General features: G+C 60.0%; 2 protein-coding genes across 6 annotated transcripts; both read left to right on the top strand.

Annotated features, from left to right (window-relative positions):
* Positions 1-6,892: 6,892 nt before the first annotated feature.
* On the top strand, positions 6,893-88,139 carry RNF213 (ring finger protein 213). Of its 3 annotated transcripts, none has more exons than XM_037068281.1 (67): positions 6,893-7,176; positions 14,101-14,318; positions 20,816-21,133; positions 21,197-21,343; positions 21,782-21,904; positions 22,431-22,585; positions 23,260-23,418; positions 23,673-23,875; positions 24,874-25,157; positions 25,763-26,019; positions 27,291-27,488; positions 28,843-29,059; positions 29,764-29,819; positions 30,459-30,612; positions 30,960-31,136; positions 35,371-35,460; positions 36,144-36,266; positions 37,574-37,754; positions 39,115-39,288; positions 40,165-40,314; positions 42,641-43,230; positions 43,977-44,142; positions 44,890-45,107; positions 45,890-46,030; positions 46,140-46,304; positions 46,864-48,019; positions 48,643-48,836; positions 49,059-49,214; positions 49,779-53,384; positions 54,821-54,957; positions 55,295-55,390; positions 56,072-56,190; positions 56,946-57,065; positions 57,557-57,693; positions 58,044-58,191; positions 58,354-58,489; positions 60,112-60,303; positions 60,983-61,122; positions 62,163-62,317; positions 63,381-63,587; positions 64,108-64,289; positions 64,858-64,978; positions 65,405-65,505; positions 65,614-65,796; positions 66,790-66,959; positions 67,056-67,155; positions 70,714-70,825; positions 71,359-71,566; positions 71,769-71,959; positions 72,721-72,843; positions 73,524-73,634; positions 74,055-74,294; positions 76,608-76,689; positions 77,265-77,299; positions 78,171-78,265; positions 79,372-79,531; positions 80,009-80,189; positions 80,626-80,717; positions 81,243-81,494; positions 82,576-82,708; positions 82,999-83,082; positions 83,475-83,655; positions 83,997-84,276; positions 84,808-85,002; positions 85,368-85,457; positions 85,552-85,730; positions 86,253-88,139. In XM_037068281.1, exons 1-67 carry the CDS (start codon positions 7,080-7,082, stop codon positions 86,404-86,406), a joined length of 15,495 nt encoding a protein of 5,164 aa, XP_036924176.1. In that variant the 5' UTR covers positions 6,893-7,079; the 3' UTR covers positions 86,407-88,139. The 3 variants fall into 3 exon arrangements, with proteins under 3 accessions (XP_036924176.1, XP_036924167.1, XP_036924184.1); XM_037068272.1 differs by having other exon boundaries at positions 28,843-29,065; XM_037068289.1 differs by lacking the exons at positions 20,816-21,133; positions 21,197-21,343 and having other exon boundaries at positions 6,894-7,176; positions 28,843-29,065.
* Positions 88,140-90,129: 1,990 nt separating this feature from the next.
* Positions 90,130-100,398, top strand: ENDOV (endonuclease V). Of its 3 annotated transcripts, XM_037068822.1 has the most exons (9): positions 90,130-90,533; positions 90,834-91,005; positions 93,200-93,334; positions 93,559-93,598; positions 94,278-94,390; positions 95,197-95,265; positions 95,630-95,758; positions 96,992-97,056; positions 97,753-100,398. In XM_037068822.1, exons 1-9 carry the CDS (start codon positions 90,478-90,480, stop codon positions 97,895-97,897), a joined length of 924 nt encoding a protein of 307 aa, XP_036924717.1. In that variant the 5' UTR covers positions 90,130-90,477; the 3' UTR covers positions 97,898-100,398. The 3 variants fall into 3 exon arrangements, with proteins under 3 accessions (XP_036924717.1, XP_036924723.1, XP_036924718.1); XM_037068828.1 differs by lacking the exon at positions 95,197-95,265; XM_037068823.1 differs by lacking the exon at positions 93,559-93,598 and having other exon boundaries at positions 93,200-93,338.
* The last annotated feature ends 1,922 nt before the right edge of the window (positions 100,399-102,320 follow it).

Below are 102,320 nucleotides of genomic sequence, written 5' to 3'. Positions count from 1 at the left end.
GCCCCGCCAGGCCCCCCAGGAGGCTAGAGGGCATCGGTCCCTGGGGTGACTCATTCAGGGCCTCAGGGTGGGCCCGGACCATCCTGGCTTTGAAAGAACATTGGCTTAGAGCCGGGCTAACCCAGGCGGGGAGCGCCGACCCCTGACTGCTGGAAGCATGGTTCTCTGTACAAAGTCTGTGTGGATCTGTCTGCCCTTCGTAAAGTCAGCTGCTGACACCGTAAATTCAGAGCTGCGCCAACCCCCACCTCCTGCCTTCTAAAACAATTTTAATCCTCTGGAAGGACCTCAGTTTTTCCAGATCCAGTGACTCTTTGGGTGGTGCCAGATGGCGGAACCTTTGCGAAGACCGCTGGCAGTGCCCAGGACCTGGTGTCTGCGGTGGAGTGGATCGTGCCCCTCATGCACGGTGGCCACGCCTTTATCTGGGACCAGGGCCCCTGCAGATGGAGTTGAAGTTCAGGCGACGTCCTGCTGGATCCAGGTGGCTCCCGAGCCCAATGGCTGGTGTCCTCACAGAAGAGAAGCAGACAGGCAGGCAGAATGCCGTCCCGGGAGCCACAGAGTTCCGTGCTGTCCTTCCTCGACCCTCCCGGCCTGTCTCCCTAACTGAGACGCCCAGAAGGCGGCGCTGTCTGCGTGGCCTCCGGCCCGAGGTGCGTGTGCCCAGCCTGCCCCACTCTTCTCACCTGGGAACAGCTCTCACCCCATGGGCCCACGGAGCAGAATCTGCAGTCAAGAACGTCCAGGCCCAGTCCCGGCTGGTGCGGCTCAGTGGATTGAGTGCAGGCCTGTGACCCAAAGGGTCACCTGTTCAATTCCCAGTCTAGGGCACATGCCTGGGTTGTGGGCCAGGTCCCCAGTAGTGGGTGCGTGAGAGGCAACCACACACGGATGTTTCTCTCCCTCTTTCTCCCTCCCTTCTGTCTAAAAATAAATAAATAAAATATTTAAGAAAAAAGGAAAGAAAGAACATCCAGGCCCAGAAATGGGGCTCCTGCTGCCAAGCCTAGCCAGAACCGAGCTGTCCCGCTTGCGTCCTCCCCCCGCCCCCTCACGGGAGCAACTGAGCTGGGACTCGGGTCTGTAGGAGGCTGCTGGGTAGGTGCCCTCGGAGCCAGGACACAGGCCTGTTGTTCTGTTTGACTTTGTTGATGGGGCTCGGAATAAATGAGGCATTCTGCGCAGCCCGCCCGGTCACACGGGGCCTGCTGTGAGCCACTGGGTCCTGGGGCCGGCGGGGTGCCAAGGGGCTGGGCCCCCTCGGCAGCAGCCCCCTGGGTTCTCAGCCTCCTGCCACACTTCTCGCCTGGCGAAGGGCCTCTGCTGGCCCCACGCTGTGGCAGGACCCCGTCCTTCCTACAAGCGACCCAGGATTTTCCAGATACGTAGGCGAGCAGCCAGGCTGGCCAACAGGGTATGTGGCACCCGTGGACCCACTTTACAAACACCGATGGTTGCCACGACAAGGTCGGGGACATTTGGAACCACCCAGCGTCCCCTGGACCACGGCCTGCTCCGCAGGTGGACGGTGTGGCTCCAACCCGAGCCTCCTCTGCCGAGGTCCTGGGCACCCGGGAAGCGTGTCTGACCTGCAGACTTCCCCAGGAGGAGCAGGTGTCCAGGCCTGCCGTGTCTGCAGCCCGTCTTGGGACGAAGCCGGAGGTATCGGCACGCGTAGCCTTTGTCAGTCTCCAGGCTGTGTGCCCCCCTCCTTCCTTCACCCCAGGACCCCACCCCCACCTGGCTGGCCCCGTCTCCTCCTGCCTCCGCCCCAGAGTCAACCACACCTGCCACTGTCCTTGTCTTGGGTCGTTTCTTAGTCACGTCAGAACATTTATATGTTATTTATGTCACAGGGTTTTTTTTTATTGCTTTCGAACTTCCTGTAACGTTCCCGTGAACACAGTCACTGCAGCGCCAGCAGGCAGGGGAGGAAGGGTCCTTCTTGTGGGCTCGGGGCCCCTCATCCTGCCTTTCCTGGGTGGCTCTCGAGTTTTGGCCTGGTTCTTCAGGGTGCCGGCTGTCTGCTCGGTTTAGCCGTCCTGTTGATGGGGTCACGTACTGCCCGAGTCTCGGTGCCTGGGGCTCCACAGCCCCCGATACGGAGCACTTGGTGGCTCCAATCTACCGCCGGTGGCCTGTCTAATGGTACCCACGCTGACCGGCCAAGAACCAACGTCTCAGGAAGCGGGCTGTGGGGCCTCCTCCTCCAAGCGGCTTCCTCTCGGACGGCTGGACCGTAGTGTTTCTGGTTCGGCTCCGAAGTCCGCACCTCCTTGTGCCTGTTGCAGCCCTGGCCCCAGCTAGCCCACCTCGACTGGGCTCTGACGGCGGTGGAGGCCTCCTTGGAGGAGGTGAGCCTCCGGCCACCGCAGCCTCATTTACCCCAATGCACAGCGGCCCCGTCCTCTCCTGTGCGGAGTGTTCAAACCTCTTTACTGCTCCCCTGGCTCCCTAAGGGATGGACAAGGACATCAAAAAGGGGGTGGAGGGACAATCACTGGGGACATTCAAATGGCCTTTAAACCCAAAGGGCAGCTCCCTGGGTGAGCCCGGTCTCTCTGGGGACGAAGTCTAAGTCTAACCCACCTGGTAGGTTGTACAAATGTCTCGCCACAGCGCTGCACATGTGACCATGATGTCGCATTGGCCGCCCATTGTTAATTCTTTTAAAGATTTTGAAAAAAGAGTCCTAATTGCTGAAGGCTGCACCGGCTTTCACAAGTGAAGACGCCGCACCGGGCCTGGAACTGCTTCCTCAGGCCACGTGGCTGGGCTGTGCTGGCCTGTCCGTGTGAGCTGACGCTGGCCCTTCTGCCCAGTCTGAGGGCCCCTCAGTGGCTCCACGTGACTCTGGGGAAGCCCCGAGGCTGCTGCACACACGGGGGCGCCGCCCTCACTCGCAGGGAGCAACACGGGGAAAGGAGCTTTTACCGTGAGCCCAGCTGGGGAGGAGACAGGAGGTGGGGCTGCGGTCTGTCTCCCCATCCAGGGTCCAGGTGGGATTTCAAGGGGTTTCAAGATGGATCTTCCTGGACGGTGGACCCTTTGCTCTGAAAGGGTCCAGCCTTGCAAGTGGGGGTCCTGTAGAAGGGGAACCCCAAGAAAGCCCCAACTTGCTGTGTGCTGCCTGGAGGAAGGACAAGGCGACCAGACAGGGCGGGCAAGGAGCAGGGGGTCGGAGAGGTGGGGGTGGGGGGTAGGAACCGGCCTTGGTTATTAATAATAATCACCCTTACAGGAACTAGTACAAAGGACACATGGACAACAACTAAGGGGGGTGGAAACGGGAGGGAGGTGGGGAGCATAGGGGGGGTGGGCTGGGATAGGAATAAAGGACAGAAAATTGTACTTGAACAATAATTAAATTTTTTTAAAAATTAGAAAAAATAACCGTCATCCTGTCGTTTGCAGGCCCCCCTGGGTGCCTGGGTTGTGCTGCTGAGCAGGGGAGAAGGTGGCGAGGAGTAAATAATACACATCAAACACTTGATCGGGGTCTGGAGCAGCAGCATTTGCTGCATTATTATTTTAAATATATTATTTATTTTTATAGAGATGAAAGGGAGAAAGAGGGAGAGGAACATCCATGTGTGGTTGCCTCTCAGGCGCCCCCCTACTGGGGAAAATGGCCTGCAACCCAGGCACGTGCCCTGACTGGGAATTGAATTGGTGACCTCTCTGTTCGAGGCCCAGCGCTCGATCCACTGAGCCATGCCCCGAAGGGTGATACATTATTATCACTAATTATCTCACAGCTCTAGGCTGTGGGACTATGAGCTCGAAGATGAAGAAACTGAGGCAGGGAGCAAGGTGGGGTGCAGACCCAGACCGAGGTGGCCTCTGGGCTATCAGTGACCAGTGGACACCTGTGTGTGGGCAGTGAGCCTCCACTGCTATAGCTGTGGTCACTTAGTCCACACCAGGGCCTGATGCCGCAGGGCAGGTGACCTCCATTTTGCACCCGAGTGGCCTGAAGCTCACCCAGTGACCTGCTGGGTGTCCACTGGGCCATGCTCCTGCTGTCCGGTGGTGCTGCAAGGTGGTGAACTCCGTCCAAGGTTCTGGGCAGGGGGTTGGGGGACCTGCGCAGCAACCCCCACCTCAGCTGCCAAGGGCTTCGGGGTCGCTCAGCGGTGCGTGGGCGACTGGGGAGACCCAGGCGCGGACCAGGCAGGGAGGCACTGGGTGCTGCCCGCGTCTGCGCGCAGGGCAGGAGGCGCCGTCCGGGCCGCGTCACTGCGGGAGGGAAATTCCGGCCACACCCGCGCGGACTCCGCGACTCCGGTAGAGGGAGGAGGAAGGTCGAGCCCGGACCCAGAAAACGAAACCCTGCGGGGCGGGAGTGCCGGGCGCGTAGGCGGTGCCTCGGGTACCCGCTGGCTGCCTAGGAGCGAGGCCGCGGGGTGTGGTTCCGGGCCCGCGGGTAAAGGGTGAGGGTCACCTGGGTGCCAGGATGCTCTGCAGGGCGGGGGCGCGGGGGCGCGGTGCCGGGGACCCGCAGGGGTTCTGGGTCGGGGTTGTGGTGCCTGTGTCCAGATGCCGCATCCGGCCACCGTCCCCTCCGGGACGACTCTTCCTACGGCGCCGGTTTCAGTTTCGCTGCCGGGTCCCCGGTTCAGCCCCGCCTGCTGGTGTTGCGCATTGTGGGCGCCCCGGCGACCCTCTCAGAGGCCCAACCGCAGGCGCGGGGACCCCGGGTCTGGAAGCATGAGTTTGGACCCGGGAAGGGGCCTCTGCAGGGACGGCGGTGGACCGGGGCGGCCAGACCTGGGCTGCGCCTGCACCCAGGAATCCCGCTCTTTCACTGATTGCAACTAGGGAGCAGTGTGGTTTCCGAAATGTGCAGTGTCTTTATTTCGCAGCAGCTTTGAGGAGAATGGTGTTACCGCCCACATCACCCCGCTGCCCCATGGCTCAGGGTCCCCGCCGCCCAGGGCTGCCCCAGGTCAGGGGTCATGGCCAGGCTGGGGTCTGTTTGGTGGTGGCCCTGAGAGCCACAAGGCCTGTGTAGAAGGAGAATGTGTCAGGGTGGCGGGGCCGCCAGCCAGGACCCCCATCTGCCCAGACCCCCACAGGCCTGACGCCCTCCTACCCTGACCCAGTGTCGGGTGGTGGTGGGGGATGGGCTTTGAGTTTTGGCAAGGCTCAGTGGTTGGAATAAAGGGAGAGGAAAAGTCTGGAGGCTGAGTGGGCTGGGAAGTGTATTTCTGCCCTTAATCCCCAGCCCAGCCTCGGGCCCCACGCCGGTGAGACAGGGCACCCTTCCTGGGGCTCACTGAGCCCTGCTGTGGGGAAGGAGGGCTTCGGAGAGGAGGGAGACAACTGAGGGAAGGAGAGAGGCCCGGGCTGTGGAGGCCGGCGACAGTCTCTGAGTGAGCGAGAGCCCGCACACCCAGGCGGCTGCTCCAGGGGCCAGCAGCCTTGGGGAGGAGGAGGCTGGGGCCTGGCTGTGGTGGGAGAAGGCAGGGAACAGCACCCCTGCCCCACCGCCCCGTGTCTGGGCCCTGGCCTGGCCTGCTCCCAGCAGGTCCCCAGCTGCTGGAGACTGAGCCCAGGGCAGCAGGTGGGCACCCCTGCCACAGACCAGGGAGAAGGGGGTCTGAGGTGAGCCTCGGGGAGAACCCAGCCTGAGGGTCCCCTGGGTGCCCCTGGCAGGCGCAGAAGCTGGCTTGGCCACCCCTCCGGCAGAGTTCTTGGGTCTGAAGCCAGCCAGAAAGGGCGGCAGCTGGGCAGGCGGGTCTCTGTGCTCCAAGAGCTGAGACACCTGTTTCCACTCTCACCTTAGTGTCCCCCGGGCTCCTTGGCCGGAGTCTTGGCCTTGGGGTGGACAGGCATGACCCTGACCTTGATCTGATGCTGTTCTGGGGGGCCAGATGGTCAATGACGGGAGTGGCAGCTTCATCATAGATGACAGCTCCACCTTGCCCATTAGTAGGAACCCTAACCGGGGGTGGGGGGAGGTGCGCCTTCTCCCAGCGCTGCCCCCTGCAGGTGGTCCCTGGTGGGGGGCGGGCTCTGACTCAGCCAGCCTGTGTGCTGGCTGTGAGCACATCTGTCCTGGAGGGCTCACCTGGTCCTCCTCACCTGTGAGCTCCTTGACCAAGGCATGCATGTCTTATCTGGGGGGTTCAGCCAGCTGTGTCTCTAGCTTTCCTTGCACCCGTTCCCAGCCCTCAGTCACCCTGGCCTGCAGGCTCAGCCTGGTGGGGACAGTTTTGGGCTCACTGAGAGGTGGAGAGCTCAGGAGGCTGGGAGGGTGGGCTGGGGTGGCCAGGGCCAGGCCACAGAAGGGGCAGTGGGCATTGAAGGGCTGGGGCTGGGGGTGAAACCGGGAAAGACGCTAGTGTCGGAGCTGCCCGTCCCTCCCAAACCCAGTAAACACAGACAGTGATTGAATCTCTATGGGCGCTTTACTCAGACGGCCGGCGGTCTGAGAAGATGGCGGGTTCGCACCCTGACAGACCGTCTTCCCTTCTCTTTCCAGGCCAGGGTTTCTATGGCCGGGAATAAACCAGGTGCGGTGAGGGGGTTTGAAGTTCAGGGAGGGTCAGGTGGAAGGAACTGCAACATTCCTGTCCCGGGCGGTCAGCAATTCCCAGGGGTGGGGGTCATCTGTCCTTCCCCAAAACACAAAGGCCCGGATTCCTCCACTTGCCCCCAGGCGGTGGTCGTTAGCGGTACCCCAGGGGGTCGGCCGTTTTCCCAGGAGTCAGGATGGGCCTTATCTATCTGTAGTTTTCGAAACAAAAGCTTTAACATGTGCATCACTTGCTAGGCTTCTAACTATTTACCCTAAACTAAACCTTTTCAACCCTTCAGTCCCCTATCAGGGGGACGGGATGGACTGGAGGGATGGACTTGGAAAGAGGCAGGGCCCTGAGTGGCAGGGGCGGGGCTTGTGCTGGGTTTCGAGGGCGGCAGAGCCTCACCAGCTGCTGTAATTTCACTTTCCAGAAAATGAAACTGAAGCAGGACTGTGGTCACATGACAGGGGGCTCTGAATAAAGGCGGCCGCTTCCCCCGGAGTTTTGCTTCCAGATCTGCGGTGGCCGGAGACCGCTCAGCCTGGAGGCATGGAGTGTCCTTCCTGCAGGCACGTCTGCAGAGAGGAAGGCGCCAAGTTCTGCAGCCAGTGTGGAAAGCCACTGCCCTGTGTGGCCCCCGCACCAGGTGAGGCCTGAGGGAGCGCCGCTGGGGCTGGGCACCGAGTGGGGACCGGGGGTGGGCGGGCAGCCCCGTCTTCCTGCTTTCCCGGAATTGGAAGCGGAGGCCAGCAGGCAGCCCGGCCACCGAGTGGGGTCTCCCGGGGCTTCTCGTTCCAGAAGCTCTTTGCTTGGAACCTGTTGGGTCCTGTTGGGTCCTTTGCGGGGGGAGGTAACTGTCACTTTTTTTTAGAAATTTCCATCTTGTTTCTTGGGGAGAATTCAAGGTTCTCCTTCCCCCTTGGCGATGGGAAGTGTGGGCTGAGCTCAGGGAGGGGGGTTTCTGAGGACACAGCATGGGAGCTGGACCCCAGGCACAGGGTGAGTGAGGGCCCCCACCCCCACCCCCTGGTCCGCACAGGCCCCTCCCTGGTGAGGGTGGCGGTGGGTGCCCTGCTGGTTGGTCCTCGAGGCCCCTGGCCTCCCGATGCTGCCTCCTCCCTCGGGCTGCTGTTCTCTGCTGTCTCGCCTGCTCTCCTGTGGATCTCCCCCTGGGCGTGGTTTCACAAACCGCTCAGGCCCTGACAGCACCCAGGTCAGCCTTGGCTCCTGGACCTGTCTGTCCCCTCATCCCGGCCACTGTGACCTCCCCCCGGATGTCTGGCAGGCCTCCGGGGTTTCCGTTTCTGAAGCTCAGCGCCTTTCTCCCCCAGACCTGCACCAGACTTCCTCCCTGCCCTGATCAGGGGCTGCTCTTCCCTGCAGCACCTCGGACCCAGCCCCCTGCTCCACCTCCACCCCTTCCCTTCCTCAGGCCTCAGGTCCCCAGGAGACCCGCCGGCTGCAGGGGCAGAGCCCACCCAGGAAGTTGTCCCCCTGTCCCCCCATCGGCTCTCAGTGGGAGGTGCAAGTCCTGCACGAAGGCCCCTCAGTGTCTCCTGACCTCCCCTCCTGCAGCCCTTCCCCCAGCCCCATGGCCCCCGTCCTTCCTGGGACACCCCTGTCCTCAGAGGCCCCCCTCTCCTCCCTCCAGCCTTTGCTCAGCTGGCTCACTACCCTCAAGGCTCACCCTGACCCCCCCCTGTAAAAACTGCCCCCCGCCCCCATTGCACTCCATCTGTTTCTTTGGCTTTAGGGGAGACCTTTGCTCTCTTGCTGCTTCACCCCAGGTCCCTTGCACAGATGAAACCGGGAAAGACACCGGCGTCCGGGCTGCCTGTCACTCCCAAACCCAATGAGCAGAGACAGGGGTTGAATCTCTGTGGGCGCTTTACTCAGACGGCCGCGATCTGAGACGATGGCGGGTTCGCACCCTGACAGACCATCTTCCCTTCTCTTTCCAGGCCAGGGTTTCTATGGCCGGGAATAAACCAGGTGCGGTGAGGGGGTTTGAAATTCAGGGAGAATTAGGTGAAAAAGACCGCAGCATTCCTGTCCTGGGCGGTCTGCTGTTTCCAGGGGTGGGGGGTGGTGGAGGTGGGGGTCTTCTGGCCCTTCCCAAAACACAAAGGCCCGGATGCCTCCACTTGCCCCCAGGCGGTGGTCTTTGGCGGTGCCCCGGGAGGTCAGCTGTTTTCCCAGGAGCCAGGATGGACCTTATGTATCTGTAGTTTCTGAAACAAAATCTTTAATATATATATTACTTCCTAGGCTTATAACTATTTACCTTAAACTAAAATTTTCCAACTCTTGAGTCCCCTATCACAGTGACTGCACACAGTAGGTGCTCAATAAATATTTGCTGAATGATTCAAAGAAAGCCCCGGGCACCCATGCCGCCGTGCGTGCACGTGCACGCGTGCAGAGTAGAGAGCAGGCCTCCCTGCTCGCTGCTCGGGGTAATCGCCGAGGATGCGCCCCAGGGGGCTGGGGGCGGCGCCGCCCGTCTTCCCATCTCTCCGCTTCCGCTGCATTTGCGCTAAGTGCTGGGGTTGCAGACACCGAGCCTGGGCTCGAGCCGTAGGAGGGGCAGAAGATGTGTGTGGCAGCTTGTGTTTGGTGGGTTTCCTTTTTCTGCTAACCCTTTTGGAGGAGCTCTGGCCGACGGTCAGCCCTGAGGGCCCCAGAGGGGTTGGGAGACTCATACAGTTGTGGGGGCAGCCGGGCAGCAGGGGGCGTGTCCGCTCCCATCGCGGATTCCCTTGGCGTCCAGGTGTGGAGTCCTGGCATCCCGGCCGGCTGAGCTCCCTGTGTCCGGTGGAACTTCCGGCTCTGGCCCTGAGAACATCTGCCCGGGGTGGGGGTGGGGGTGGGGGGCAGGCGGGAAGGGGTCTGTGTGTCTCCAGGGAGTGCACAGTAAAATGAAACCTCGGTGTGCCCTGTGCTGTGCTACATGTCAAGGGAGGCACTGCCGTGAACCCCCAGTTTACAGAGGCCAAGAGCAAAGCGCAGAGGGGTGAAGTGACTCACCCAGCGTCACCCAGCTGTCACACCGCTGGAACCCAGGCGGAGGGGTCCAGAGGAGGGGTCCAGAGCCCGTGCTTGGGAGGAAGCCGGCCTCAAAGGAAGGAAGGATGGAATGTGTCCTGGGGCGCCTGCCCCCGGGCTCGGGGGGAGGGCCGCTCCGGTCCTGCTGGGCCTGGCCTGTGGTTGGGGTGCAGGGGCCAGGACGGTGTCAAGTAGGGTCCTCAGGGGTTAAAACTGAGCAGCCAGGTGAACCGGGGTGGTCCTTGGCTGGACGCTGAGAAGGAGTCTTGCGGGGACACACAGAAGGGCTTCGTGTGAGTCTGGGGTCTTGGAGATTGGCCCCTTTGGGAAACACTACCCCTCTTTGAGGGACGCCCGGAGAGCCCACCGGTCAGCCCCTCCTGCTGCGTTGTGCCAAGGGCTTCCCCCAGAGGAGGAGGAGGAAGCTGCGTTGGGGAAGGAGGGCTGCGCCGAGTGCGAAGAACGCCCTGACGTCTTTGCCGCCTTGCGGCTGACCTTCCCGGGCTTGTCTCCCCAGCGGGCGGGTGGGCTTGTGTCGGCAGGAGATATTTTCACCCTCCCCTTCTAGGTTCATCAGCTGGTCTAGTAATCAAATTAACACAGGACCGATTAAGGGGAGGGAAAAACCACACTCCACTCTGTCCCTATGAGGGTCCATAGACCAGGCGGGCCCCACGCGGGTAGCCTGAGGCCCAGGCAGCCTCCTGAGCTAAGGAGGAGGGGGTGGGGCTGGGGCTTCGAAGGGCAGGACGCTGACCAGGATGGGGGACAGACAAGTCCCCCAGTATGGGTAAGCAGGTGTGTGCTGGGACAGCAGGCCCGGACAGGACAGGGCTGAGCCCACCCCCGTCAGCCCTCCACCGGGTGCTTGCGGGCAGTGAAGGGGGAAGTAAAAGGCCCCTCCTGAGTCTTTTGTTTCTGAAAAGTAGACAGCCTGACATAGTCCTCATGACAGAGGCAGTGTGGGGCGGTGGCATCCGGGTCCCTGGCAGGACCGTCCTTGGCCAGGTCGGAGGCCACTCCAGGGCCACGGTCCTTTGGGCTGGGTGACCGTGGGTGGCCTCTCACCCACAGTTGGGTGTGACAGGCACTGGTCCTGTCAGCCAGTGGGGGTGCTCAGGGAGAGGGGCAGACACCTGTCTGGCTCTGCTGGTTCCTGAGCACCGAACGCTGCATCCCTGAGGGCCCAGGTCAGTGTGTGTGACCCCGGGAACACCCGTGACTTCCTGTCTGCCGCCTCCCTGCTTCCTCATGCCCTGCCTGTGCCCCTGTTTGCGGGAATGGAAACCGAAACCATTTCAGCTCCGTTCTCAGGGAGGGCTCAGTGCGGCTCAGTGGACTTGAGTGCCGAGCTGGGAACTGCCAGGCCACAGGTCCCCAGTAGGGGGCGTGCGAGAGGCAACCACACATTGGTGTTTTTCTCCCTCTTTCTCTCTGTTCCCCTCTCTCTAAAAGTTAAAAAAAAATCTTAAAAAAAAATAAAGTGAAACCAAGGTGCTGGGGGTTTGGCTGGAGCGCTGGCAGTGGGGGGGGGGCGCTCCCCTCCCCTGCTGGGGGTGGGGGCTCCGGGGTGCTGCGGGCAGTGGGGGGCCTGCCAGGACCCCTGGGTCTGGGGTTTTGCGGGGGCGCACTGATAAAGGTGTGTGAGGGGAATGTGTGTAGAGTTCCAGATGCACCAGGCGGGGGTGGAGGTGCAACGGGGTGCAGGCTGGGGGCCCCCACATAGGGATCTGTAATGGAGTTCAGAACTCAGGGTGTCCAGGGAGTATTAAAAACACAAGATGTCCTCACCCCTGCCGGTCTGAGCGGGGGGATGGGACTCGTGCAGCAGGGCCGTTGAGAGCTGTATGCACAGCAGCGGTTTTGCAGATAACCTCAGGCCCAGTCATTTAACGAGTCTGTGACTTTTGGCCGGTTTCTAAGTTAAACAGCCCTGGCCAGCTTTGAGCCAGGGGAACGGGAGTGACTTCAACCCCTGATGTGACTGGGAGGCAACTTCCCCTGGTTACCGAGCCGACCTGAGATGATTGGCTCCACGCCACGGGGCCACGCCTGCCCGGACTTACTGTGGCAGCTCAAAAAAGCTGGAAAAATTCGGGGAGGCGGGGGCGGGGGGGGGGGCGGGGTTGGAGCCGATGGTGGGCGGAGTCGGAAATGGGGCTGCAGTGGGAGACTGGCGCGGGGGATCAGGCTCTTTCGAGGCAGCCAAGGCAGCCAAGCAGGGTTGGGACCGTGTGGTTTCGGTGCTCCCTCTTGCCACAGGACCTAGGAAGCAGGAGAGACCGTGCCGGGAAGGAAAGGGCTGAAAGGACTCGTGCTGGTGGGTCATGAGAAGGTGCCACGTGGTTTTGGGTTGAGAACTGGAGATTGCGCTGCGGCGGCTGCGGTGGCGTCACAGCTGATGGTGCCGGGAACCGCGGGGGGCGGGGGGGGGTGCTCCCAACTGGGCACATATCACTGGGAAGAACCAGGGGCTGCCTGAGCCACAGACTTCTATTTCTTTTCCCGAGATGCAGTACCCCAGACCGGGCAAAGTGGGGAAGGAAGGACTGTGTGTGTTTGTGGGGTGTTTTAAGGGACTATGGGATTTTAATGAAGACATTAAGTCGTTACTGTAAGTCTGTATAACTTTTGAATAAATAGTTTCTTTCCTTTTCACCAGTCTCTGACATTGAGAGCTGTAGTTCCCTGGTGGTGGGCAAGGCGAACCTAGTACAGGGGGACCCCGGGAGAGGGGGGTCCATTCGGTAAAAGGATATAGTCATTATGGTCAGCGCCTGCTCCCCGCCCCCTGTCCGTTCTGTAACAGAGGGTGACTGGCTTTGCCGGGAGGGGGTGCGGTGGGCTGGCCCCCCAATGGACAATTGCACCACCGGAGGGTCAGCATTTGAGGGGCGGGGTTAGGAGCCCCTCACCACCCCGAGTCTCCACCGCCCCAGGCAGAGCCCCAGGGGACTCAGGTGGGACTTCCAGGTGGGACCTTCAGTGCTGGAAAGTTATGGGGGGGTGGGGGGTGAAGTAGTTCGGGCAATGCATTTTTTTAAAAAAAATGACTTTATGTATTTATTTTAGACAGAGGGGGAGGGAGGGAGAGAGGCAGAGGAACATCAATGTGCAGTTGCCTCTCTGCTGGGGACCTGGCCCACAACCCAGGCACGTACCTCGATTGGGAATCAAACCTGTGACCCTTTGGTTCGAAGGCCCGCACTCAGTCCACTGAGCCACACCAGCCAGGGCCCAGGCAATGCATTAAAATTTTTTTCCTGTCTTTTCCATGTTTCCTTGAGACGCCACAGGAGGCCAAGTTGGATGGGTGGGGGTGGGGGGGCTGCGGAGGGAACGGCTGACCCAGAAGCTGGGCTTTCTAGGGCCTTCTCCTGCCTTCCCCTGAGGTTTGGCATTGGCTGTGGGGGCGAAGAAGGCTTCCCTCTACTCGTCCAGGTTCTCTGGCCAATCTAAGGAGTAAATCGACAGCAGATCAGTCACAGAACTGATACAGAGATCTGATTAGGTCACTGGGGAAGAGTAGGAGGGGCCATGGGAGGAGTTCGCCAGGCCCAGGTCTGTGAGCAGCCCAGGATGGGATTGGCTGAGAAGCTGGATGCCTCTGGAGTACATGGAATTATGGGTGAGAGGATTTGAAATAAAAGAAGCGCCCTGGGGCTCTGGTGCAGGTGTGCTGGCCCCCTCTTCTTCCTGGCGGATCCCTGGGTGACTGCCTGCCTTTCCCGACGGGCCGCGTTCTGGATGGGAAGGAACTCCGGGTGCGGCCTGGGATGGGGTTAGCCTGGCAGAGGGTGGCAGGGTCCTTCTCCTTTGGGCGTTCTAGAGTGGACAGGCTCTGGGGCAGAAGCCTGACGTTCTCCCAAAACTGTGTAGCTTTTGTATCTTGCATTGTCTTGGTTTGTAAAGTCACCAACGGCGAACGGTGGGTGCTGGAAGTACCCAGGTGTGACAGTTTAGCCTCCACCGACAGGCTCACGTGATTCAAGCTGTGACAGACTGACGGCCTTAGTGCGGGGTCCTCAGCAGAGACCCTCCCTTTATCACCAAAGCTCCGCCCCTGGAATGTTGCCAAGGGTGGCGGCGGCAGGTGGGACCCCTAGTGCTGCTTGGTAACAGAACGGAAACGTGTCGTGACTCCCGCGGCCCCGCACACCTGGGAGAGGCCCAGGACAGCCGAGTCTCCCCACAAACGGCAAACAGCAGAAGGCAGAAGCCAAAGTGTGTGTGTGTGCGGGGGTGGGGGTGGGGGGTGGGGTTCCAGTGACCTGCAGTCTCCCAGGCAAGGTCGTCTTGCAGACAGGAGGCACAGCTTTGGGCTGGAACTGGAGTCCCTAGGGACAGGTCCCCCTCCCCCTCCATCACAAATGGAGGTGTCCCTCTCAGATGGGAAGGTCTCTCAGAAGCTGCTCAGCCTTCCCGCTTCTCCTGTTTCTCCCGGGTCTGCCCTTTCTTAAAAGCAACCCGCTCAGAATAATATCCGAGAGGGTGACGATTTCTGCTTCCCTCCACTGCCTTTCAGAGTCTGAGAACAACCCCACGATGACCTCCGTCCCCGAGGGGGAGATGGAGTGTGGACAGGAGCTGAAGGAGGAAGGTGGCCCCACGGTGACGTCAGTCCCCGAGGAGGACATGGAGTGTGGACAGGAGCTGAAGGAGGAAGGTGGCCCCTTCCCGTCACTGGGCTCCAGTGACCAGCAGGAGAGTCTGGACGAGCCCAGTGCCTGGACCATCCAGAAAGTACGTGCTGCCCCGGCCAGGAGCCCTCCTGGTTCTGCCCCGCTGCCGTCTCCCACTGCGGTGTCCTCAGTGGCCAACCAAGGTTCCCCATGTCCTCACTGCGTCCTCTCCAGGAACTGGTCTTGCCACTGCCCGCCCCCCCCCCCCCCCCCCCCCCCCCCCCCCGGGGGGGNCCCGCCCCCCCCCCCCCCCCCCCCCGCCCAGCCCGGGGCGGTGGCAGAGCTGCCCCCTTTCTGTGCCTGCTTCGCTGCTCGGTCTCTGGGTCACTGTCCCTCTGGGGCCCCCACCTGCCGTCTCCCCATGGACCTGGCTCGCTGTCTCCCAGCAGCTGTGGCTGGGCAGGTCCGGGTGCCGCTTCTGCCCACAGGTGTCCCCCCTCTCTGGTCTGGTCCTCTCTGAGTTGACCGACCAGGCAGGTGCTTGGAAAGACCACAGGGGGGTGGCATCTCCTGACAAGGGTTCTGGCCCCGGTGACTCTTGGGCAAGGGACCAGGCTGGAGCTCAAGGCCAGGTTTGCAGAGGGCAGTTCCCTGGGCAGGTTCAGAGAGGATGGGGGCGGGGCCGTGCTCAAGTGCAGCCCCAAAGGGGAGGGCCGCTCTCCCGCGTCCCTCGGTGGGTGTCCGGCTTGGGGCGGCTGTCCTGTCTGGCCCTCAAGTGGTCCTAGTAGTGGCCGAGCTGGGGCGGGACAGGCCTCAGGTTGCAGTTTTGGGGTCCAGTATGTGTGTGTGTGGGGGGTATTGGGATGTGTGTGTGCACGTGAGTGGAAGTGTGTGTGTGTTGGGGTATAGGTGTGTGGGTGTGTGGGTGTGCGTGTAGGTGTGCAAGCATGCAGTCCTCCTCTGGGAGAGGAGCCCACCCAGAGCGGAAGCCCGGCCCGCAGAGCTGGCCCGTGGGATGGTGTGAGTTTGGGTGAACTGAAATTGGAATAGGGTCTAGGTGGGGTGGGGTTGTATTTTTTTAACAAGTCCAAGGCTCTTTTGGAAGAAATAATGGTCGAAAATGGCTGAGACAATAGTGTAAAAGGAAACGTGTGTGGGGCTTGGCTGTCCTGGTTCAAACGCCACTGTCTGTCCCAAAGCCACAGTCACAGAAACGGGGAGCCCTGGGGGTGAGGGAGGGCAGCACAGACAAGCTGAGGGCCAGCGGGTCTGGGAAACACCAGAGGGAAGAAGTGCACGTGGACGTTTGTCTGATCTCTGGGTCGGGGAAGGAGAAGAGACAGACAAAAATTAGTGGGTCCAGCTCCCAGAAAGGTCTCGAAAGAGCTGAACACCTTGCAGACCGTGATGGCACTGACGGGGGGCAGGGCAGGTCTCCGTGCAGGGCAGACACACAGAGACCGTCTGGCTCTCCTATGAGCGGTCTTAGCAAAGACCAAGTCACCCGTGTGTCAAAAGCTCTTGGGAATCGAGTCGAAAGTGGCAGGCAACCCCAGAGGCGGCAGCCCGTGGCGCGGCAGTGCCGGCGGCCGGCAAACTCGCCAGCGAATGCTGAGGGCAGCGTGCAGCGTCGCCTCGCCCCTCGCCTCAAACCCTGGATTCACGGGCAGCAATGGGGTGGGCAGCGGTGCCAGTACCGAGGGCGACCTGGGGACCACCCAGCCGGCAAGTGCCCTTTGACCTGCTCCCCTGCTTCTCTGGTTTGGTGAGAAGAAAATGACCTCAGTGCGGGTGTTGTCTCGGCCACGGTCTCCGGAGTCGCAGCATCTTTTTGGTAGAATCTCTTGCCAAAGATCGAAGAGGTGAGGATGTTCTTGCTGTCACATGAGAGAAGATCCTGGAAAAGGTTATTCGAACGTGCCCTCTGCCAGTGGTGGTCGGGGACATGGCAGGGAAGGGAAGGGCAGGAGCGAAATGGCCATAGACTTGGGGCCCCAGACCGTCGCCCCAGGTTTCCGGGCCCGCGCGGCCGCCTCAGGTGCGGGTTGGGCTTCAGCCTCGGGCCTGTGGGGCCTGTGGGGCCTGTGGGGCCTGCGGGGTCTGCGGGGTCTGCCGGCGGCCCCGTGTGCGGCTGGTTCCCAGGGGACTGAGCACAGCTGTGTGCTCTGACCTGCCTGGGGTTCCCTGGGCACTGTGCTTGGAGCTCCCTGCAGGGCACGGAGTGCACCTGGGGCCGCCGAGGCGGGAGAGGAAGCTGCCGCCACTGTGGGGACAGGTCCCTTTGGGACAAGGGGCCCCCACGGAGAGTGGGCTCCCGGAGAAAGCCAGAGGAATGCCCGGCGCTCTGCCGGCAGCTGGTGGAGGGGTGCAGTCACGGCTTGGCGGGTTTCCTTCTGGGGTGACGAAAGGTTGGAACCAGATAGAGTGCGGCCCCATGACTTTGGGATTGCACGGAGTGCCGCTGAGGAGGGCACCTTTTATCTTTATTTTTTACATTTTTTGAAGATTTTATTTATTTTTAGAGAGAGGAGACAGGAGGGAGAATGAGAAGGAGAGAAGTGTCAATGTATGGTTGTCTCTTGCAGGCCCCCCAGTGGGCACCTGGCCCTCAACCCAGGCCTGTGCCCTGACTGGGAATTGAACCGGCAACCTTTGGGTTTGCAGGCTGGCGCTCTATCCACTGAGCCACACCAGCCGGGGTAAAGAGTGCACTTTAACCTGGTTAGCTTTACGTCCTGTGAATTTTCACCTCAATACTAGAAAAATAGAGATAGTTATTGTCACAAGAGGGAATTTTTCAAAAAATGCCTCACTGTACCCAGAGGGGCAGCTGGGTGCAGGGCACTGATGTGTGCTGGTGGGCTGATCTCCGGTGATTCACTAGAGGGGGCTTTGTGACCATCCCCAGCCCCTAGTGTGACCCTCTGTGACCCTCCTGACCAGGAAGTGGGTGTGGGGTACTGAGGCCCAGCCACGATGCCGTGACCTGTGACGCTGTGACCGGGGGAGGCCCCGGCACTAGGAACTGGCCATGAGGCCAGAGTGTTCCCCAGCCAGTGAGCGAGGGGCATGCTGTCCGGAGCCACGGGGCGTCGGCAGGGGGTGGCGGTTGATGGGGCTCATGGGCACCACCGTCCACCCGTCCCCTGGGCTGCTGTCCCCCCTGCCTCTCTATTGGTGGCCCTGGGTGCTGACTGACTTCCAGCCTTTGCTGGCTCTGCTCCCCCTGGGCGGCTGGCGAGTTTGCTCCTCGGGATGGCCCAGCACAGACTGTGCAGAGTCACTTCAAAGATGTGCGTTCAACATCCGCCGTCTTAACTCAGGGCCAGGGAGTCTTAGCAAAAGCAAGTCTCATAGTGGCCGAGGTACAGAGCAGGCCTCATTCCCCACGGGAAAGCCCATCTGCGGGCCGGCTCCTGTGCGCCCCTGCGCACCTGTCCATTTTCGCAGCCAGGGCCACTGGCTCTGTGGTGCCCTGGGAGCACTGTGCACAGGGGTGTGGCTGCTGCCCTGGCTCTGCCTGACGTGCCCGGTGGCCTGGTCCTCCTAGGAGCGTCTCCACAGCCACACCCTTGTGGGGAGCAAGCTCGGGCGGGGGGACGGGGTGGGGGGCCCACAGAGGCCCTGGGGAGCCAGGACCCGAGCTTGCTGGCGCGGGGGCACTTCCCTTACACAGATTTGCTCTGCTCACCTGCCCTCTTGCAGGCGCATTTTCAGGGTTCCTTCTCCAGGGGACTCTGCTGCTGGGCTGGACCACGGGGGCTGGGAGTCAGTGGGGCCCGCCTGAGGGGTCCCCGAGGGTCCTGCAGGGGGACCTCTGCCCCCTGCCTCATCTGAACAAAGGGGTCCTGTTTCAACAGGGACCTGCGGGCGAGGTTTGTGTAGATGCAGCTGCCCGCTCCGCTGGTGAGCGGCTGACAGGCTCTCCGAAGACCTGGGGCGGGTCGTTCGCAGAAGCAGTGGCCCCTGCGGGGCGTGGGCACCGAGGGCGCCCTGCCGCACGTGCCAGGCATCTCTCACAGGTGCTGGTGTCCTGCGTCCCACCCAGTCCTGTCAGTGGCCTGATGACGTAGGGACGCCTGCTGTCTCCATGCTTCAGGTGGGGGAAACGGAGGCAGGTGTGGCTCAGCAACCGGAGCCTGGTTCCCGGGTCAGCGTGGCGCGTGTGGAGTCTTGAGCTGCTCTCTCTGGGTCCCGTCCTGTCCCGCTTCCCTGGTGGTTTCTTCAAAGACACAGTTTAGGTGGACAGAGGCGCCTCCCCACCCCAACGCACCATCTCGGCTCTGCCAAAGAGACACTGAAGCTTAGGAAGGCGGCTCGGGCACCGGGGCCCTCTGGCGGTCCCCGGGGGGCTGGCAGGAGGGTTGGGTCAGGTGCCCGGTGGGGAGGGGACATCTCTCAGGCCTGTCATCTTCCCCACTCAGCCCAATGCTCCCTATCAGTGCAGGGCAGCTGGCAGACCCTGGCGGTTTGGGCGGGGCCCTGCGCCTTTGCCCGGCCAGCCACCCCGCCAGCTGGCCCGTGCTGTCTCGGGGTCTCTGCTGTGCAAACCCAGCCCCTGCACTGGGTGCCTCTTCAGGGTCCCCAGCAGCCCCCCCTCTGTGGACTCCCCACCTGGTGCTCACTTCAGTGAGTGATCTAGGCTGCCTGCTGCCGGACCAGGACTCTGTGTGGTGTGGGGAACAGCAGGCTCTCTGCTTGGATGGGTGGGAAAAGCCCATACGCCTCGCAAAATCACCAAGCCCCCGGGAAGACTCAGCCAGTTTACCTTCTAGTTCTCTGTGAGCCCAGGCAGAGCCGGATTGCTTGGCTTCAGCCCTGAGTGAAGCACAAGACGGGGCAGAGCCTGCTGCCTGCGCTGCTTCTGTGGCCGTGTGCTGCGTGCACAGCCGTGGGTAGTCACGTGCCTCATGTACACCTGTGTGCAGCGTGTGCTGCCGTGTGCAGTGTGTGCTGTGTGCACAGCCGTGTGTGGCCATGTGCAGGTTTAGGACTGGCTGCTGCGGGCTTCAGGCCAGAGTTGTCAGGCACCTGGGTCTGGGCTGAGGGGCAGGTGCACAGCAACCCGGAGTGTGAGAGGCGCCGAAGGGGGTGGAGGGCCGTGGGGTCTGGGGCGCTCGGTTTGCGTGTGAAAGATGGCCGGCTGTCTGCCCTGGAGAGGGGCTGCCTCCAGGGTCACCAAGGCCCCCAAATGACAAAGCTTCATAAAGACAGAAAATAAAATAGAGATTTAGTGCCTTGGGCCTGGGCAGGAGGAGGGTGGGGCAGCCTGCCTGGTGGTGAGTGGCCCGAACCCAGGCCTGAACCTGGGCTTCTGTTCTGGGAGAGCTGGGAGGCCACGAGGTGGCCTGAGCCCTTGTATACACAGGGCCAAGGAGTCTGCCGGGTTCTCTGGCGATAGTGTCTTCTAGACTTGGCCTGGGCCACCTCCTCCAGGAGGCCTTCCGGGCTGCGGGCTGCCTCTGGTTTCCCAGTGTCCTCGCGTGCCCTTCTCGTGCACTAAAACCGCCTGTTTTCTCTCGCTGCCCCCCCCAGTAACTGGCCTAACGGGGGCGACATGTCTCGACCACTTGCCCCTGTTCCTGGCCCGGTGCTCCAGAACCCTGGGGTGGCCTGTGCTGCTTGGTAGCGGCTGGTCTCGGGCAGCCTCACATTCCCGAGGGGTCCTGGGAAGGGCTGTTGACTGGGGGGTCCCTGCACGCAGTGGTTCGCAACCAGAGTGAATGGAGGGGCTGGGACTGGGCCCCCCCAAGCGCAGATCAGAGCCGGGGGTCCAGGGAGCCAGGCCAGGGTTCCAGGGCGGCCTCGGCAGTGGCACCACCTCTGCCACGCAGAGTCTCCGGGCCCCCACTCGCGCCAAGTGCCCGTCTGCACGTGAATGACCTCTGGAGATCTGGACACCCCGTGCAGGGGGCATGACCGCCCTCAAGCCTCTCTCCACCGCGACGTTGGCGGGCGTCTGTCCTCAGACAGGCCGGTGAGCTGTCCTCAGCGGTGGCTGTGCACCACGCTCATCACCATGGGCAGGTCCCGGGCAGGTTCGGTCAGGAAATCCAGGAGTGAAGAAGGACGAGGCCACCCCGCTCCACACCCAGAGCAGCCCGCGCTCTGCTGGTGCCCCGTCCCTGACAACGCCGCCCGGGCGGTGCGGGTGGCAAGGTCTGAGTCTGCACCAACATTCAGGCGAGTTTCGGTCGCCTGCACTTGGCACACAAACTGATCAGTACTCACTCTGGTGTGTTGCCCTCATGGCGTCCTTGCAAAGTCCCGCCACCCCTGCCTCTCCCAAGCTCTGTTTCCGATTCCGAGGCCGAGAGCGGCTGCCGCCCTTGGGCAGGGGTCTCCTGACGTGCTCCCTCGAGCGAGTGGGGTGCAGCTGCCTCTGTCTCGTCCTGTCCTCTGGTTCAGCCTTGGGGGCGGAACACAGGCGGCCCCCTCAGCTCTGGGCACCGCCGGCTCCTTCCGCGTCTTGACTCTGTTCTTTCTGAGATAAGGGGTGGACAGACGTCAGGGGGTGGGCGCCGCTGAGCTTGGCGTCCTTACGCTATTGAAAGGAAACTGGAGCAAAGCACGGGTGAGAATCGGATGCACCTAAGAAGCGTCTCTTTTTCTGTCTAGAGCAAGAGTAAGATCAGAAGAGAAAGGAGGAAGAGAAAGAACCAGAGCGCTTCTGTTTCCACGGAGCCGGAGTCCTTGTCCCTCTCCCCCTCCATGCCCTGCAGTCTGGATTCGCTGGCAAACCCTGGGTTCCAGGGTGCAGCCCTGCCTCCAAGCCCAGCTCAGCAGGGTGGTCTTCCCAGCCAGCCGAGCGGGTCCCTGGGCATGGACACAGGTGTGGCACCTGGCGGTCGCAGAGGGTCCCTCCCCGGCCCGGCTGCAGGCAGCGCAAAGAGAGCCTCAAAAGGCGAGTCTCCAGGCAGCGTGGCCCCCCAGGGTCCCACTGGTGGAGGTGCCCTTCCAGGAGGGGAGGGCCGGGAGGGGGCCGGCCCCGGCCCCGCCCCCACCCCCGAGGCCACTGAGGGTGGTCCTGGGAAGGAAGCCACCGCCGGGGAGCTCCCACCACCTGAGTCGGACGGCGCCCACTCTGAGCCCAGGAGAGAACCTCGGGCCACGCCAGGGCAGCCGGCTGCAGCCCCCACCTCTGGGGTGAGTCCTGGGGGGGTGGTGGCCAGGGCTGGCCTGCCAAGTCCTGGACGCCTTGCTGTGTGGCACTGCTCTGACGTCACCGGCCTGTCTGGGGAGGGAGTCTGTCCCCCGGGACTTGTTCCCCGGGGATGGGGCTGCAGGGGGGGGGGGGGCTGACCCTCATGTCACCAAGTCCTGGTCTCCCTGTTTATTTGTTGCCTTGGCCTTGATGTTGTGGGGGTTTTATTTATTTATTTTAGAGAGGGGGAAAGGGAGGGAGAGAGAAAGGGAGAGAAACATCCATCGGCTGCCTCCTGTACGCACCCCGACCTGGGTCTGAACCCACCACCCAGGCCTGCACCCCAACCGGGAATCAAACCGGAGACCCTCCACTCTGTGGGACAGCACCTGCCCTGTGGAGCCCCACCCGTCAGGGCTTGGGGTCTCTATTTCTTCCAGGCTATCGAAGCCACAGCCAAGGCAGGGGATCCAGAGAAGGGGGCCAAGAAAAAAGTTCAAAATGAGACTCAGAAATCGAAACCGCCACCCGCAAGCGTCCCCGTTTCCTGGGAGCACCACCAGGTACAGTGTCACCCTGTGGAGGGCATCCGTGCACTTGCCATCTGTCCCGAGGTCCCCACTCCTCCTGCAGCTTGTCCTTCATTCGGCTGATTCACCAAATGCGGGTGAGGTGCTGGGGTGGACCTGCAAACGGGCCCCGTCCCTGCCTCCTGAGCTCACAATGCAGAGGGGACAGGGACGTGCCGTGGCCCAGGGCTGAGGCTGGGGGCCCTGGAGGTGCTGGCCAGGGAGCCCGGCTGGGCCAGGCCTCTCCGAGGAGGGGTTGCTGTCATGGACACATGGGTGGGTGAGAGGCGAGCCACAGGGTGACGTGGGGACGTGTCCCTGGCAGAGACTGGCATATGCAGGGGCCCGAGGAAGAGTGTGGTGGCGTCTCGGGGACCCGCAGGAAGCCGGGGCCAGGAGCTGTGAGGGGAGGGGTTTGGGGGGCGAGGCATCCTTGGTGTCCGTGGTGGGTGCCCCAGACTGCTGGGCACACTTACTTGGAAGCTAGTGTTAGAGGTTGGGGTTTGGTTACTTGACCTAGGAGACTGAAACCAAGGGCAAGACCGCAGTTTCTGGAGAGAAAACCAAGCCACAAGCCGCGAAGAAGGCAGCAGGAGCTTCTGGGCAGGATGTGGCTCCTGCGAAGGAGAAGGTGCCGAAGGACCAGAAAGCCGAAGGGCGGGGAGTGTCGGAGAGGTAGGGTGCGTGCGGTGGGGGACAGGAGTGCAGGGGACAGGGGTGGCCTCCCCGGCCCCGCCCCACCCCATGGAGGGGATTCCCAGAGGGAGGAGGGCCGCCCGCCCCAATTTCTTGCCTGGATTAAGTTCTCAGCCATGTAGTCCTAGGGACACAGAGGGAGCAAGGACCCTGTAGGACTCGGGGGCAGGCGGACACGAGTCAGTGTCCCCGCCCCGTGCCTACCCCTGTAGAGGAGGAGACAAGAGGACCCACACGGGGGGGCAGTATGTGCAAGGGTTGGTGCTCTGGGTTGTTGCTGGGTGCGTGTTAATGTGCAGCGTGGACTGGGAGTGTGTGAAGGCATGGACGTGTACACACATGCACATGTTTGTGTGTGGCCACTTCTCTGCACACACGTGTGTTCATGTGTTACCAAGTACATGGTGTGTACTCCTGTGTGTGCATGTATTTGTGCAAATATGCATAGCAGTGGGCATGCTTGTGCATGTGGCCGCATGGGTGTGTGATTAGGCGTGTTCTTGTGTGGTGCATGTTTGTGCAGACGGGAGTTGTGTGCACATTTGCCCAGGCATGTGTCTGTATGTGTGTGACCGAGTGTGTGAGTTTGTGTGCATGCACAGGTGGGTAGACAGACCCAGGTGTGACCCTCGTGTCCTGGTGATGTCCCGCAGCCCCCTGAGCCCCGGGGAAGGGGTCACAGTGTTCTTCCATGCCATCATTTCCAAACACTTCGACTTCCAGCCCGGCCACCACCGGGTGATCGTCCGAGGGGGCGAGGAACTCGGGGAGCCAAGGTGGCGCCGTGACGTCTGTGAGATGCACTGCATCAGGTGAGCACGTCCCCGGGCTGGGGGGGCGCCCCGCCTTTGAGATCAACTGGCACGATTCCCTGCAGCGAGGCTGACGATGACCCCCTTAGAGTTTCGGAATATGAACATTTCAAACGCAGTTGTCGCGCGTCCCCATGGGGATGTCCCGCAGTCAGCGTGGAGTCGTGGCTCCTGGTCTGTAGTCCGTGTGCGTTTGCAACCGGAAGCTTCCGAGAGGGCTTCTCCACAACCGGTGGTGTCCTGCTCGTTCACAGGGACTTGGAGGCTCACGGGTACCTCGTGGAAGGCAGCACTGTCATCTCTAAGCAGCACCTGGACAAACCCATCCCGTACAAGTACGTGGTCGACCGTGGTAAGGACTCCGTGGAGTATGAGTTCATCCTTGAAAACCAAAAGAAGGAAAACGTGCACATCGACCGCTGCCTGCGCGTGAAACCCAAGCTGCTGGGTGCAGGAGGTGAGTCACGGCGTGCTGCGGCCGCAGCGCACATGCAGGGCCGGCTGCCTGGGGCTGGTGTGTCTCTGGAGAGCCCGGGCTCCGTCGGCCCATGTGGGTCCTCTCTGCTGGGCACTGGCTGCACCCCAGCTCCAAGAACAGAAAACCTGAGTGTGCAAGCATGTTCTCACCACGCTCACGTGCGAGAGGAAATGAGGGGCAGGGTTTGTAATGAAGGAACAACCGAAGTGAAGCTGTAGGAGGCCGGGGGGCCGGGGGGCCAGGTGGCAGTGGGGGTGGTGGGGGCAGGAGCGGTGGGCAGGGCAGGGCAAGAGGAGGGGAGTGGCGCTTCCGGCAGATTTCCAGGTGGCGCCTGGGGTGGAGACATTGGCAAAGCTGGGGGGCCACTCGCCGTCCCCCTCGGCTGCTTTCTGTTCCTCGCTCTGTTCCCTGTTTTGTCTTCTCCTTGTTTTTCTTTGCTCTACTTTACACTCAGTGCACACAGCCGTGTCTGCATCTGCGTGCGTCTGTGCCAGCCTGGGCGGAGGGCTGCCTCTTGCGAGTGTCACCTGTGCTGTCTGTCCTTCCAGGGTGGGCAGCGTCATGGCTCCCAGCAGGAGGGCAGAGGCACTTGCACTAAGCAACCTGGGAGTGGCGCTCACTCACGTGTGAGTCACACAGTCTCTGTGTAAAACATCCACCCTTCCAGCAACCATTCTCTAAGGCACTTGTGCACCACACTTGCTGCACCATTGCGGTCTCCAGGTCCTTTCTGGGCAGTGGAATCGTGTGACCCGAGCGTCACCCAGCCGTGCTCCCTGACTAGCCATGACGCCCGAGCTCACCCCGCGGGCACCTGCCCGATGCGCCTCGCCCACCTTCCCCTGACCCCAGTTCTCGGGCATCTTCCTCCCTTCCCTGCCTCGGTCTCCTTGTTCTGTTCCCGAGGCTTGAGCGCAGCCTTCCAGGGCACAGTGTCCAGGTTGGGTGAGGTGTGACGCCCTTCCTCTCCTCCCTAGGCTGGCATCAGTACGATGACATTGTTTGCAAGAAGCCACAAGGGTGGGTACAGAAATTGGTGGATCTAGTCACGGACCAGACCAGGAAAGACGTGGTGAGAGGGAAGAAGATCGCCACCGGCGTGATGCTGAACAGCCTCTTCGGTGTCCTCAAGCCCTGGAGTGCCGCCAACCTGAGCAGCTTTTTCACCCAGTTCCGCCAGTTTTACTCCGTCGTCCACGCGCCCGTGATCCACGAAGCAGGGGAGCGGCCCTGGAGCTCCTTGCAGTACAAGGAGGGGCAGGTATCCGGCTGGGGGTGGTCGCAGCCCCTCCCTTCTGCACCCTCCCGGCCGCCGGCGTCACCGCCTCCTCGGGGCCAGTTGACCACTGGACTCAGCGGGACAGATGGGACAGGCGGACCTCCCACCCCTTTTCTCCAAATACCTCCTCTTGAGAATGCCTTGTTCCCCCCATTTTCTTCCTCCTCCCACCACTGGTCCCACCCCTCACCTGGCTGGCAGGCAGAGGAGAAAGGGGTGGGACCCCCTCACTGGGTCTGCACCTGGACTGCAGTGAGGCCTGGGCAGTTTGGAGACACCTACAGTTTGTGGGCCAGGTCTAGGAAGGCCGTTGGGCCTTCAGAAGCATCCGCAGCCCCCACCTGAAAGCCCCTCCACCATGCCAGGGTCTCTGGAAGGCATTATTGGTGGTGGCCCCCAAAGGTCCACAGGAGGGGCGTGGTCAGGGATTAGCAGGGAGGCAGTTCAGTGGGTGACCCCTTCACAGAGCTGTCCCTGCCCCGAAAGGATGTGGGCCTTCTGCCCAGGTGACCTGGGACTCAGGGCAGTGATGGGACAGTGTGGATGGATTCAGCACCTGGTTCCGTGTCCCCTCTCCCCCGTGTCAGGTGCAGGAAGACCTGTGGGAGCATCTGAAAACCAGAGCAATGGCGTTCCTGCACAGGAGCGGGGACCCTCTGCCGGCGGACTTCCCGGTACAGAGCAGGTTGAGGATGGGCCTCGTCGTCCTGTGCTTGGTCCTAGAATTCAAGCTTCCCGCATTTCCGCACGACCTGTCCTTGCTGTGTGACCTCCTGTGCTGTGATGACTTTTCCCCCGAGGACTTCCATGCTGACCTAAGCCACATCTCAGAAACACCTCAGAGGTAGTGTGTGTGAGAGAGAGAGAGACGGGAGTGGGCGAAGGTTTCATGGTCGTTCTGATGGTTTCCATTCAATGATGGAGCCGGTGCTGCTCACGGCATGGATGGGGGTGGGTGGGAAGTAAACGCCACCCAGGCCGCCTGCCAAGGCACTGCCGTCACGTGAGCACTGTCCCTCAGCCCGGCAATCTTTGCCCCACCCCACCTCACGGCACGCGCACGCCGATGGCTGGATTCTGCGGCACGCCCCAAAATACATCTTTGACCGATCTGACCGACACCATTGGTATTCTTTTGATTCGTGTGCACCAGACAGCTGTTATTGTGTTGGCTATGGTCCCTTTTTTTATTTGACCTTCTAATGCAGAAAGGGGTGAGTGCCCCTGAAAATTCACGGGGCGCACCGGCCAGAAAGTGCCACCCCAGCCTGGTCCCGAGCACATATTCGGGTTTTACCGCATAACCCACCGAACGTGCTGCTTCCGAGATGCCGCGCCTGTGCCACGCTGCAGCCCCGGACACTTGTACAGATGGCCTGGGCCCCCACCCCTCGGCCTCTATCTGCCGCCTCCGTGTTTAGGAGATTGGGGGGCGTGGGCTGGCCCAGGAGCGTCCACGTAGGAAGGTTGTGGCTATGTGGAGAAGAAGCTCACCTCTTCCTGGTGAGGGGGGCCCTCCTCAGCGCCCCACCGGTGACCCCAGCATCTTCCTGTTGTGTTTTTGGCGGCTGTTTGAAGTGAACTTCAGGGCAATAGTAGGCGGCCGGACCCCGAGCAGGGGGTCTCCTCGGGGGCACCTGCCACTGGGTTTTGTGAGTTTGCAGCCCCTCCTTGCTGGTCGCTGTTTCCACCGGGAGGAGGGGCCATGGCCAACACTTGGCATCGCCATGTTCTAGGGAAATACCACACCCTTTTGTAGGCTGCTCTCTTATATCTGAGAGGTTGCTTTCCTGTGGCCTCACTGCCATCAGACTCCCTGGGGTCACAGGCCCGCTGGCATGGGCCGCCCCAGCCTCAGTTTCTTCTACTGTCAAGGATGATGGGACCATTGTCCTTGGGGGTTCATGGCGGGGCTCTTTACTGCCCGAGGCTTTGGTGGGTGAGGCCAAGTACACCCTGTGTCCCACTCGACCCCATTCCTCCCCGGGCCAGGCACTCAGTGGTCAGACGAGGTGCTCCTGTCTGCTCCCCGAGAGGGGCTGGCCCTGCCCTGGGGGGATGTCAGACCCCTCCGGCCATCCTCGGCTCACTGCAGGGTCTCTGGTCCTTTTCCAGGTGGCAAGAGGCCCTGACAGAGCTGTGCCGCAGGAGCGTGGCCCACGGGGACAACCTCTGGGTGGGCGTCCTGCCCGTGTTCCACCGCTTCACGGAGGGGTCGGCTCCCAGAGGGGACTCCGGGCTTCAGCAGGAGGTCACCTGGGCGGCCCTCAAAGGAATCCCTTTCAAGGAGTTTCGGGAAAAGACAAGAGACTGGTAAGTTGGGGAACCCTGCTTCTGCACGTCAGTTTCGGCAGACTGCCGTGGGGACACGAGGGATGTGTCTCTCCTCGTAAAATGACTTCTTGACAAGATCTTAAACATACGAGGCATACAAAGAAAAATACGAAAGTGGTCCATCGAAAGTCTTGCAGTGGTGAAGTGCCCACCTTTTAGAGAGGACGTGGAAGGCAGAATCCCTCGGAGAAAGTGGTAACCCCAACTGAAGTGCAAACATTAAATCAAAACCGAAGAACACGTAAATGCGAATTAAGTACAAAGCGGTGAATACCAGCGCTCCTCTCCACGCTGGGCCCCACACACGTGTGGAGCCTTCTATCGGGAGGCCCGCTGGTACACGCCCTGCCCCGCCCACTGGGGGGCTGGCCTGCAGGGCAGGGGTGTCAAACCGGCGTCCTTGCTTCTTCGCTGCTATTGGAAGGCGCCTGTTGGAGTGAGGCCCAGCTGCGGTCATGGATGTAATTCCTGGTGTTGTAAACGCATTCCCCGAAGCCAGCGCGCGGACCCGCCTCCGTGCGTGTTGACGGACGAGAGGGTCGGACAGACGCATGCGTACCGGAGAAAGAGGGCGGGGCTGCGGCCGCGCCGCGCGGTGGCCGCACCCGGAGGCCGGCAGCACTTCCGTGTGGGATGCAAGCCGGTCCCACTCCGAGGGACACCGCAGAGAGCAGATCCCAGACGCCGTTGCCCGGCTAAGGAGCCACCGGCTGCAGGGCAGCGCGCACTGCTGCAGTTGCCCCCGGGGAGCAGAACACGAGTGCGTCCAGGCAGTGCCTGGACACAGCGTGGCGACAGTGCCCGATGGCCGTGACGCCCCCAGTGGAGCTGGCAGATGCTGAACCCTTAGCGGGCTCTTCCTCCTGCGAATGTGCGCATAACGTGCAGTGCACCGCCTCCACCACTTCAAGCGCATGGCTCGGTGGCGTTGAGCTCATTCACGTTGCTCTGCGGCCATCACCCCATCCCTTGTCGTTGTCCCCAAGCTGAACCTCTGTCCCCATGACACACTCCCTCCCCACCCCTCCCTGGGCCCCTGGTTGGCCCTCTCCTCTCTGTCCCTATGGGTGTGACCCCCCAGGTCCTCCACCCACATAGGAGGGACACACGGGATTGTCCTTTTCTGTCTGAATGTTTCACTCGGCCCAATGTCCTCAAGGTCCCTCCAATGACATATAAAATTCTTATATGTCATTGTTCGATTGTCCTTTGATTCACTACTTAGCATTTAAATGGTCTTAACAGCCTGAACACTCTACCTCACCCCTAATGCAGTTTGATGTCCCCGAGTCTGTGTGACTGATGTCACTGTCCTTTTGTGGTTCCCCCCCAGGGAGAAGTTACTGCGTCTGATGCGGGAGAAGAAGCACCTGCTGGACCTGGACGTGCACCTGTTCCGCTCCTGGTTCAGTTTGCTGCCCCTGAACACCCTGGTGCCCTACCTGCAAGAATTCACCGACTGCTTGAGTCACTCTCCGGCCCACGTCCTAGACTGTCTGCTAGGGACCTTCCACCGTCTTCAAGGACTGAAGGAAATCTCCAACAGGAACGTGGAGGTTGGTCGCCTGCAGGAGGCACTTGAGTCCTTGCTCGGCAACGGCGCACAGGCGGTGGGGTGGAGGGCCCTTGGAGCCGTGGGCTGGGAGGGGCCTGCTGCACCGCAGTGACACCCGGGCCAGTCGTCTGCGTGGCTGTGCGAGGCGGGGGCAGAGGCCACCCCCGGGGCTGGCACACCCGCACTTCCCAGCGGCTCCCCCATTTTGGGGGTGGCAATAGTGGTATCGTTTTAGTCCATTTTATTGTTTTTTGTTCTTTAATTATTGCTTTTACCTTTTTTTTCAATGAACATTTGAGGCTAATTTGTTAAAAATACTTTATTCATTTATCTTTAGAGGGGAAGGGAAGGAGAGAGGGAGAGAAACATCAGTGTGTGGTTGCCTCTCCTGAGTCCCCTGCCGGGAACTGGCCCACAACCCAGGCATGTGCCCCAACTGGGAATCGAACTGTGATTCTTTGGTTTGCAGGCCCGCGCTCAGTCCACTGAGCTATACCAGCCAGGCTGCTTTTACTTTTTTTTGTTTTTCTTTTTTTTCTTTTGTTTTTTTGATGGTGTAATTTTAAACCCCGAGTTTTATTCCTGGAGGATGTAAGTGTAGTATTGAGCCCTGTGCAGCGCACTTGTAGGAAGTGGGGAAGGGATGGCGGTCTGCGTAGCTCACCGGGCCCTGCTCCCCTCCCCCCGCCCCCACCCTAGGATGTCAAGAACACCCTGAAAATGCTGCTGCACCTCCTGGACATGTTTCAGGGCAAGTAAGTAGAAGAGTGAAACGGGGCCTCCCCGGCCCGGGGCCGTCCCTCACTGGGTGGCTGTCCTCACTGGGTGGCTGTGTCCTGCGTTGGCTGCCCTCACCGGCAGGTCACCGGTCAGTGTGCACCCCTCTTCCTTCTTTGCGCGAGTGAGGTGGCCATCCTGCGTTGTAAGGGAAGTGATAGCCAGGGAAGGTGCTCCAGGGCAGCCAGGGCTGCTGGGGTTTCGGGTCCCTCCCCCTCGGGTTTCTCCATGGCCACGGTCGCACTGTGCACCGTGCAGGGTCCGCTGGCGTTTCTTCCTGTGAGGGCCCTCTGGGGGTCTCCCAGAACTGTTTTCAAACTCACGTGCCATGCAGTGTTGTAATACACCCCCAGCCGTTTTCTAAGCAAGGGGATTTCCTTGGAATCGTTCGACTTGTTTTTTTTAAAACAGTTCAGACCAGGGAGGGGCCCAAAATGGTGTTTGCTTTTCCCCTCAGTCACGAGTTCCAGACAGACTGAATTTCCTGCAGTCACCCTGAGGCGTCAGATACATGCCTTACCTGGCCGTGTGTTGAAGGGAGGGCACCTGTGGGGGGCGCTGTCCTCTCGGGTCTCCCGGGCCACCTCAGCGGCGTGTCCTCCCTCTCTGTGGGCCAGCATCCTGGAGAAGCCTTCGGCCCCGTCCTACCCGACCGTGTGCCTGAAGCTGCACGAGACTGTCTGCAGACTCTCCAGAGACCACGTGTTGTATGAGCTGCCGGCTTTGTCTGCGGAGATCGTGTGCGCAGTTGTCGCGCTGAAGCCTCTGGCGGTGAGCAGAGTGCACCCCCTACGTCACGCTCAGGGAAGGGACGAGCCTCGATTCCAAAAGGAGGGCGGCGAGTTCTCGGATGGCGGGGGTGACGCAGGGTGGCCGGCCCCGTCATCTGAGGTCGCTGGTGCCTGGCCAACACCGGCTCTGTTCTGCGCCTCCAGGAGGTTGCGGCAAACCCACGGGCCTTGTCCCCTGGGGTCTCACGCTGGAGGGAGTGAGGAGGTTGGTGCAGAACATCAGGTGGCTGGGCAAGGACAGAGCAGAGCAGACGGAAGAAGGTCCCGCCCGCACGCGGGGGGCACAGTACTAGAGTGATGAACACTCTCTCTCCCCTTGGGTAACAGGATTCAGCGGAGAGGAAGGGCGGTAAAACCGGGCAGAGCTCAGTGAGGACCGCCGTCCAGACCACCCTCAGCACTACGAAATCGTGGCTTCAGGAAATCTTTAGTAAGAGCATGTTCCAGAGCTCACCTGCCTCTGCTTTCACCAAGGTCACGTTCACGTACAAGCAGGAGGTGCAGGTGAGCTGGGCCGCAGCACAGAGCCTGAGGGCTGGGTCTGCACAGGGACGTGACACGGGGGGCCGTGCCTGCATCCCGAGGGTGGGGAGCTCAGCTGGGTATCGGGCACCACTGGCCGGACCTGGGCTTCCGGGCCCTGCCACTCCCCAGCGGCGTGAGGCAGACCTTGTCAGGAAGGTGGTCCAGGGCAGCGACTTGCATGGGGCGTTTTGGGGTCTGATTCAGCACTGAGGTTACGAGTCAAGTTTATGATGTTGGTTGTGGAAGAAATGGTGAAAGCAGGAAGTACTTGAAGGGGAAGCGGGGCAGAACAGCATCTGAATGTGAGGGAGAGAGGAAGCAGCCCCCCGCAAGGTAGGACTCGGAAGGGTTTCCAGAAAGACAGGCGTCGAATGGAATCGCCCACTAAGGAGGAGGGGGACGGACCAGGGCGGCTGGCGGCAGTGCCTTGGGCATGAGCCCCAGGTACCTGCCAGCCAAGAAGCTCTCCCACACCTGTTGGGTTTTAGGCGGCTCTGTCTTCTTCCCGTGTCCTAGGGGTTGCCCCGGTTAGACCTCCTGTGCTCCCAGGGTGCTGGGGGAGAGTGCAACCCATGTAATGACGTTTACCCTTCCTGCGAGGTTTCCCTCAGTCTTGTGCCCGTGGAACAGGGCACCTCTGGCTTTGTGGTCTGGGTCTGGATCGCAGTTGCCCACATGTCCCGTTTCTGTCGAGCGAGGCCTGTTTCCCTTGTTCCAGAAAAACCAGCAGGGTGAGGGCCACACAGGCATCACTGGCTAGGAAAACCAGCAGACGAAGGTCACGGTCACTTGAGGTGACGCTGTTTTCCTGACTGGCTGCTCATTTGACCGGGGTGGCGCAGCGGGTGGGAGACGCAAGGTGGGTGGGAGTCACGTGCCCACCACAGGAACCGGTTCCACGCTCGCTTTACAGACCAGCCTGAGGCTGCTTCTTCCTGCGTCTACTGTGAGCCGCTCCTGAGCGTGCGGCTCACCACTGAGTTTCAGACTTTTCCTGGCCTCTTCACAGGACCAGGCATCTAGGTCAGTGTCTGCTTTCCGTTAAGATAGAAAACGCCTGCGAGTAGAGACCCCCGGCAAAGAACAGACTAGAACCTGGGCCTGGGAAGACAGCTGTGGACTCCGACTTGTACTTTCGGTGAAAGGATCGTGAGGCCCCTGACTGTGGGGCGAGCGTTCGGGCCTGCAGACGGAGCGGCCGCCCCGACAGAGGGGTCGGGTGGTTCCGCGTCCTTTCCGGGTTCCCGACGGTGTCCACCTGCAAGCCTGCTGGAAGCGCACACGGCTGCTGGCCCCCTGACGTGAGAGAGTGATTCCCAGTCAGATGCCGTGTGGGTGGTGAACTGACATGAACGATGTCAGTTTGTGTCATTTAATTTAAATGTCCTTGAGCGTCCACACTGGGGCAGGTGCTGCTGTTGTCCCCGTTCTACAAAGGAGGTACCCAAGGTTTGGGGGGACGCAGGCCGAGCCACCCCGAGAACAGGCCCCTCACCTTCAGCCTCAGCAAAGTGGGCAGCTGACCCTGCCCGCATTCCTGAAGACCCCCAGCTCCGGGCTGCTGTCTTGGAGCTTGAGACAAGCCCCCCCAACCGAGGGCCCTCTGACCTTCCCGGGCTGGCCGCCTTCCAGGGTCACTTCAGAAGCACAACCACAGCCTCTCCCAGCAGAGGCTGCACGAACAGGGGCTGATGACCCCCACATGTCGGTGGCCCACGTTGAGAGGCAAAGGGCCTCGATCCCAGTCCTCGGAGCCCCGGACCGGACGCCCAACGCTCGATCTGAGAGCCGAGAAGCCGGAAGTTTGATTGTCGGTGCTCACACAGGTGTAGCGATGCTCGGCGCTCCTATGAGTGTGCAAGACACACATGAACACTGGGTTCGGTGCTGCTGGAAGCCGGGTTCTCCTTGCCGTGCAGGAGGGAGTGTGGGCGAGGGCAGGCAGGAGGACTCGGGGTCAGAAGGAGCCCAGGTAGCAGTGTGAACGTGTGACCCAGGTCCCTGCAGCCTCGCTCGCCGTCGTCCGTGTCCGGAAAGAGCCGGGTGCCAGCAGGGGGCGAGGGGGAGAAACGGGTGGGGCACGCACTTGGTGGGATGCTCGCAGCTGTAAAAAAAGGGACTCGCACCTTCTGTGACGACAGGGACGGGCTGGAGGGTGTTACGTGGAGTGAAATATGTCAGAAAGACGAGTGCTGCGTGATCTCACTCGTACGCGGAATCTCATGAGCAAAATCAACAAACACGCTCAGATGCCCAGAACAGAGCGACAGGTGTGTGGGAGGGATCGGGGGGGCTGGGGGTGCGAGGCGAGGCGATCAAGCCGTGCCAATCGGTAGCAGAGCAGCCTCGGAGATGCAGACCAACAGTGTCATGACAATAGTGGGTGGGGCCGGAGCAGCCGGGGGTGGGTGGGGTGGACCACACTGTCCCGGCGCGGGATAGTCTGACCACTTCGCTGTGCATTTGAAATCAGTATAGAATAATAATAATAAATGTAAACTGGAATTGAAAAAAAATTTTTAAGTTAAAAAAAAAAGCCACCGTTCCCATCTCCGTCCACTGAGCAGGCCTGGAAATGTGGCCCGGGTCCAAGAGCCCCCCTTGGCGCCCAGAGAGCCCGCCACAGATTTCGAGGACCGTCCCCACTGACAGACCCAAGCTCTGGGACGGGGCCTCCGACTCTGGCAGGCGACATGCGAGGCCAGCTCGAAACGTCCCTCACTGTCGGACAGTGAGACGCACGGTGACATGTCACCAGGAAGCAGGACCAAGGCTGCTTGCTTTCCTGGCCGGGATCCTGGGGTTTCTCGGGATGCGGTGGGCCGTCGGGCACAGTCTGCGTTTCAGGTCCTGAGAACCTGTCCCTGCCGGCGTCCCAGCCTGAGAGCCAGCCCTCGACCGCAGCAGACGGGAGCACAAGGGAGACTGTCCACACTAGTGTTCCTGCCGATCCGAACTGCCCCTCACTTTTTAAATAAAGCAAGCAGAAGCTAGCCTGGAGAGGGGACCCCAGCAGCCACACCTAGGACAAATGAGTACCAACGTCAGTGACACTTCAGATGTGTTAACAGGAAAAAAGGTGGAAGGAGAAAAGAGAAAAAGCCCTTTTTTTCACTTTTGAAATTTCACACAAGAAAGCTGACCAATGAATGCCGGAGAAGCAGTTCGCCGCAGGGCCAGCCCTATGGTGGCCGAGGCAGGCACGGCCCCCACCTGAGTGCTGGGACCCGTGGTGAGAACGCCAGGCAGCGGGAGCCGCAGAGCTCCCTCCGCAGGCCGCATGTTGAGGGGGCGCAGAAAAGAGCTGGTTAGAAAGGAGAAACGGAGATCTGGCCGAGGACACGTGGGCAGGGGGTAGACCTGTCCCCCAGGCCTCTTGGCATCAGGCCCCGAGGGCCGCAGCCACCTCGAGGTGGGACAGGAGTCTCGGGGCCGTGCCGACGTCTCGCCCTGCCCGACCCACAGAAGGTGCATTTTCAGCGTGGCTCAAGCCACTGAGAACAAGTTTAATCTGAATCGAATCGTGGGAGAATTGGGAGCCGCGACTGCGTGAGGGATGGTCTCCGCATCGGCTGGCCTGAAGTTCTCAGAACTGCAACCATTGCTCACAAAGGAAGGCCAGAGAGAATGTTACTGGAGAAAGGCGTGATGGCAAACGCAGTGCCTGTCCCCAGGTCGCACCCTGGACCCAAAGAGTCGGGACAGCCGACAACGGGAGGGCTGGGGACAGGGTCCTAGAGGACAGTGTCAGTCCCACGTGACACTCACTGTGCTGTGTGGGAGGTGGGCCACGTGGCAGGGGCACCTTGCCACGTATTCAGGGGCCGACGGTGATGGCATCGGCGGCTTACCTTCTGGGGGCAGGGGAAGCACTTGGAGGGGAACTGAAGACGGAGAAAGTCATGTTCAAGGTTAATGTCTGGGAATCTGATGGAGGTACCGGGGCTTCTTGTCACCCTTGTAAGTTTGACATTTTCGAAAACAAAACATTGGAGGGAAATTCTTCCCCAATACAGAGCAGTTACACAGTCAGGGCCCTGTGTTTCGGGGGCTAAGGTGGGGGCCCCGACTCCCACTGGCAGGTCTCAGTGGCAGCAGCCAGGCCCGGGTCAGGCGTCCTTGCAGTCCCGCGCTCCTTGCGTTTCCACGGTAGTCTTCCTTCTTGTGGCACTTCCGTGTCATGGGGGCTGTCACCGACATGTGGCTTTCGCAGGTCTGGAGGCGGCTGGTGGAGATCAAGTTCCCTGCGGAGCACGGCTGGCAGGAGTCCCTGCTGAGGGACTTGGAAGGGAGGCTCAAGCAGGTACCCGCGGTCGGGGCCGTTGTCTTGGGGGAAGGCAGGTTGGGACACGCGGACTTTTGGGAGCTAGAGGTCGAGGTGAAGGGGGCATTTGCCTGGATGGACGCCCCCGCTGTGCACAGGGATGGGGGGGTGGGATGTGGCCACGTGTCTGCTGCCGGTGCGGCCTGTGCCGTGGGACCCAGTCCGTACACGGGAAGAATGAGGAGACCTGGCATTGCCGCCTGGGGAACCTCCAGGTGGCCCTGTGGCGACGGGACAGGAGCCTGCCAGGCCCGGCGACGCGTGGGGAGGACACAAACGGTCCTCGTTTCAGTGCAGGACTGTGATCTGGGGACGTGAGGTTGGCTTTTCGACGAGATGAGCATTTGATAGGTTGCTGTGCAGTGAGTCTTGGCAGGGAGACACCGGCCAGAATGGAGTCGGTCTCCACGACCCGCAGGTGTTTGCAAACTGCCCTGCAGGAGCTGCCTCTGCAAAGTGGGGAGAGACCGGGTCACAGTCTCGTTGCTGGTCTCCGTTGGGGGGCGGTGAGGACGGGCCCAGTGCCGGGTGCGGAGAAGCCTCCAGTAACGGGGAGCTGATAAAATAGTGGGAAGGTAAACCCAGATGGGGCATCTCTGTCCCGTGGAGTTGGGGTGCCGGGCCCAGAGAGAGCTTTGACCGCTCCCCTCACGTCTCCGCAGGAGAGTCCCCGCTCCCAGATCTCGGCCTTCTGCAATACGGACTGGAAGGGTGCGGGCTCAGAGGACAGCGTGGCCAAGTGCTTTGAGAACTGCGTCATCAAAGCCGTCTGCTCGGCCTGCCAGGTGAACAGGCTCACCCACCGGGGGCACATTCGGGGTTGCAGCTGCCCCCGGCCTCGGCCAGAAGGGCCAGTGAGCGCCCGCCGGTGCTGGGATAGTGCCCCGCCCCAAGAATGGGCAGGGGCGGTCGGTCCCGGCCACTCCCGTGTGACCTCGAACCCCTCGGTGTCACAGGCTGCTCCTAAAGGTCCCTGTGAAGTCACTGCTCCACGTGTGTGTCATCTGCTGACACTGCTTGTCACATGCTCGGGGGAAGACGCCAAAGTCTCATCCATTCACTGAGGGTTTTTTCCTGCAAAGTAGAAAGATACTGCCCCCTAGGGACAGCCAGTGTGTGTGTGCGTGCGAGTGTGCGTGCACACGTGTGTGCGCGCGCACAAGTTCTGGGCTTCTACTAGGTGTGTGTGTTCTCCAGGGGTCCCTCTAGTGGGACCACGTCACCTGCAAAGGGAGAGAGGGTTCTCCTTCTTCCTTCCCAGTCTGGGTGTCTTGTATGTCTCGGTCACTCCCCATTGGCAGGAATGGAACGTCCAGTGCGGCGCAGGTGTGAAGGGGGGCCTGTCCTTGGCTTGTGTTTTCCCCCTCGAGCGTGAAGTCAGCTGGGGCCCTTTCACAGGCCCCCCACGGGGGGGGGGCCGTCCCCCTGCTCCTGTTCGCTGGGAGTCTGTCACGACGGGGTGTCGGACGCGCCGAATTCTCTTTCTGTGACTACTGATGATCGTGCGATTTTTTTCTGTTGGTTTGATGGATTACATTCATGAAACTTAAATCCCTGGGGTAAATCCCACTTGGTCATGGTGTTTAATCCGTTTTCTAAGTTGCTGGGTAAGGCATTCTTTTGTCCTTTTATGTGTCAGAGTGTGTCCATTGCTAATTCTACCTCTATTTTTTTTAACTCTTTACTGAAACTTTCTGTAAAACCTTGGACCCTAAAGATGAAAACGTTTTGTTGGTGGGGAAGCAGAGAGAATTGAGATGTGGGTGCCATTTGTGGCAGCCTTGGAAAGGGTTGTGGTTTAAATGCGAAGTAGGTGATGTGAACGTCCAGGAGAAAACGTGGAGACTGGTGGTGAGCAGAGGGAGGGCGAGTGGGTATTCGTGTGCATGCCTTCCCACGGCTCTGGTCGTTGCCCCCAGCGAAGCAAGATGCCCTCAGAAAGGCGCTCAGAGTTTTCCCCTTTCGCGTTATAGCGAACCTCTGTGGAAGCAGTCACGCAAGATTGCTGAAACGCTGTGGGCTAACGCCCTCCGTCCTTTCAAAACAAGCCAGTGAGAAACCCTCCCATGCTCCCTCTCTCTACCCCCGGCAGTCACAGACCAGCGTCCTGGAGGGACTACCCTACAATGACCTGCGCCGGTTCGGCACTCTCGTGTCCACCGTGATCACGAAGTCCTGGCCGACAGACGCGCGGGGCCCCGTGAATGACCCGCCCAAGGTTCTGAAGCACCTGCTCACGGGGCCGGATATTAAGCACCTCTTCAGGCTGTATGGTATGTGTGTGGGGGGGTCCACATGGTGTCCTGCTGGCTTTTGTGGGGACAGACGCATGACCGGATACTCCGGACAGGCTGAGGTCTGGCCGGGAAGCGCAGTGGGTGGAGGGGCCAGCGAGGGCCAGGTGTCCTGTATGTGACTAGGAAGGAGCGCTGTTGGCCGCCATCCCCCGCATCCCCGCTGCGCAGCAGTCCAGGGTCCGGGGAGCTGTCCTGCACGTCCCCCACTGGTCCCCCCTTTCCAGATGAGGAAACTCAGGTGGACGGTGGCGTGGGACTTCCTCAAGGTCTGGGTCCAAGGGACCAAGTGTCCCGACCCACAGTCCAAACCTGGGAGCGTCCCACTCTGAAACCGCGCTGTCACTCGGAGGTCAGAGTGCCTGAGCAGTCTCGTGTGCAGGAGGGGGGCAGCGCGCCGAGTGTGTCTGATTCTGTCCCCCCACACTGTGCCCAGGTGTTCTGTGATCAAGGAGGGGGTCAGGTCTGTGTGTAAGTCGTTAGATTCAGATTTAGAGGAAAAGCAGTGGATTCAGATCTAAAAATCCCACGCTAGTTGATTCTGAGCCTTGGTTTCATCAAATTATTGGAATCGCCAAAAAGAAAAAGCTAAGCTGTGTCCATGTCAGGGTTCTTAAAGGGATAAAGTCAAGTTGCTAAGGGGGGACTTCACTGTACATTAAAAGCTAGTCACGTGAAATGAATGTGTATTTTTTAGGTGATACACCTTACTTTTTATTTTATTTTATTTTTTTAAAGATTTTATTTATTTATTTATCTTTAGAGGGGAAGGAGAGAGGGAGAGAAACATCAATGTATGGTTGCCTTTTGTGCGTCCCCTGCTGGTAGTTAGCCTGCAAGGCCCGCGCTCAATCCACTGAGCTACACCAGCCAGGGCTCACATTCAGATTTTTGCAACACTGTGTCCGTCCCCGTGGGCCGTGCAGGTGCCTCCAGGAAACCATCCAGGTCCCTTGCTGGGTGCGAACACGTGATGGGCCCTGTATGTCCTTCTGCCCAGGGGACTCTTGAGAAGGGGGATGTCAGGGGAGGTCGTGTGTCACGTAAGGAGCCTGACGGGCACAGGACTTACCGACCTGGGAAACGAGGTTCTCCTGGCTAGTTGCGGCCGTTGGAGGAATCGTCTTCCTGATCAAGGAAGTCCTGGGGACACGCGTGTGAGCGAGGCCTGCAGCTCCTGAGGGAAGGGGAAGCTGGGCCCGAGGCCTGGCCTGGCTTCGGCTTACGCTGTCTGGGCCGGGCAGCGCAGCGAGAGGTCACGGGCGACTGCAGCTGGGCAGAGGGAGGTGGGAGGGAAGCGGCTGCCTGCTGGTTTTCACTCTGTTCTCAACCTGTACAGGAACTGATGAGAAACTACTAACATACGTCACCGAGGAAGGCAGGACTCTGATGGCTACTGCTGACTCCATCATCACGGAAGTAGCCCGTGCCCTCCTCAGCGGGACGGTGCTGGTGGGACAGCTGGAGCTGATCTGGAGCCACCAGAGCCAGTTCCTCGACATCTGGGAGCTGAGTGAGTCTGACCCTGAGGGTGGGCGCCAGGCTTCGAGGCCCTGAGGGTGGCGGCGGCTGTGGGTATGGAGGGCGGGCTTTGTTCTCTCCATGTGGAGGGTCTCTTCTTGTCACTAAATTGACGGGATGTTTTTTTTTAAGATTGACGAATGTATTTATTATTTCTTATTAAAGATTTTATTTTTTCAGAGAGAGGGGAAAGGAGGGAGAAAAAGAGGGAGAGAAACATCAGTGTGTGGTTGCCTCTTGAGTGCCCCCTACTGGGGACCTGGCCCACCACCCAGGCATGTGCCCTGACTGGGAATCGAACTGGCAACCCTTTGCTTCACAGGCCGGCACTCAATCCACTGAGCCCACCAGCCAGGGTTGTTATTTTTAATTATTTTTTAAACAAACACAGCTATAAAAAATTGGAGGTCTAGTGAAAGAACTTTTTTAAAAGCTCTCAGCCACGTGAGTGCCGGTCGCCAAACTGATGGCCGTCCATCCCCAGATCTTAAGTGTGTGTCTCAGTAAGTTCCAGTGTTTTGCCACATGACCACGTTGTCACCACTGAAGTCGGAAGGGGTGTCACCTTGGGGTGTCACTGCTCGGAATGCTCAGACCCCATCCTGCTCTGACCACTGCCTCCACCGCATCACACGGAGCAGCAGACTTCGTTCAGGGTCACATGTTGCATGTAGTGTCTCGTGGCTTCTAAACCTCAGGCCAGGGACACCGTCACGGCCACATGGGAGTGCTCGCTGGTTCCAGGGCCCGCGGCTGGCCTCGCCGCCCCCCCCCCCCGGGCCCTGAGCGTGCAGTGTAGTCAGAGGGAAGACGTGCTTGCCATGGAAAAGGGCAGGTTTGTTCTATTGGGGTCCTTTTGTTTTTCAAGAGAGAAAAAGTCTTTCGCCCCAGGAGAAGAAGCAAGACCTGAAGGAGACGCTGTGCCACCGGTGGGAGCAGCTGGCGTTCCTGCGGGAGCAGAAGAGGCGCGTGGACAGCCTCCTGAAGCTGTGTGAGGGGGTGCAGCACCTGGTGAAAGGTGATGTTTATGAGAATTTCAGTGACTGAAACAGAGGGGTCAGAGGAGATTCGGTAAAAACGTATCACCCTCGCGGTCTTCCCTCAGGTTGGGCTTTCGGTTACATGTTGATTTAATTTTTTCTAATTAAAACAATATTTTATTTGTTTATTTTTAGAGAGAGGAGGAAGGGAAGTAGAAAGAGAGGGAGAGAAGTATCCGTGTGTGGTTGTCTCTTGCACGCCCCCTACTGGGGACCTGGCCTGCAACCCAGGCATGTGCTCTGACTCGGAATTGAACCAGCAACCCTTTTGGTTTGCAGGCCTGCAGTCAGTCCACTGAGCCCCACCCGCCAGGGTGTGTTAATTTTAGACAAAGGTAGCCGTGTCCCCTCTTCTCGGCGTTTGTCCTAGCCTCTGAAGAGCATGCTGGGATCGCTCCTGGATCTCCCAGATGGGCCTTAGCTGTCGGGGGGGACGAGGGCTTCGGTCTCTGTATTTCCCATCTCTGCCCCCCGACCCGCACCCCCTGTCCAGACCTTTCTGACTTCCTTCATGTAACTTCCATCATTAGCTCACTCTCTGACCCCGGAGGGCCACAAGGGCGCCAGTTCCCCTCGGCGGCCGGGCCACCCAGGCAGCCGTGACCCTTCTTACCTTCTTGCGTCAGTCAGTTTTCTCCAGAGTGAAAACCCTTGTCTTGTCCTAGGTCTGTTCTCAGTATTTTATTTTTCACTCAATTCCAGACTCTTTCACTGTTCGAATTTCCTCAAATTACGTTCAGTTTGATCTTTCAGGAGTCTCCCCAAATGGGAGGGGTCTTTCCCGTCCTGGGGTCATCCTGGGCCTCGAGCCTCAGGTGGGTCTGTGTCCTGGGTCCTGGGACGCCCTCTCTCCCCCTGGGGCTTCAGTGGGACACAATCTTCCGTGAGGCCCCCGAGAAGTAGGGCAGGGGAGGTTTGGTCCTTGGTGCTCGTGAGTCTGAGGACGTCCACTCTCTTGCTCGGGTAATCACTGGGCTCTGGCGGAACGCAGACGAAGTGCTTCCCCTCCGGGGTTTTGGACGCGTGGCTGCGTCCCCTCTCGGGAAGTCAGGTGCGGTCCCAGTCTCTGATGCTTCCCGTGGGGTCTTTTCTGTGGAAGCTCTTGAGCTCTTCCTGTCCCCAGTGTCCTGAAATGTGGGTCAATTTTCTCTCCATTGATTTGGGCATGGTTAAATGCGCCTTTGTAATCTTGAGATCCAAGTCCTGGAGTTCTGGAAAGATCTCTTGAGTTGTTTCCGAGGTCCCGTTCTTCCTGCCAGACTGCTCTTAGTCGGATGCCGCAGCTCCTGGAGGGCGCGTCTGCGTCCACGGCTTTCCTCTGCGGTTTCTCGTCTCTGGTGTCCGCTCTGCTTTCGGAGCAGTTTGCTCCACGGGGCCGTCTGACCTTCTGACCTTCTGTCCTTCTGTCCCCCTCAGTCTTCACGTGCCTTTAATGAGCAGGAGCCCTTTTCTCCTGGATGAGCCTTTGTGGGCTCCCCTGCACAATCGAGGTCGCTGTTTCTTATCTCCCTGGACTTGCTGCTCTTTGGGGTTAGAGGTTTTTCTTTTTTCCCCGTAGTTTCCTGTTTCCTCCGAGTCACTTTTACCTGTGGGTTTCACTACCTACTTGTTACGTTGAAGACTTTCCCATGTTTTGTATTAAGAGGGGCACCCTGCTGGCTGACCCAGAAGTCAGAGGGCGCGGCCTCCAACCGCCTGCGTCTTGAGGGCGGCCTTCGCTCGGGGACGGTCACGTCTCCCAGCCTGGGGTGGAGAGGCGTGGAGGCTGCTGCCGGGGGTGTGGGAGGTGGGGAAGCCCTCCGGCATCCCTGGCCGAAATGCCACCTCCCACTGCTCTGGGGAAGGAGTTGTGGTGACTTGTCACACAGAGAGAGGGTCCGCCCTTCCCCCTTCTGTTTTTGTCGCCACCCCCCGTAGCCAGGACCCGTGGACACCCAGCTTCCCCGTGGAGGGCTGGGCTGCCAGGTTCTAGGTCTCCGGCCCTACCACCGCTGGCCGTGCACTCCGCCCTCCTTCTCTGCTCTTCCCTGCCCCTCTGTGACTGTCACACGCTGTCCTCTGGCATCCCAGCGGGATGAGGGATGGGGAGGTAGCGGGCGCCCATCTTCAGACCATCATCATCTTCACCCAGAAGTTACGTTTTCTTGGCTACAAAAATGGATGAAATGGGGGCAGGGTGGTGTCTGGATTCTCACTGAGAAGAATGCTAGCGAGTGCTCCACCTGCGTCTCTCCCTGGGAGCGGGGGCTAGAGCCATGGGCAGCCTGCAGGTCTGAGCCGTGTCTTTCTCTTATGGCTTTTAAGTGGATTTCAGAGAGATCGCGAACAGACACTTGGAAGACCTCAGCGGTAAAAGATTGAACGACGCCGTGATGACGAATGCATCACCCACCTCCTCAGACGTGATGTGGGTAACACATTACTGCCTGAGCCCCAAGGTCCAGGAAATGGCCCAAAGGGTGGACTTGCTCAAGGACAGTCACATCTTCCGGGCCTTCTGGGAGGAGGCCGCGGAAGTCCTGCACCTGCTGCCGGAGGAGGAGGCGCGACTGCCTGTGGACATTGAGGACGTGTATGAAGAGCTGTATCGTCCTTGTTTGGACAAGTTTTGTAAACTGTATGAGGACCTGAAGTCAGGGGAGTTGACCTTGGTGAAAGTGGACACCATCTTCAAGGACTTTGTGAATCAATACAGCAACCTCACCACCGACCTCAGCGCCATGTGCACCCTGGACCCCAGGGACCCGAAGGACTGGGTCCCGGAGCGCGTCGGGCAGATCAGGGAGTATCACAACCTGCAGCGGGCTGCCAACGTGGCGAAGGTCATCCAGGAGGTCAAAGAGGCTTTGGGCCTGACTGGTGACTTCGAGGTTCTCGACCTTTTATTGAGACTTGTAAGTTGTTCGCCGGGGACTCCGGGGGTTGGGGCGGGGTCCTCACCCAGACTCCCCGGGAGCCAGACAGGGCGGTTCCGTAGGCTCCTCCGGGGGTTTCCCGTTTGTGTTTTACTTGATGCCGACTATGCCAGGGACTTGCTTTTCACTTCTGCTTATAGTGTGACTGCTCATTGGCACGAGAGTCAGGGACAGGAAAGGGAATATCAGGTGCTCTGTGGCCTCTCCCACTTGTCACCTCGCACCTGCCAGGAGCAACACGCACCAAGTCCCTTCCGTTTGCACTCGGAAGTCAGCCTTGGCTTCTGCTGTTTTAAGACGAGCACTTCCAAGGTGTGCTGTGACCTGTGTAACAGTATACACAGGTATGATGGCGGTTAAAACTCAGCACAAGATGTGGCCTCACACGCCCACCAGCTGCTCCCCGTGGTGGCTTTTCCAGTGGGTCCTGGTGGGGGTTCTTGTCTCCCTACCTGCAAAACATGCAGAGAATGCACAGCGTGGGGCGGGCTCTTGGGCAGGCTGCTTAGCGGAATATCGCTGCGGAGGAGCCGAGGTTGCTGCTGACCAAGGGACAGCACAAGGGCGCAGCGTGCAGGTCTGGGGGCAGAGCCTCGTGCCTGTCTCCTCGACGTAGCGGCCGTAGCCCAGGAGGTCCGGGGGCCGTCGTGCTGGTCTGCATTCCCAGGTGGACTCTGGGGTCCTGGCTAGGCAGGTCCCGCCCTCAGCACAGCCTTGTCTTACAGACGGACAATATGGAGAACTTCCGCCACGGGACCCTGGGCGAGATCGACGAGTCGGTTGTGTCCGCCAACCGTCTGCTGCAGGACGTGGACGAGCCCCGGTACCAGGCCCTGCAGGAGCTGGCCATGAGGAAGGAGTTCATTGCCTGGGTCCGGGGGGCGCTGGGAGGTATGGCCCGTCACTGGGGTTGCGGGGCTGAGTGTCCCATGGTGGCCGGGCTGGCCATCCCAAGCAGACGGGATGCACGAGGGACGGGCCATGGGCCACATGCAAGTGGCAGTAGGTTTTATATCAGGACCACATTTCTCACGCTCTGGTGTGGAAGTGAGTTCTTTGCCATGACTGCTGGGATCGATTTCTTTAAAATCTTGCCCCCTGGAGTTTTTCCTCTGGTTGGTTTCCAGTAAAGGTCAAGGTGGACTCCTGTGGTTTGGGCTGAGTTTTAGGGACTTGTAGTACCAGTCTTCCCGGGTAGCGGGTCATCTGCCCTGAAAGCGTTCCGTTGCTCAGGTGCCTGTCACATCTGGCCTTTGAGTCTGTGGGTTGAGCAGTGCAGGGTTCCCGCCTGTCACCTGTGAGCAGGGCAAGCCCTAGTCACAGGTCCTGTTGGAGGACGGGATAGGACCGGTGTGCGCTGGTTCTGCGGTCGGGGTCCACACCAGCCGAGCCTGTTCTTGGGAATGCAAGGCGGCAGGGCCGCGTCGACCAAGGGGGGCCAGGCGCTGCTGTTAGTGGGGGCGGGTGTGGCTGGTGCCATCAAGTGAGAGGCGAGAGCAAGGTGCCGGCTGCTTATCAGGCAGCGGATCAGCCCCTCAAAAACTACTACCCAGTGATGCCGTCAGGAGAGTCACGGTCCACGGTTGCGGCCCTCGGAGCGTTGTCCCCCCGCGCACCCTGGTCTCTCCCAACCCCCAGGCATCCACGAGCTGAAGGTGTTTGTGGACCTGGCCTCCATCTCTGCGGGGGAGAATGACATCGACGTGGACCGTGTGGCCTGTTTCCACGACGCGGTGCAGGGCTACGCCTGCCTGCTCTACAAGCTGGACGCGAGTGCAGGTTTCTGCGAGTTCATGGACCTTCTGAAAGAACTTTGGAAGGCTCTGGACAACGACCGGCACCTGCCCAGGAAGTTTGTGAGTCTTCTTTCTGGCTCCAGGGCTGGGGGGTCTGCGGAGCGTTGCTCTGCCGGACTGGAGGGGCCCGCGTGCGCGCCGTCGCGCGCCCGTGGTGGGTGTTCACGCCGATGTCGAAGATGACGTTTGCAAAGAGGTTGCCCTCACCTGTGAAAGAGCTTCCTCTGCGTGTCACGCTGCGGAGGAACACAGAACTGCCACGTGCGTGCGGGTTACCAGGGTGTCCCCAGGGGGTGGTAGTTGTGACTTCTGCGTACTTCTGGTATGTTCCACAGCTTGGATCAATTCTTTTCTATCAGAAAATATAAACATGGCCGTTTGCATGCGCCGTCCTCACCAGGTCCAAGCGGGCCCCTGGGGTCACTTCCCTCGTGAGCAGACCCGTCTCAAGATGGGCCCCACGGGGGGCAGCGCAGGGAGCTGATGGGGGGCTTTCCTTTCCTCTGCGGAAAGAGCCGTCCAGACAAAAGGTCTTTCTTGTAGTTTTCATTCTTCTGGCTGGACTTGGGGACCCCCAAAGGACATGGGGAACAGAAGGCTGGCAGCCCTGTTCTATCTGGCCTTCTGTCCACCTCTTCCGGACACCCAGAAGGGAGACAGCAACTCCACGCCACAAGTGTCCTGGGAGAGGTGGCCCAAAGCACAAGCGTCAGGGGCAGTGAGCGAGGAAGCCTGCCGTGCTCGGGGGCCGCGCCCAGCTTGCGGCAGGGAGGTGTCTGTGCTCGAAGGCCATGCGGGGAGAGAGGAAGGATATGACCCCCTCTCTTCTCCTGTCCCAACAGTGCGACTCTGCCCGGAACTTGGAGTGGCTGAAGACGGTGAAGGAGAGTCACGGGTCTGTGGAGCTGTCATCCCTGTCGCTGGCCACCGCCATCAACAGCAGAGGCATTTACGTGGTCCAGGCACCTGCGGATGGCGAGATGGTGAGCCTCCCGCAGCCCAGCGTGCTGGCCGTGGCGCGGACGGGCTGCTGCACATCGTGGGGGGGCGCTCCTTGCAGGGAGCCACCCCTAAATGTCTCTTGTCCTGCAGGTTTCCCCAGACACGGTTCTCCGCTTAGTCCTGCCCGAGAGCCACGGGGCCGTCCGGGAGGAGCGGGAGTACTCCTTGGAGGAGCTGAAGGAGCTTTTGAACAAATTGATGCTCATGTCTGGCAGGAAAGACCAGAACAGCACGGAGGTGGAGGTGTTCTCAGAGGTGAGCGCCGTCTCCCGGAGCCGGGCCCCTGCCGAGTGGCCGGAGGCAGGAAGGGGGCCGCGTGTGGACCGATAGCTAGGAGTTGCTCCGCCCTGGAACTCGTGGGCCTGTAGAGTACATGTCCTTCAAACTTAGGACCCGAGGGGACGTCTCCAGTGTGACAGGCCCTTTGGTTAGCGGCTCCTTCTCAACGTCCGCAGAGTATGTTGTGTCTGAGAGGGGAGGACGGTGGGCCCAGTTCTTAGAAAGAAACTTAAATTGCCCCTTCAGTCTGCAAATCGGCAAGAACCCAAAGTGCCTTCGCAGGGACACTGGGCAGCCAGGCTTCGTGAGCACCACGGGAACCGCACTGGAAACACGTTGGATGAGGCTCTGCACTGCGTCACGAGGGTTTTCTTTAAAAGTTTGCTTGTAGTTTTCACGTGGTCTCCTGAGTCTTTACAACTTCTGGCCTTCGGTCCCCTCCCAGAGCCCCAGCCCCACGGGTCCCCGGTCTGTGTGAGTGAGTCTCCCCGTGACCGAGTCCGTGACACCTGCCTCCTGCTTCCGTTGGCCACAGGTATTCTCCAACATGGAGAGGCTGGTGCATTCCTTCATCAGCCTCTACTCTGCCGGGAACTTGCTGTTCCGCGGCTGGCGGGCCGAGGTGTGCTGCTCCCCCAAGGGTGATGCCTCCGTGCAGGTGGACTTCGGCCCGGGGCCCCTGCCGACACTGGAGGGTCGAGGGCCGCTGGCCCTGATGTTGGAGGCCGTCTGCCGGCAGATGGAGTGCTTCCTGGCCCAGTGGGAGGCCTTCGTGGCTCAGGAACGAGCGGAGCACTTCCACCTCAACTACTACACGGCCGAGCAGCTGGTCTACCTGAGCACGCAGCTCCTGAAGCACCCGCCCGAGGACGCTGCCCTCACCATGCTGTCCTTCATCAAGCCTGACTGCAGCCCCCAAGATGTCTGGGAGGCCTGCCGGAGGCCTGACGGTGCGGCGGCCCAGTGGCAGCCTCAGACACAGACGGACGAATTGCTGCTCATGCTCAGAGGCACGCCCGGCCTGGCGGACAAGCTCAGGGTCATCATGCAACGGTCTCTGACAGGCATGTGTGACTTCCTGCCCCAGTGCCTGGACCTCGGGGGCCTGGGCCGCTGCCTGGCTCACCTGGCGATGAAGGGCCGGCCTCCCGTCACCCGGGAGCTCCCCAAAGGCCTGCAGGCCGGCCGGCCCAACCTCATCGTCTGCGGCCCCTCGGAGGTGTTGCTGGCCGCCCTGGCCATCTACATGCACAGCCCGCAGCAGCCGCTGCCCACCTACGACGAGGTGCTGCTGTGCACCCCAGACACCACGTTCGAGGAGGTGGCCCTGCTGCTCCGCCGCTGCCTGAGCCCTGGCGCCTGGGGCCGCGGCGTGTACAGCCTGCTGCACGCAGACCAGCTGGTCTACGAGGTAGCCTGCCGGGTGGAGGCGCTCTTCCAGAGCCTGTGCGTGCAGCCCCACCGGGAGGGCTACCAGCTCGTCCTGGTCTGCGACGCGGAGCGGGAGCACTGCTACCTGCCCTCAGCCTTCAGCCGGCACAAGGTGCCTGTCACCCCACAGGCGCCCCTCAAGGCCATCCAGGCTTACTTGGCTCGTCACTACCAGGTCCCCGAGGGGACCCTGTCTGCCGCGGCTGTGTTCAGGGACCGGATGTGTGTTAGGATCGTGGCCTCAGAGAGAGCCGGTGTTGGTAATGATGGCTACTGGGGTGGGTGGGCCCAGGGGGTCCTGGGTCCCCTTTTGGCTCTCCCCTACCTCACAGGGGCGGGAGGTGACTCGGATGCATGAGGCTCTCCCACAAGGTGGGAAGGTGGGTCTCACGGAGGCGGGCCTCACCTGAAGTTGCAAGTCAGAGCCCGAGACGGAACGGGACTCTCTCACTTGGTCCAGTGCAAGGGATCCCTGGGAGCCAAGCCACCTCCCTCTCTAGCCAGCCTTTCCTGACAGTCCCGGGGCTTTTTAAACTTTGCCGGCCACTTCGAGGTTGATGTGAGCTGTGGGCGCAGGAAGAGCTAGGGTCTCTGTCCTGAGAAGGGGCAGATGCCTAGTCCCCACTGCCTTTTCCGCCCAGGCGACTTCATCCCACCCAAAGCCCGGCACCCCCCACAGCATGCTGGCACTGTGTCACTGGTCCCAGGGAAGCGGCGCATGCCACGAGCAGGGGACAGCCAGGGGGTGCAAGGGCTTTTTAACCCTGTGTGGTGTTGATTGCTCTGAGTCCTGCACAGCAAGAAGTGACTTGGCTGCCTGTGCTGGGTCCTCTCATCCGTGGTCCCGGCCCTGACACCCCGTTTCCCCACTTCAACGTCACAGGCAAGTCTCTCTACGTGAAGAGACTGCACGAAACGCTGCAGACGACATTCAGCAGGAGAAACGTGCCTCTCAAAGTTGTCCGGTTGGTGGACCGTCGGGTGGGCGAGCACCAGGTCCTGGACTCTCTGCTGCCTTTTCTGAGCGCCCAGTACCAGACGAGACCCATGATGTTCCACTTCGACGTGACCTCCTCGGTGCGTGTCCCCGGGGTTGCCCCCGAGCGCCCTCGGCACGAGAGTCCCTCCCCCTACGCCCTGTCCCGCCGCCTCCCCAGCATAGGAATTTCTCGGTCTTGTACTCGTACTCAGTCTTAGCGTATCCCAGACCAGAGGCAGGATAGGAAGGGCCTTGGGGTGGGCGACCTGTTCTTCTGAGTAAGTGCTTGCAGACCCACACGACTATGATTCTGTTTTTAGGTGGAGACTGGACTATGGCCGTTTCTTTTCAAACTCCTGACCCTACAGTACTTAACGGGTAAAAATGGGAAAATGTGGCTTCGGAACCCGCGCCATTTGTACGTCATCGAAATCCTAGAACGGCACTCAGCGCCGCCTCAGAGGCCTTCCAAACGGGTGCGCAGCCCCCGGCCCTGTCCCGTCACGGTGGGGTGGGGTCCCTCAGACCCGTTTGGCACCCCCCCTTGTGCCTCAGCAAAGCAGCAGAGTGGTCTTAGCAAAGAAAACTCAGTCTTCACACCTATTTATTTAAATGCCGGGGATAAAGGCAGTTTCATCAATGAGCAGCATCCCGAGCTCGTCTGACTCACGGCCGATGCTCTGTGCCTGAGGTCAAGGCCGGCTGCGCCTCGGGGTGCCGGAGACCCATCCACGGGGAGGGACCATCTTTCCTGCCGCAGCTGGGAGGGGAAGGAGACTTGCGTGGCGCGCCTTCCCTAACAGAAGGGAGTTGTTACGCGCACGCGCTCCCAGTGGGGAGGTTGGGGTCAGGTACGCCCCACAGGGCCCGAGCAGGCAGAGGTGCAGCCCCTGTGCCGACGGCAGGCTGCAGAAACTGCCTTGTGACAGGTGCTTTTCCGCAAAGCCTGCCCCATCTGGGTGGTGTGGGGGGTTCAAACACAAAGGCATCTGTAAAGGAAGCGTGTGCCTGACCGTTCCACTCCTCTCTCTCCTTTCCAGAGGACCCGTGCCCCCCAGTTCCACTTTCTCGATGTCTTCCCCAAGGTCACCTGCAGGTCTCCCAAAGAAGTGATAGACATGGAGCTCCGCCCCTGGCGGAGCTGCGGAGAGCTGGGGATGGATCAGGAAGAGTTCCGCAGTGAGACCTTCCAAAGGCCTTTCCAGTATCTAAGGCGGTTCCACCAGAAACAGGACCTCGACGCGTTCCAGTACCAAGGAGGCCGGGTCGAAGGTACCCCCGAGGAGTGCATCCAGCACCTCCTCATTTACTGTGGGGTGGTCGACCCGTCCTGGTCCGAGCTCTGGAACTTTGCGCGGTTCCTGAACTACCAGCTCAAAGACTGTGAGGCCTCTCTCTTCTGCAATCCCCGGATCATCGGGGACACACTGCGGGGCTTCAAGAGCTTTGTGGTCACCTTCATGATTTTCATGGCGCGAGATTTCGCCACACCCACACTTCACACGTCCGACCAAAGCCCAGGGAAGTACATGGTCGCCATGGACGGAGTCCAGGAAGAAGACATAGCCCCCTTCTCTCTGCGGAGGCGGTGGGAGTCGGAGCCGCACCCATACGTGTTCTTCAATGGCGACCACACGTCCATGACCTTCATAGGCTTCCATCTGCAGCCCAACCAGGAGGGCATGGTTGACGCCATCGATCGGGTGAGTAAGAAGGTGATCAAGAAAGATGTCATGACGATGGACTTGTACCAGGGGCTGCTGCTCCAGAGGGTGCCCTTCAATGTCGACTTTGACGGGCTGCCCAGACATGAGAAACTTGAGCGGCTCTGCATGGCCTTGGGGATCCAGTGGCCCATCGACCCCGACGACACGTACGAGCTCACAACGGACAACATGCTGAAGATCCTGGCCATCGAGATGCGCTTCCGGTGCGGGATCCCCGTCGTCATCATGGGAGAGACCGGCTGTGGGAAAACCAGGCTCATCAGGTTTCTCAGCGACCTGCGGCGCGGCTGCGCGCAGGCCGACACCGTGAAGCTGGTGAAGGTCCACGGAGGGACCACGGCAGACATGATCTACGCCAGAGTCCGGGAGGCGGAGAGCCTGGCCGTCGTCAACAAGCAGGAGCATCAGCTGGACACCGTGTTGTTCTTTGACGAGGCCAACACGACGGAGGCCATCAGCTGTATCAAGGAGGCCCTGTGTGACCGCACGGTGGACGGTCGGAGGCTGGCGGAGGGCTCCGGCTTGCACATCATCGCGGCCTGCAACCCGTACCGGAAGCACTCCCCGAAGATGATCTCCCGCTTGGAGGCCGCCGGCCTGGGCTACCGGGTGAGGGCCGAGGAGACGGCGGACCGGCTGGGCTCCACGCCGCTGAGGCAGCTGGTGTACCGGGTGCATGCCCTGCCACCGAGTCTGACCCCCCTCGTGTGGGACTTCGGGCAGCTGAACGACGCCACGGAGAGGCTCTACATCCAGCAGATCGTCCAGAGGCTGGTGGACGCCACTGTGGTCGGCGACGACGAGATGCAGGTGATCGCCGACGTGCTGTCCGCTTCCCAGTGCTTCATGAGGAAGCAAGGCAATGAGTGTAGCTTCGTCAGCCTCCGGGACGTGGAGCGTTGTGTCAAGGTCTTCCGGTGGTTCCACGAGCACAGTGAGACACTGCTGTCCCAGCAGGGCACCGCCGTCCACGCCTGCCACGCCCACGGGGACTTCGAGGAAGACCCTGTCCTCTGGGCACTGGTGCTGGCCATCGGTGTGTGCTACCACGCCTCTCTGGAGAGGCAGGAGTCGTATCGGAAAGCCATCTGCCGGTGCCTTCCGCAGCCGTACGATGATAGCAAGGCTGTGCTGGACACGATAACGCGGGCACAGGACCTCTTTCTCAAGGGCGTGCCTCTGCGGAAGACCGTCGCCAGGAACTTGGCTCTGAAAGAGAACGTCTTCATGATGGTCATCTGCATAGAGCTCAGGATCCCCCTCTTCCTGGTGGGCAAGCCCGGCAGCTCCAAATCTCTCGCCAAGACCATCGTGGCGGACGCCATGCAAGGCCAGGCCGCCCACTCGGACCTCTTTCGGAACCTGAAGCAGGTCCACCTGGTCTCCTTCCAGTGCAGCCCGCACTCCACGCCCCAGGGCATCATCGGCACCTTCAGGCAGTGCGCCCGTTTCCAGCAGGACAAGGACCTGGGGCGGTACGTCTCCGTGGTGGTGCTCGACGAGGTGGGCCTGGCTGAGGACTCGCCCAAAATGCCCCTCAAGGCTCTGCACCCGCTGCTGGAAGACGGCTGCATCGAAGACGACCCTGCTCCCCACAAAAAAGTGGGTTTCATCGGCATTTCCAACTGGGCCCTGGACCCTGCCAAGATGAACCGGGGCATCTTTGTCTCGCGTGGCAGCCCCAACAGGAAAGAGCTCGTAGAAAGCGCCAAGGGGATCTGCTGCTCGGATCCCCTCGTGCAGGAAAGGATCAAAGGCTACTTCGCGCCCTTCGCCGAGGCCTACGAAACCGTGTGCAAGCTCCAAGACAAGGAGTTCTTCGGGCTCCGGGACTACTACAGCCTCATCAAAATGGTCTTTGCCAGCGCAAAAGCTTCCAACAAGAAGCCTTCCCCGCAAGACATCGCCCAGGCCGTCTTGCGGAACTTCAGCGGCAAAGACGGCATTCATGCCCTGGACATCTTCGCAGCCAGCCTGCCCGAGGCCCAGCTCTCCGAGGAGGTCAGCACCATGCAGCTGGTCGAGCAGAATGTGTATGGGGACCCCGCGCAGGCGCGGGGCAGGGACCCGGAGGACCTGGAGGCCCGCTACCTGCTCCTGCTGACCAGGAACTACGTAGCCCTCCAGATCCTGCAGCAGGCGCTCTTCCGCCAGGACCGGCAGCCGGAGGTCATCTTCGGCTCCAGTTTCCCCAGGGACCAGGAGTACACGCAGATCTGCAGGAACATCAACCGGGTGAAGGTCTGTATGGAGACCGGCAGGATGGTGGTGCTGCTCAACCTGCAGAACCTGTACGAGAGCCTCTACGACGCCCTCAACCAGTACTACGTCCACCTCGGGGGCCAGAAGTACGTGGACCTTGGCCTGGGCACCCACCGCGTCAAATGCCGGGTCCACCCAGACTTCCGCTTGATAGTCATTGAAGAGAAAGACGTCGTCTACAACCACTTCCCCATCCCCCTCATTAACCGGCTGGAGAAGCATTACCTGGACATCAACACCGTGCTGGAGGCGTGGCAGAAGGACATCGTGGGGGAGCTCAAGGCCTGGGTGGACAGCTTCGTCAGTGTCCCGGCCACGTCGGTGGGAGCCACGCACAGGTACAGCCCTTCGGATGTCTTCATGGGCTACCACTCGGACACCTGTGCCTCTGTGGTGCTCCAGGTCATAGAGCGACTGGGTCACCGGGCCGTGACCCACGAGCATTACCGGAAGGTGCTGGAGGACGCCAAGTTGGTGCTGCTGGACTGTGCCACGCCTGACGCCATGGTCCGGCTCAGCACCACCTCCCTGGGCCTGTTTGCGGCAAAGGCCCTGTCCCAGGAGTACTACTACCGGCAGCAACACGACTCCTTCGCAGACTTCCTGCGGGCTCACCTGCGCCCGCCGACACCGGAGCGCCACGCCGTCTTCACCGAGGTGATTGTCCCCACCCTCCCTCCCCTCAGAGCCCTTGGTCCCTGGGGTCAGAAACTCGAGGTTCTCTCCCAGTCAGTGTCTAGGAAGCACAGCGGGGGACGTCGCAACGTTGGCTTCCTCTCCATGCTGAGCATGAAGAGACCCACGCGTTTATACAGGGTCCGTTGTTACCCAAGTGTGAGCACCTGTTTCTGTGCGGAGCCCTGTGCTGAAGTCGCATTGTGCCCCGCATGCGCTGTGACAGGACGCGCCAGGTCTGCGAGCTGCGCCTCCGCACTAGGGACCTGGAAGCGCATCGCTGGGTTCTGGGCCTCGGTCGGCACCCTGGGCAAGTTGGGAAGACAGGTTCCTGAAGCGGGCCGTCAGTGTCGTTCCATGGTGCTATCCCCAGGCAAAGACCGGCAGCGCAGGGCAGGCTGTGAGGTCAGGGGGCCCCTTCTATAAGAGCTGGCCCCGAACGAATGGATTCTGAGGTCTGGCTGGGAAGCTGTCACGGGCAGAGGGCCTTGCTGGAGCAGCAGGTGGGAAACATAGCTTGCACGAGACCAGGAGGTGGTCGTTGACAGAGCTCAGGGTCTAAGGCTGTGAATGCCTAGAGGCGGGCTGGGGGGCCGCAGGACAGACTCCAGGGGCGGCCTTGTCTGTGCCTGAGATGCTCGGTCTCTGCCGTACAGAGGGGCATGGCGGAAAAATGTGTGTTGAGATGGGGGGGAGTCAGGCGAGAGACTGTTGCAGAAAAGACGCGCTGGTGCAGGGCGGGGGCTGCTGCGAGCAAAGTCGATGGCAGCCAGGTGGGGCTGCGGAGCAGGGGTGGGTAAGCTCCGGTGACTGGCTCCGTGGGGGGGAGAATCCCGGGCTCTTCCTGGCCTGATCGCAGGCTTGGTGAGTCACAACAGAGAATCCTGGAAAGGGCTGCAAGTTTTGGGCAGGGCAGACCCCACTGGGCGCCCCTCTGATGCCGGGGAGCTGTCTGTCTGCCGTGCAGACTGGCACAGGCGTCGGAGCTCAGCGGTGAGCCCGGCCCAGAGGCGTGGATACGGCAGCCCGAGGTCAGCCTGCCCGTGGGGGCGGCTCGGTCACACCAATGGTACACTGGGACAGAGGAGACGCGCTGACAGCCTAGGAAGGGAGGGGCCTTCCTCGTGGGCTAATTCCCCTTCGAGTAGGAGGCAAGGCCGGCAGGGAGACACAGCATTTCGTCCCTGCCGAGCCCCATGAATCTCTCTTAGGGGAGCAAAGTGGGAAGAGGCTCTGAAGTCTGGGAAGGGGACCCAGTCCTCTCCTCGGGCCTTTTGACTGGGGTGTTCCCTCCGGTGCCGCCTCGGTTCAGAAGCCCCAGGGTCACACCCCCTTCTGCCTGCGCACCACCTGCACCTTGCCGAGCGCCTTGCATTTCCGGGATGGGTGGAAGCAGTGCGCCCTCCCTGGCTTTGCAGATCACCACCTTCTCCAGACTGCTGACCAGCCACGACTGTGAGGTCCTAGCCTCGGAAGTCACCGGCAGGGCTCTGTCACCCACCATCCTGTCGCTGCAGCAGTTCGACACCGAGCACTCCTTCCTCAGAGAAGTCCGGTGAGGCCCTCCCCTCCGCCCCTCTGCGCGCCCTCCCCTGCCCTGGCCACCTGGCTGTGGCAGCCACAGGCGGTGTCCCCCGCATTGGCTGCTGACCGTGAGGGCCCGAGACTCCGAGGACATCCCCTCCTCTGCGTGCACGCTCTTCTCTGAAACCCGCCCTGGCAGCACAAGTCCTCGGCCGAAACGCATCTCGCGGAGGAAGCATTTACTGGGGTGTCGTCCTTCGCCGCTGGCTTGCCCACTCACGGGCAGTTCCCGTTGCTTTGGGAGTGGGGGGCACCATTACCCCGTTTTTACGGTGGAGAACTCACTCGCTTGGCTTCCCGTTTCTCAGGAAGTGCGTGACTCACACGGCCCCGTGTAAGGTCCTCATCATTCAGACAGACTTCGAGGACGGCGTGCGCAGCGCTCAGCTCATCGCCTCCGCCAAGTGCGTTTGGGTTCTTCCTCCTAGAAGCCGCGGGGAAACCCCAGATTCACCGAGGAGTCCTGGAGGATTCCTCCCCAGACAACAGCACAGCCTCCATTAAACGGCATAGACACAAACAATCCTCCCTTTTCGTTTTCCCAACCGTGGACGAGAGACCCTGAGGGAAGGGAAGCGGGAAGAGGGAAGGCCCGTGTGACACAGGCTGGGAAATGCAGGCGGTCCCAGCACTGGCACACAGTAGGCCCTAAGGGAACATCCTTGTGGAAGAGGGGGTGCAGACTTTTGGGGTAGTTAGTGTTAAGTTAAACAATTTGATTTCTTTGTAGTGTCTGTAGGAGGTATGGTACTTTCAGAACTGAGTCCCCTGTCACTTGAAGTGACTTCTGGACCTTTCACACCCCGGAGGCCTGGGTTCATGGCATGGTTGTCTGTGTACGGCACCCTGTCCCCTGAGATGGAAGCTTCTGCTAGACTTGCCCTTGGCAGGGTTCGGGGAGCGCAGCAGGGAGCCCAGGTTAGGGTTTCTGATCGATGAGACAAGCAGAGGGACCCGGGGTCAGGGTGGGAGTGGGCCTGAGGCCGACCGCGCCCAGGATGCGCTCCAGCCCCGGCACCGCTGCGGTGGCGCTGGCTGGCTCTGCCTGTGCTCTGACCTGTCTCGGTCTGGCTGGTCGGAAACAGGTTTTCTGCGATGAACGAGATCAACAAACACCAGGGGCGTCGGCACTGCACCTTCGTCTATTTCATCACCAAACTGTCCCGGATGGAGAGCGGAAGGTCCTACGTGGGGTCCCATGGAGGTAGGACAACGACTGACGGATGTGGTCACCTCAGTGGCGTTCGAGGAATTTCCAGCTGGTCCCAGGGTGTCCAAACGTGCACTCAGAATAGTGATGTTAATCTCAACAACATCCGTTTCAGATGCAATTAGATTTATTACCACCGATTACTGCAAAACACTGTCATCTTGGGACTTGCTGCTCTAACACGTGCATTTCCTTTGTCGGCTTGGACATAAACACTTACGTAGCCTGTCTGGTCCCTCACCTTCTCTTGCACGAGAGAAGCGACTCGTGACTGCCCCGCGTGGACACGCTGGTCCTTCACTCCTCTTTTGGGGTGGGGGGTGCTACCTTAAATCCGTTTCCTTCTCTTCCCCCCCTGTCGGGAATGGCTTGCCCAATGTTTATTGGGTAAGGAAGTTGGAGTTCCAGAAGCAGGGACGTACGGTTCACTCCAGCGCTTCTGTAGACGGGGGAGGGGCCCGTGCGTCATCCCACAGCCCTGCCGTGACCACGGGCAGCACGTAGAACCCCAGTGCGTGGCAGTCGGGCTGCCCTTGTCCGGGCCGCCTTCCCGAGTCAGTTATTTCAGGGGCACACGGGTCGCCCCGTCCAGGTTGTTGAGATGCAGCATGGGCGGTGGGTGTCTGCGTCGACCAAGGGTTCACAGGGCAGCAGTGTGGGGAGCCCCAGGGCGTGTGGTATGTCCCTGCTCCACCTGACGAGTGGACCGGAAAGGACATGTGGAGACTCGGCGGCCTCACTCCCCACAGGGCTGTGGCGGTCTGTGCACATCGATGACCTCCGGAGGTCCACGGTCATGGTGTCGGACGTGACAAAGCTGCAGGATGTGACCATCAGCCAGCTGTTTGATCCAGACAACGGATCGGAGTGTACGTCTCTGGGGAAAGTCTTTGGGGACACAGGACGGCAGGCGTGGCAGCCGGGCGGTGACAGGAGTGCTGCAGCAGGCTGTGAGAGCAGGGCCGTCGTGCCCATGGCACCCAAGTCCTCGCCCCCGTGTCTCAGCAGCAGCTCGGGTGACTGCTGAGAGGCCCCCCTGCTTCCCAAGGCCAGGCAGGGGCTGGGTCTCCACTGGAAGAAGTGGCTCTGTGGGTGCCAAGGTGGCAGGAGTGCCTGCTTATGGCACGTGTCCCCTCTGTCTCTGTGTAGACCCTCAGAGCCAGAGGGTCTACGTGAGGGGTTCCACCGGAAGGCCCGAGGGTGGACTGGACACTGATCTGTGTGCCTGGGGCTGTCCCTGGGGACACCGCTGTAGCCAGGAGCCAGGGAACAGCTGCGGGCCGGCACCCAGCTCCGTGGCCCAGCACCCGCACCCGGCCATCTTCTAGGCTGTTGCCCGACAATGTGACTTCTGTTGCAGCCGAGGTGGCGCACGTGGCCAGAGATGGCGACGAGGAAGCAATGGAAGTGCAGCCCCCTGAACCGGGGTCCACAGCTCAGACGGTCGACACAGATACAGACATGGAGATGGACCATTCCGGGTCCCAGAGCAGCCACGTGAGTGCAGCCCTCCCATTCCAGGGGCCTCCCGGGGCTGCTGGGCACCCTCCACACTTGCCCCGGGAGACCGAGGAGGGGATGCCGAGGGCAGCTTCGAGTGCAGCTGAGTCACCAGGACAGGGTCTGCCAGGGCTCCCCCTGCCATCTCTTGGCCAGTTCTGCTCTGTCTGTCCACCGCTGGCCGAGTCCTGGGAACATGGGGCCACGTCGCCGTGAGTCCTTGGAGCCGGGCATGTGGACTGCTGGGGAGCTTCGCCCACACCTACCCCATACGCTGCTATGGGACCTGGCTCCAGCCAGGCCTCAGCCTCGCAGGGGTGGCTGATGGAAGCTTGTGTCCGTGACAGACACCGGCCCTGGACACCAGCCGCCTGCTGTGCAGCTGCATACAGAGCGCCGTGGGGCTGCTCCAGGACCCGAGCGAGCGCAGTCAGCGCAACATGAGGCGCGTGGAGGTTCTCCTCAGCCTTCTCAGTGAGGACGACGCACAAAAAGGTGAGGTCCCCAGGGTCCCCGCGCCTCTCTTGGGCTGCTCGGGACCTGGAGCCCCAGGCCACGTGAAAGGCCGTCGCCCTCCCAGTGGCAGGGCCAGCAGCGTAGATCCACAGCGCAGGGTGGTGCACGGGGCCGACGCACGTGCCCTCTGCTGTGTTGCAGCCGCTTTCTCCCGGGAGGTCAAGCGGCGCCTCCACGACCTTTTACGGAGGCAGGAGAGCTTCATGTTCGCCAGGGAGCAGTGGGTGCAGGAGGAGGCCTCCAACCCCGACGCCCTCCAGGAGGCGGGCACGTTCAGGTACCTGACCCGAGACAGCACGCACACGCCCTTTCCCCGCTGGGGGCAGGTGCCAGACCGCGCTTCCTCCGAGTGACGCAAAACAGCCTTTTTCTCCCCCCAAAATAAGTACAAGATGGTCTGGGTGATGGTGTGTGGGGTTGTGCCAACTCTTCTCTCTACTTCTGTGTGTGTTTAAACCTGTCCTTTGAGGATGCGACCTCCTGTCAGCCTGTCACAAGCTGGAGAAACAGGCGATGTTTCCAGTTACTACATTAAGAAGGTGATGGGTAGGGAGGGAAGAGAAATTACCTTCTCAGACCTCTTGCTTGAAGCTATTTGATAAAGTACAAAACAAGTCCCGGGGAAGTCACTTAGTGCCCGTGATCCTGTTTCCCACCCCAGCCTGTGTGTCCCAGGACAGCGGGGCAGGGGAGCTGGTCCGGATCCCGGGGAAGGGCCGCCCGGCCCCATCGGCAGGGTGGTCTCAGCCGCCCGTGTGGCTCACTGTGGCTCTCAGTTCCCTCCTCTGAATGGAGAATCTGCTCATCCGTAGGCCCGCTGGGCCCAGCACGCCTGACTCTGTGGGACTCGGTTCCGGGCGCGTTGGTGGGATCGGCTGGGGTGTCACCTGCCAGGGATGGCACGTGGGGGCTTATCGATGTGGTTTTGTGGCCGTAGGGGTTTTTCTGTCTCTTCTCCTCCAGTTATCCCTAATTGTACCTTCTGAGCCAGGACTTTTGTAAGAGATGAACTGGAAGGGTTTTCGTCTCCCTGGGGTGCACCCGAGGACCTGAGGACTGTGCTGGGCCCCCTGTTTTACGTAGACACCGTGTGGAGCCTCACTTCCCGTGCCCCTTGCGCGCGCTGCCTTCGTGCCTCAACTGCTGGGTTGGCCGGGTGTTGGGAGGGGTGGGCGTCGTACCTTTCACCGCCCTGCTGCTTGCTGTCCGGTGTGGGCCTGGCCCGTCTCACCTGCAGTTGGGGCGGGTCAGAACTGCATGCATTTAGCTCACCTGTGTCAGGTGTCAGGCGTCAGGTAGCCCTCCAGAGACCGCTGCTCCATGACCACAGCCTTGGGGACAAAGTCTTCACTCTCTGTGTGTTTTTGGACGGAAGTCCTCTGCCCCCTCAGGGTTAGACAGTCTAAATTCTGGAAATCCTGGTGCTCAGGCTGGTCCAACGCCCAGCGCCCAGCACCTGCACACCTGCCCGGTGCGTCTTCCCGGCCTCTCCCCGCAGCCAGCATTGACCTGCCAGCTCTGTGGCCTCCTGCCCTTTCTGTGGTCATTGTCATGCTCCGTTTCCTTGGTAGAGGGTTCTGGAGTCTCTCTGGATCCCTGTGCGCTATGAACACAAAAACTCAAGTAGGCATTTTCTTCTTTCAAAAATAGAGCCTGCATTTTTCTTCCTGGTGTTGATTACCTAGGGTTATGGCTTATTATGCGCACACGTTATTGTAAAAACACGTTATTGTAAAAACTGGGTCCTGTGGTTAACAGCAGCGACGGAGTGCACCGCTCAGCACCCAGGTCCAGTGGGCCGAACCAGCAGGGAGGAGGGACCCTGACTGGGGGTCACCACGCACCTTCCCTGTGTGGCCGCTCTGACCCAGGGCTGGGGCCGCCTGGCTCTCGCTGCAGGCACACCCTCTGGAAGCGGGTCCAGGGCGCCGTGACCCCCCTGCTGGCCAGCATGATCTCCGTCATGGACCGAGACGGCAACCTGGAGCTCCTGGCCGCGCCCAATGCCCCGTCGTGGACGAGAGACCTTTGGATGTTTATTTTCAGTGACCTGAAGCTGCTGAACATCCCTCTCGTGGCGAATGCTGCCAGGTGCAGTGCAGACTTCCTTTCAGTGGTGGGGGGACAGCCCTGCCCGGAGTGCGCCGTGCCTAGTGTCTGATGACACTAGGCTGACTCAAGTCACACTGAAGTGGCGCTCTGGGAGTTGAATGATGTTCTGAGAAACCTGTCCCTGGCTCCTCTGCAAGCCCCGCGGAGCACATGTTGCCTCGGCCTGCCCGCAGAGGCTGCACTGCACAGCTGCTCGGTGGGGGGGCTTCCCGGTCCTCTCTCCTTGGGGGGCCTACCCAGCCACCACGCAGGCTCAGCCAGCTTTCCCCAAAGGTTCCTGTGGGATTTGGGGGGCTTTGACTCCAGAGTTTGAGGTTAATAAATGAGGTAGATGGAATTCGGGTCAGTGGTGGAGATACAGGGAGGAGAGGATGGCTGACTAGGAGGCAGACTCCTTGAGGAGTCAAGTCCTTCTGCACAGGCCCAGCGAGGTCTGGGCCCCGGTACCTCTACCCGCATCCGTTCGGTTTGCAGAGTGGGTGGCGCAGGTTGTCGGGGTCCCCCCCTCACAGGAACGAGAGCCCAGGAGCTGTCCTTGGGGCCTCAGAGGCACCTGGTCTTGAGGACTGAGATGGCTGGGCTTCGGAATGCCCGTCCTGTTCTCAAGTGATGCCCCCCAGCCACACCCTCTGTCCCCCTTGCCCCGTGGTCTGTTCAGAAGGGAGGCATCCCACATCCTGGTGCCAAGCCAAATGCAGCTCTCTGGGGACAACTGCAACAGCGTCCCGTTCAGCTGGAGGATCAAGGACTACGTGGACGAGCTGGGCGTGCAGGCCCAGTATGTCTCCGAACCCGCAGGTGCGCCCTGGACACAGCGAGGGGCCCCGGGCGGGCGTTCCCTTCTGGGAGCTCCTGGGCTGCAGTGACACGGGACTCAGGAGGTGTCCTCACCTGGTCCTTTCTTAGCCACTGCCTGTGACGAGAGCAGAGCGCCGTTGTCTGAGCTGCCTGTCTGTGTCCCTCCTGAGCCCCACGGCCCCTCGGGGCACTGTTGTCCCCAGCCTGGCAGTCTGGCTGTCAGCCTTCCAGGGACACCGGTATTCACACAGCACGTTGGGGACAGACTGGTTTGGAGTGAAGTGATCTTTTTGAAGCTGGCTTCCAGCACCGCCTTTAAAAATGCAAGGCTCCCCTGGCCAGTGGTTCAATGGTTGGAGCCTTGTATTGTGAACCAAAAGGTCACTGGTTTGATTCCTAGTCAGGTCGAAGGCCTGAGTTGTGAGCCTGGTCCCTGGTTGGGGTGCATACGAGAGGCACCAACTGATGTTTCTCCCATCAATGTTTCGCTGTCTCCCTTCCCTTCTCTTTAGGACAAATAAGCATGTCCTCAGTGAGGATAGAAAATAAAGGAAAATAAAATTCAGGTCAGGGGCCTAAAGATGAGCTTGTTTTTCTAAGTCGGTTTCTGCCACTCATTCTGAGCAAAGTGGAAGCCACCTCTGCCCGAGGAGAGAGGACTTCTTGATTTTGGGGCCACACCCTGCCGACAGCTGGCGACCCCCATCCCTGGAGAGCAGCCCAGGCCCCCTGGCCCTGGGGTCCCTGAGGCTTGGCTTGACTTGCTAGACGTGCACTCGCTCTCTCTCAGGGCGCCTCGTCCCTTTGGGGCTACTGAGGCTGTTTGTCACCGGAACTTCATGCCCACTCTGTCTTTATGTCTGTTATTTCCCTGGAAACCATCCACAGAGTCCCGGTGTGATCTCAGAACCGGGCCGCCTGCTGCCCTCGGCTGCCGGCCTGCAGACCCTGACCCGCTGGGAGTGTCTAGGGAGTAGCGGCCCTGAGCCGGGACGGGGGTTTGCGTCCTCACCCGTGACAGTCTGTGGTCTCCCCCGCAGGGGCATCCAAGAAGCTCCTGGAGATCTTCCAGCAGACGCCGCTGGGCTGCTTCCTGGCGCGGCTCCCTGGGGAAGAGCAGCGGCAGCTGCTCCACTGGTACCTGCAGGACTTCCTGCTCTTGACCATGAAAGTGTCCAACGTGGAGGAACTGATGGTACGTACTGGCACGGGAGCAACACACACAGCCGTAGACACAGCTGTGTGGGTCGGAACACGGTCGAGACGGGCTGGTGCGTAATGAGGCGGCTGCACTGCAGCCCCCGGCCCAGGCCCCTCAACACGGAGCCTCTGGGAACGTGACTTAGCCCTCCGGTTCCCCTGGAGCACCTTTCGGATGCTCAGCTTCTCTTGAAGAAAATTAGGTCACTATTTAAATGACCGTTAACAAGGGTAATAATGAAAACAGGAATTTCCACGGAGAGAATGATACTGCTTCAAACTTCAGTACCTAAAAAAGGAAAGTGACAGGTTTGAAGGGAATGTAGAGACAATATGATTAAGGGTTAATAATTATTCTTAGGACTCAATAAGAAAATCCCCCCAACTTTAAAAAGTGGGGGAATGTTACAAACCAGCTATTAACGGAATTGTACAGACATCCAGAAAACCTTGGTAAGATTGCTGAGATGCATAATAAATCCGCAAAATGTACACAAATTTAGATGCCGTCTTTACCGGCATCTAAATTTAGATCCCGGCGGCAAAACTGGGTTTACAAAAGTCCAGAGCTCCCCCGTCACCAGTGCGTTGCGAACCAGCACAGAGCTTCCGGGAGCCGCTGGCGGGGCGGGCGGAGGACCTCATAAAACCTGAGCCAGTGAGCCTGTCCCGGGGACACAATTGCAGGTGCGGGTGAGCCGTTTAGTCCCAGGAACGTTCTTCCTACCTTTGCTTATAAAAATGGAAGAGCAGAAACAAGTGTCCAAGACTAAGGGTTGGACAAACTAGAGGACGGCCACTTGGTTGGTTCCTGTGCAGCCCCTGAAAATGCTGTGCTTCGAGCCCACTGAACCAGAGAGAAAAGTCCGCGGCACACAGTGGGAAGCGTCAGGATGCATGGGGTCCGGGCTTGGGGACCACACGGAGGGCAGGCATGGATGTGGAAGTGCCAGAAGGGATGAATCGGGAAGTGAACCGGGGACGGTGCTGGTGGTGTGCGTGAGTTTTCATCTTTTCTGTTGTTCTGCGTCCCACTGAAAGCCCGGTTTCCTCCCCAGCTCCTGCAGATGGCGCTGTTCTCCTGTGTCCAGCAGCTGAGGGAGGCCAGCCCCCAGGAGGAGCTTTCCCTCCCCTGGGTGCACCTAGCCTATCAACATTTCAGGATCCGGCTCCAGAACTTCTCCAGAATCTTGACAATCCACCCCCCGATTCTAGGCAGCCTAACTGAAGCTGCTCGGAGCCGTGGCTTGGCTACACGGGAGATGGTACGGCCCCTCTTGGGGACAGTTAGCGTTCCTGGCCAGTGGTTGGCCTCCCTTGAGTGGGTGGGGGCCACTCCTGGGGCCACCAGGGAGGGGGAGCTGATGGGCCGAGCTCCAGATGGGAGAGCCCAGCTCCAGGCACAGGCATCAGGGCAGCTCAGAAGTCAAGACGCTTCTAAGCGGTGCCTGCTGTGCTCCGACACAGTGCAGAGGCGGCTGTGGCGCTAGCCGGTGGCACAGTTGGTTGGAGCATCATCCCGTGCAACGAAAGGTTGCAGCTTCAATTCCCAGTCTGGGCTCGCTCGTACCCGACGCAGGGGATGGATACTTCTCTTGCACAGATTTCTCTGTCTCCCTTCCTCCCTCTCTAAAATCAATACATGTGTCCTCGAATGAGGATGAAAAAGAAAGAAAGAAAAAGATGAGATTGCAGGCCTGGACCATGAGAGCATAGGGAGCCAGTGGCTGGGGTCTGCGGGCTCAAGGTGACACCGATTCACGGGTCTGCTCTCCCTCCGCCCAGACTCTGGACGTGTTTGCGGCGCTGGCCTGCGCCGAGCTGCTGCTGCAGGACCTGCTGAAGCCCAGCCCCCAGGTGTGGCTGCAGACGGTGAAGAGGCTGTGGACGCCGCTGGAACTCCTCTGCTCTGACGGGTACCTTCAGGACCGCGGGAGCACGGCCAGAGACCTCATCAGGGAGGTCAGGTGAGTCCCCAGAGCCAGCGCCCAGCGTGCCTTCCACTCGCGCCCCCTGGTCGCATACTGAGTCCCAGGCACGTCAGAAAGACGGCTCCATTCCCTGCATGGAAGGAGCCCTCTCCTGCTTCATCCCTAACATTGGGGCCCACTGCCAGGCCCCACGCTGGGGCTGGAGGCGCAGAGAAGCACATGCTATTCAGGGCGTGCACAGAGTGCTGGCGGTGACAGGAGGGTGGGCGGGTTCCTTGATTCCACAGCAGGAATGCTGTGGCAGGGAACAGCTGGAAAGGGCCCCCAAGTGGGACAGGGACAGGCAGGACGGTGGGGACATGCAGTCGGGCAGCCATCCTGGCGGAGGGGTCCTGCACTGGCTCACAGGTGTGGCAGGACCCCCAGGCAGAGCACGTGGGCTGGGCTACAACCACAGGGAGTCGGAGCAGGAGACCGGCCCAGCACGGGGCTCCCACGGGGCTCCCTCCACCCGCCCCCGATCCATGGTGCGTGCCCCCCCCCCAGGGCCCCTCGTGCCTCTCAGGCTCTGTGGTCAGCCGGTGGTGGTACCGTCTCTTGACAGAAGCCACTGGAACCGCATTCTCTCTGTCGCGCTCTTCGTAGAGCACGTTCTCCTGGGGGTCTGGAGCCGCCTGCCCGAGCTGCGCAAGCTGGTGGCTGAGTCTGCCCACATCCTGGACAAGGTGAGCGCTCTGGTCGTCTCTCGGACAGGGCTCTGCCTCTCCGAGCCGTCCCCTGCAGGCCGGTGCGCTCCGTTCAGCTCCGGCTGTTCTGTCCAAAAGTGCGAAGGGAAGAGGTTCCTTCACGCAGGCCACCGGCTCTCCTACGGCCACTGTTCAGTTCTGTGCCCGGTCCTGAGTGCCGAGTCAGAGCACAGTCTCTGACGGAAACGACTCGCTAGTACAAACAGCATCCCAAGTGAAAGACCCGCACAGAGCCCCACCCTGCAGACAGACCAGCAGTCCCCACGGCGCCGGGCGGCTGGCTGGCAGTGGGAGGGGGCTGTGTATTTTGCTCCGGGGGGCTCTGACTCACCTGGCTGGCTGAACTTCCTTGCACTTCCTTGCTGCGAACGCTCTTCCTGGTCACTGCCTTTCCTTCCACCCCAGCGTCTGCAAGGGAACTCGGACATCAAGACCTCCCGGCCATTCAGTGCGGTGATGCAGACTCTCCGCGAATGTAAGGAGCGGGCCAGCAACACCTTAATCCGGTGAGCTCCCTGTGCGGGACCGAGGGCAAGGAGTCTGAGCCTCGGTGTTCCTGGCGCCTCCCAGCCCACCCCTCTGCTCTGCCACTGACCGGCGTCCTTGCATCCTAGGTTTGAGGTCCAGGCGTGCCCCGTCTGCCTGGGAGACGCGCACAACCCTGTCCACCTGCCCTGTGACCACGTGTTTTGCCTGGACTGTGTCAGATCTTGTCTCACCCTTGGGCAGATGAACTGCCCACTCTGTCTGACGGACTTGCCAGATGGCTTCTCCCCAGAGGTGTCCCAGGAGATGAGGTGAAACACCTTCTATCTTAAGGAGGCTTTTTCTTCCTTTTTTGCTAGTCCAGAATTCAGAAGTATAACTTTATTAACCTTAGAAATCCTGACTGCAGGGGACTGTCCCATGGGAGGGAATGTACCTTCATAAACACCTAGTGTCTCAAAATTGTTGTGTCCCAGAGACATACCTATGGATGGATGTGGGAGCAGCAAAGTTAGAGGGAAAAAGACCAGAAAGCCATGACTAATGTAAAGCCGTCACAAGAGACCCAGGGAGTGGAGGGTTCATGCTCTCGGCATGTCACTGACACTCATGTTCTGGGGCGGAGGATAAGCCCACTCCAGGCTGGCAAAGTGATTTTCAGGGCAGGTCATTGAAGTTGGCAGGCACCCTGTGGGCTTGCCTGGCCTCAGCTTGCTCAGAAGGTCTGGCGTCCTGCCCCCTCCACCTGAGGCTTCTAAGAAGGGAGCATGAGGCGGGCCCCATGGGGGGTGGAGAAGGGCCCTCCTAGGGTGTCAGGAGGTGGGCCAGCTGGTCCAAAGGTTCAAGGTATCCATAGAGGGACGAGTCCACGCTGCCTGGTGTAGTTCCCAGACCAGTTCTGATCGACACAAGGAGACCCTTGCATCTTTTTTTAAAAAAATCAAAATGCTGCCCTGGCTGGTGTAGCTCAGTGGATTGAGCGCGGGCCTGCGAACCAGAGGACCACGGTTCAATTCCCAGTCAGGGCACAGGCCTGGGTTGCAGGCCAGTTCCCGGCAGGGGCCAGTTCCCAGCAAGGGATGCATGAGAAGCAACCATACATTGATATTTCTCTTCCTCTCTCCTTCCCTTCCCCTCTAAAGATAAATAAATAAATATTTTTAAAAAAAGAATGAGGGGCTTTAATAAAATGTAAACTTAAATTAAAAAAAAAATCAAAATGCTATTGATCCCAGAGCACTGTTGGGGGGGGACCCTGAACCCTGCCACCAAGCACTTAGACGTGGTTTCCACCCACTCCCAAGGGCCGCCATTGAGAAGCACGCCTGCTTCCGACACATGTGTACCAGCTTCTTCGTGGACCTGGTGTCCACCGTGTGCTTCAAAGACAACTGTCCCCCAGACAAGGACGTGGTGGACATGCTACTGTCTCTGCTCTTCGTGGAAAAGCAGCTGCTGAGAGGCGCCCCCCAGAGTACGTTGCTTCTCCCGGTAGAGCTAAAAACCCAGTCTCCCCGCTTCTGTCCATCTGCTGCGAACTGCAGGCCCACCTTCCTCCTCCTGGTTTAAGGTCGCCGTGAACACACAAAATCTCTGTCCCCGTTCAACGACGTGGTAGACAAGACGCCCGTCATCCGCTCCGTGGTCCTGAAGCTGCTCCTGAAGTACAGGTTCGTGTGCTGGCCTGCCACCCTGCACGGCGCTCTCTGCTGCCCCCTGCCCCTGTGGGTCCAGCTGTTGGTTCCCCATGGAGAAGGCCTCTCTGGGGTCAGGCCACCTTCCTTATGTGTCTGTCCCGGGGGCGTGTGGCCTTTCTCACACACGGGCAGATGTGTTTGGCACAGATTGATGTGCGGTCAGGGATGAGAACAGTGTGTGGCTGGGAAGGGGGCCCCGTGATGGGGCTTGGGAGGGAACCCCTGAGTCAGGGGTCTGTGTCTGACCATGACTTGAAGCTGCCTAGGTGTGTGGCGCCTTGGAAGGTGACTGGGACTCCCTCTTACCACCACTGTCCCAGGCGTCCTCTAAGCATTTTTTCAGTTTCTAAACTTCGACGGTGAGTCTGTAAATGGATAGAGAAGCCCATATGGTGTCAGTTGATGCTCTTCTAGAAAATTCTCAGACAGTGATGGCTATCACTCGGAAGGCTCTCTCAGGGGGTACTCGGCACACGCAGCCTGTGTTCTGATGGACAGTCCCCTTTGAGGTGCTGGCCAAATCCAGGGCTGCACGACAGGTTCTGACGGAAACAAGCCTTTCTGACGTAAGTGGCCAAAAGCAGACACAGAGATCCGGGTCATACTCATCATGTGGACCTGTGGCACCCTCTCTACGGACGCGTCCCTTCCCTGTTTCACCCATCACTTAGGGAAACAGGGTTCTGCAGCGTCTTCAAAGACGATGCTCTCCGAGTGCATTTTAGCGCAGAGCCGGCACCTTCCTACGCTTTCAAGGTACATAGGTAAAGGGTTGACGTGAGAGATGGGAAGAACCTCTTTTGGTGTTAGGCAGTTTTTGTTAACTGAAGAGGGTGTGAGATCTGCATTCACTTGAGTTTCTTTGCTTGGAGAAGCAAAGCGTGGTTGCTGACACCCGCGTCCTGACGTGCAGTGTAGCCATACCCACGGGGGTAGAAGCCGGCTGCTCACAGGGTAAATGCTCTGTCCTGAGGGGTTCAGAGCCTGAACATCACGGCACTGATCGCAAGATGAACGTCTGGAGACATAAGACCCGCTTCCTGAATCTGCCTTGCCTGCGAGCCAGACGCTCTGGCTTGGTCATTCCTTTGCTTCTGCACTGCGCATGGTTTGTGTGTGTTGAGAACCAGTTTGGCTGGATTGGGAGTTCTTTGTGGGAACGTAGGCATCAGTTCTCCAGGCAGCCCCAGGTGACCACGTCCACGGGCCCACCTGCTGAGCACGGCCCCACCCCCTAAGCCCTTCCCACCTGACCTCACCCCGAGCTGCTCCTAACTTGGATACTTGAAGGAGACCAGTCACACCTTCTGGCCACGTCTCAGGCCACTAAGTGTGGACAGCATCAGATGACGACACACGTCCAGGACAGTATCACCTGGGTGCTTGTGCCGATCTGCTACTGCAGTTCTCGAGGTGTGGGCGTTGGGACTCACGGCGGGGCTGGGAGGTCCCCCCACGGCTTTTCAAATAGCACTAAAAGGACAGGCCGTTTTCCAGCCGTTCGGTCATTGCTGGCATCTCAGCACTGAGGACACTGTCCCGGGAGCTACTCTCTCCTTCATCCCAGGCACGTGCTGGTTTAAGGGCTGCAGCTTCCCAGAAGAAAGTCCTCGGCGAGGCTGTTAGATTTATCAGTCTGCAGCCCTTGAGGATATGACTTGAACACTCCATCGAAGTAAGTTACCTGGAGGGAAGCCGTGCCGGAACCTGCCGAGCCGACCAAGGAGGGCCACCTGTCCTTGTAGGGCCTCGGAATTTCCTCCCCTTGAAAACAAGTGAAAGGCACCTGTCCCGCCAGGGGAAACAACTGCAGCCTTTGTTGCTCATGAGAAAATTTCAGCTCTTAAGCAAAAATTGGACTTTTGTAAACTTGGATCCTCTACTGTGAGCCTGCCAGGTTTCTGATAACTTGAAGACTTTTTAGTATGGGTGGCACTATTAAGAACGACAGGTTTTAAGATACATATTTTAGAATAAAAATATGTCAGTGTCGGCAAGGTCTGCGTAGCATCACTATTTCCTGGATGGCCAGGGCTTCACATCACGAAGTCACGTGTTAGAGAAAGCCCCACTCCTAGTCCGTGCAAAGCGGCCCGTGGGACTCCTCCGCGCAGGTCTCAGCTACTGCTGTGCCAGCCCTGCCGACAGGCAGCAGGCGGGCTGGAGGGTCCAGCTGACTGGGTCGCTGTGCAAGGCAGGAAAAACAAAGACACTCTTCTTAGAAATTAACTTTTTCTTGAAAAATGGTTTATTTTTAAATGTTATTTAGTTTAACGTGTAATGGGTTCATTGTCGTTATTTTGAGTTGATTCTGAGTGAGTTGATCATTTCTGATGCTATCGTTATCAATAGATACAGCCCCGGCTCGTGGCTCAGTGGATTGCGCTCCGACTGCCAACCGAAGGGTCTCTCACTGGATCCCCAGTCGGGGCGCAGGCCTGGGTTGCAGGCCAGGTTCTGAGTGGGGGGCATGTGAGAGGCAACCACACACTGATGTTTGTCTCCCTCTCTTTTTTCCCCTCCCTTCCCCCATCTCTCAAAATAAATAAAATCTTTAAAAATATATCGGTAGGTATAACCCATGTAAACCAAAGCTTGTTGGCATTCTCGGTAATTTGTAAGACTGTGAAGGAGTCCTGAAACCAAGACATTTAAGAAGAGCTGGTCTAAAACAAGGCATTTCTATTCCTACATTATTGCGCTAAAATATTCTTGTTACAACCATGCAGCATGCTCTGTGTACGTGTGTACACGTGTACATGGGAGATTGAGAGAGGTAAGTAGATAGCTACTTTTTGGGGCAAATGAATTTCTGGACCCAAGATAACCAGGGTTTTTTTTTGTTTTTTCTTTAAGATTTTATTTATTTATCTTTAGAGGGGAAGGGAAGGAGAGAAGGAGAGAGGTATCAATGTATGGCTGCTTCTCTTGAGTCCCCTGCCAGGAATTGGCCTGCAACCCAGGCATGTGCCCTGACTGGGAATCGAACNAAATAAATAAAATCTTTAAAAATATATCGGTAGGTATAACCCATGTAAACCAAAGCTTGTTGGCATTCTCGGTAATTTGTAAGACTGTGAAGGAGTCCTGAAACCAAGACATTTAAGAAGAGCTGGTCTAAAACAAGGCATTTCTATTCCTACATTATTGCGCTAAAATATTCTTGTTACAACCATGCAGCATGCTCTGTGTACGTGTGTACACGTGTACATGGGAGATTGAGAGAGGTAAGTAGATAGCTACTTTTTGGGGCAAATGAATTTCTGGACCCAAGATAACCAGGGTTTTTTTTTGTTTTTTCTTTAAGATTTTATTTATTTATCTTTAGAGGGGAAGGGAAGGAGAGAAGGAGAGAGGTATCAATGTATGGCTGTTTCTCGTGAGTCCCCTGCCAGGAATTGGCCTGCAACCCAGGCATGTGCCCTGACTGGGAATCGAACCGCAATCGTGTGGTTCGCAGGCCCGCGCTCAATCCACTGAGCTACACCAGCCAGGGCAAGATAACCAGGTTTACCATGTCTTTTCCGGTAGCTTCCGGGAAGTGAAAGGTTATATCCAGGACTACTTGACCCTGTTAGAAAAGAAAACCTTCGTGGCTGAAGACAAGACGGAGCTGTACCTGCTCTTCAGCAGCTGTCTGGAGGTGTGTGCCCCTCACCCAGAGCTCCCCTGCCCCCCGCCAAGGGCAAGTTCTTCTGAAAAGTCACAGACTGTCACTTAAGTCGGTCAAGTCAACAGATGCTGCGTCTGCGCAGGGTGACAAGGATTTCAAAGCCATGCTGCTGCCCCCAGCAATGGTCTGCACTGGCACTGGTGTGCCTGGGGGAGCCAGCCTGGAACAGCAGGGCACTACAGTGGGCTCTGGGCAGTGGGACTGTGGGCACGGGGCTGTGACGCTGTTTGTCCTCCCCGTCTTTCTGTGCTTGTCACTTCCAGAACCCTTAAAATGCCTAGGAAAAAGTCAGGTTGCACTCAACTTTCTCCTCTTAGTTTGTCTTTGTCCCTCTTTCTTGCCCCTAAAGTCAAGAGGAACAATAGCTTCCCGTGATTGGAAAAAACGTGCACCCCAACCCACCACATACCTGGTCCTTTCCGGACTCTCCACAGTCACAATGGAGGGTTTGGGGGGTCGGCTGCACATGAGCAAGAACACCCCTTCCCCATCTGACTCCCCAGGACTCGATGCGAGAGAAGAGCAGCGCCCTCTCTGTGGGCGGTGACCCAAGATCCCTGCAGGAGGACGTGCAGTTCCTGCGGCTGCTCCTGGGCAGGCCCCGGGAGCCCGCCCCCGTGGCCTCCGTCGAGGGCCTGCAGGAGGTGGCCAGGGTCCGCCTCTGCCTTGACAGGGCCGCTGATGTCCTCGCCGAGCTGCGGAAAGGCTCGGGCAAGTCCTTCCCCCGCATCGGGCTCCACCTCGGCTCCGAGCCCTGGTGTTCAGAAACTCGGGGCAGGGGGCTGGCACGCGGGCCCCTCCTTCTCAGTCGGTGTCTCCCTCTGCACACCTGTTTACCTAGCCTGGCATCGGAGACAGTCGATGACAGTCCCCTTAGTCCTGGCACTGACCGCTTTCCCCTTGAACTCTGTAGCGGTGGCTGAGGAGAGCAAGGAGTACCTGCGACAGGTGGAGCGCGTCTGCACGCAGGCCGGAAACGACTGGTACCAGGTGTACCTGGTGAGGAAGCTGACAAGCCTGCTGGGCGTGGAGTCTGTGCAGGGTCTCTCCCGACCCGGCCACCCGGCCCAGTGGGTGTTTCCCAAGGAAGTCATTGCACAGCAGGTGAGGGCCAGTCCTGGTAGCCCCGGGTGCTGCCACCGCTCTGGGCACAGGGTTCCGACCTCCATGGCCTCCTCCTGCCCGCTCAGGGGAAGGCCTGCCACTGCCCTGGGCCCTTGTCTCTGGGCCCAGGTAACGCCACACAGCTGGTGGTGCCTTTGACGGCTGCTGTAGGGAGGCATTGTGCGTGTGCATGCAGCCTCTTCTCTGTCCCCTCCCAGCAGAGGTTTTTGTCCTCACTCCTAATAGAGTTGGATGAGGGGAGAGCAACCATCCTGTAGCTTTGCTTTCAGCCACGTAGAAGCAGCTCGGCTGCAGGGCGAGGCCTTTCTGTCTTTGGCTGTTGGGGTCGGGCAGGGCCAGACCGAGGATGGGAGAACCTCGGTCGTTCGGCCTCAGGGCCACACAGTGGTCCTTACCGTGTGCTCAGAGAAGAGCCGGTTCTTAACTGTCCTGGGTTGTAGAAATGGCACTGCGCACTGGCCTCTGGCGCCATTCTGAGTGGAGACAGGCAGGGTTGTTGGGTTAGCGCTGCCTCCCCAGCCCAGGCTCCAGCCACCCAGCTGCCTGTGGAGAGGAGTGTCCCACGCAGCCCTGCACTGTCCCGCTCCCCGTGGTTTGCTTCCATCCCGGAACCCCAGAACCCCAGGTCCGCGCCTTTGGACCTCCAGTCATGACCTGCTCCCTGATCTGGGCAGATGGTGCTTTGCTAGGCATCCCGCATTGTCCCCATCATGAGTGACCCTGTGTTCACGGGGTTGCAGAGAGACCATCCAGGCCACATGGATCACTTCCTGGTGCATGGGCAGGAGTACAAGGCCGTCCGTGATGCTGTGGGCAAAGCCGTGCTGGAGTGCAAGCTGCCGGCCGTCGAGACGGCTCTGCAGGTAGGACGGGCTCCGCAGAAGGTGCCTCTCCCATTGGTTGTGTCCATGACACCAAGGAAGGTGCCCCAGAGGGGGGCGGCCGCGTGGGCAGCTGTGGGCCCACGGCCCCCAGGGACACACCTGGCCGAGCGAGGAGAGAAACAGCTGTGGAGTCGGGTGGACAGAGGTGCTCAGGCCCGCTGACCACCGAGGTGCTCAGTGTCGGCAAGTCCTCCGAGACCCTACTTACGGGACACACGCAGGCACGGCTGGTGGCAGTTGTCTCTGCGCTGCGCACGCCCACAGTCCTACGTGTGCTCGTGTTAAGCAGGATTAGACTCTAATATTTCTAGTGTTCTGGCCACACTTCCTTCCAAGTTGCCCTTGGCATCCATGATGCTGGGACCCAAGGAAGTCGGGCCTGTGCTCAGGACGAGTTTCCCAGGCAGACACGCCGTCAGAGAGAACAGACAGTAGTCTGTGTTGCTCTGTCAGGAGGCTTCGGACACAGGTACCCGACTGTAACAGAATCTCTTTCGAACCTGCGGTCTTGGAGCCACTGCCAGAAGACCGTCCTTGGGGCGCAGGGTCCAGGCGTCCAGTGCCTCGGGGGTGTCCGTCCCTGCCGGGGTACGGGGCCGACTCTCTGCCTGGATGGAGCTGTCCTCGTGGCACAGCCTCCCTTGGTGTCCCCTTCTCAGGCCTGCAGAAGCCCCGAGACGCACCGGGCAGCCTACCTGCTGCTGGCGCTGTTCCGGGAGGTCGCCAGTCTGTACAGGTCCCGGAACACCAGCCTGCACCCCACACCCAAGGTGAGTGTCTGCACCTCAGCGTTCAGGGGATAACTTCTGAATAGAAGGAAAATCACGCACTCAATTTACATCCCTGATTTTTCATCAGGGTGGGGGTTTTAACCGCTGTCATAAGGAGGGGCTACTTCCTGATTTACCTGAAGTTGGGGATTATGGCTAAAACTAACGTCAAGAGTGAGAGATGTTTTTCACCAAAACAGTATCTGTGGGTCAGCTTGGGCCTGTGCTGCAGACTCTGTGTGTGAAGCTTGTCTTCTCTGGGGGTCCCCGCAGAGGGCGTTGACGCAGCCCCATTCGCTGCGATGGTGGCTGGGTGTTCGGTTTGGTATCGCGACGTGTGACTGACATCAGAGCAAACCCCTGCATTCCTGGGATTCTCTCCTTTACGTGATTTAACATGGACACGTGTCTTCCTGTCAGCAATGCGAGGCTCTGAGGAAATTCATTGAACAAAGCCAGAGCCTCTCCCCGGACATGAGACACTTCGCAACGTCCCTTGTGACCAATGCACTGCCATTGCTGAGGGCTCGTCCCCGCGGCAGCAACCTTGAGGGAGCAGTGACAGAAATGGCTGTTCATGCCGCCATCGTCTTCCTCTGCGGACAACACAGAGTCTTGGAACCTCTAAAGAACTTGGCCTTCTCCCCAGCAACCATGGTGGTAAGACTGCTCAGTGGCCTTGTGGCAGGCTGTCCCCAGCCTGTGCGGGGAAACTGGAACTGTGTGTTCGCGTGAGTCCTCACCTCTGTCTCCCCTGGTCGGAGCCCACAGTAACAATGAGAATCTTCCTGCGCTTTTAATCACACAGAAAGCTGTCAAGTCTTCTTCACAGACCACTTTGGAGGTCAAGGGGAAGGAAAGTCAGAAGGTCTCATTGTTGCTCGAGACCTCCTGCCTCCTTATCTAAATAGAGCTCTGCTGTCTTTTTTTAAAAATATATATTTATTGATTATACCATTATAGTTGTTCTATTCCCCCCTTCATTCCCTTCCACCCTGCACACCCCTCCCCCACCATTTCCCCCTCTTAGTTTATGACCACGTGTCTCAAGTTCTTTAGATTCTACATTTTCCCTACTATTCTTGCCCTCCCCCCATCTATGTTTTACCTACCGTCTAAGCTACTTATTCTCTGTACCTTCTCCCCCCTTCTCCTCCTCCCACTCCCCTGTTGCTAACCCTCCATGTGATCTCCATTTCTATGGTTCCGCTCCTGATCTAGCTGTCCTCTTGGTTTGCTTTTGTTTTAGGTGTGGTTGTTAATAACTGTGAGTTTGCTGTCCTTTCATTGTTCATATTTTTTATCTTCTTTTTCTTAGATAAGTCCCTTTAACATTTCATATAATAAGGGCTTGGTGATGATGAACGCCTTGAACTTGACCTTATCTGAGAAGCACTTTATCTGCCCTTCCATTCTAAATGAAAGCTTTGCTGGATAGAGCAATCTTGGCTGTAGGTCTTTGGATTTCATGACTTGGAATACTTCTTTCCAGCCCCTTCTTGCCTGTAAGGTCTCTTTTGAGAAATCCACTGACAGTCTGATGGGAACTCCTTTGTAGGTGATTGTTCCCTTATCTCTTGCTGCTTCTAGGATTCTCTACTTCATTTTATTTTATTTTTTTAAGATTTTATTTATTTATCTTTAGAGAGGAAAGGAAGGAGAGAAGGAGAGAAACATCAATGTATGGTTGCCTCTCGTGAGTCCCCTTCTGGGAACTGGCCCGCAACCCAGGCATGTGCCCTAACGGAACTGAACCATGATTGTGTGGTTCATAGGCCCATGCTCAATCCACTGAGCTATACCAGCCAGGGCGGATTCTCTCCTTCATTTTAATCTTGGCTAATGTAATTATGATGTGCCTTGGTGTGTTCCTTCTTGGGTCCAACTTCTTTGGGACTCTCTGAGCTTCCTGGGTTTCCCGGAAGTTTATTTCCTTTGCCAGACTGGGGAAGTTCTCCTTTACTATTTGTTCAAATAAGTTTTCCACTCATGGCTGTTTCTTTCCCCCTTCTGGTACCCCTATAATCCGGATGTTGGAACGTTTAAAGATGTCCTGGAGGTTCCTAAGCCTCTCCTCATTTTTTTGAATTCTTGTTTCTTCATTCTTTTCTGGTTGGATGTTTCATTCTTCCTTCTGGTCCACTCCATTGATTTGAGTCCCAGTTTCCTTTCCATCACTATTGGTTTCCTGTGCATTTCCCTTCATTTCAATTAGTTTAGCCTTCATACGTTCCTCTAATTTGTGACTATAATCAACCAGGTCTGTGAGCATCCTGATCACCAGTGTTTTGAACTGTGCATCTGAGAGGTTCGCTATTTCTTTTTCACTTAGAGTTATTGGCTCTGGGGCTTTGAGTTCTTCTTGAGCCATAGTTTGGACTGTTTGTGCCTGTTACGTATGAGGAGCGGAGCCCTAGGTGTTCACCAGGGCGGGGCCACTCAGTCTCGGGGTTGTGATGCTGTATGTGGGGGCGAGGTCAAAGGAAAGCAATGTCGGTCCCCTCTGCTGCCTCCCGCTGCTGGGGCCGCGCAGTCTGTCCCACTGTGCTCAAATGTGCGACCACAATCAGCCCGCCGCCTAGCGCGCTCACTGGGTTCGCCTGCTGAGGCCTGCGCAGTCCGCCTCACTGCTCACTCCTCTGCTGGTTTATCTGCGCGCAAATGTGTGACCATGGTCAGCCTGTCCCGCACCCTCACTGGGTCCACGCTGCTACCCCAGCTGCCTGCGTGCCTGGGGTCGGGGGATCTTTCTTGCCAGTCTCCACTCCACTGCTGGCTCCACCCCTCTTACCGGTCCCAGTTGAACAGTTCGTTGTTGTTGGACTTCCGTATAGTTCAATTTTCTGTTCTTTGGCTGTGTCTTTGTTCTCCAAACCTTTGTTGTATTCAAACTTGGTTGTGGGAGAAGGCACGGTGTTTCCACCTACACCTCCATCTTGGTGGAAGTCGAGCTCTGCTGTCTTGATGTTTCAGAGGGCGTTTCTTCCAACGATGCCTGAGGACTTGCAGGCTCAAGCCAGACGCTGGAAGGGCCTGGAAGGCGTCCACTGGTATAGTAAGTGTCACTGACTGAGACACAGTCCTCTGAGCTCTGACAAGCTTCTTGATGCCATGTGAACTGCCGGCTCAAAGCAGGGCCCTGTGGTGGGTGCCCGCGTGCAGATGGTCCCACCCCAGCATCCCTGTCAGTGTGCCATCTGGAGAGAAGGGGGCCTGGAAGCACAGCAGAGGCTCAGTCACAGCACAGCCCAGTGCTTGTCCCCAAAACAGGGCTTTTAGAAAAATAGAACTAGAACACAGAACAGTACTGGCCTGACTTGATGAGAATTCTGCCGGTGCCTGAGTAAACAACCCTTGTAAACTGGTTCCAAAAGCTGCTATAGAACGTGCTCCCAGCAAACAGCGCAGTCACAGGGAACAGAAGTGTGTAAGACACACCCCACCCTGCTCCCAGGAAGCCCTGGCCTGGGGTCCACTTCCCCTCCGCTTCATAGAGTGCAACTCAGGTCCTCACACGTGTGTGGGGCACGGCCCTCTGCCCCAGGTGGTGGGGACAGCAGGGAGGAGGGAGTAGCTGTCCCTCTGCGCCAAGGGTGCCAGCCAGCACGTGCCCCCGTTGTCTCCCAACAGCATGTCCCAACGGTCACCACTGCGCCGTAGGAGAGGTGAGTCCCGCTGTTTGGGGCAGGGTCCGGGGACTCGTGGAGGAAGAGGAGGAGGATAATGAGGGTCGTGACCTTTGAGGAGAACACAGCCTCTTTGAGGGCTGGTCAAGGTGTTGCAGCTGAACACCTAAATAAAGCCTAGGGTGCCCACCAGGCCCTCAGTCTCAGCACTTTGTGGGGAGGGACCTGTGTCCCTCCGCCCTGAATCCCGACGCATCTGGCTGGGGCCCTTCTTAGCATCGTCTGCGCCTACCTGCCCAGCTGCAGGCTCTCGGGCTGATGAACGTTCTTCAGTAGAGTAAATGAGAGGTGAAGGCAGAAGCCGACACGTGCACTTCATTCTGAGTTCACTGCCGCCTCCTCCACGAAATGTGCTTGTCGCAGGCTGTCCCCAGACTTCGCCCAGGTCTGGAGGTCTTCGGGCTGGGGACCTGAGGTGGTTGTGGCCTGTTCCCAACTGAGTCACAGTCGCCCACACGCCCCCAGGGGTGCAGAAGGAGCCTTTGGAAGTGGGGAGCACATGCTTTGAAGTAGGAAATCATCGTGGTGGGAGGGGAGGTGGCACTCCTGGTGTCAGGAAGCAACACCGGGGCTGTGGCCACCGGGGGCTGGGGACAGATGCACCAATGAAGGAGGGCTGCCACGCACATGGATTCTGTTTGGGGAGAAAAATTGTTTCTCCTGTTTGAAAAATAAGTCCAAATTTACCCATGTTCCGTGTAATTTGCATGGAACACGTGTGCTATCCCCCCCCCCCCCCCCGCACTGCCCCCACATACGGGAGCATGAGGAGTGAGTTCTCCCGGTGCGTCTGCCCACTGGCGCCCTGGCAGGGTGCGGCGGGGCTGACGGCCATCTGCTCGTGTCCTAGTGTGGCATGCCCATGGAGCAGAGCTTCTGTATCGATTGCCACGCGCCCGTTGGAGGGACGAATCACAGACCGCAGGCGGGATTCACTGCTGCCGGGTACGTGAGACAGGGTCTACTTTGAGCTGGCCCAGCCCCGGGGGTGGGCCTTCTCTGTTCCAGCTCATACACTGGTGCGTACTGTGGTGTCCACTGCAGTGCATGTGGACTAGGGACACGCTGGGCACTGAGGCCACAGTTCCTACATGTAGCCACACCCCAGGAGGGGCTGGATCTGTCCTTGGCCACCTGGGCTCCTAAACATGAGCAGACGGCATATGAGCACTTGTTAATGTGAACACTTATGGATGCCAGTGTCTTCCACGTGGCCTGCCTGGGGCGAGCCCCCTGCTAAGCAAGTGACCTAATTTAGTGCACAGGGTCATCAAAGTGCAAAACCAAACACCAGGCATTTGCCTCGGAGCAGATGCAGCCTCTCTGAGTTGCCTCTTCTTGAGAAAGTGAAGGAGATGTGGTCAGTCTTTCTGACCACTCAGGTCCAACTAGACCCTGGCTCCTGACCTCGCCACACCCACTCACCAGGCAGGGCTGGCAGCAAATTCAGCCCAAAGGCAGGCGGCAGGCACCTCTCCATGGTCATCGTTCTTCCTGGCTTTCTGGTACAGCCACATGTTAAAACAGTCTGTTATCTCCACACACCATCCGAATGTCCCAGAATCGCCGGTATTTTTGCAAGAAGTCATATCTGTCACATTGCACCTGCCACCTGGAAACCCTTTGCCAGACCTAGGATCTGAGTCTTTGATTTGGGAAAATAAGACCAAGGTGCACAGGTCCTCGTGTCCATGCCAACTGTCCCAGACTCTGGCTGTCCTTAGCCTCTTCCTGTCCCAACAGTGATGTCAGTGGAAGGAGCGGGTCTACACGTCCACCCTCTCACAAAGCCCAGGGACGGCACCAAATGCCACCTTGTTCAGCCACTTTTTACTGAGAAGGTTGTGGGCTTTCAGTCAGCAGGAAGGTGGTTCTAAAAAGAAAGAGACTCTTAGGAAAGTAGTGTGAGCTAAGCAGAAATAAGTGCTTCAAACATTACCTTCTCCCCAAATGTGAACCTGGTCTCCGGGCCTCAAGGATCAGGCATGTGCCTGCAGAGCTGAGGAGACACAACCTTCAGCCATCACTGTGTCTTCTCTTGCTCTTTCCAGAAACATCGCAGACAGAACCCAGACTGGCCATGTGCTGGGAAGCCCACCTTCCGAGGACAAGGTGGTAGTTTCGGACCGGGAGCTGTCCCCAGTGGTCTTTCTTCTCGCCCGGCTCCTCACTCACCTGGCTCTGCTTCTGGGATCGACTCACAGCCTGCAGGTACCGTGGCACACGGCCCCTGCTGCCCCGCTGCCCTGCTGCCCTGCTGCCCTGAGCTGCCGCAGTTGCAGGGAGCCCTTCCATCCCAAAGCCCTCGTCCCACCGGTGGGTTGCAGACGTGTCTGTGTTGCCTGACCCACAGGAAGTGTCAAGTCTGCACACCCCCCTCCCCACTGGGTCTCTGGTGTTTTGTGCATGAGCTCACCAGTCCAGATCTAGCCCCTTAAGTGACCAGCTCTGGCTTCTCCTGGGAGCGGAGAGGTTGGTACAGCAGGCGTCTGGGCCGAGGCTCGGGGAAGGGGGAGCACAGCTCCCCACAAGTCCTGCGCCAGGCAGCAAGCAGGCCCAGCTCCGAGGCACCCTAGTTGCCTCTGGCCATACCAGAGGCCCCGCTGCAGCTCCTCCCAGATCCCACCAAACACTGCCCTGGCCCCTCCAGGCCGGCCATGTCTGATGCGCTGTCCCGCGGCCCCACAGGCTGTGAAGGACACCATTCGCCCCCTGGTGGAGGACCCAAGAGGGTTTCTGGAGCAGCACATCCACAGGGACCTGGGGCAGCTGACAAGGACCCTGGGCAGGAGCGTGGATGACACGGCGGGTGTGGTCCATCTCATCCTGCGCAGCCTCCTCTCCGAGCAGCGCCACCCGCCCAGGCAGGGTGAGAGCTGGAGTGAGGGCCCTGGGCACACCTGCGGAGGGTGCGGGTCCGGCGAGATGAGGGTGGCAAGCAGTACGGCACCCTGTGGGGAGGGTGGGAAGCGTGTCCCTGCTGGCGGAGGGGCGGCCCGCCTTGCCCCCCCCCCGCTCCCTGCCGGGTGAAGACCAGCCGCAGTCAGGTCAGTCGTTGGCACAGAGGGGCCGAGTGTACATGGAGGCTTTGCAATTCCCAGAGTCAGAGCCCACGGTGTCCTCACAAGGAGCGGGAGGGGGGTGGCAGCAGTGGCCGGTTCTAATTGGTTACTTTGGAGAAGATTCCATCCGTCCATTCGCCCCCTGGAGGGAACATTGTGCTGTTGAACAATTATTTCGTGTTCGTCACACGTAGACTGCTGTGGGGTTTGTTCCCTGGGGAGCCCACACGGTTTTCTTTGTAGGGTCTTTCCCTTTTGATGAGGTCTTGTCAACCAAAGAACAGAGAAACTCCTGGGAAAAGTGTGTGGAGACTCTCATTGTGCCTGAACTTGAGGTGAGTGAGGAGGGACAATGGCCACCTGTGCCCTCACAGCCCCTGGGTGCTCAGCCCACCTGCCCAGGAAGGATGTGGAAGCCTTTGGCCCAGGTCACCACCCTCCTGTGGTCATCCTGGGGCTTCTGGCCACTCAGTCCACGGAGTCCCTGGGAGTCAGAAGTGCTGGACCTCGTGTCCTCTCCACTCCGTGTGACCGCAGGCTGTGAGAGCAGGAGGCAGGGAAATGCGCTCGCGCACACTGAGCCCCGAGAATGGTACCGGCCACCACGGCTCACTGCGGCCCTGTCAGGTGCAGGCGCCCCCGAGAGTAACAAGGCCCGTCAGGAAGGGAAAGGGTGGGAACAGAATGCAGGTCTGCGTCTTATTGTCTGGGGACACATGACCCACAAACCAGGGGCATGTGAACAACGATAAAGGTGAACCCAGGTGTAAGGGGGTCGGACACCCAGACCCGCCCCTGGGCAGGTCAGCAGGTGGCCCCATCTGTGCCTCACGCCCAGTGGCCTGTGTCATCTTGCCCAGAACCTGGAAAAGGCTCTCCGGACAGTGAACACTCTCCTCCGCGGTGACGAGCGCATCAGCTCCAACCCAGTGGCCAAGCTCGTATTCGGTGACCCAGTGTCCTTCCTGCCCCACCTGCCTCGGAACAGCGTGGTTCACAGCTCCAAGATGTGGAGCTGCAGGACAAGGGTCACCGTGGAGTATCTCCAGAATCTCGTGGAGCAAAAGAATGGCAAAGAAACCATGCCCATCCTCTGGAAGTTCCTGCAGAAGGTAAGGCGCCTTGCTGAGACCACTGGACTGATTTCCCGTTGACCAGAGGTCTCAGCTCTGAGTTGGTCTGGTCTTCCCTAAGAGCTGGACTTCTGACACATTGAGGGTGGGACCGACATGCCAAGGGCAGGAGATCCGACACACTGCTACAGAGGGCAGGGACAGGGCAGAGACCCTCCCACAGAGCAAACGGTCCGGGCCTGAGCAGTGTAGGGCCTGAGTCACAGGTGTATGTGGTCTGGGTTGGAAAGGCCGGGGAGTTTCTGCCCATCGCTCCGCAAGAGCAGGGTGAAAGTCTCTCCTAGGCACATTTGTCCCCTTCATGCCCCGGTGCCTGGAGCAGCGAGTCATCTGTGCATGTCTGTTCAGTGAAAACCTTCAACCCAGAATGCCTAATGGAAATCAAACCCAGTCCCCACGTTCCTGAACAAGCATGAGGAAAGGGCCAGAGGGTCATCTCGGTCAGAGCCAGAAACACACACTTCCTGGCTTCCGTCCCCTTGAACTCTGCTTTTCTGCAGTAGACTTCCCAGTAGTGCCTCTCCGTGGACCCGTGTCTGCAGTTCAGCCACCAGGGAGGTGATTCGGGGCTTCCTACTGCCCAGTCACACACACGCGGTCACAGCCGGAGGCTCCATGCTAGGCCTGCGCTCTGTCCCCGGTGGGGGGGGGGGACACTTGGGGCCAGGGCCTTGGAATGACGCCCAAGGGGACGCAAGCACCACAGCCCAGATGCTGGATCTTCTGCTCTCAGCCACCTCTTCACGCCCGGCCGGCCCCTGGGCCCAGAGGCAGATTGCTGTCGTCACTTCAGGCAGATGTGTGGGGTGTGCGGGCAAGAGCAGGGCCCGCATCTGTTCACTCCACAAGGGACGGAGCGTGCTAAGCTGGGGCAAGCCATTGGGAGATACTGGTTGAAAGCCTTGGACAGCCCTTTCCCCATTTCCAAGGGTCACGATAAAACGCCACACAGACCAGTCAAAAGTACACATCCACACCCAGTGCCAGCCCCGCTGTCTCTGTCCCCAGTGACACATTCTCAGCAAATTCTGCGACTCACTAGACGGTCTTCCCTCCCCAGGAAGGAGAGCTGAGACTGGTGAAGTTCTTGCCTGAGATCTTGGCCCTGCAGAGGGATCTCGTGAAGTGGTTCCAGAATGCTTCAGAAGCCCAGTACCCGTCCATCTGCAACTTTATTGAAAGTCACAGTTCAGGTGGGACTCTGTGGTCACTGGAGATCAGGAACCCTGTGTTTGGTGGCTCAGGGAGCACTCCTGCTTGGGCGGGTGGATGCGCTTTGAGCATGAAGTCACAGGTGCCCCAAGACCCCAGCACACAGCACAGGCTTTGCTGCGGCCTTGCTCTGGCCCCTCAGACTCAGCAGTGGCACTGTCATGGCACCTGGGTGGCATTGGTGGGCACAAGCCAGGGCCCCGCTGGCTGTGGCTGGTGGGTATGTGGCTACGCTGATCTGACCCTGACCAGTGGGACCTGTGTCTGACAGACGGGCTGAAGCAGCTGCTCCACAGCAGATTCTCGCTGTTTCTGTCCATGTGGAACAGGCTGAGGAGGTCCCTTGAGACCCAAGGTGAGTGCTATGTTCCCCTCTAACACGGAACACTGCAGGGGCACCCGACCTCACAGACCTGTCCTCAGTCCCTGTTGTCACCTAGCACGTGTTACAAGAACTCTGAATCTGTGTTTGGGTGGAGGGTTTGGGACAGTGAAATCACACGGCCAGAAAAATATGCCCTCAGTTTTGGGATCTATCTGTTGAAAACAAAACAAGTGGGGACCTGTTGGAGCTGGGCGGCACATGTGAGGGCTGGAGGCAGGACCTCAGAGTAACCCCTGGGTTCAGCTCTGCTGCCTTGAGACACCTGCAGGGCTCCTCCCACCAGGGGGCGCCCCAGCTGTGCTGCTGGGTAAGAGCTGGCATGGAGTGGCTGCCTCGGCCTGAGAGTGGCCCTGTCGTTTAAGGTGAAATCAAGCTACCTCAGGACTACTGCAGCGCCGACCTGGACCTGGACTCCAAGCTCGAGGTCGTTTTGCCACGCCGCCAGGGCCTGGGCCTCTGCTCCACCGCCTTAGTCAGCTACCTGATTAGCCTGCACAATGAAATGGTCTACACGGTGGCAAAGTTCTCCGAGGAGGAAAACGAGTGAGTGTACAGCCTGCAGGGGTGGAGTCCTCCAGACCAGGGAGTCACTTCTGAGGCCACGGGACTAGGGCCCGCCAGGGACCCCCCAGCCCCGCTCACAGGTGTCCACAGAGCTGTGTGTCATTTCCTCTGCTCAGACTCCTGTCATCCCTAGGGTAACTCATTCCATTGATCAAAAATTTGGGATCGATAAATGACAGTTTCAACTGGTAGGTCTAAATTTATGGCCATCTGGAGGTTTGTTGGTGCTCCAAGGTCATGGGCAAGTGGGACCTGGCTCCTGTCGAGCGGTGCTGGCCGTGCCCTTGACTGGGCCCTGAGCGCTGTCTTTACATCCTCAGATACTCCGTCGATGCCTCTGAGGTCACTGACCTGCACGTCATCAGTTATGAGGTGGAGCGTGACCTGATTCCACTCATCCTCTCCAACTGCCAGTACCAAGTGGAGCAGGGCGGCGAGAGCCTGCAGGAGTTTGACCTGGAGAAGATCCAGCGCCAGCTCACCAGCCGCTTCCTCCAGGGCAAACCCAGGCTGACCCTCCGGGGGCTCCCCACACTGGTGTGCAGACGCGACTGGAACTACGAGCACCTCTTCACCAGCATCAGGAACAAGGTGCCCCAGGTGAGCATGCGCCAGCCTGCCCTTGCAGGCGCACCAGCTCAGTGGGGGGCTCTGCTAGCATGGGCTGCTCACATGCTGGGGGTTTGCTTCGAGCGCCCAAGACTTTCTGTTCCCAGAGCCCACTACTCCTTCCAGAGGGCGAGCGGGACAGTGACCCCCAAGTCTTCCTGCTGAGTGACAGAGTGCAGTGTCGCGGCACTGGCTTCTGGTACTGGTGTCACAGCCACGTGTGCCATCACAGGCCAGAGGACCTGGGTGCTCCTCCTTTCCAGATTTGTGTGTGTGTGGCATCAGTGTTGCATGTGTTGAATATGTGTCTGTACGCCCACGTGCGTGTGCTCTCCATGGCACGTCCTCACCAGTTGCTCTGAGGATTCAGTGAGTTGCCATCTGTTTATAAAACAGCTGGAATACCGCTGGCACTTAGGAAGCACAGTATGTCAGAGAGATGGTCCTGGCTTGTGGCCTCGGCGCTGACGATGGTTGTGAAGCACCACCACCCATGGGCCTGTCCTGCTTCTGACTTCTTAGGTCCCCCTCCCCAACGCAGCCCTCAGCGCCATCAGCGGGCAGTTGCAGTCCCACAGTGACGCCTGTGAAGCTCTCTCTGTCATAGAAGTCACTTTGGGGTTTCTGAGCACAGCTGGTGAGGACCCGAACATGGACTTAATCGTGTACATCCAGGATAAGCTGCGAATAAGCGATCAGACGGAGCAGGTTCTAAAGGTGGGCCTCTCGCTCTCATGTCCTCGCTTCCAACGAGGTGCCACGCCACCCCAAAAAGCATCAGTCCAGACAGCCCCTGCCCTGGCTAGTCTGCCGGGAGACAGAACAGGCCCTGGAGGTAAAATCAGAGGTACGCTCCGAAGACTAGATGTAGGGTGCCACAGGTGTGACTAAGGACACCAGCCACCTGCACACTGATTGATGCTTGGGCCCTGAGATGCTGCCAGCAGGAGAGGCGGTGACAGTGCTACAGCAGGGTGGCCTTTGTGCCGAGGGAGATGGGATGAGCTCAGGGCAGGAACGCAGCGCCCCGAGGGCAGGGCACTCAGCTGCCTGTCTTCTAAGGTGCCCACTTCCTCCCACAGGCCCTACACAGGTGTCAGCTGAGGCACGTCATCGCCCTCTGGCAGCTCCTCTCTGCTCATAAGTCTGAGCAGCAGCTGCGCCTCCGAAAAGTAAGTCCCGCCTCCTGCTCTCCATCTCCATCTGTCTGCTGCGAGACACACTCACTTCCTGGGCCGCCCTTCACCTGCTCTTCCTTCACCGCAGGAGCCATTTGGGGAGATCAGTGCTGACTACAGAGTTGAGCTCAGCCCAGAAGGTGCTAAGCTCCTGCGCACATTCCTGAACCAGGGCGGCCTGGATGCCTTTCTCTTGGAGCTCCACGAACTGATGGTCTTGAAGCTGAAGAACCCCCAAACCAAGCAGGATTTCAACCCCAACTGGAGGTAAGGCCTGTGAGCCTGCTGGAGCCACTCTCCTGGGATCCTCCAGGCTGAGCTCAGCTTCCACTGTTACCACTGACTGGGCACCCGAGGACTGGCTCTGGGAGCTTCAATCTCTATTGAAACTTTTAAAATAATTACAAAAGTCACATTTTTTAAAAGATTTTATTTATTTATTTATTTTTAGAGAAGGGAAGGGAGGGAGAAAGAGAGGGAGAGAAATATCAATGTGCAGTTGCCTCTCACCCACCCTCCACTGGGGACCTGGCCTGCAACCCAAGCAAATACCCTGACTGGGAATCGAACCATCAACCCTTTGGTTCATAGGCAGACACTCAATCCACTGAGCACACCAGCCAGGGCCAAAGTCACACTCTTTTGTGGAGGGCCTGGAGCTCACCCTCAGTACCCCTGGTCTCAGGAGCATCTGGTCCTATGGATGGCATGGAAAGGTGACAGCAGATGGGTGTCCGTAGGTTATCTTGAGATAATCAAAATGCCATCTCCCGTTCCTTGGTTTTTCAGCCTAAGGGACACTCTAGTAAGTTACATGGAAACTAAAGACGGTGACATTCTGCCTGAAATGGAAGCTCAGTTCCCAGAAGAGATACTGCTGTCCAACTGTGTGTCCGTGTGGAAAGTGGCGGTGGAGCTGAAACGGGGTCGACAGATGAGATAGGACTGCTTCCTCAGGACGGTCTCTGCCCGCGGCCGGGGGAGAGCGGGCGCCCTGCTCTGCACCCAGCTCGGGGCACCGGCCGCCCAGCATCGCTGACTGCTGTCCTGGGAGCACGTGTGCGTGCCCACACTGTCTCACCCCGGGGGTGAATTCCTGTCCCTGAGAGGTGACCCCTGGGTGAACCGTGCTCCTCGTATCCCAGGGGAGTGTGCAATCATGTCCGCCTCAGGAATCCAGGCCTCTGTGTGGAAACAGCCCAGACACGAGGCCCCCGGCCCCCTTCCTTCTCAAGACTACTGCTCGGTCAGAGGGAACACGGGTTATCACTTTCTGCTTTATTTTCTAATATGTTCTGCCCTTGGAGAAGAGACCCTGGTTTTCTTATTTCTCCTGTCCTTTAAACTCTGAGTATTGTACAAATGTTTCTAGGTCTCCAGGAACATAAACGAGTGCCAGGCTCTTTGTCCTCTCCTGAGCCGGGGCACTCCGTGAGTGACAGGTCCTGGAGCCAAACCAACCAGACCTCACCAGGCCCCATGATGAGCCACTGCCACATTTCAAGGGTCGGAGCACTGGGCTAAGAATCCTGGACACTTTTAGCCTTAGTTTCTCGTTATCAAAAGAAGGAACTGGATTGATGGCCACATTTCTTCTCAATTCTAGTATTTTGAAATTCTAAACAGAAGTCTGTGGGTGCAGACTTGGGTGAAGGGCACAGCCCTGGCATTCTGTGGAAGTGTCTGACCAGCACAGAGATGAATAAACATGACTCCCATGTGACCCCAGTGTCCCCGAGCGTGTGAGCATCTGGTGCTGCTCCGGGTCTCAGCTAGGATGTAAAAATGGACTCAGAGAGGACACAAAACCACTCAAGTCTCTGGGAAAGAACGGGGGAATGCCCGGCCAGCCCTGACCTCTCGCTGCCTTGCCACGGCAGCGTCGGGCTCCTTCTCCACAACCATGTGGATGCAGCAAGTCTCTGGACTCATGTCTGCTCCCAACTCACTCAGCTCCTTGGGCTTGGCACCCACGGCCAGTGAGAAACAACTGTCCACAGCCAGGCAAAGCTCCTTCATGTGCATTCTCAGTGAGTTGATGACTCCATCAGCCTGAAATCGGGTCCATGGGTGACGAGAGCTACACAAACCCCAAGTGCGCACCAGGAACCTGTGCACACCCTCAGCACTGGGCCGGAGTGCAACGGCCCTGCCCTGCATCACTGTTGCACCACTTCTTAGGGGTGCGTGGTGAGGGGAGGCCGGCGACCCAGGCCCCGCACGCGTTCACCTAATACAGAACCCGCCTGCTTTACCTAATCTGACTGTTCAGTCTTCCCAGACTGTGCAAAGGCCCTGAGCCCTAACAGCTGCACCCTGAACTGCCATTTCATCAGGCGCAGGGGGTTGTTTGATCGACTCTTCAACTCACACTTGGAACTCCTTCGATACCTCAGAGCTGGGATGGAGCCGGCCCAGCCATCAGGAGCCACTCTGGTTCCTCACTGTGCCACGGCTGAGCAGAAGACCCTTTGGGGCTGAAGGGGGAATAGGGATTTTTCTCCCCACTTTTATGAAGGTTTTTAAATTGTGATGCTTTGTTTTGTATGGCTATGCCTTCCACGCCTTAACTCTCATTATCTTGTTTGTACAAAATACACTGGCCTAGCAGAGACAAAGGCAAGTCTTTACTGTATTTGTTATGCCTATTTAATAAACTTGAGTTTTCTTGCTAAAGGACCCTTCTCTGTGGGGCACACAGCATCTGTTCATGGCAGTCAGCCCTCAGCTGGCTCTGGGGAACAGCTTAGCTCACGGGTGGAAATGTCGGTGTAGAGGCGTCAGTCAAGTGGGAGGTTCTGGACAGAAAATGTACACTCTGGTTCAGGACGTGAGGGTAAATGTTTCATCTGGACAAAGTGACCGCAGAGCTGAGGGGCCACAGAATTTAGCGCTTCTCCCCTAACAGAAGCCTCCACCTCAGAGGGGCGTCCCACACCCCCTGCCTGGGGGAGAGCAGCATCCCGCCAGTGGGGAGACTTCCCCAGTAGAAGGAAATGAGTGTGACAGGAATGTAAACTTCCGGTTGCCCTCTTATGGGTGAGTGGTAGGACAGCACTCCAGGGCGAGGCTGCAGTTTTCTCCTCCCCCCAGGGGGGGGCGGGGAGCAGCCTGGAACTCCAGCCCAGAGAAGAAGGCCACTCACCCAGGAAGTCGGGCTGTGCTGCCAGCCCTGCCCCAGCCCTGCCCTTCCCGCTCACTGCTCCTGTCCCTGTCCCGAGTTGGTCTCGCATCTCCCAGCTGCACAACCAGGCAGAGAGTCACAGGCTGGTGGGGACTTACCTGCACACGGTCACCACTGGTCACTGTCTCTTTGAGGCCTTACCTCGCTGCCCTGGCCAGGTAGCTCAGTTGGTTGAAGCGCTGTCTCAATACACCAAGTTGAAGCTTCGGTCCCCATCAGGGCACATACACAAGTCAGCCAGCGACAACGAATCAGTGTTTCTCTAAAAACAAACGCATACATTTAAAACGAATTTTAAAGAACTTACCTCACTTACTGCGCCACAGGATTTCATCATTCGCTAACTGGCAGCCATGCTTCGATCCTCCCCAGCCCTCGACCCCGGGAGCTGTTCCAGTTACTCCTCAGCTCGGGCGACTCCGACCCACGAACCGACGCGCAGTGAGAGCCACGGCTGTGAGGAGACGGCCGGCGGGGAACGCACACCGCCCCGGCCGCCGAGTGACCTGGGGGCGGGCGGGACGCCCCGAGGCCTTGGGTTGGGGGCAGCCCTGTCTTCCGCACGCGAGCCCGGTTCCCCCTGGAAGAGCCAGCCCCGGGGGGCGCGACCGCGGACAAAGCCCCCAGACTCCGCCCTGACCGGCTGCCGCGGGAGAGCTCGCCGAGGCCGGCAGAGGCCGGAGCCGCAGCGCCGGGCATCCCCGCGCCCTCCCCTCCGCACCTGCTCTCGCTCGGGTGCGCACGCCCCCGAGCGGGGCTCCCGTCGCCCCTGCCTGCAGCCTGAACGCGGCACAAGCCCCGCGGCTGCGAGCCCGGTAGCGCGCCGGGGGGACGCCCCCGCGGCCCAGGCCGGCCCCGGAGCCAACCCCGGCGCGAGCCCCTCGCCCTCTGACGTCTCCGCGCCGGGCGCGAGGTCCGCCAGAGCCCGCAGGGCACTGCGCCCGCCGCTCTCCTCGGCCGGCTGTGCCTTCCCGAACCTCGAAGCGCAGCCCTGGCCCGTCCCTGCGGTTCCCTCGAGGACCGCCCCCAGGCTGCACCCCAGCCGCGCTCCTCCGCGAATCTCCGCGAACCGCCCCCACCCCCGGCCGCCCGGCCGCCCGCTCTTCCCTCGGCCGACGCGCTCCTGCCGGCTCACCCTTCCGGTCCGCTCTCCCGCCAGGCGTCCGCGCCCTCGGGCAGCCTACGGGGCCGCGGCTCCCAGGCGGCTCCCACGGCGTTCCCGCTGAGACCCCTGCCCACGGAGAGCAGGACCCGCCCTCGGGCTGCGGAGCCCGGCAGAGGCGCCGTCCGGCGGTCGAGGAGCCGAGCTTGGGGCGCGGCACCCGGGCACACGGAGCACCGAGCCGTCGCAGGCGGGGAACGGCGGGCGCGGGAGCGAGGCGGCCGGGTCGCCGGAGGCGGTCTGCGCGGGCTCCGCGCCTTCTTCGTCGTCTGTCTCGCCAGCTGCCTTCAGGTCCCATTTCTGTCGAGTTTCCTGCTCCGGTCACTTCTCCGGGTCTGCGATCTCTGGTGACGGTTCCGCGTCTGCGGGAAAACCCCGCCCCGCGCGCGTTTCCTCTCAGGGCCCCAGTCCCTGCGACGGGCCGCCGGTCACGGGCTCCCGCGCCGCGCAGTCCGGCTCCCTCCGCGGCCGCCCGGACAGGTCCGCTCGTGTCCACTCGAGGGCGTGCAGGAGGCGAGACCGGGTACTCAGTGGGACCGCCGGCCGCAAGGCGGCAGCGTCCCGGGAGCCCCGCCACAGAGCGCCGCCAGGGCACCCAGAGCGGCTCGGCGCGTGCGCGCAGCATCTCCGGAAGTGACGCAACCGGAAAAAGCTGCCGGCGGTGTGCCATGGCCCAGGAGGCGGCTGCGCGGCCGCGGGAGGAAACCCTGTCGCTCTGGAAACGGTAATGGGCCGGAAAACAACCAAGACCCCGAGGCTAGAGCGGCGCGGCTCCACGCGGCCCCTCCTATCTGGGAACCCCCGGTTTGGAGGCGGTGGGGTCCGAGCCCGCTTCCGGCGCGCAGGCGAAAGGGCCTTCGGGAGTTGTAGTGGGCGAGCGTGGCGGCGCTGATTTCCCGCGCGCTTCCGAGATCCCCGCGCAGAGGCCCGACCTCTGGGAGCACAGGGGTGACGCGGAGGGGCTCCGGACCCCCGGGCCTGAACGTGCAAGCGGGCGGCCGGCTGAACGTGTGTCTGCCCCCAGGGAGCAAGCCCTGCTGAAGGCCCGCGTCGTGGACCGGGACACGGAGGCGTGGCAGCGGGATCCCGCCTTCTCCGGGCTACACAGGGTCGGGGGCGTGGATGTGTCCTTTGTGAAGGGCGACAGTGTCCGAGCCTGCGCCTCCTTGGTGGTGCTCAGCTACCCTGAGCTCGAGGTAACCCGGAGCCGGGGACTGAGGGACGCCGGCCCGGGGCAGCCCCGCTCGGCTCCGTGTGCTTTAGTCTGGCAGGCGGGGCTCCGGGACAGAGATCGAGGGCTTTTGTAGGATTTCATTACTAGGCTGGGGAGTCTGCGAACGAAAAAATGGGACATCTTGGGCCCCCATCTCAGTGACCCACAGTGAACAATCCCAGGTTGTCCAGGCTGGAAACCTTCGTCTTCCCCAGACCCTTCCCCTCCAGTTACACTCCACCTCCATTTTTTCTGCCTCCTAAATATTGCTGGAGTCGGTTCCCTTGTCTGCATCCTGGCTGCCCCTTTGCATGGTCACTCTTCCTGTGGGTGACAGGCAGAACCTTTCCTGGGTTCCAGCCTGGAAGATGGCCCTTGGGGGTCTCTTCTCCATCTCCCTGCTGCCAGCAGAGTTGTTTTCCCACAGTACAAGTGTGTGTGATCGTATCACCATTCAACCCACGTGAGACACTTCCTGTGAGTCCACTGTAATGTTCACACTCACTGACCCTTCCTGGTCTGAGCGCTACTTAAAGTGAAGCCCTAGGCTCGGCTGTCACCCACTCTGCACATGGAGGACTTGGGGCCCTCCTGCCCCTCCCTACCTGACCTTTGGAGGGACATTTTCTGTCCTGGAATATTCTTCTCCCAGCTATCTCTCAGGTCTTTGGTAAGGCCCCCCTCACCCTGCAAGACCACGAGTTGCTCCCAGCATCCTCTCTTTTCTCTTGATCACGGGAATGTGAGCTCCACAGCAGAAGGAACCGTGTGGTTCTGAGCCCGAAGTGACAATGCAGTCACCACCAGGGGTTCTCAGGACCAGCTCCTGGTTCTCCAGACCCAGCCCACATGTCCCTCGGCTCCACATCTGTCCCCAGCTGCAGAATTAGCCACCCTCAGGTCTGCCCTCCACCTTCGGGTTCTGTTACAACTCTTCCCACAGCGGATCATAGTTACCCAGTGCCATGCTGCCTCTCCCATTGACTGTAGGTCCCAGAGGGCAGGGCCATACCATGTCCCTTTGTAACCCTAGCACCAAGCAAGGCGTCTCCCACTTGACTGTAGTCAGCTCTTGTCTTCGTGCCCTGGGGAAGTTTAGACAAGGCAAGGGTCTTGAGCAAGTCTGGTCCCGAGTCTGCCCCAGGGTTCCTCGCCCAGCCGAGGGTCCCTCCCTGGCAATGTGTTTGGAAATACAGGCTCCACAGGCAGATTCTTGGAGACAAACAGGTGGCCGAGAGCCCAGGTGCAGGTTGGATGGGGAGTCACTGCTAACAATGACGAGGTTTGGGGCGGGGGGAGAGTGCATGTTCCAGCCAACCTGCCTAATGGGAGCCCCGGGCCAAGGGGCCCAGGCATTGCCCCACCTTGTCTGCAGGCCCTTACTGCTCCCATCAGGCAGGGCCCTGCCTTAGGACGCCTCACTCAGAAGTGCCTTCCCCGCCAGAGTGGCCCTGGGAAGGGAGTTGCGCCTGCGGAAGCTCTGTCCAGTGCCCACGCAGCCCGGGGCCCTGCCCGCCTGGGCCCCACCTCCAGACTCTGTGCAGCCCTCAGACCTTGGGCCCTCCTCCCACCAGACCTCCCAGGGCTCCCAGCGTTCTGTATCGCATCTCCCCTCCCTCCGGGCTTCTCAGCAGTTGCAGCCTCAGAAATGTCCTTTTAGAAAAAGGAATCCTTGCCCAAAGGATTGCCCTGGGGATCCCTGGGGGTCCTTGCCCCTGGAGACCCCTGTTCTTCTAGCCCTGAGGTCACCCTGTCTGAATAATTTGAAACCTGTCTGCACAAAGCCAGGGTTGTCTGTCTCGCTGTCATAGCCTCTCTGAGGATCTGGCCTTTCCTTCCGAGGCCCTTTCTCTCCAGGCCGCCCTCGCTCCCATCGCGGTTCCTGCGAGGCCTGCGCCCAGTCCCCAGGAGCCGCATCCCTGGGGTCTTGGCTCTGCCTCAGGAGGCCACCCAGTCAGCCAGCAGGTCCACTCCCAGGGAGTGGGGCAGTCGCCTTGGCCTTCCTCAGGCTTTCCTCCCAGATAGGTGAGGCGGGGAGGGCACGTGGGGTGGGCCTGGCAGACGGAGAGGGAGCCGGCACCGGAAAGGATTGGCGGATGGAGGGCTGAGGGCGTGCAGGGAGACCGGTGGCCAGAGCCATGTTCTGCCAGGGACCTGACCCAGCCGCCTGGTGACAGGTGGTGTATGAGGACTGCCGCATGGTCAGCCTGACAGCCCCCTACCTGTCGGGCTTCCTGGCCTTTCGAGAGGTGCCCTTCCTGGTGGACGCTGTACAGCGGCTGCGGGAGGAAGAGCCCGGCCTTGTGCCCCAGGCAGGTACCCAGAAGGGCCTCTGTGGGGCGGGGAGGTCTGTGCAGGCCCAGCTTGAGCTGGGAAGGGCCTGGGGGCTTCCTGGAGAAGGTGTACTTTGCCCTGAGGACAGGCATCGGAATGTCTCAAAAGCCAGACTCTGTGGTGCCCCCACCTTTCCTGTTCTTGGAGGTCCCAGCCTGATGGGCAGCCGCGTTGACCACAACTTTCTCTGTGGCTCTTCCAGGTCCTCCTTGTGGATGGAAATGGGGTGCTCCACCCTCAAGGTGACCCTGCTGCCCAGAGGCCATGCGGGAGGTGGTGCTGTGGGAAGGGGGTACCTTACAAGGCCCCTGTGCCCCAACCTGGCTGGGAGACCTGCACCCTGGGCCCTGGAACCTTGGCCCAGAGGAGCACCGAGGGGGCGGGGGCTGTTTTACCCTCAGATAGCAGCCTGGGGGTCAGGAGCAGAGGGGGCCAGACGGGCAGGTGGCCTTGGGCTTTTCGGCCACACTGCACTGGGAGCCCATGGGTCCAGAGTGGGACCAGTGGGCCAGCCCCGAGCCAGGGCCCTAGCGCCACCATCCTGGCCTCCTGGCAGGGGCCCCAGAGTGTTAGGGGGGTTGCAGGACAGAGATGCAGAGGTCTGACGGTGGCCACAAAGGGGAGAGGAAGATGGAAGGTTCCAGAAGTGAACACAAACGAGTGGAGTGTTGTGAGCACACTGAGTGGGCGGCTCCTGAGCTGTGGGCAGCAGGGAGGCCTCCTCAGCCAGGCACCTGTGACGTCAGGGCAGGAGCCACATCCACGGTCGGTGAGGCTTGGAGTCCTGACTCCTCAGTCCTCTGCCTGTGACACGACTCGTGTCACTCGGGGACACTCAGTGAGGTTCTGGTCTGCCCCCCAAACCCACACCACCCCGAGACTGCTTGGCTCACTGCTCGCCCACCCTGCCCCTGCCCACAGGCTTCGGGGTTGCCTGCCACCTCGGTGTCCTCACAGGCCTGCCCTGCATCGGGGTGGCCAAGAAACTGCTGCAGGTGGACGGGCTGGAGAACAACGACCAGCACAAGGACAAGGTGAGGGGCTGGCCTAGGCGGCACACGGCCCAGGGACACCTGCGGCCACCCTCTCCGCAGCAGCACCTGTCTGTTGATGTCCTGTCGATGTCCCCATCCTGGATCCCGGGCCTACAGTCTAGGAGACCCACTGTCTTCTGCATCACCACCCCCCACCCGTCGTTTGCCCTAGGGGCAGGGAGTCCCTTGCCCTGCCTCCCTGCCCCTGAGGTGTCCCCACATGGGGACCCACCCCTAGCCTCCAGGCCCTGCTCTCAGTGCCCCCCTCCTCTGGGCATCCCTGTGCTGGCCCCTGCACTGGCACAGGGAGCAGGTCATTCCCTGCAGACAAAGCTGGTGCCACTCCCAGGGCCCCAGCAGCAGGCTTGAGAGCGGTGGGCACGCCTGCCTCGTTGCCCCGGGAAGCCCTGCATCTGCAGGGAACAGTGCACGGGGACTCCAGTCCCCATTCCACCCCCAAGGTGTGGAATCAAAAGTGCCCGAGGGCCAGAGAGAGCAGGGCAGGAAGTATGTGGCCTGAGGGTGGGCTCTGGCTCACTCACCTGGAGGAACAGGCCCCGCACCCCTCTGCCTGCCAGGCTGTGGCCCACCTGTGCTGCACAAGGGGAGCAGCCACCTAGGGTCTCGCCACGCGGGGTGGTGCCCGGCCCCAGGCTGCACTCACAGGGTGGGCGAGAGCCTCGCCCACCTGGGCTGTGGCACAGGTGGGGCCTGGCCTCCCTCTTGGCGCCCAGCATTGCTCGGGCTTTAAAGGTGAGCCGGCTCCACCGAGGAAGGGCGGTGTCCGAGTGTCGCCTGTCTTCCAGATCCGCCTGCTGCGGGCTGGGGGAGACTCGTTCCCTCTGACCGGAGGCTCCGGGGCCGTCTTGGGTGTGGTGAGTGCCAGGGGCCCATGTCCCACCAAGGCAGGCCCTCAGCCCAGGGCGGCAGAGTCCAGGCTAGCATCCACTGTGTGCCGTGCGTGCCCACAGCACCAGACCCCAGCCGTGCTCGCCATCTCCCCTACTCTGTGTCGGGGGTGTGCCCTGGGACCTCCTTTCTGCCCCACCCCAGGCCGCACCGAGGGGCCTCTACCCCTGTTGTCCCACCCTGTCTCCGGGACAAGCAGCAGGAAGGTGCCCCCAGGATACCTGCNGGGCCCCCTGGATACCTTCCCCCCCCCCCCCCCCGCAAGCTTCCTCCTGCCAGCCAGGACCAGCATTCAGCCCTCTGGCCCTGAGCTTGACTCCCTCACCCCAGGCCCTGAGGAGCCATGAGCACAGCACCAAGCCCCTGTACGTCTCCGTGGGCCACAGGGTGAGCCTGGAGGTGGCCGTGCGCCTGACCCACAGCTGCTGCAGGTTTCGCATCCCGGAGCCCCTGCGCCAGGTGGGTGGCCCTTTCCGGGGCCAGGTTCTGCCTGTCTGGCCCCCTTGAGCCCTGTCACCCAGCTGCCCATGGCCATGACCTTCCCCGGGCCTTCCTGGCTGCTGCTGTGCAGGGCAGCCCCTAGGTGGCAGCCACAGCCTGCACAGCCCCTGGCTCGGTGCCTGCTGAGGCCGAGGCCTCCAGGCCGGCTGGCTCCTCAGGACCATCCCTGGGTGTCCACACTCTCCCCTTCCAGTGTGGGGTTCCTGAGCAACACGTGTCTGGGCTGCAGGGGCCTTTCCTCCATCCCCTGTGTGACCATGGGGGAGAAAACCCGGGAACTACTTGCTCCCCAAACCTCAGAGCCCGGGGCTCTCTTGTGCTGGTTCAGGGGTCAGCGGTCTGTCCCCTCCGTGCCTCGCTTTCCCAGAGAAGACAGGGACGCTGTCCTCTAAAGTACCGTAGGCACCTCAGAGGCAGGTGGGGGTGTGGGGCCGGCCCTGGAGAAAGCCCACTGAGTCCTGGTCCTGCACTCCCGCCTTGGGACCCCTGTCCGGGGAGCCCCCTCCCTGTCACCGCTGCCAGTGGGGGTGGCCCCTCAGGCTGCTCCGTGTGCGTCCCAGCTCGTTTTCTTCCTGGGCCCACCTGCCTGTCAACACACCCTCTAAGACTGCTTCCTGTGCCAGGCTGGCGGAGAGAGGCTGCCCCCTGCTCCCTCCAGGGCCTTCCCGCTGGGCCGCTGTGCTGTCTGCCCTGCCTGCTCTCCTGCTCGTGGAAGCCGGGGCCACAGGGGTGGCTGTGTGTCCGGTGGCCACCCAGTCTGACACGGCACTGAGGCCAGGCTCCGACATGGTGGTTGGCACGTGGGCAAGCCTGGCAGCAATGCCGTGGGAGGTCCCGCTGGGGCCTGGGCCCCTCCACCGGGTCAGCCCTGACCTCAGCCTGAACCTGTGTGCCCCTTGTCCCTCCAGAGACTTGGCAGAACTTCTCTGGACTTCCCTGGGGATGGTCCCGGCCGGCACTGGGCAGGGAAACAGGCGGGCCGTGAGCTAAGTGAGGGCAGATGCGCTGGGCAGGGAGGCCCTCTGGACACAGGCTCAGGCCACGCCCGCTCACTCCTGGGGCTGTTTGGCCTCGTCTGTAGTGCCCTCTGAGGGCTTTCCCAGCAGGGAGCGAGTGGCGGGGGAGGGCTTGTCCGGAGGCCAGCTAGGGGCCCCAGCCACCACCCCTCACTGGGGCCACCCCTCGTCTCAGGCTGACATCCGCTCCCGAGACTACATTCGCAGGAGCCTGGGAGGCCCTGGGCCCCAGCAGGAGAGGTAAGTGTGGGGTCCCGGTGGCTGGGCGGCTGGTCAGGAGCCCTCGGCCGGGCAGGGGTGCAGCATCCTGCAGAGGCGGAAGACTTGAGCTGGTGGGATGCCGTGTTCAGAAACCTCCAGTGCCCCCAGCCCACCTCCTGCCAGGGCCGTCCCGCATGCCTTGGGCCGGGTGCCTTTGAGGCGCAGGGGCTTGAGCCCCACAGAAACCACTGGGGAGGCAGGCGGGCCAGCTCGAGTCCTGGCTGCATGACCAGCTGCGTCTTACGTGCTCCAGCCTCAGCTTCCTCATCTGTGTGGCTGCACAGTTGTCCCACTCGGCTCGGGGAGAGCCCGGCACCCAAGGACAGCCACCACCTGCAGCCTGGTGCCTGCCTTGCAGAGGCCAAGGGTTTTGAGGAGCATGCTGGGCTCTGAGCCTGGTCTCTGGCCCCCAGGCTGGGCCTTGACCTTGCCTGTGGCCCCAGAGGCATGTTGTATGTGCCCCTCCCCCTCTCCGCCTGTCCTAGCCCTGGCCCAGCTGTGTGAGAATGCGGGAGGTACAGCTGGGTCACCTGAGGTCACCTGAGGTCTCCTAGGGGTGAGACAGGCAGCTGGATCTGGGGACCCTGGTCAATGGCAGCCTCTAGGGACCCCCTGGTGAGCAAGGGGACCTCGGGCTCTAGGGTCTGATGCTGCCCCTTATCGATGTCTTACCAGCAGGAGCCAGGAAGCACGGAGGCCAAAGGTGGGCCCCGAGCGAGGCCCTGAAGAGCCCCCTGGTGAGGGCAGGGCCCCCAAAGCCCATAGTCCAGGCTCCAGGACACATTCGAAAGCTCCTGGCCCAGGTGCCCAGGAGCAGTAGGGCAAGGGCCGGGGCCGAGCAGCGCTGGACCCCCTGATGACTCAGGCCACCTGCCACCTGCTCTGGCCTCAGGACAGTTACTGGCCCTGGGGCTTCTCTGTGGGGACGGCCCCCCCAGCTGCAGGTCGGGTGCTCAGACCCTGAGGCCCCGAAGGCTGTGTGCTGCCTCCTGCTACAGGGTGGGGCAGGCCAGTGCTGCACACCCCTGATCTGGGAAGCACTGGACGGCCATCCCAGCAGCTGCCCGAAGGGGTTCGCTTTCCACAGAGCTGCTGCACCCAGAGTGCTCGGAGTGGACGCCCACGGCTGCTGCCCCGCCTCCTTCTGTGGCTGTGCCCCTGAACGATTCTGATTTTGCCTTTAAACCAAGCCCCGCCCCGTGGCCTCACTGAGCGGCTTCAGCCAGGACCTGGGAGGGTCCAGGTTGGGGCTGCCACCGTGGGGCCGGGCCCCTGGCTGCCCTGCCTGCCTTCCAGCTGCCAGGAGGATGGAGCATGTCTCAGCCTGGAGAGGGCCTTCAGTGAGGGATACACACGGGTGGTCCCGGCCAACTGGCACCAGAGCCCAAGGGGCTGCGGGTCAGGGCCTGGGAGGGTGGGTGGCCCTTCTGCACTGGGTCCAAGGGTGAGAGCTCTACCCTGTCCCTGCAAGCACAGAGCCCTCCCCATGCCAGCCCCGCACCCAGAGGCCCTCTGTGGGGAAACAGTGCTGCCTTGGCCACTCTGAGTGCCCCCCCCACCTCTGCTGCCCCCAGCCTTCCATCTGCCTGTTCACCCTCCAGTCCCTCCCCTGCTCCCCTGGAACCTGAATCTCCTCAAGAGCACTCACCCCCCACCCCGAGAGGGAGCCCAAGACCACTCCCCTGGGGTCCACCCCCAGCAAAGCTCTAGGCCCCTCTGCCGGGCACTGTGGGGTCACTACCCACCCAGCTTCTTCCAGACCCCTGCCTGTGGCTCCTCGAACCGCATGGGGAGCAGCTTGGGAGGGCGGCTGGCTAGGCCTGATCCCTCTACCAACTGGTGTCTGCAAAGCTGGGCCTCATGTGGGTGCTCAGAGAAGCAGGGCCGTTGAGGCCAGGGTCCGTCGGCACCGGTGTGCAGGGCCACACCAGCTGCTGGTGAGAAGGAAGAAACTGGGAGGTCAAGTGGTCCTACCACCTACCAAGCCCCGCGCGCTGCCCCAGCCCCCAGAATGTGGCCTGGAGAGTGCTGCACGCCGCCCCAGCACGTGAGAGAACCCGGACTGCACCTTTCCCTGTCGGGGTCCCCCACACCCTGCACCCTCCCCTGCAGCGAGGAGCAGGCCAGGATCTGGAGACAGGTGTGCAGCCCGGCAAGCTTACCTGAATAGGGTGTTTTCCTGTTTTGAGATTAAAGTTGTGTAAGAATGACCATTTGAACTGCGGTTTGTGAGTGTGCAGTTGGGTGGTTTTCTGTGCACTCAGGGTCCCGTGCAGCCGTCAGCACTTGGGCCCAGAGGCCCCCCAGGACCAGGGCGCGGAAGCACTCGACTCCCCCCCGCCCCTCTGGGTGCCTCACGTGGACAGAGTCACACCGTGTCGCCCCTGTGTGCGCCTGCAGCGTGGCCACGGGCCGACACCGCACTTTCAGAGCTGAGGAGTAACGCTGCCGCGTCGGCGCGCCGTATCTTCGCTCAGGAGGCTTTCTCTGCAGGGCTGTTGTGAGCAGTGCTGCTGCCGAGTGTTGGTGCGGCGTGTGTGCGGTTCTTGGGTTGTGCAGGAGTTTCTGGCTTTGGGAGGCTGTGTTGACTGCAGACCAGCCATCTGCACAGCGGCTGTGTCCCCAACACCCCCAACACCTGTCTACCTGTCTGGGCCATCCTAGGTCGGCGAAGTCCCTCGTTAGTAGTTGTGGTTCACACCTCCCCTATGACCAGTGAGGCCGAGCCCTGTCCACGCGCCGGCTACTTGTCCTTCCTCAGGCGGGTCCCACTCAGTGGGGCGTCTTCATCTTCTCAGCAGTGTCTTTAGCTGCATGACGTTTTTTAAATAAGATGAAGTTCACTGTATCTTTCATTTGTTGCCTGTGCTTTGGGCACCATGGAACCGTCACTGGTCCAGGTCACACGGACCTCCTCCTGTTCCCGTCTCAGAGCCACGCACAGGGCAGCCCACCCCAAGTTCACGGCTGTGTACAGCTGTTCGGGGTTCTCGCACTTCCACTCGGGCTCCAGCGCCAGCATGTCCGTCTCTGCAGAAAAGGCAGCGGGGGTTTCCCTGGGGGTTTGGGGGGGTTGGGGGCATGGCCATCGCAACAAGGTCAAGTCTCCTGACCATAGCCATGTGGGTTTATTTAGATCTTCATTTCTTTCAGCAATACTTCATAGTTTTCAGCGTACACATCTTAAGACTTCCCTTGGTTAAATGTATTTCTTCACGTTTCAATCTTTTTTTATGCTATCGTAAATGGAATTGTTTTATTAATTGAATTTTTGGATTGTTCCTTGCTACTGTGTTGAAATACAACTATTCTTGTATCTTGCATCTTGTATCCTGAATTGTGCTGTGCTCATTAATCGAGTCTAATTGTGTGTACTCTCCAGGGGTCCCTCTAATGAGACCGTGTCACCTGCAAAGGGAGAGAGGGTTCTCCTGCTTCCTTCCCAGTCTGGGTGTCTTGTATGTCTCGGTCACTCCCCATTGGCAGGAATGGAACGTCCAGTGCGGCGCAGGTGTGGAGGGGGGCCTGTCCTTGGCTTGTGTTTTCCCCCTCGAGCGTGAAGTCAGCTGGGGCCCTTTCACAGGCCCCCCACCGGCAGGGGGCCCGTCCCCCTGCTCCTGTTCGCTGGGAGACTATCACGATGGGGTGTCGGACGTGCCAAATGCTCTTTCTGAATCTGTGGAAATGGTCCTTGTCCTTCACCTGCTCACGTGCATTACAGCAGCTGACTGTCAAATTTTGAGCTGCTCTGGCATTTCTGGACTCAGTTCTACTTGGTCACGGCGTCATTGTCTGTCCCGTGAGTCCAGTCTGCCGGGATGGTTTGGGCGGTCTCAATGCCTGTGTCCATAAGGGAGCATGGCCTTCGGCTGTCCAGTGAGGCTCGTTCTGGCTCTGACGCCACCGTGATGCTGGCCCCCTGCCATAGTTGGAAAATGTCCCTCTCCCGCTCTCTGGGAGAGCTTGGGGACCTGTGGTGACCCTTGCTAAAGGCTTTGTGGAAAGCCACCAGGGAAGCCGCCTGCCCCCGCTGTCCCGTCGGGACGGACGTGATGACTGAGGCAGCCCCTCGCCACAGGTCCATGCGGATGCCCCGTCTCCCCCGTCAGTTGGTAGTCGGAGCGTTCCTAGGAAGGTGTCTGTGTCGTCCAGATTGTCTCGCATCCGGCGTACGACTGTGCATGTTTTCTTCCCGGTGCTGTAAAGGTGGCGGGGGGGGGGGGGGGGGGGGCCCGAAGGNGATAAGGGGGGGGGGGGGGGGGGGCTCCCGACTGCTGCTCCTGATTTTGGTGACTTGAGTTCTTTCTCTCGGTCAGTCTGGTTGTGAGCGGTTTTGAGGGAGCCCTCCCCCGACTCCCAAGGTGCCCAGGGTGGCTCAGTGGAGCTGGGAGGGCAGATTCCCTGCAGGGTGCCCAGGGGATCGGGCTCAGTCACATCTGTCCCCAGGCAGGCAGGCCCACGGAGGCCCAGGCCTCCCGGCCCGTCAGAAACCAGTGAGGCCCCGCCGGGTCCTCAGCTAAGCACCCAGCCTCGGGGGAGCAGGCTCCGAGGGGGCCACTGGAGGACGGCAGGGGCAGCGTGGAGCCCAGTGGGCAATGGGGAGTTAAGCCTGGAGGGGAGGGGTTTGGACCCTAACAGGAATCGAGTTTGGGCTACAGCTGCAAGGAGGAGGCCCTCTTCCCTGCTGTGGCCACATCAAGGTCACAGGTGAGATGGGGCAGGGGCAGGCGGGGGGGTTCACGTGGATGAGGGGTTGGGGTGCAGTAATGGTGGGAAGACCCCACCTGGGCCTGCTAGCTAACACTGGGGACATTCACAGGACCCCAGAGAATAGCAGGAACAGGCCTCCTCCAGCCCCCAGCCCCCCCCCCCCGCCCCCGCCAGGGCACTTGGGGCCTGAGTGGGGTGGAGTCTTGGCTCCTCCCAGAGCCTTAAAAATAGGGCCGAGATGCTGTCCGTCTTCACAGACCGCAGCCTGCCCGGGGCTGAGAATAAGTCTCGAACCACTGAATAATTCAGGTCTGTCCAAACAGAGCGTCCCATTGGCTGGCCTGCCTCTGGGCCCCAGCCCGGGTCCCCATGCCACCCAGGGCTGGGTCCGCTTGGCTTTTACAGGTGGTCCTGAGGTGTCTCAGGGACCCCATCCTGCCCACTCTCTGTTCTTGGGACAGTCAGGAATGGGGGACACCTGGGGCTAGGAGTAGCCAAGGAGCAGGTCCCAGGAGCAGGCAGGCCCCAGCGCG

This window comes from Sturnira hondurensis, unplaced genomic scaffold (assembly GCF_014824575.4).
Source record: "Sturnira hondurensis isolate 20B ecotype Veracruz unplaced genomic scaffold, ASM1482457v3 Scaffold0001221, whole genome shotgun sequence".
NCBI lineage: Eukaryota > Metazoa > Chordata > Mammalia > Chiroptera > Phyllostomidae > Sturnira > Sturnira hondurensis.
Note: the sequence above shows the minus strand (reverse complement) of the source record. Positions and strands in the feature narration are given on the sequence as shown.

What these genes read in the sequence shown, in the direction of transcription:
- RNF213 (XM_037068272.1), top strand. Translation starts at nt 7,080, where the DNA reads ATGGAGTGTCCTTCCTGCAGGCACGTCTGCAGAGAGGAAGGCGCCAAG. An exon ending in GCCTGCACCCCACACCCAAG is followed by an intron (nt 73,635 to 74,054) that starts GTGAGTGTCTGC and finishes TCTTCCTGTCAG; the next exon opens with CAATGCGAGGCTCTGAGGAA. An exon ending in GATTTCAACCCCAACTGGAG is followed by an intron (nt 85,731 to 86,252) that starts GTAAGGCCTGTG and finishes TTGGTTTTTCAG; the next exon opens with CCTAAGGGACACTCTAGTAA.
- ENDOV (XM_037068822.1), top strand. Translation starts at nt 90,478, where the DNA reads ATGGCCCAGGAGGCGGCTGCGCGGCCGCGGGAGGAAACCCTGTCGCTC. An exon ending in ACGACCAGCACAAGGACAAG is followed by an intron (nt 94,391 to 95,196) that starts GTGAGGGGCTGG and finishes CCTGTCTTCCAG; the next exon opens with ATCCGCCTGCTGCGGGCTGG. An exon ending in CCTGGGCCCCAGCAGGAGAG is followed by an intron (nt 97,057 to 97,752) that starts GTAAGTGTGGGG and finishes ATGTCTTACCAG; the next exon opens with CAGGAGCCAGGAAGCACGGA.